This window comes from Schistocerca americana, chromosome 3, assembly GCF_021461395.2.
Source record: "Schistocerca americana isolate TAMUIC-IGC-003095 chromosome 3, iqSchAmer2.1, whole genome shotgun sequence".
Classification (NCBI taxonomy): Eukaryota; Metazoa; Arthropoda; class Insecta; order Orthoptera; family Acrididae; genus Schistocerca; species Schistocerca americana.
The window spans coordinates 96,661,735-96,805,913 of record NC_060121.1 but is presented as its reverse complement, the minus strand read 5'-3'; the positions used below and the strand labels follow the sequence as shown (position 1 = coordinate 96,805,913).

Here is a 144,179-nt window from a genome sequence, read left to right as displayed (position 1 = left end):
CGACACCACTGGAGGCGGGCTGCACGATGTTGGGGCGTGAGCGGAAGACGGCCTAACGGTGTGCGGGACCGTAGCCCAGCTTCATGGAGACGGTTGCGAATGGTCCTCGCCGATACCCCAGGAGCAACAGTGTCCCTAATTTGCTGGGAAGTGGCGGTGCGGTCCCCTACGGCACTGCGTAGGATCCTACGGTCTTGGCGTGCATCCGTGCGTCGCTGCGGTCCGGTCCCAGGTCGACGGGCACGTGCACCTTCCGCCGACCACTGGCGACAACATCGATGTACTGTGGAGACCTCACGCCCCACGTGTTGAGCAATTCGGCGGTACGTCCACCCGGCCTCCCGCTTGCCCACTATACGCCCTCGCTCAAAGTCCGTCAACTGCACATACGGTTCACGTCCACGCTGTCGCGGCATGCTACCAGTGTTAAAGACTGCGATGGAGCTCCGTATGCCACGGCAAACTGGCTGACACTGACGGCGGCGGTGCACAAATGCTGCGCAGCTAGTGCCATTCGACGGCCAACACCGCGGTTCCTGGTGTGTCCGCTGTGCCGTGCGTGTGATCATTGCTTGTACAGCCCTCTCGCAGTGTCCGGAGCAAGTATGGTGGGTCTGACACACCGGTGTCAATGTGTTCTTTTTTCCATTTCCAGGAGTGTAGAACTGGCCTGGAAAACATTTCATGCACCTTAAGATGGGCGAATGAACTTACATCCTGTGTACCCAGGGCAGTTGGTGTAAGTTTGGTTCTTTTCCATGTGCGTTACGATACTTATTCCACAAAGTTACTACCAAAATGTGAAATCTTATAGTGCAGGTATGTTAACTGCACTTTCTAATCGTATTGGTGATGTTGCTATTTTAATTTCTATTGCTTGAATATTGAATTTTGGTGGTTGAAATTATATTTATTATTGTGATTTTATTTCCAATTCTTTTGAAATATTGCTTATTAATATAGTTCTTGTTCCATACAGCGCTATTGACCGCTGACGGATCCACAACCACACCCACATCTTACACTTCCTCGTCCGACTGAAACCGACGTACACGCATATCTTTCTTCAGATCGCCATCGATGTGGAAATCACAAGGTGAAAGATCTGGGCTGTACGGAGGATGTTGCACTATTTCCTATAAAAATCGTTGAAGCATAATCTTCGTCCGATTGGCAGCGTGGCGGTGGACGTCATCCTGCAAGAGGATGATTCCGTCCGACAGCATTCCTAGGCGTTTTGACTTCATGGTGCATCGCACTTTCTGCAAAGTGTTTCACAGCGCTTGTAAGGTACCCCTTATTTGCAGATAAGAGTGCATTTTACTTTATCTCCAATTTTGGAATTTCACTTTTGTGAAGTGGTTGTATCAGAGCTCTAGTATGTACGAAGTACAGAGCGAGCGGTAGGTTCCCACGCTGGCTAGCAGAGGCGGTTGGACATCTGGCGCTCTCAGACCGAGTGGGATGAGGTGCCGATACAGAAATCGCTCGTTGCGTCACCAAGGAAATTTGTAGGGAAAGTACTCGTACATCCATTCCGGCGCGAGTCAAGTAATAGTTATTAATAAATACTTACTAACAAAAGTTGCCTTTTATCGCTCAGACATTAGAAGGAGTCTACGGATTACAAATACTATCTTTCAGCAACTTCACATTCCCAGGAAACGTTGATATTAATAAATAAATGAATAACTTTTGCATAACCGAGATGTAAGGTCTTATACGAACTATGCCGATTGTACACTCAAGTTACAGACTGTGCGCATAGTAGGCAGTCGTCGATAGGGTGCCTTTCGATCTAGTCATGGAGTAGAGCATGCTCTCACACTGTTAATATTTAGCTTATAATCAGTTTGAACAAGTTCATTTTACGCTGTTTCTTAAGTAAACGCACCATAATAGCACACTGTGTAAAAATTATTTGCACAAAAACTTCTTCCCGCTTCATTACGTAAACCATAGACAGTAGTACTACCCTTTGAGAATCCGACGGTGCTACTACGGCTCTGCAAGGGGACATAAAACTATGAGACCATCTCTACATAACAGGTAGGAACAATTCCTAGGCGGCGGCTCACTAAGTGAGTTGAAGGACGGACTGGCTCAATTATCGCAAAACTCGGGTGGGAAACGTGTGGTCAGTTATACTATACGCTCCTAATACCATTTCTGGAGGTTTTGTGTAAGTGGGGGGGGGGGGGGGGGGGTTTCTCGCATGCTGTACACTGACTGTGGCTCCACGTTCGAGGAACCCATACTGTTAATCGGACGCATTGGGATTGGGAAACACTGCAACTTCTTCTGTACAGCCCGCATCTTCACTGTGTGATTTTCATATCGTTGTCGACCTAAAGAAAGATACAGTAGAGAAATAGCTTGAAGGAGGTTCGATGAAACCTCTGCCAGGTACTTAATTGTGAACTGCGGAGCAATCGTGTAGATGTCGATGTAGACGTCGGTTTCAGTTGGGCGGGTGAGTGCAGGACTCTGTGTGGTTGTGGATCCGTCAGTGATCGATAGCGTTCTATGAAACTGAAATTGATCACCTCTTCTCCCAGTGGGAAAAAAGTCTTAACGTGTGCGGTAATTACTGTTGAATGGAATCGTTCCATGGTTCCTTTGTGGCAGGTGTTCTGTTTTCATTTGATTGCCCCTCATATTATAAGGAAGTTTTAAACTGGTAGAAGAAATACTCATCAATAATTTCTGACTGGTAAAGGGAGGGAAAGTTCCTATTCCACTAGACGTTAGGCCAATGTCCTAGGATAAATTCCAAACTGGCCGCAGTGTCTCACGGAGTATGGGCATGCGACACCATTGAATCAGTTCGGTCCATCGGACAGGGACATAAAGCTAGGTGGACCTATGGCACTGTTCAAGAGGAGTGAATTGTGCGACAGCACCGCATCCGGTTTAACTTCTCCCTTCTATCATCATAGAACACAAAAATGCGACAGCTGTATACAAATCCCCATTACAGTCACGTACATAAAAGAAATGCACCTTACTCACAACATTCGTAACAGCGCGAGGAAGGGGTTCATTCTGCATGGAGGAAGAAAACTCTTCCAGAGGAGGCAACCGAACCTATACCGTAGGGCTTCCCAGCTATTCCATTCTCTCTCCCTTCGTGTTCACAACACCTGACATTTGTGGAGTAGCAGTGCCATCTTCCAACCGTCCCTTAATCAGTATTTATACTTATCAAAATTAAACTGTTTGTAGTTGAAGTTAACGGTACCTCTAAAACGACCTGTCCCAGTCTTTGGTACTGATGCCTGGTGCTACTCTTTGGATCTGCCGTTGTGCGCTACAGTGTTTATGCACTGGCAGCTGTGGGTATACCAGTACCTGAAGTGGTCACCATCACTTTAGAGTGGCCACCAGGACCCCTTCTATCTCTTTCGCATCTTAACCGATGAGTTGTGGAACATTGTAAACACCGAGGAAGAATTCATCAAGACTTGCATCGGCTTACACAGAGTATATGAACACAAAGCCTAGTTTTGGGAGCGAAAAATTTTAGTGAAAGATAACGTTTGTCAATAAAAAAAATCAGCGAATATAGAATACATTGCCTGGGAAAAGAAAAAAAATACATCCATTTATAAAATGGTGAACCAAGACGAAAAGCGTTTGCTTTCCAACAGGATTCGTAAATTCGCTCATTGCTCCCGGTTCGCCCTTGCAATGAGGCTTCTAAACAACATCAGAGAAGCCGGAATATTAACCCGAAAACAAAAAGGCAAGTCAGTATTCGTACCACGAATTCCACTAATTTCAACTAACCACTCAGCTTTGGAAGTCTCGTTTCCAAAAGGTTCCAATTTCCGGGCCCATAAACCAGACACACACACACACACACACACACACACACACACACACACACACACACACACACAGTCGTACAGTATGACTATCAATAAACCACAACGGCAAACATTCCAACACTGCAGAAAGAATTTAAAAAATCATGTTTCTCGCATGAACAACTCTACGTACCGTGTTTGTGTGATAGACAACCAAAAAACTGATTCATCTTTGCAAAACTCCAAATGGTGTGCATAAGAATATTCTCTGAAAATGTTATGTTTGCAACTTAGTTGTGACTAGAGTAAAGCCTCTCGGTAATATTTGCAACGTAATGTCACAGAGAGGGGGTTAAAATCCTATTTTCTATGGTAGAGTCTTTAGCAGCTCGAACCAACATTCTCATACGCATTCTCATACGCTGTCATGACAAAGGCTCGATTTAGTGACACAGGAATTTTTCATCGCGTGTCAAGCTGACAAGCTTACGAAGAAGTTAAACGATTCGTACAGGACTCCAGTCACCCCTGTGCACCAATAGTTCACGCGGTGGATAAATGCCCAGAAAGAAGTCTGTTTTTGGTACCGGTATCCTAAAACTGTACAGCGCCAGGGCCGCCGTGCCTTGCCACCTGCGTGGAGGACAGCACATCCGGTGGTGTTTCGTATTTATCTCATACGCGACGGGGCTTTATTGCACTACAGACTAAGTTTTGTTTTGGTTATCTCTTTGATTAGGTTAAGGCGAGGTCATGACGATTTCTGCTTGGTCAGTGTTCTCTGCATCTATACCTCCGTGATTACTGTGCAATTCATGCTGCTTGGAAGAGAGTGCCATTCGAAAACAGCACGTGAGAAAATGAAGAACTAAATATCTCCCTGCGAGGTCTGATTACCCTTATTTTATCACGACGATCATTTCTCACTGTGTATTTGGGAGTGGATCAAAAATTTTAACGTTCAAAAGAGAAAGTTAATGACTGTAATTTCGTGAAAAGATAGGGCTGCAACGAAAAATACCTTTGCTTTCATGATTAACACCCCAAATCGCTTATCTTATCCGTGATATTCTCTCCCCTATTTCTTCATTACACAAATCGACCTGCCCTTATTTAAACTTGCTCGATATCCTCCATCAGCCCTAACAGGTAACGATCCGGTATTCCAGAAGAGGACAGACAAAATTTTTTATGTGATGGTTCCGAATTAAACTGTCTACAATTTTAGTCCCTTGATGTTTAGTTAAATCGAAATCCTTTAAGTCTGAATTATCGCGAACCCGAAATTTAGAGTGCCTTTTTTTAATAGTAACGTGGAGGACCTCTCACCCTTTATTGTTCAACGTGTTCTCACTTTTCGCACCAAGCAGAGATATTTGCTAAGTCACTACACAATTCGTTTTACCTTCTGATGACTCTACCAGACGATAGAAGACGGCACTGTATGCAAACTATCTAAGAGAGCTGCTCAGTTCGTCTCTTAGATCACTTGTATAATTTAAGAACAGCATACAGTCTAAACACGTCCTTGCGTTCGCGCGAAATGCGGTTGGCATCCCTGCACACGCCTGTGTTCAATATGTAACTGCCGGAAGTTTCATTGTTGTACGTCTGTTAGTTATCGTTCGATGCTGTAGTGAGTAGAACGTCGTGTCGCACAGTTTGTGAATTTCGAGATCGCAGAGTTAGGGGAACAACCCTTCTGCATTAAATTTTGCGTGAAACGCAAGGAAACCTTTACAGAGACAAACCAAATGATGCAGGAAGGCTACGGTGGTGAGTGCTTAAGCCGTACTCAGTGTTACGAATGGTTCACACGGTTTAAAAATGGCTGTACGCAAGTTAAAGATGACCCTCATTCAGGACGCCCTTCACCGTCTACCGACGACACTCATGTCAGGAACGTCAACGAAACTGTGCGTGCCAATAGAAGACTGACTGTCCGAGACACTGCAGAAGAACGTAACATTTCTGTCGGATCACGTCATGAAATCCTCACACGGCATCTTGGAATGCATCGTGCTGCCGCCAAGTTCGTCCCATGGCTCCTGAACCTTCGCCTCGCAGTCTGTGAAGAGCTTTCGCGCAAATGAGAACGAGGTGTTACTTAATCATAACTGGTGATGAGATGTGGATCTAGTGTTATGATCTTGAGACCAAGGTCCAGTCTTCACAATGGGTCGGGAGAGATTCTCCAAGACAAAGAAAAGCTCGCCAGGTCAGGCCAAAAGTGAAAGCCATGCTGATAGTTGTATCTGACTTTGAAAGACTAGTTCATCATGAATTCGTGCCACAGGAAGAAACTGTTATTCGATGGTACTATCGGGACGTGTTGTGACGCCTACGAGAAAATGTGAGGAGGAAACGGCCTGAACTGTGGCGAGGCAGTTCATGTCTCTTGCAACAGGATAACGCACCCCCATATTCATCCCTGTTAGTCCGCGCCTGTTTGACAAAAAAACAAAATCACTGCGTTGCCTCACCCACCATACTCTACCGACCTGGTCCCCTACAGATATTCCTAGTTTCCAATGCTGAAAATCCCGGTGAGAGGAAGATCTGCAACGATAGACGAGATAAAAGAAAACTTTCAGACGTTGCTTCGTGCGATCCAGCAAGACTACAGGAGTACCAAGACTACTTCCGGCATTGGGAGCGGTGTGTCAATTGTGATGGAGAGTATTTCGAAGGAGACCATGCAGAATAAGTAAAAGGTAAGCGTAGAGAAATTTTGTGGAAGAAGTTCCGGAATTTATCCATCAGACCTCATACACGGGATTTTATATGCCCATGGTCAACACTTTCCAGTGATGAATCAGAACCACAAATAGGAGTGTTAACACCCTCTTACGGCAAACACAAAATGAACTGCCGGCGAGGTGAAAAACACGAAACAAAATTTAGTGGAATTAGCGTTTTGGTGGCAACGATTCGTCATCAAGCGGTCTCTCGTGCAGCGGATAGGTATCGGCGCAAAGCTACGCCTCAGCAGCCGCGACGCAGATGCGATAACGCCAGCTGCCACCTGCCACCGGCCGCCTGCGCTCGTTAGCGCGGGACGAATGGCCCAGCACGCTGCGCAGCCTCTGTGGAGCTCTGTCTGCGGCATCAGTGCTACACACACTCCAAAAATAGTTCAAGTCTCTTGAATCCTCACCATCTTAGAACGACGATATCCGTGGCAGGCAACGTTTTCTGTTCTTCTTCACCTTCTTCTTCTACTTCGAAAGCTCGCAATCGATTCGACTTACCGACCGGAGATACTCGTTGTAGAATGACGACATAAAGACGTGTGGTACTGAGGCTTTTAAACTGACGAGTGTGTCCTGAACGTAACCTAACGAAGTGTCCTCGTTATTTATGCACAGTAATTTCCTTCGCCCCGCTCTTCGTTTCATCTTCTTTATATAGAGGGTGTCCCACTCAGACCCTGTTTTAAAAGACCCAGGAAAAAAATCACACAAGATACGACAGTGAAAAATGCACCACATTGTAGAGCATCTCAAAGAATTTATTTATTTATCATCAGTACACCTCTACAGGTGAACCATATGTAGCACGAAGAATATCGAGTCCATATTCAGTTTCTTGCCAAGTTCTTTGTAACATTTTCTCTGTTATTGTTGCAATTGCATTAGTGATAGGATGTCACAACGAAGGAGTATCGGCCACTTTGGTCGCATACACGCGGTCCTTCACGAATCTCCACATGAAGAAATAAAGCGGCGTAATGTCGGGTGAACGTAGCGGGTAGGCAATGGGTCCTCCGCGTCCGACCCAACGATTGGGAAATTTCCTATCCAGGAGCTCCATCTTGTTGAAAAATGATGTTGGGTTACAAGTCTTGTATCGGAGAGTACACAAACTGCTCCAACATGTCCAGATACGCTGACCCATTAACTGTGTCTTGCGCAAAGAAGAACAGTCCAACAATCCTGTCGTGCCAGCCGTTTAGTTTAGGGCTATCACCAACATGTTCAATGACAAAGTGCGGATTTTGCGAAGCCCAAATCCGAACATTATGCCTATTAACCCTTCCTGACAGATGAAAGGTTGCCTCATCTGAGAATAAACATCTATCCAAGAAGCTGGCATCCATATCAACACGCTGCAGCATATCCTCATCAAATTGTGGTCGGCGTGGTTTGTCGTTTGGCGTCAGATGTTTTAGAATTTGCACTTTGTAGGCACACATACGAGGACGCTGGTGAACTACACGATGCAATGTTGATCGAGGTACATCAAGTTGCCTCGATGCTTGACGAATTGACTTACGTGGGCTTCTGAGAAATGTTTGTGTGATGTCCTCCACTGTCTCTTCTGAAACTCCATAACGTGCACCGCCAGAATGTTTCAGAACACTTCCTGTTGCCAGAAACTTCCTATACCATTCCTTAATTCTTTTCACATCAGGTGGATCACATTCATACACACGGCTATAATTTCTTTGCACAGTAATCGGCGATTTTGCTTCTGCAAACCAGACTACTGCTTGGGCGTACTGCTGTGGAGTCGCCATTTTCACCTCATGCGATCATGCTGCACTCTGGCGATGATACTTGGCACTTCCGACGCGGGAATATAAATTCTTTGAGAAGCTCTACGATGTGGCGCATTTTTCATTGTCGTATCTACTATGATTTTTCTCTGCTTGGTCCTTGAAATCTGGGAGGTTTGAGTGGGACAGCCTGTATATTGTCCCTTACTTCTACTAGGTAAGGGTGCAGACTGATGAGCACCATTCTTTAACCGATCGAACAAGTGTTTTGTATGCAAGCCATTTCTTTCGCGAACGTATTACATTTCCATAAGAGCCTTCCAATAAACTTCAGACTCCAATCTCATTTCCTTAGTTTCAAAAGCAAACACCCGAATTGTAAGTATATACAGCGCAGCACTGTTCCGTACACATTTAGAATTTGGATGTTTGCTTTTAAAGGGCTGTCTCATATATATTTACTTTCATGGCATGAACTACACATATTAAGTAATGACTAATGCCATATGGTGGCGTAAATCATTTTAACCCTTCATGGGTGAAGATGGTCCAAGACCGAACCCGGTAGAATTTGGGTTTAAAATAAAAACAGCTAATTGTTCAAATATGCATTTTATACATTATTTAACGGCTGTTGGCTTCCAAAACTGCTACAGATTTCTGACTGTGGGAGGTATGTGAAATAAGTCGTGTATCCGGAGCGTATCCCGGACGTGCAGACCCTGCAACAACGAACGCATCCATGCTAACTGTGGCGCCATTCTGTTGCAGGATGGCACATTTAAAGGTGTGAGTAGATCAGTCAGTGAGTCTTGTGTTTGCGCTTACTTTGAACACCTTGTCTACTGGTGGTTTCATCACAGCATGTTGTGCACTGCATTGTACTGTACAGGCATGATGAATTAATAAACATACTGTAGTACAGAGACCATGCATTTCCGGACACAAGTCCATAGGACGTTTGTTTTCTTCTTATCCTCTTAGATACAGTTTCCTGTAGTCTTCCCTCATTTAGAAAAATAACCATGTAAATATTAACCATTTCTTGGTGTACGCCAGAAATTATTTTTACATCTGCCAGTATCGTCCTCTTACGAATAACGTGTTCTATCCGCCTGGAAGTGTTGAATCTAGCCATAAATCTGGCCTGATAATTGGTAAACTCTTATTATCTTCTCTGTATTTTGCACAAGGCTACCGACACACTTGGTTTCTAATCAATTGGCGTTCTTGCGGAGCATTGTCTAAACTGTGAGACTGTATTCTTTATTTTCTGTCAGAAAGAGGCGGGAGGTCATCTACTGAAACGAAAGTGATGTCAGGAGTGCCCGAAGGAAGTGGTGTAGGTGCCCTCCTGTTCTTTATCTGTTTAAACACATAAGAGACGATCTGAGCCGTCTTAGATTGTCTGAATATGATGCAGTCGTTTACCGTCTAGTAAAAAACAAAAAGTATTACAAAATGATTTAGGCAATATACCTGCATTGTGCGAAAAGTGCAACTGGCCCTAAAAATAAAATGCATGAGGGCCTCCACAGTAGTGCTGAAAATTACGTTAAACTCCGGTTACACGATAAATCATACAAATTTAAAGTTGTCCGTTAACCTAAATGTCTAGCGATTAGAAACGACTTAAAGAGGATGACCACACAGAAAGTATTGTGGAGCAGGAGAGCGAAAGATTATGTTTTATTGGCAGCACATATGGAAGATGCTACAAATATACTAAAGAGAATGTCTACATTATGCTTGTCAGTGTTCTTCTGGAGTACTGCTGCGCGATATGAGATCCATACCAGATTATCAAAATGGTTCAAAAGGCCCTGAGCACTATGGGACTTAACGTCTGAGGTCATCAGTACCCTAGAACACAGAAGTACTTAAACCTAAGTAACCTAAGGACATCACACATATCCATGCCAGAGGCGGGATTCGAACCTTGCGACCGTAGCGACCGCGCGGTTCCAGACTGAAGCTCCTAGAACCGCTCGGTCACACCGGCCGGCGCTCCAGATTCACACACTGGACTGACTGACGACATGGAAGAAGATCAAAGGCGGGTAGCTCGGTTGCAACGGAAGAGGATTTCGCAGATATGGTAAGAGAATTGGTGTTGAAGTCAGTAAAGCAAAGACGCCGGCCGAAGTGGCCGTGCGGTTAAAGGCGCTGCAGTCTGGAACCGCAAGACCGCTACGGTCGCAGGTTCGATTCCTGCCTCGGGCATGGATGTTTGTGATGTCCTTAGGTTAGTTAGATTTAACTAGTTCTAAGTTCTAGGGGACTAATGACCTGAGCAGTTGAGTCCCATCGTGCTCAGAACCATTTGAACCGAAGACGTTTTTCGTTGCGGCGAGAACTTTTCCTCCAAATTTCGGTCACCAAATTCCTCCTCCGAATGCCAAAAATCCTTTGTTGGATCTTGAGTGCGCAACAAGAAATGTCCGTCGTACTAGAATAAGAAAAATCAGACCTCGAGCAGGACATTTCCCACGTGCTATTCGAGAGTGAAACGGTTGAGAGATAGGCTGAAAGTGGTTCGCAGAATTTACGGCCAAGCATCTAAATGTGAATTTGAGATTAATCGTGTAGATGTTGCCGTATATGTTAAGGTCACTGCTGAACTGTATCAAATGCTTTCCGGAATTCGAGCAATAAAACATCAGATAACACTCCCGTTCTGAATACGTTCACACGCTCCTCCTTGACTTGCAATATTGGAAGGACGGTAATAGTCGGGACTAGTTTAGGACATTTTGTCACGTAAAACAAACACGGTGCCCAAAGGTACAATGTAAACAACGAAAATCGATCACATGTATCATTTTGCCGGCTGCAAGCCCCGTCTGCAACTGACTAAGACAGCTGACATATGAGTTACCAGGAACACGATAACGGTGGACAGAATACCATGCGAGACGAAGCCCAGTCTTAGACTGGTTGTTGCTGTGGTAGCTGAACTGTAAACAACTAGCTGTGCAGTGCGGTGCAGCGGCCGAGATATTCTGGGAGGCCCGACGGACGCAGCCGCGGCGCCAACGCAAACAGCAGAGCGGCGCTAATGGCGGGCAGCGGGACTTCTCTCCATGTTACAACACACTCCACGCCACTCCGGGCTTGACGAGCGCCAGTCCTTGTAATTACGGACACACATCGTCAGACAGCTCGTGTCCATACGTTCTCTACCTCTAGGACTAACCTGACCTGCCATCTCCTTGCACCCGTACACGTGCGAGGAGCAGAGGTGCAATCGGTTCATAAACCATTGATGGTAATATGCTGATGGACCAAAACATCAGCATCTATTCCTACAGGCAAATGACGCCATAAGGTAAATATACCGGGTGTCACGGAAATGTAGTGACGAACTTCGAGGGATGGTAGAGGGTGTCTTGAGGAACAAACCGAATACAGGAAGCGAGTCCGGAAACATGTTCCAACGACGCTACAGAGCATAGAATTTATAGCCTCCCCTTCGCAACAAACGTGACTTTGTACGCTGACGGACTGTAGGCGGGACGTCTCGCAATGTTGTTGTTATTCAGTGACCGCGACTTATTGCCACGAACACCACTGGTGGAGATGGAGTCAGCTGTTGCGTAGAAAGGCCTTGTCTCCTATGAATGGGATGCTCTGTTGCCTGCGTGGATGACCATTTAGAACACAGGTTTCCATCCACAGCTTATTTTTCTCCTGTAACCCTCTAAAATCTCTAACGTTTTTCGGTACGCAGGAATAAATAACTAGCAGATGGTATCCTTTGTCCGAAACCGTTAATAGCCCAGGCAACAGAGCATCATATTCAGGTCTTCCTATGCATCAGCTAGCTCCATCTTCTCCACCGGCAATCCTGGCAATCAGTCGTAATCACCGAATAACAAACAATGTTACAAGACTTTCCACCTACGGTCCGTCAGCGAACAAAGCCACGTTTGCCGTCGGAGGTGTAGCCTAGAGGCAGGCTCAGGCGCTTGTTACTTCGGCGCTCTGTAGCTTCATTGCACGACGTTTCAGGACACGTGTTCCTATCCTCGATTTTTTCCCCAAAACACCCTCCACAACCCCTCGAGGTCTGTTGCAACATTTCTGAACATCCCGTATGAGTGGAGCAGAGACGAATTGGGTATCACTCTATCGATTATTCTGGCCGCAAAATGGAAATTCACTAACGTGAGTTACTTACACGAAGGGCCCCGCGCCTCACAACTAGCATCCCGGAAGCGCTGATACTAATCAGCTCTTCGGACTCTACTGCGGTGAGGATTTACGGAAAGTTGTGAAGGGTGGTGCTACCACGAGTGGCTGACAAAACTGTTCAACAGTCCCGGATCTTCACTGACCGTGGAGGTCGGAGGTTAGCCCGCACTATAAAGCGGGATAGGCAGCGATTTGTAGCTGATCCGACGGCAGAGTACAGTGCTTGTCCAGACAGAAGTGTTACGGAACACACCATTCAGCGCACATCCTTGAAAATGGGGCTCCGTGGCTGTCGACCCTACCTACTCCCATGTCGAACCAGCGCTATAGTCAATGACGATTCCACAGTGGGCATGGGACCATTGATATATGTGCTTATTTATATGTCATTTTCTTTTCGTCTGTTATCTACATAGAAGAACAGACCAAATGCTGCACTTGAATTGCCAAGACTATAGCATGTAAAATTTTAACACTATCTCAAATGTTTCAGTACAACTAAGCATTATGATGTTTAAAGGAAATAAATCTACTTCAGATATCTACAGAAAAAGTAATAATTAATAAAAACCATCCGGACTGTATAGTGGATCAATTGAAACATGTTGCCTAGTTGGGTGAATCAGCGTTCTCGTTACACCAGATCGATGGTCGCGTCCAGGTAAGTTGTCATCCCAGTGAACAGCTACTCGAAACGTCTACTATGCCTCGGACTCAGGACGGTGTGGTCTTGGAGGACGTTCACCTGGTCTTCCACGGGACCTGTGGCAGTAATCGAAACCATCATGACAGCTATGGCCACCATCTGCAGCCCATCAGGTTTGATATCTTCCGTGGCAGCGATGGCCTCCTCTAGCGGGATAACTGCCCATGTCATATGGCCAAAGTCGTGCTGTAGTGGTTTTAGAAGTGTGGTATTGAACTCATGTTGACAACTTCGCCCGATCTGAACCCGATAGAACACACCTGGGACGCCTATATGGTGCCAGCTTTGACATTTGGTACAGATACCAACGGAAAATGCAATTTGTGAACTGTGGCGGCCGAAGGATAACTGTGCGTCGCTAAAGCGCAGTTTCATCGCAGGGAACATGTTGATGGCAGGGCATAAAATCTCTGTGAATTTCATTCGGTGTACTCAGTTGGACAGTAACCATGCCTCGTAGACAGGCCCGTGAACAATATATGCAGATGGCAGCATTTGGAAAAAGGCGTGTAGTTGGGCTCAAAGAAGCCGGTTGGAGTAACTGGCGAATCACTAGACATTTAATGGGAGCGATACCACTATTTGACGATGTTGGCAAGAATGAGGGAACCATAGCCGAAGACACAGCGTCAAGAGGGAAGCGGTTGACCTAGAGGGATGACAGAACGTGAGGACTGAGCATTCTTCAGAGAGACACTCCGAGTCCCAGGTTCATCACAGTCATCGATCCGACGTGCAACTGGTGCTTCAGAGGCCACAAAGGCCATTAATTGGCAGCTCACAGAAAGAAGGCTGAGCTCAGGCATTCCTTGCACCTACTGCCAATAACCTCTGTACACCAGCACATCCGTTTAATGTGGTATTGCTCACATTCGGCCTGCAATCTTATCGACAGGAGGATTGTCTTCGATGATGAGTCTCGCTTCGAGTTGATTCCCGATGACGAGGCGTGTGTGGAGGCGCTCCACACTGGGGTGGGGTACCAGCCTGGATATCGGCCGCCATTCGGCCCGACAACCAGAAGTAATAGTCTGGGGTGGGATTTCATTTCTTGGCAGGACCCCTTTGGTTGTCACCTGCGGCAACCTTACAGCACAGCGGTACGTCGATATTGTACGTACCATCCTCGGTTTACATCTCAGCAAGATAATAGCCGCTCTCACGCTGCTTGTGTTTCTACTGCTTGTTTTCATGTTTGTCAAACCCTGCCTTGGCCAGTAAGGTTGCCGGATCTCTCCCTCAATTGAGAACGCTTGGAGCATTATGAGCAGAACCGCCAAACCAGCTCGGGATTTTGACGATCTAACGGGACAATTGGACATCATTTGGCGCGATATTTCCCAGGAGGTCATCAAACAAGTCTACTAGTCAATACCAAGCCGAATAACTGCTGCACTCGGTCCAAAAGTGGACCAATGCTTTATTTACTTGTTCAATTTGCGGAGCTCTTTCCCTTCAAAAATCTCCGAACCTACCTGAAATTTCTAAGCGTCCATTTGTCTGTAGGTATAATCACATCTCCCGATTTCCGTCCCATTCGGGTAATTCCCTCGTGGCGTGTATTTTTTGTTTTTGTTTTAGAGCGTATAAGGAACCTAATGCTTCTTGTAACCAAACAAATAGCCCTTCATTTAATCGCAGAATCGGAATTTGTGTCTTAAGAACGTGACAGTTGTAACGTAAATGAAAGAAAGTGCTAGAGAATTCGACGTTCGAGCTCGCCGGCTTTCGATCTCCCCCAAGAGGATATGTTCTTCCAACAAAAGAGCGAGATACGGCTCCAGCATCTTGGGTGGCTCACATCTAGCAACGAAGTACACTATCAACAGCCAGACTCTGCTTTCAATCACCAGTCACTTGAGACGTCTTACGTCACCTCCAGAATCTCACAGACTCTTCACTGGTAGAGCGCTCTATTTCTATCCAGCGGGAACACAATACGCTGTGAATCGGGCGTTGTAGGATTATAAGCTGCGTTCGAAAGTTCGCTGAATGGTCTCGACTAAAGGAAACAGGAGTTACATATAAAATATCTTTACTGGCCTTCGAAGTAATCGCCATTAACTACAACACACTTCTGACACCGGTTGTAAAGGGGTTGGAGACTCAGCAAACGCTTCTTGTGAAATCGCTGGAAACACCGTGCTCAGCGTCGTTGGATATCTGCAACGTCTTCGTGCTCAACTTCCTTGCTCAACACAAAATGTTTTTCGAAATCTTTCTCGTTCTCTAGATCTGCCCCTGCAGACTTCTCACTCTGCTACTCAACAGCTCCATCCATCGTGCAGGTAGATTTTCATCCAAGTAGGCTCTGACATCCCTGTGACTGTGAGGTGGAGCGCCATCTCGTTGTAAGTAAAATCTCTCACTTCTCAACACCTCTCGGGTAGCACTTAAAAATCGATGTTCGCTGCGTACGAAGATACTTCTCACCAGTTTCAGTACCTTCAAAGAAGAGTGAGCTAATCAAACCGCGCGATGACTGGCCACACTACACGTTAACAGCCGGCAGATTAACGTTTTTCTCCACGTGAACGTGGAGCCCTTTACACACACTTGTGACTGCTTACAGTATTGTTCAGTTTATCTCTGTGAACCGTTCACCCGCGCGAAGCATGCCTCGTTCATAGCGTGCTGCGATTTTGGAATGTACATTTCCCACTTCGCAGCCTTCAGAATTCGCCGTACACTTCATCGGCTTACCCCGGTTTCACGTGCAACCTGCTTCACAGATTTTTGAGGCGACCTCGTAAAATGTTGCAAAACAGCAGCTGGACTTACTGTCTTTAGTCGGCGAAATCTTTCCTCATGCATATCCTGAATAGTACCGTCGGCTTCAAATTTATCCCAAATACGATGCACTGTTGTACTTGTCGGTGTCAGGGTTCTGTAAACATAAAGCTACTGCCGTTGCGCCTCCATCATATTTTCGTACTTCTGGTACCACTTCAATACGGCCTTGCGTTGCTTAAACGACAATTTTACCTCATTCATTACTGTACTATAATCTACTGGAAAACAATGGACTACGCTACCGCGCAAAACTGCAGCCATATGTCATTGTTTTCCAAAGATATTAACTATCAAAGAGTACATTTTTCTGGACTCCTCCGTATAAAGGCAGGTAAAAATATTTTGTTTGTAACTCTTGCTTCCTTTACTTTCTGAGACCACTCACCGAAAGTTCGTACGCACCTTGTATTTACGTTTAATCCAATCCTCAGCGGTGCCAAACGGTATCGCGTGCCGCACGGGAAGTTTATGCAGTCGCGGTAGTGGCAGAGCCTGCAGGCAACTCGCAGTGCGCAGACGAGTCCTCTAAATGCCGGAGGGCACTCGCTGAAAGCGATGGGTTACGGCGCCCGGCTCCCGGCTTTCAGGAAACTTCACTCGCCCCTCAAGATCGCTACGCCTGACTGTAGCCGGATTTCCTAGTCACGCCACGGTCGGCTATCGAATTTCTGAGCCACCGTTTCCCTGGGAGATGAGACGGAAATTTCAAAAAAGGTATCCGATTTCGTCTCTCTCTTTGTATCTACATTGTTAACATCAAGCAATGAATGACTTACATCAAGTGGAAAAAAGATTACCCAATATTACGTCACATTTCACCCCGAATGGAAAGGCAATACTTACGCAGAAGACACGCCGATGGAGGAATATATACACTGCCTACCGCGAGACTAAATGCCGCGTGGTAGCTCTGCGTGCACGAGACGAGATAAGGAAAGTACATGAGCGCAATAGCGTTTAGCAACGATAGGAGCCACAGACGGGGAAATAAACTAACAGTAGTGACTTCGATAAATGGCAGGTGGTTATTGTCGGGCGCCTGGGAACTAGTTTCTACAGTACGATGAAGCTGCTCGGTCCTTGGCGTGCTCTCCCGTCGTGAGTATCGACGGAAAGTGATTAAAGAACGGTGAAACCACGAGCAGGCAACAGTGTTCGACATCGACGCCACAGCAGGACGTGAAGTTCGGATGCTTATCCGTTCCGTTAAGCAGACTCGGTGGTGATGTGTTTCATACCTTATTAGAGAGTATAGGGTGGCTACTCGAATATGAAAAAAAAAATCAAATTACAAGTGTGAGGATGAAGAAGGTGAAAAGAAACTCTCGATAAAATTAATGGCGAGCGGTAAGGGGGGGGGGGGGTGACACGGACACGATGTCACACCACAATAACGCCTTTTCCCTCTCAACTGAGCTATACTAATCGCAGTTTTTAAACATCGCTAATTTATGTGGTATAATATTCATGTAAATGACTCACTTTGAAGTTTCAAGTATTTTAAAAATTGTGATTTATAAAAGTCAATAAAATTAAACTTAAATGCTGCCTTAAAAACCCACAGTGTGCCCTGAGATTTTATTAAATTCCCTGAAATTTCCCTGACTTTTCCAGGTAAAATGTAATTTCCTGAGAATTTCAGGTTTTCCAGAAGAATCGCCGACCGACGTGGCCGAGCGGTTCTAGGCGCTACAGTCTGGCACCGCGCGACCGCTGCGGTCACAGGTTCGAATCCTGCCTCGGGCATGGATGTGTGTGATGTCCATAGGTTAGTTAGGTTTAAGTAGTTCTAGGTTCTAGGGGACTGATGACCTCAGAAGTTAAGTCCCATAGTGCTCAGAGCCATTTGAACCAACCAGAAGAATCGCCAACCTGGAGTACATTGCAGGTGCGCAGCGCTCAGAGCTAACAGTCGAACATGTGCCTCCGCAGTACATATCGCTTATGTGCTCTCATGTTGACGCAAAGACTTCTCCAGTTACAGCTATAATGGGCACAGGATGATCGAGGCTGGACTGTGGTCGCAGCCGGATATGCCGTCACCCATGTGAACGGCTGCTCCAAACATGTCCCGCACAAAGGAAGCAGCATTATGCTACGGGGACATACATCTGGGCTTCCATTTAACCTGTCGTACTAATCAAAAGCATCACGACAGCTGAGAAATATGTGAACATTACACTGAACATTACTCATAAGATATACTTCCTCATACCGTGTCGGACCTCCTTTTGCCTGACTTAGGGCAGCAATTGGACGTGGTATGGACTCAACAAATCGTTGGAAATCCCTTGCAGAATCAATGAGATACGCTCCCTCTATACCCGTCCATAATTCCGAAGGTGTTGCCGGTGCAGGATTTTAGACACAAAATGGCCTCTCGATTATGACCCATAAATGTTCCATGGGACTCATGTCAGGCGATCTACGTGGCCAAATAATTCTCTCGAATCGTTCGGAATGTACTGGAAACAAGTAAGGGACAACTGTGGCTCGTTGCAATCCATGAAAATTCCATCGTTGTTTGGCGACATCAAGTTCATGAATGCCTGCTAATGATCTCGAAGTAACCGAACACAACTAGGACCCAATCCGTTCCATGTAACAACAGCCTACAACATTATGGAGCCACTACCAGCTTGCACATTATCTTGTTGACAACTTGGACCCCTTGCTTTGTGGTGGTCTGCATCACACTCGAGCCCTACCATCAGCTCTTACCAACTCAAATTGGGTCTCATCTCACCAGGCCAGCTTTCTAGTCGTCTAAAGTCCAGCCAATATGGCCACGAGCGCAACAGAGGTGCACTCGCATCGGTCGTGTACTGCCATAGCTCATTATCGCCAGATTTAACCACACTGTCCAAACGGATACGTTCGTCGTACGTCCCACATTGATTGGGTTATTTCAGGTAGTGCTGCTTATCTGTTACCACTGATAACAAGAACGCCGTTGCTCTCTGTCATTATGTGAAGGCTGTCGGCCACTGCGTTGTCCGTAGTGAGAGGTATTACCTGAAATTTCGTATTCTCGGGGCACTCTTGATACTGTGGATCTCGAAATAAGGAATTTTTTAATGATTTCCGAAATGCAATGTCCCAAGTGTCTAGATTGAACAACCATTCCGCGTTCAAAGTCTGTTAATTCCCGTAGTGCGGCCATAATCACTTCGGAAATCTTTTTACATGAATCTCCTGATTAGAAATGACAACTTGACCTGCATTCCTTCATATTGATGGCTTCCCTGATGTAGTCTTCCAGGATTATGCCACAAGGCCTGATTAGCGCTACAGTGGTTTAAGGGAGATGATAGTCAACTGACGATGATATATTGGCCAGCAAATTTTTCTTTATCTGTTCCTAATGCAACACATCAGGGACGTCACTGGACGAAGCTCCGCGCCCGCAAACCACCGCCATGTAATTTTCGGAAATTGTATGATCTGTGCTTGGACATCTGGTGCCACATATCTTCGAAACCTGTAAAGTACTTGTCGAATCCATGCCGCGTAGAATCGTTCCAGTAATGCTTTCCAAAGGTCGACCAATCCGCTGTAGTCGACAAAATGTTGTTGTTCAACTGTGTAAATATTTATGAACTAAAATGGTGACCTTTTTATGCTATTCGCTTTCTGCAGGTAAATTTCTGTAGGAGTGACGCAATATGTTTGAATTACGTATACTGTATTAATGATGGTTCAGCTCTGTGGTTGTGGATTATATTTCGTGAAAAAATACAGCAACCAGTCACATTATTGTTGAATTTTATTTTGCTCAGAGACCCATGTCGGGCTTTCGCCCAAATTCAACATGAGTTATGCGTTTAGATCTTCATCAGTATACTTTCTCGACTGCATTTTGAGAGCTAAGCTGCCTTGTTTTTTAATTTGTGGCCCCATTCTCCGCCTTTGCATCATCATCAAACACTGCTCAAACTGTATCCTTGTGTAAAATAAAAGTAAATAAGACAGTGTCTGGTACAGTATATGTTTAAGAAATACGATTCAGAACCACAGCTATACAAAAATAATGTCAGGTTGATGTGTTTTTCAGACTATGCAACTAGGCATACTGCCTTAGGGGAACACTGTGACCGTATTATGCTTACTATTAATAATAATAATATTTTGCCTCATGTGATAGTACCGTAAAATGAGGCGAAAACAAAGTTAAGGAGTGAATAGCAACGAAACTTCCAAAAATGTTCTATGCTGTCGTGTCAGAAGACAAATGGCAATATTTTTCAGGTAAATTACCGTACGAATTTCAGTGTTAGTGACACTGTAGTTGATGTTTTGTTCACTCTATGGCAAACTTCTGATTCGATGTCCAGTTTGCCTACTTCGAACTTTATTTGTAAGTGTCTGTCTAAACTGTGTTGTTTTGATTTAAGAATCTACTATGTACGGAAATTTGCAAACCCATTTCATTTACCAGAAGTTCATTTTAAAAGTTTTCGTAATCTGATTTGTGTTTCGGATAACTGAAAATTTGGCTTTGTGTTTTCGGAATTTGTGGGCTGAATAGGAACAGTAATCTTCGGAGTTTCATCAGAAGATCAAAAATCTGACGGAACTGAAGAACCACCTGACACTGTTCTTAACCAATATTAAGCTTTAATTAAAGTATATGGGAAAAGTAAGCATTAATTTAGATCACATGCATGTAACATTTATTATGTAGAAGGCAAGGATTCTGTTTAAAAAAAAAAATAGACCGATTAAACATTTTTATTGTAGCGCATGGGGAGACTCTTTTAGTCGAGGAGAGATTTGTTTGAAACCTCTCCATTGCTTCTGGGGGTATGAACTTCAGATGCAAATACATCATTTTTAAACATGATGTCAGTCATTTAATGTGTCACAAATAAACTACGCTCATCAATTTAATGTTAGATAAACTAACTACAGATAAAACAATTTTTATTTAGAAAACAATAAAAAACCAAAATTCATGCAATTTACTTGTTTTTGCATTCAATAAAAATGTTTGTGATCTAGATAATTTTTTCCTTATTCTCCTACATCGGAAACAGGTTTTAAAATTTCCCAACTTACCCAAAAGAAAACTTACCCCAACAGAAAAAAATAACTGGCACTGCTCTTTCTATTAACACACTTCTGTGGAATGAACAGAAACACCAGGTTTTTTTTTTTTATATTATAAAAGCATGACTCAGGTCCGAAATGTAATCAAAAGTTTCAGGTTAGGCACACGACCTATAACCCCATACAATTTTGATTTTCATGTTTCTTTTTAAAATTATCAGCTGTAGCTAAAAACAGTTTCTGTTCGGCCCATTTTAAGGTACCTTAACTAGTTTCGAGCCTTTAGCAAATCATCACCAGATTTTCCGTTTAAAAACAAAGAAGAAAGAGGATGTTAAAATATAACGGATCCAAATAACAAAACCTAGCTTACTGCATCTTCATAATTACACGCGCTTGCGTACATTACACAGTGACTCGTCAAAGTACAACTGAATGGCGCAGGAGAGGGCATGTGGATGTGGTAAAAACGAATAACTGAATGAATAAATAAATTACGTAATGAATAAGAAACGTTCTTTGCAGTTCATATGAACATAGTCGGACGAGAGGAAAACACTATGCTTCCGCCTCACACGCGACGAAATCGCTCCACTATCCACAAAGTGATTTGTGAAATTCGCTCTGGGTATCAGCCGGCAGGGAACACGCGGCTCGGAAAAGGGATCAAGAACAGCAGAGGCATCACGCCGGACTTTTACCGCGCAACTCCGCCAGGGAAACGCAATACGCCGCAGACAATTACTGTTAACGAACCTGACCCGCAGCCAGGTCTGCTTCGAATGCCGCGGTTGCAACAGCGAGCGAGACTAAATGGAGTCGTGTCAGTACACGAGTTCCACCGTGCAAAAAGATGGTGCGGCCCCGCTCTGCGTTGCAGAAGTGGAATAATGAGAACAACCGACGGTCGCGGAACAAATCTCTTAACTATGAAGCACGACACGGGTGCTGCAAATCATCCGCTGTCTAACTTGTACACCAACATGAACAGGATTTACGCGCCGTGAAGTCGCGCTGTAACTTTGTTAACGTCCGCTTGCTGGAACAGAGATGCTACCGCAGTGTCGTCTACGACAGAAGCCTTCTGTTTTTACATTCTTCTGAATGTCCGCTCATGTCCCTCCTCAAATTCGCCAGCACGCATAACAGTATACACACTTCCAAGCGACTCTTTGGAGCCCGACTCCGAAGACAGATCTATATCTAGCTCTACAAAAAGAAAAAAGAAAAAAAATGGTTCAAATGGCTCTGAGCACTATGGGACTTAACAGCTGTGGTCATCAGTCCCCTAGAAATTACAACTACTTAAACCTAACTAACCTAAGGACATCACACACATCCATGCCCGAGGCAGGATTCGAACCTGCGACCGTAGCAGTCGCGCGGTTCCGGACTGCGCGCCTAGAACCGCGAGACCACCGCGGCCGGCTACCTCTACAAAATACTCCGGCAAACCACCCATTGCGAAGTGCATAGCAGAGGATACATCCATTCGCGTATTGAGGGTGAGAATAAAAATTGCTTAACTATGTCCGTGTCTACCGTAATTAGTGTAGACATCTCAATCGCGATCTCTACAGGAGAGGTATGTAGGAGTTTGTAGAATACTCCTGAATTCCTCATTTAATACTGGTTCTTCAAATTTTATAAGTAGTCTTTCTCGGGGTAGCTGTCTTATATCTTTAAGCGTCTGCTAACTCAATTTATTCAGCAGTTCCGTGATGCTCTCCCATGTGCCAAACAAATCTATGACCATTCGTTCAGCCCATCTCCTTTGTATACGTTCATTTTCTCCCGTTAGTCCAATTTAGTTTAGGTCCCACACACCTGAGCAATATTCTGTTGCACGAGTCTTTTGTCAGTAATATCGTTTGTAGACCATCTGCATTTTCCTAATTTCGTACTAATAAACGAAAGTCTGCCGACTGTTTTACCTATGACTGAGCCTTTAAAGTTATTTCATTTCATATTCTGACAATATATTACACACAGGTTTTTGTGACAGCGTGACGTTCTCAGAAGCAGGCCTATCCGCCGTCCACTCACAGACGTCTCGTGTCGTTCCGAAGAATCGCCTGTGTGCCCATTCGCTGGCTGTAAAAGAGTCTGTTTAGGAGAAGGCATCGTCGCTGAATATCATCATCTAGAACAGACATATTCTGTAATTTACTGTCCCGGTTGTTGTCAGGTTATGTGTGATCTTCGCTGCTTTGTGAAAGACAACAGCTGTGTGCTCAGAGCAGTTGCCTCGTTCGTCGGGTTGCAGCCCGAGATGTCGCACGCACTGATACCTGCCCCTTCAAGCGTGATGACGGACTTCCTGTCCTGCTTTGGTTTAGCACTACGAAATGTGTTATGAAAGTAACAAGACTGGTAAATATGTTCCGAAAAGCCAACCGCGGAAATGAGATTTTTCAGGGCTCATATCTCGGATCTGTTGATCAAGAGGTAAAGGGCCGCGTCTTTTGGATAGGCTATTCCACAGTACTTCGTCAAAATTTTAATATCACACACTTCCTCCAGCCAGGCAAATTGAGCAAATCGGTCGGTTCTTTTGCATTAGGTGTGGTCTTGGGTGGACCTGAGGTAGCTTATAAAATAACCATTTATTCGTGGGCAATTCCTGGCAAAACCCTGAAAAACCATGATTTTAGGGTACTTAAAATACTAATTACGCGGATGGCCACTTCTATAATTCTTATTCATGGCAGATCGTGGAAATTTTTACCATATGTTCACAGGGTGATATTCTTGGGGAAATTAGAAGTTTTTCAATGTTCTTATCTATAACCGAGATCCTGAGGGTCAAAGTTACAATCCTTAAGCAGAAGAAATAAAAACAGTTTTTGCACCGTGCCCGCAATTATCTAAACAACTAACTATAGGATATTGCTCAAATTTTAACTGTACATTCTTTAGTCATTCATCTAGAAACACCACTTTTCCGTTTTCGAAAATTTGTATCCGTCATCAAGATATCCCCAAAAAGCCATGATCTTTAGGCAGCCGAAGTACCAAGTATGGGTATCACCACTTCTATAATTTCTATTCCCGACTGATCGTCGAAATTTTTACCGTATGTCCTTAAGATGATGTATCGAAAAAAAAAAATTCAAGGCTCCCCGAGAACATTAACCATTACCGAGATTCAGAGGTTCAAAATTACTGTTCTTACCTGCATAAAATATGCGCCTGATGTCTGTGTAATGGACGTTGCACGCCTCTATAAATATGACCAAAGTAGTACTACAGCGACAAAAATGGGCTAAAAAGGGCTTAATGCGCCTGAAAAGCACTTAAAATAACTGCCAAAAACTGACAGAAAAGTGGGGAACCAGCTGCTTTAAACTTAATTCCGTCTTCCTTGCCAAACAATTTTGGCTTGTGAACATATTAGGGCGTTTTTTGTGCTGAAAGACAGTAGCAGAGAGACAGCGACGGTGGAACAGAGAGACAGTGTCAGTGTGGGATAAAGAGAGAGGAGACAGTGATGGTGGGAGAGCAAAATGGCAATGAAACATTAAAGGATGAACACAACAGCAGTGGGAGACAAAGAGAGAGGCCATACTGATGGAAAGTGAGAAACAGGAATAGTAAAAGAGAATGAGAAATGGGTAGAAACACAAACAGTGGGAGCAAACGAGAGAAGAGATATGGGAAATAAAAAATACGGATGAGCGGAAAGCACACATTGATTTGGTGGGTCTTGACCTTCTAGATTGGTGAACTTTAACGAGTAGATATATGGGATGGCGCATTTTGGAGAGAAATTTCAAACACGTCTATATACGCGAAAAGATTTGTTGTATCAACCAGAATTTTTGGGCTGCTGAGGTGTGGTGGAGCCAATGGCAGTGGCAAAGTAAAACAAAAAGGAGCAGAGTAAGTGGGAGAGGAGACAGCGGCAAAGGGATTTACTGTAAATCAATGGGAGGAAGACGAGACAGTGGGAGACAGACATAGCCAATAGCAGTGAGAGGAGGATGCTGAATACGAATGCTCTTCCGGCGTAAATTTGACGCTGTTGCTATACGAGTGCGGGGATCTCACGTGAAGGCTTGTTTTCCAGTGTGCTATGAACAGGCCGCGAGGGATTATTCGAGCGGTCTAAGGCGCTGCAGTCATGGATTGTGCAGCTGGTCCCGGTGGAGGTTCGAGTCCTCCCTCGGGCATGGGTGTGTGTGTTTGTCCTTAGGATAATTTAGGTTAAGTAGTGTGTAAGCTTAGGGACTGATGACCTTAGCAGTTAAGTCCCATAAGATTTCACTCACATATGAACATTTTGCTATGAACATTGACAGGTAAAAGTATTGGCACCGCTGCGGTATCAAAACTCGCGTGGAGCCTGACGAAACTGCTAATGTGGCGTACGAAATTCTACGAAGGACGTCAGTAGAATATTCTCCATCTACGTCTACGTAAGTACTCCGCGAGCCACCGTATGGTGCGTGGCGGTGGGTACCTTGTACTATTACTACACATTTCCTTCCCTGTTCCACTTGCAACTATAGTGATGGAAAAGTGACTATGTGCTTCCGTCAGAGACGTAATTTTCCTGATCTTATCTTCGTGATCCTTACGCGAAATGTACGTTGGCGTCTGTAGAATCTTTCTGCTGTCAGCTTCTAATGCTTTTTCTCTAAATTTTCTCAGTAGTGTTCCTCCGAAAGAACGTCGACTTCCCTCAGGACTTCACACATGAGTTCCCGAAGCATTTTCTTAATACATGCGTGTTGATCGAACCGCCTGGTAACAAACCTAGCAGCCCGCCTATGAATTGTTTAGATGTGTTCCTTTAATCCGACCTGGTGGGGATCCCACACACTCACGCTGGAGGCTACTCGAGAATGGCTCGCACTAGTGTTCTATACGTGGGCTCCCTCACAACTCTCCCAATAAACCGAAGTCGACACAGCGTTTTTCATGGGGGGCAGTGTGGGTGTGGGGGGGAGTAGATGCGGGACGCACCTTACCCATTACGCTGGACTACCGACCCGTGAACACTACAACTACTTTCAAAGCTCTAGAGTGTGACATGACATTACGAATATTTTCTTTCGCGATTACTCACTAACGAAGCCCCACCGGGATGAACGGTTGCAGGGTGTGACATATGTGATCCTTATCTACACAACCGTATAGACTGTTTCAAAAAGTCAGTCCCACCCCAGGCGACATCCCCTCGTAGAATAGAAACCATCTCCGTTGATGTGGAACTGCCGTTGAAAACTATTTTGAAAAGGTCAAACTGGAGGTGTATTAAAATCATTGTAACCAAACCAAATTATTGACATTATTATTTCAGCTAGTCTTGCAGCTAGTCTTTTGAACGGCGACCCCTCAACCGCGAGGGACATCTCGGAGACCGATAACTCGGTGGGCAGGCCGGGATTCGAGCTCCACTTCTCTGCAATGCGAGTATAGTGTGTCGAGGACTACGCTAAGACTCTCGGCCGCACAGTTTTTGTGCAACTGTGTGTCGATATCTTAACCAGAGTGAGAGACGTGTTGTGGATCGTGAATTAGCGTGCTAGTAGCAGAGGGGAGCTAAGATAAACAGTGTAAAACCCCATGCCAGAAGCAGCGACGTCTTGGCACCCGGTGACCGTCGAATAAAAGCGCGGAGCTGAATGGCGGAGCGCGGCCATTCAGGCAGCAGTCGGGCAGCAGTCGGGGGCCGGACTGCTCTTGCACGCTCGCACCTGTGAGGCGCCGGCGGCTCAGCGGCGCGCGCGCCCCGTCTTCCAGATACCAGACGCCAGATACCAGATCCGCGCCTAAGATGGCCACGGGCCGCCGCGCCGCGCCGCCGCAACTTACTGCACGCCGCGCCACGCGCCACAGAAATAGACGCCGTCCCTCCCCCGCCCCCGCCCCCGCGCGACGCATTCCACTTACGAAACGCAGCGGCGAAAGGCGACCGGCGTCTGACGGGAGTCGAACGAAACAGCCGCCCGATCGCCGCTGACAGACATCGGCGACGTGCATCAGCAGTTGACAGACAACTAGTCCTCGGCTCGCGTCTCAGGAGGCGGGACAGCGCACCTACAACGTGCAGCTGCCGAGTGAAGACGCCTAGTACACTCCAGACAAAACAAACAGTGCACCACGAAGGAATTATTCGAATGGGACTGAAATCGGTAAATGTCATTTATGTGTAGAGACAATCAAATGATTTATTCGAGAGTATGATCTTCACAGATAACGCGCTGGTCCATCTCTGCCTCTTATGCAAGTTATTCAACTTGAGATTGATAAGATGTTCTCCTGAGGGATATCGTGACAAATTCTGCCCAACTGGCGCATTAGATCATCAAAATGCGCAGCAGACTGGAGAGCCCTGCCAATAATGCTCCTAACAGTGTCAATTGGGGAAGGATATAGCGACCTTGCTGGCGAAAGTAGGATTTGGCCAGCATGAAGACACACAGTAGAAATTCTCGCCGTCTGCGGGTGGGCATTACCTTGCTGAAACATAAGCCTAGTATGGCTTGCCATGAAGGGTAACAAAACGGGGCATAGAATATCGCCGACATACCGATGTGCTGTAAGGGTGCCGTGGATGCCAACCAAATGGTTGCTGATATGAAATGGCACCCCACACAAACACTCCTGGTTGTTGGTCCGACAGTCAGGCTGGTATCCTACTGCTCTCTGGGGTGTCTCCAGACACCTGGAATCTCATCCACTGGAGTAGAACTGGCTTAAGTGATGAATTCCACTTCGATCTGAGCGCTGATGACCAGCGAAGACATGTCTGAAGATGCTGTGAACAGTGGTGGGATGCCGATCTGACTGACACCCACCATACGGCCCGACAACCAGGAGCGATGGTTTGGGTTCAAATGGTTCAAATGGCTCTGAGCACTATGGGACTCAACTGCTGAGGTCATTAGTCCCCTAGAACTTAGAACTAGTTAAACCTAACTAACCTAAGGACATCACAAACATCCATGCCCGAGGCAGGATTCGAACCTGCGACCGTAGCGGTCTTGCGGTTCCAGACTGCAGCGCCTTTAACCGCACGGCCACTTCGGCCGGCGATGGTTTGGGACCGTTCTGGTTGTCATCCCCTGCACCGTTGTAGGACAGCGGTACGTGGACGATTTTCTGCGCCCCGGTTTGTTGCCTTTCATGACAACCCATCCTTCGACGACGATGCCATCATGCAGAAGGTCGAACTCGCTCTGTCACTTGGCCAGAATAATGCTACAACGGTTAGAAAGTATGATGGTGATCTCAGGTTGATATGTTGCCCACGAAATTCGCCTGATCTAAACCTACAGGTCGCCCTCCGCGCCCCCAAACTACCGGGTTGTAATTTACAGGCATTGTACAGCCTGTGCGCTGACAAACGGTGCCACGTACCTCCAGAAACCTTGCCAGGACTTGTCGAATCCACGACAACCAGAATCGCTACCACACTGCGTTCTAAACATGGACTAACACGCTACTAAGCAGGTGTCCATTATGTTATGGCTCACCAGTGTATGTTACAGAGAATTTTTTTAAGGCTTTTGTTTCATTCCTTCCCCCTCTTCCACACACGTTCGCAGTTTTTCTGGTGGCTCTGTGTTTTTTTTATCAATTTATGTACTCTGAAGTTTAGTAAAATGAATTAAGTTATTCGAGTGCTTCTATTGGAAGAGCGTGAACTGCAATCGAAGAGAGTGAGGCTTTGTTTTGGCAGAAAACTGTTATTTGTGACTCGTGGCTGTGGTGTTGGGCGGGTTGCTTGCGTGCCGTTACCTAGGCAACGGCTGGCAGCAGACTGAAGTGTGGCCTGGAGTGGGTGCTTAGCACGTAAGGCTACTCCAGTAACTGCTCCGGCGACAGGTGCGATGGCCACAGATCTACACCAGAACTGCGACATATCTGACACACTTTTTCGCTTCTATTAATACCACTTAATTCGTGTGGTGCGAGAGTGAGATACAGAAATCTCTGTACTTCTTTCTTTTTGATTTCACTTCAAGATATTTTCTCTATGCCTGCTGCTGACAAGTAAGTTACACAGTGTAAACGTGATAGCGTACCAACAATGTTGGTACTATCTCGATAAACAATAATCAACTTTACGGTTGTAATATATAAACGCCCATGCTTCGCAATGGAAGTTAAAATAGAGCCGCAGGATACAGTTGCTTTTTTAAAAGCGGAACCGTCTAATCAAGAAGTAAATATAAATGAAACCTATCGAAAGAAGCAAAGCAATTTCGTTAATTTTTCAATGCACAAAGTGAAATCAGTAAATACGTATATCGTAGCCGAGTGAATACAATGTTAGTTTGCATTTGTACAGATAAGATAGCAGCACTTAGCCCTCCTAATACGATCCCATAAGCATATTGGAAACAAATGTTGCCTTTGTTTTCAAAACTATTGTTTTCCGAATATATGACTTTCTCCGTTTGAATCAATTGTATCGAGTGATGTTTTGTTCACTTTTATATTTGCAATAAATTTATTTTTTAAAATAATATCATTGTGTATTACTCTATCTTCTATACTGTATAAATTTCGACTTTTATGCCATTATACAGTACAATGCTAAAAGTTCTTGAACCATTACACGCTGTTCTTGCTTTTTTGTCTTTTTACTGACAGCGTTAATGGACTAAGAACTTTAGCATTGTACACGATAATGTAATAAAAACCGAAATCGTGATAGTACATAAGATAATTATGGTAATAAACAGTTAAATCGCGGTTTATTCTCTCACAAAGTATTGCTTGCGAAAATACATCTGTCACTGAGGTAAGACAAATAAAAACTCGATATACTCGTATTCGTTCTTTGATGTATTACGAAACTAACAGCGCTATCTGTTGGTCCTTTGGTGTACTACGTCGTCACTAAGGTGAACATCCGGACTCCTAAGCTGAGAAATTCCCTGAAACTTTAAATTACGATATCTTTTTCTTCCATGATCAGATTTTGATGAAATAGAGGCCATATCATGCACCAAGCTACGCTCAAGTTACCTGCAAAAACCCCATGGCAATTTGTCTAGTGATTTTGGAGATTAGCGTGTTCAAACATACAAATAGACAGATGCGACGGATTTGCAGTCTTATTATTAGTACACTGATGGAAAAAAAGTGTACTGATAGAAAAAATTCAATAACAAGAAGAAGTTGTGCGACATAAAAGAAAGTTGGTAGGCGTGTTTCTGTGTCTGAAAGATGATGTCAATTAAAGTTTCACACCAATCGTCTAAGAGTGGCGCTGGTAACGCTATTATGAGGATGCAAATCAGGTTTGATTTAAATGCACGCTGTCATGGTCGTTTGCCCCCTCCCGGATGATGCCCATTCTCCCTCCATTTATCCCTCATATCAACTCTGATCCTCACTCCCCCTCCTTTCCTCTGTCCTTTTCCCGGGCTCCCTCCCCCCCTTCCATCCTCTTTCTTCCACACCTCCCCTCTCTTTGCCCCCTTCTCTACCCCGAGTCCTTTTACATTTCCCTCCTCTGCCTCCTCTCATTCCGTCTCGCGTCTGCCCTTCTTCCCCTGTATTAGTCCTCTCCCTCCTTGGTTCCCCCCCCCTTTTTCGTTTTTTCCTCTCCTCCCTCCTTGTTTTTCCCCCTACTCCAGGTCCTCCCCCCCCCCCCCCATCTGCCTTGGATCGGGAGTGCCATCTTTGTGCCGCCCTTTTCGTGCAGTGTTTTACAGTGTGTTTTTCCAGTGCGTTTTTAACTTCTTCCTTTTTTTAAAAAAAAAGTCTGTAGGCTGTAGAGCAGCGTAGTAAGCTGCTGCCAGCCCGCCCCCTTCGGGGGGAATTGAAAATCAATAAAGAAAAAAAAAAGTCGTTTGTGTTAGTTACCTCTGAGAGAGGACGTAGTGCGTTGATGTTAATCAACACTGTCTTTAAGGTGACAAAGACGCCGTTATCAACAGGTCGTGAACGAAGTCATATAATAGGGCTACGAGGTGCTGGATGTTCCTTCTCTGATATTGCAGCAAGATTTGGCTGTAATGTAGCCACTGTACATGATTGCTGGCAGCAATGGCAACGAGAAGGTACAATAGCAAGAAGATTGGATTTCGGACGGCCACGTGGTACTACAATACGTTCATCATAAGAATAAACCTGATGTAAACATTGCACTATGTATTCTTCCGCGTTTGCTGAAATCTCATTGGATTTCCGTTTCACTTGGGACTGCAGTCAAGCTCTCTCGAGTACTGTCAAGTACGATAATAAGGGGTAGTTTTGTAAGCGATAGTATGGGACAACGGCTTTACCTGCTCATTTAACTTGGACAGCATTGGCCGGTTAGCTGGTACAGTGACGTGACCAACTGCAGTTCGCACGTAAAAAGAGACGAGGAGGGGAGCAATGCGGCTACGAATGTCATTCAATTTTTAAGCAGAATGAAATAATACACTGAAAATCTCCTACGATACGCTCCTCAGGCGACTAGACGAAAACCGCAACACGTTATCGTTTTTAGCTAACGTACTACTGTAATTAATAACAAGAATGATGAAAATTTACGACTTAACCGTAGAATAATTTTTCTGCATAATATGTGTGTGAGGTAAGAGAGTTTCGAAAGATTTCACCGGATAGTTAAATATTGAAGCCACTGAAGGTATTATTTACAGTCGTCGTCTGGAAATGTCTTACTCCTTCCTTATCCGAACCCGAGAAATGCATTTCGTTTTTGGAAGTGTCACCTGCTACGTTGATAACGAGCCTATCAACAACAGAATCCACGAAGCCAACCAGGCGTAGCATTTCCTCTTCTTCTTTTAAGACGAGCCGTTCTACGAGGCCTGTTCAGAAAGTAAGCTCCGATTGATTGCCAAATTGAAACCACAGTGAACATCAGAAATGTTTTACTTGTAACAATTAGCTACACCTTTCAGCTACTTCTCTACGTAGTCGCCGTTCTGACTTAGACTTTTGTCATAGCGTTGTACCAACTTTTCAATAGCCTCATCATAGAAGGCAGCCGCCAGTGCTTTTCGCCAATTCTCCACGCTGGCCTACACCTCGTTGTCTGTGTCAAAATGTTGTCTTCAAAGACAGCGGTTCATGTGACCAGAGATGAAACTCAGGGGGAGACAATTGCGGACTGTATTGTGGGTAATCTAACATTTCCATTTGAAAACGATGCAGGAGCATCTTCATTGCCCCTGCAGAATGCGGCTGAGAATTGTCGTGAAGACGAAACAGCACGACAGTTATGTGATGTTAACTGCATAGCTTCAGGCGAAATTTCTCACCAGGCCCTCGTACTTGGCGGCAGACACTAATTTCCAGACATATTTACGCACTCACTGCGAGCTCAGAAATGAGAAGAGCGACGTGATGCTAACTGGGGTTATACTAGAGACACTACCCAACACATCTGTGCAAAGCTTTATCGGATTTTCATAGTCGTTTCCATTTCGCGACCGATCGGAGCTTACTTTCTGAACGCCCCCTCGTATATCCCGCCAGCGTTCGACAGTGACGTGTGAAAAAGCTGCGTCCGTTAGTTCCAGTACGTCTGGCAGCTTGACAGTCTGTTCACTTCTCGGGCCAAATCCCGCAGCTTGGCTCCAGATCAGTTCCGTTGGGTTCATAATGTAATGGTACAGTAGCAAATTGAAAAATGCAGCATTTGTATGATGTGCTCGATGATGTGAAAATGATAATTATTCATGTTTCTACGATACTTATCTACCTCAGTAGCGTAAGACGATGGACATAGTCCAGATAAAGAGGACTTTGTTTTTCATTTCTGCATTAAAAAATTAATTTAGGTTTTCTTTATTTAAACAACTTATATGAACCGGAACAGTCTTTCATAAAACATCAATATCAAGAATTTTTATTTGAAATGGAAATAAGAATTTCGCGTCCAATACGTAATTAGAAACAAAAAGAGTTCAGGGTCTGCAACCAACCTGTCTGCATGCTAGACAGACTGGACCTACAGCTGGAGTTATAGTCTGTGATGCGACGCCGTGTGACGATAGGAGCACTCTTGTGTTTATCCCATGCATCCTGACAGCAAACCTGCACGTTAGTCTGGTGACTCGACTGTTGGTGCTGTCATCCATGAACAGTATTCCAGGAGGTGTTTTCCAACAGGACAACGCTCGCCCACATGCCGCTGTTGTAACGAGCACATATCGGACATCATCGGACATTTCCAGCGTCATCCACAATCAGCATTAACCTTCCCTCTATTGACAGACCAAGTGCAACAGACATGGAACGCCATCCCAAAAACTGACATCCGGCACCTGTACAACACAATGCCTGCCGCTTGCACGTCTGCGTTCAACATTGTGGCGGTTACACCAGTTATTAGTGTATCAGTATTTCACATTTGGAATGGCATATCTCGCGCTTACTTTAGCTGTGAGTCCTGGTCATGAGTCGTGTTTGGACAGCTCAGTCGGTACAGTATTTTCTCGCAAAAAGGCAAGGGTCCCGAGTTCGAGTCTGGGTCCGGCACGCAGTTTTAGTCTGCCAGGAAGTTTCATTTCACATTCCGCTGCAGAGAGAAAATCCCATTCTGGGATGTAGTCGCTGTGGTAATGCGGAAACGGAGCGATTTATCTGACGTCCTTCGCTGTCGGGCCAAGGGTGGAAGCATTTCCGGAACGCCTACGTTAGTAAGTTGTTCGCGTGCCGCCGTGGTGGAAGTATATTGTGCACGGTTGGTCCTGGCGGAGGTGCGAGTCCTCCTTCGGGCATGAGTGTGTGTGTTTGTCCTTAGGATAATTTAGGGCCGGCCGCGGTGGCCGTGCGGTTCTGGCGCTGCAGTCCAGAACCGCGGGACTGCTACGGTCGCAGGTTCGCATCCTGCCTGGGGCATGGGTGTGTGTGATGTCCTTAGGTTAGTTAGGTTTAAGTAGTTCTAAGTTCTAGGGGACTGATGACCACAGATGTTAAGTCCCATAGTGCTCAGAGCCTTTTGAACCATTTGATAATTTAGGTTAAGTAGCGTGTAAGCTTAGGGACTGATGACCTTAGCAGTTAACTCCCATAAGATTTCACACACATTTGACATTTTTGACAACAGTTCCCTGCTTCACGCACTCTGTTGGGTGCTGTTAATCGGAGACGAGGGCTGGAACTTGCACATAAGTACCACAAATGGACAGTGGCGACTGGTGTCCTTTTCAGATGAATCACGTTTTAAGCTCCATCGGACAGATGCCCATTAGTGTGAAACGTCTGAAAGCAAATACCCTGCAACCAGGACGGAGCGTTATGGTCTGGGGAATGTTTCGTCATTCTGGAGGGCACAATGGATCAATACATGTCCACCCTCACAAGCTATTCGTTTTTCCTCGGCACGATGGGATCTGTCAGCAGGACACTGCAATGTGTCACACAGTTTGACGTTTCGAACAGCACAGGGATAATTTTACCGTACTGTCCTGTCCACCAAAATCACCAAATTAAACCCAATCGAGAATCTGTGGGACATCCTCGATCGGGCTATTAACGCCTTGTACTCTGGACCGAGAAACCTAGAGCAGCTGCCCACCGGCTGGAGTCGGTATGGCCCCACATCCTTGCCGGTACCTTCCAGAATCTCACTAATTCTCTTTCTGCACCTCTTGCTGCTTTCCGTGCTCCTGAAGGTGGTTATTCAGGCTTTTGACGGGTAGTCACATTAACGTCACTAGAGAGAGCATATCCAAGAGAGAACAAGATTCTAAACTTGCCATTTCAGATACCAGAAAACTTGACGTATTTCTGTTGATTATTAACAAAAATAAGCAGCAGAAATACTGCTGATTAATACTCCTGAAAGTGAAAAAACCAGAAAAAAACATTTCAAAAAAGCTTATTAAAATTACACTGACGTAACAGAAGTCACGGGACAGCGATATGCACATACGCAGATGGCAGTAGTATCGCATACACGAGATATGAAAGGGCAGTGCATTGGCGGAGCTGTCATTTGTACTCAGGTGGTTCATGTGATAAAATTTCCGACAAGGTTATGGCAGCACGACGGGAATTAAGGCACTCTGAACGCAGAATGGCACACCATGTGATCAAAAGTATTCGGACAGCCCCAAAATATACGTTTTTCATATTAGATGCAGTGTGCTGTCATCTATTGCCAGGTACTCCGTATCAGCGACCTCTGTAGCCATTAGACATCGTGAGAGAGAAGAATGGGGCGCTTCGCGGAACTCACGGACTTCGAACGTGGTCAGGTGATTGGGTGTCACTTGTGTCATAAGTCTGTGCGCGAGATTTCCACACTCCTAAACATCTCTAGGTCCACTGTCTCCAATGCGACAGTGAACGTCATCTGTCAGCGTGTGTAGTGCCAACAGTAAAATTCGGAGCCTGTGGTGTTGTCGTGTGGTCGTGTTTTTCATGGAGGGGGCTTGCACCCCTTGTTGCTTTGTGTGTCACTATTACAGCACAGGCCTACTATGATGTTTTAAGCACCTCTTGTTTCCCACTGTTGAAGAGCAATTCTATCACCACCATCGAGCAACTTTTCATAATGCACGGCCTGTGGCGGAGTACTTATACGACAATAACATCCCTGTAATGGACTGGCCTGCACAGAGTCCTGACCTGAATCCTATAGAACACCTTTGCAACGTTTTGGAACGCCGACTTCGTGCCAGGCCTCACCGACCAACATCGATACCCCTCCTCAGTGCAGCACTCCTGAAGAATGGGCTGCCATTCCCAAGAAACCTCCCAGCACCTGATTGAACGTGTGCCTGCGAGAGTGGAGGCTGTCATCAAGGATAAGGGTGGGCCAACACCAGATTGAATTCCAGCATTACCGATGGAGGGCGCTACGAACTTGTAAGTCATTTTCAGCCAGGTGTCGGGATACTTTTGATCACATAGTGTAGTTGGAACTAGACGCATGAGACATCCCGATTTCATTTGGTAAGAGATGATCGTAGGTTAGAGTGTGGGGCAGACCCCACGAAGCCATGGACCCAGATTACGAACAAGGCACTGCGCACGCTGTTCTTAGCTCCATAATGTTTTGGGATGTTTTTACATGGAATGGACTGTGTCCTATCTATGTTCGGCTACGTGGAGACCATTTGCACCCACTCACGGGCGTCATGTTCCTAAAATGATGCAATTTTTATGGATGACAATGGGACATGTCAACGGCACGTAATTGTACGCAACTGGTTTGAAGAACTGTCTAAACAATTCGAGCGAATGGTTTGGTTACTCAGAAGTTGGTGAAGTTTATTGACATTAAAAATTCGTTTTATGTAGATTTTGAGGTGGGCATGCGGCCGTATAGATGTTTTCAGCGACTACTTGATGGAATATGTTTCAGGTTGCAAAACCGGCTATAAACCGTCGAAAATGGCTGTCGAAAATAGTGGTCGGTTCCAAAAGCAGCTAACTGCATGTTGTCTCCGGGTGCAAAGCCCACTAAATGCCCAATAGGCGTGGCAGTCGCCCTGCCATGTTCGGATGCAAAGCTCGTGGACAGACATCAGACTTACCAACCTGGACATTCAAAGCTACCTCTCAGTTTGTTATGATTGGAATGGATATTTTTCTTATTGTGCTTTATATTGGTTGCGCTGTAACAAATTAGTACGCAACAGTAACATTCTCGCTGCCAATGTGTTGTCGTTTGGATGGGACGAGTGTTTCGTGATTATCTCAGTGTCACTTATCATGCAGGTAGCGGTCCTTGTGTCAAGGCTACTCAGCTTACAATATACCGTATGATAGAAAACGTCTGACATTACCTCCATCATTGTCCTCTTGTTCAAAATTATCACCAGGATCATCGGATAGATCGTCAATTTCAGATGAACTAAGGAAGTCTATAACTTCTTCTGTAAGTGGCCTTCGTCTATGTTGGACTCGGGGCAATGTGAAATCACTGTAAGATCACTAAAAAGAAAGCGAAATAATGTCTTAAATTACTACGCTATTACAACCTTTCAATCACAGTGTCCTCATTTGGAGACATATATAAAGTTATAAATATGTCATTTACCTTTCGTTCTGAAAGACACCTTTTGTTTTCACCTTGAAGAATGCACCTTTCTACGCACAAATAATTTTTTTATCTAAGCTCAGAAGATATCAACCGGCTGATAAGAAGTACAAACGTTACTAGAAAGCGTTCATGTGACTGTGCAGATCCAGTTTTGTTTTGTGTTACACAGATTGACAGGACATGTCGATACTGTTCTGAAATAGAAGCTCTATTTGTGACAATATGAAGGCAAAAATCACAAATGGTAAAATTTAACGAATCTTAATATACTGAGTGTTTATTTAGTATGTCCTTATATCAGGATGCCATGACCGGAGGGGTTAAAAGATTAACAAAATGTGTTTTCAAAATTAAATTTTTTAAGATGCTTGAGTAAAGTGTAACCCAGGGTAGCATTCGAGAATACGAATGTGGGAAACCCCCCAAAAAGTCGCAAATTCCTCGGTAAAATCAGCTCTAAACAGCGTTTGACTGAACGAAAACGTGTCTTATCTCTCACCCTCCTTCCAGTTTGACAAATTATTGTGCATCAATGCTAGCTGGACTGCTCAATTCGTAATTATATGACGGGATATTGTGCTCTGTTCCTCCCTGTTGAGTTTGGTATGATCTCATTTCTCAAAGTGCAGAGCTTTTCGACATGGATTTTTGATACCCTTTCCTCTCTTCTAGTGTAGGAAAGAGTACTTTTTACTTGATTTTCTTTCATTTGAGTACGTAGATGAGGTACAGATGAGCACACCTAGAGTACAAGAAGACCGTATTTTTCAGAGACTACAACAGTTACATACCATGCCTAACGGGCCTTCTTTTACCACATTCAAATGGTAAATCACTATGGCAGTTCCTTGTGGGAATTGGAGACGGATATTCAGGAGGTATACTGCAGCCATTTTTATTTCGTAAGGAGAACAGGAGCCGGAGTTCTCGCGCCAGCATGTTGGAATGGTCTCTCTGTGGAGCTCGACAAGGACTGTATGAGGAAGGTGCATAGAGTGTAAGGGCCAGTTAAATGAAAACCGAACACGAGGCACAACGGGACCGTGGACTGGTTCCTTTCAAAAGTAATCACCACATGAAGTAAGACTTGTGTCCTACTTGGGGGCGAGACGATCAACTCCTGTTTCACAGAGCGTGGTCGGCCGCTGAAGGCTCCACAACTGCATCCACTCGTGCACGTCTTCGTCCGACTGAAACCGACGTCCACGTACGTGTTTTTTAAGATCGACAAAAATGTAAAAATCTGACTGTGGAAGCTCGGGGCTGTACGGTGCATGTTGTCAACCAAACCACTGAACCATAGCCTTCGTCGGATTGGCAGTGTGGGGCGGCCGTTATCGTGAAAAGCAGACGATTACGTCAGACAGCATTCCTGGGCGCTTTGATTTTGTGGGGGATCTAGTTTCCGCGAAGTGTTTTCATAGCGCTGCGCATCAATTGTGATTCCACGCTCGAGGAACTCTACGAGCATAGGGTCCCTGCAGTCGAAGAATGTCATCATGACCCAACCGTAAGTAATGTGAAATGCTTTGCCTTTCGTTGGTGGGGGAGATGAGAGTGGTTTCCACTGTGGACTGCGCGCCGTTTGTCCTCCGCTTCCATTTTGCCAATCTGACGAGGGCCACGCACGGTTGGAAAACACTGCAACATGCTCTGTACAGCGAAGATCTTTATTAGAAAGATGCACCAGGATAGCTGCTTATAATAATTAGTATTTATCAACACCAGGCTGTTTCGGCATTTATCGGCGTTGTCAAGCACCTGTGAATGTAATTTTGGCGAGTCCGAGCATAAATTTGAATGTCAATTACTTTGCAGTGACTGTATTGTATTCACATCTTGAATGATATGACTTCCATATTTGGTTGTTACTGAACTGTCTTATTAATGTCAGTCCTTGGATTAGATGGTAAATGACGTAAATGTATTGAAAATAATACGTTAATTATGGTTTGACAATAGTTCGACAGTTTTACGACATTACATGTTTTACAAAGACTAAAGGCATGAACAGCGATATTATTTTATAACTAAATTTTATTATGATTATCTTTGGTTATTTCATATGCTATTTCTGACCTATCCTTTCTCGTGTTCTAAAAATTCAATACAATATTTGCGTACTGATACACAAGCGCTACCTCAAATACTTTATTAAAGTTTTGGAACACAGGAAAGGATACATAAGAAATAACATATGTAGGAACCAAAGATAATCGTGACAAGATTTAACTAGTGAAATAGTATCTCTGTCCATGTGTATAATCTCTGTAAACATATAACGTAGTAAGAGTAGAACCATCGAACTACTGTCAATTAACGTATTATTTTCAGTACATTTACATTTACTATCTAGTCCAAACATTAACAGTTAACCAGGCACTTCACTAACAATGTAATATGGACGTTACATCACTCAAGACGTGAGTACAAAGTAATCACTTTAATGTAATTGACATTCAAATTTACACACGGACTCACCAAAATTGTATTCGCAGGCACGTGACAATGGCGATAAATGTCGAAACAATCTGGTCTTATCAACGATTAATTATAAGCAGCTATTCTGGAGGATCTTATAATTCTGTTATTATCTGATATCTAGTATGTCGTTGGTTCCAAAAAACAAAAATTGTTGCCCAGATCTTTCACCGTGTGATTTTAACATCTTTGGCGACCCGAAGAAAGGTATGCGTTGACGTCAGTTTCGTACGAGGAAGTGAAAGAGACCGTGAGGTTGTTGATCCGTCAGCTGCCGACCACGTTCTACGAAACAAATTGATCGTCTCGTCTCCCAGTGCGCAAATGTTTTAACGCGTGTTGTGGTTACTTCTGAATGGAACCATTCCACGGTCCCGATGTGGCGGTTGTTGAGTTTTCATTTGATTGGCCCGCACAGTTTAGGGAATAAATTTTGGAAATGTTCCGCAAATCTTCACATCCTATTTGAATATACAGGGTGTTTACGTAAGATCGTGCAGAAATTTAACAGGATTCAGAGGATGTTCCACTGAACAATTTCAGGTAGGGAACTTGGGGTCGGAGAAGTCAGCTTAAGGAGATGACAGAAGTAAAATCACATAACTATGTACTTTTTTATTTACATTGGTTAACTGCAAATACCATCATTGACACAATGAATGTACCATTTGTACTGTATCTTACAAAATGTGCTGAAAATGACGGCCATCAGCCTCAATGCAAGCATGACATCAGCGAACAATTTTCTGACGCACCCTGACGAATATCCCTGGTGTGTTTCGAATCACATCACAGGCAGCGACCATTCTGGCAACTAATTCCAGCTCTGTATCCACTGGGGTCTGATACAAAAGTGAACTGAGATATCCCCATAGGAAATAACCAAGAGGATTCAGGTCAGTTGACTTCGCAGTCCATGGAATGGGACCATCTCTTCCAATCCAGCAACTCGGAAACACAGTGCCGCTACTGCTCCATCGTATTACACTGTACGTCTCTGAATAGCACTGATTCATGGCACGTTCTGTCATCGGATAATGTAAATACAATACACGTAATTTTAAAAAATCTGAATCATTAATTCTCGGTAATCAGGCTCGTCTTCTCCCTTGTTTCCTTGCAGGAAATGAAAGAACATACATGTAAATAAACAGCACAGTATATGTAAACCTGAACGCATGTCAGATGTAAATAAGGTGGAAAACAGTAATGCTAGACAAAGCGGTAGACGAGTTTACTTGTGGACGTCCTTGCGCTAGCTTCTCCTACCCCAGATTCCCTATTTCAAAATGTTCAGTGGAGCATTTTCTATGTCCCGTTACGTTTTTGCACGCTCTCACAGGAACACCCTGTAGTAAAACACCGAAGCCAGTGTTGTACCGAAAGGCATAGTTCCCCGCGAACAGCCTATGTTAGAATTCAGTACCCGAAATTCCAGGAAGGCCTAGGCGATTATCGGTTATAAATAGTTACGACAACAGCAGCCACGATAGTTAGCTGTTCCTGGCGAAGACGATGGAAGATTTGGACGAAAGCTAGAAATTGTACTGAGACTTGACGCGACAAGTACGCCGAGGCAGTTTTACAGAAGGGCTAGAAGGCGCTATAGATATTTGTGACTGCGCTGAGGTCGGATGGAGCCGGGTGGGAGGGTTCGGCAGTGAAGCGCTGGGAGGCGAGATGAGGTGGCGTCGGCGGCTCGGCGGTTTGCAGCAGCTTTCCGTGGAGCGCCGCGCGTAGCAAGCGGCTGCATGCGCTGCTCGGCTATATCCGGAGTCGCGCCCCCGCCAGCCGCAGTCCAGCACACTCCACGCCGCCGCCCGCACCGCAACCACCGGCCACACCATGGTGAGTACTCCAGCACCGTCGGAAACTCTGCTCCGATCCCCTCTACCGGAACTTATGCTTCTACACATATGCCACGTTCTTCACCACTGCCTACTGTCGGGTGGACCGCTATGATGTAAACGCGACCTGTAATCGCGATATTGAAAGACGTAGAAGGGCAGAAAGGAGGGAAAACTGGGATATATCGCCGACGGCGCGGTCGACAACACAGTGCAATTTCAAGGAATGGTCCACAAGTTGGTAGCGTTTTTGTTTTCCATGTTGATATTCCGGCTGCTATGGGTTTATTTGTCGATTGGCATTTTTTACTTGTAGTTTACTGTTGCTATCTGAGTTTTTGTATTGCCATTTTTTATCATATAGGAATAGTGAGGGGAGCTGTGGACGCTAGAAAATGGAGTGCCAAGTAGAGAAATCGGAACATTGCCGACATATTCTTCTGTCTGAGTTCAATAGATAGATAACAGCAGCGGAGGCATCCAGGAACATTTCCGCCGCGTATGGGGATCATGCCACTGGACAGAGTACGGCAAGAAAATATTTTTCTCGTTTCAAGGAGGATCGTTTTGGCATTAGCAGCTCTCCACGTTCAGGAAGAAAAAATGGTTCAAATGGCTCTGAGCACTATGGGACTTAACTTCTGAGGTCATCAGCAACCTAGAACTTAGAACTAATTAAACCTAACTAACCTAAGGACATCACACACATCCATGCCCGCAGGTTCGAATCCTGCCTGCGGGCAGGGATGTGTGTGATGTCCTTAGGTTAGTTAGGTTTAAGTAGTTCTAAGTTCTAGGGGACTGATGACCTAAGATGTTAAGTCCCATAGTACTCAGAGCCATTTGAACCGTAGCGGTCGCGCGGTTCCAGACTGAAGTGAATAGAACCGTTCGGCCACTCCGGCTTGCGTTCAGGGAGAGTTTCCGGGTTTGGTGAAGATCGTTTAAACGTATTAATCCACAATGTTTCACAGTAGCATCCTCGAGAAGTGGCAGATGTGATGATCTGTGGTCACTCCACCGTCTTGCGGCATTTGCATGCAATGGGGAAGGTTCAAAGTCAGATGTATGGGTACCGCATGCTCTAAGCCAAAATCACAAAAATCAGCGGGTGGCCGTCAGTGTATCTTTGTTTGCTAGTCATCAAGTGGCTAGTGAACAAACCGGCAGTTCCTATCCTGTATCGTTATTGGTAATGTGAAATAGTCTCTTTATGCTAACATAAGGAAAGGAAAAGAATGGTTGAGCACAAAAAAAGCAGCAACTCCCCGCACAAAGACATGCGCGCATCCATAAAATATAATTTCATGCATCTGGTGGAACAGCTACTGTGTGATATACTACAAATTGCTTCCACGAAGCGTAACCATCACTCTTGGCATTTATTGTGTTCTGAGACGTCTTGCAGGCGCAATCCGAGAACAACGACCAGGAAGACTCCCTTAAGTGATGCTACTCCACTATAACTCCCGCCCGTATTCTGCTAGGATGACAAAAAAAGCTGTACACGAGTTGGGTTGGGATTTCATTCCACACCCACATAATTCATCTGCTCTTGCGCCCTCAGACTTTCACCTTTTCTCCTCTCTATCGAATAACTTTCTAGGAACTTCCTTTCCGACGAAAAATGCGCTCCGAACAGGGCTCGACATGTCCTTCTACTCAAAACCACTCGATTTCTACAGTCGCAGAATCAAATAGTTACCCCAGCGTTGACAGAATGTTGTAAATGGTGAAGGAGAATGTATTATTGATGGCTAAAATCTCTAATATGTGTATTTGTTGTGTTTATTAAACTGATCAACAACCGAAACGAACTTATCTGCCAACCCAGCAGAACTTGTTTTAACCGGACAGATAGCTTTTGATGCTTTATATCCATGTCCACGTCGTCACGCACGTATTCCTCTTTCACTGATGGATACACACAGACTCTGCACATTTACATTTCAGTAACAGCACTCGCAACCTTAACCATGAAATACTGAGCTTTGAAGGGCCCACTGAGGAAGGCACAAACGCTGCATGTCTCGGCAATAAAAGTAAAACAAGAAGATCTAGTGGTTTGCACGACAGGCGGAACTCAACAATTTTTGTACTCTAGACCCTAAATGAGAGCTACTCGTAGAAGTGCTAATAGGACGGGAAATTTGAGTACGTCATCCCGTCAACATAGAGGTCAGTAGACATGACAGACAGTCACAGACTCGAGTAGCGTGGTGTAGCAACGTGGTGTCCTGGATTTGCGATACCGAAGGAAAAAAGAATTACGTGAAACGGACGATTAAAAGTTTCTGTTTGAGTGCGTTGCTGTAGCGTACCTGCAACGTAGCGCAACTTCTATGCGGGTGTATAAGCACCGACTGGGGATTAGTGTGGCATTCGCGTCTTTGCTAAGTGTGTGCCATGAATGCGGAAACGTTATCTATGGCGAAGTTATTACCGAACAGGACCAACGTGATGTTATCCTTCTCTCGGCTGCGAAGGACAGACATGGGTAGACATCCATCGCAGATTGAAGAATGTGTATGGTGCAGCATGTCTGTCGAAAACCACCAATGTGCAATAGTGCGACAAGGGCTGCTGTTTGACAACGCACGCTCTCATGTGCTAAATGTCGTAACGAAAAAGTTACGCCAAGGGTCGACGTTTCCTGCCGATGGGGGTGTGCAGCAGGCAGCTACGGACTTCTTCATGCAGCACGAAACAGTGTTTTACCAAACGGGTATCTTCAACCTGATGGTGGCCAGCGTTGCTGCCTCTGGATCACGGGGTCCCGGGTTCGATTCCCAGTCAGGTTGGGGATTTGTCTCTGCCAGGGGACTGGGTGTTTATGTTGTCCTCATCACTTCATCATCCTCCTCCTCATTCGTGACAGTGGGTAGATTGGACTTTGAGAAAATTAGGACATATTACGGGCTCTGATGACCGCGCAGTTGAGCGCCTCACAAACCAAACATCATCATCTTCAACCTGATGCGTCGGTGGGATGTTTGCCTCAGCGCGCATGATGATTTTCCCTGAATGGCATACCGATTACGAAATGTACGGTCTTCGAACGGAAAGTTTTTGATTGGCCTTATATTTACTGGCCCACAACGACAAGAAACCCACTCTTTCCTAACTTAAGTCCAGTATCTTCAGCGCTGCGTGACCTTCCTCAGCTTTGAAAGTCCACTGGAGCATTTTACTCGGATTACGTTGGGAAATTCTGCTCTAAAGCTCCCTTCTCGTGAAACGACAGATTAAATATGGCCCAGAGAACTCTAATTTCAGAACACACGAAAAATATGGCTATTAAATTTCAGAGAAATACTCAAAATGAAATGACAGAAAGGGTCACGCAAAGGCGCAGTACGTGCGGCAGCTTGTTTTCTCTGTGGATATTTCGAAATTAATCCGGATGGGAAGGAGAAACATTGTTGTAATGTTGCAGTACTACTAACATATGTTTCCGCGCCCGCCATGCACATTAAATGTCTGTTGGTAACGTTGGGAAATGAAATGGAATGAGTACATAAACGTAGTTTGTGGGTAGGGCGAAGCGGTGCTAACGTTTATTAAGAGGAGGTGCAGTGTGTCTGTAGAGGAGACTGCGTACGGGACACTCGTGCGAACCACTCTAGAGCTCTGTACCAATGTCCAGGTCTCCGCCAGGTCGGACTGAAGCAAGAGGTTTGGGCAAATCAGATGAGTACTGCTAGATTGGGTACCGAACGGTGCCGTCATTACGACGGTACCCTATCAGCTTAGATAACAATCCATGCGGGGAAACAAGACGATCTTCTCGCAAAACGCTGCACAGGATGTCTACAGAACCAGCATTTTTGAGAGACTGCAGAGCATTTATACTGGCTCTTCCCGCGCAAGAAGCCGAAGGAAAAATTGAGTGAGTTCACTGTTCGTATAGAGGATATAGGCAATCATTTTCCTTCGCTCTATTTGCGAGTGGAACAGTAAAGAGAACTGTGTAAAGTTTCCTCCGCCATGCACACTACAGTGGTTTGCGAACTATAGCTTACATATAGACTATTATTACTACAAAAATACTGCCTTTCACTCTGTTGTATGCGCGGGGAGAAAGCCTTTCAGCATACATCTCTGTAAATCAGCATTTTTCATACATTTTACCACTGTGGACTTCACATGAGGAGTGCATACGAGGACGTCATATCTTGAGAAATTCGTGTTGTCTAAACGAACACGTGACGAACTGGGAAGGTGCTCTCTAAACCTTATCTCTTTTTTATTTATCCAACTTGGTAACTGTCCCAAGCGCTCAAAAATTCCATTTCACAAAACCTTTACTACAGAACTGTATCTAGTACGCCAAGAGCCAAGAGCACCTATTCTAATACCAAATCAAACGTAGAAGTAAGTTTACTGAGCAAATACTTAACCCAGTTTTTTTATCCTACGCGATATAAAATTTAAATTTTTCACTGGTTGCACTCGGTTCCATCTTTCAGGAACGGAAGGGCCTAGCGTTGTTTTACATTTGTAACACCTATATAAGTAGGGTATGGAATATCGAGTACAGTCTGCAGTAATACAGAGTTTTCTAGTCGCACGAGATTTCTTCAAGACACTTAAACTTTCAGTCTCTGCAAGCGACTGGAACAAGTCGAGACACAAGTAATCCAAATGTGTGTATCGCCTCTTCAAATCATCTCCACACTTTGCACTCTCCGATGCCTGAAATAATATCGCAATATTACTGTGTTAAGAAAGTGTCCATGTGTTTCAGTTAATACAAATACCTGCCACAGATAGATTTTCACCGGACACATTGGAGATAAGTCGTGCAACGTCTTCCGGCACGAAGTGGTTTCCCAGAGAGTCATATCAGCACCAGTTAAAAAGTGGCAGCTAAATTTACATTAAACAATGTTGGCAGGATGTTTCGAGGAAAACAGCCTTTTGAGTGAATAAAAAAGAAACCAAAGTTAGTTGACAAAGAGTAACTGCTGAGATAAAGCAATACTGAGAATGATTCTCCAGGACTTTTTGTATTTCCTTTATGCCACAGCAAAGTAATAAAACTGTGGTTCGACACAATGTTCCTATTTTTAACGACAGTATCAAATCTTCTTGCCGCCTTGGCTGCAAACAGCAAACTATACATGGTTCATGATGATATCGTACGCTGTTCATCGCGATGTTCAGGGAAAACTTCGCCGCTTTCGGAAGTATCTCCTAGTTAAACAGTTGAATTACTTACTGTAATTTTATTTCTGTTTTTTGGAAACTCGTGACAGTTCGAGCGTGGAGTACACTAGCCAATTATAAACTAGATATCAGTAGGCCGCGGTGGCCGAACGGTTCTAGGCGCTTCAGTCCGGAAACGCGCGACTGCTACGGTCGCAGGTTCGAATCCTGTCTCGGGCATGGATGTGTGTGATGTCTTAGGTTAGTTAGGTTTAAGTAGTTCTAAGTTCTAGGGGACTGATGACCTGAGATATTGAGTCCAATAGTTAGGTTAGGTTAGTGTTGTTAAACGTCCCGTCGACAACGAGGTCATTAGAGACGGAGCGCAAGCTCGGGTTAGGGAAGGATGGGGAAGGAAATCGGCCGTGCCCTTTCAAAGGAACCATCCCGGCATTTGCCTGAAACGATTTAGGGAAATCACGGAAAACCTAAATCGGGATGGCTGGAGACGGGATTGAACCGTCGTCCTCCCGAATGCGAGTCCAGTGTGCTAACCACTGCGCCACCACGCTCGGTGAGTCCAATAGTGCTCAGAGCCATTTTGTAAACTAGATATCGCCACTACGTCATGAAATCAATCCGACTGTTTTCAGTTCCACCTGAAGTTAGAAATTTAGCGGTAGTCGTATTCTTTGACCACAGATCTGGACTATGTAGCATAAAAATATCAGATGACGATGACAGATCTGTGGGACAGCAGTACAAAACTGTATTAGCCATGCGCAAAGGCATATAGAACTTCACTGAAATATTACTTATCCAGGATTTGTAATCAAGGTGGATTGGTTGTAGTTTATGATACATTCGTTTCTCCGAAAGGTAAATTTATTGTTTTATATTGACAATGTTTTCAATGATCCGATCATTGTTATAAGTAGATATAATCGTCTCTCCACGTTCAAGTCTCCCTTTTTTAGTATTAATTGGTGCTGTTCATAGCCAAATAGAACGTAGCATGGAAACAGTAACGCAAGTAGAACTGTTAGAGCGCTCCCCAGTAATGGTACACTCACATTGATTTCAGACCAAGGGAAATCTAATCCACAAAACCCTCCACATCAAAACTGAAACGGCTAATACTGTTCGCTATAATGAAGCTGACCATTCAACATTAGAGTTCGTGATGAAATTTCAGTTCAACTTTGGAAGGTTGTTAGCTTCAACGAATCGCAGTGACGTCAGCAGATCAGGAGAACAAAGCAAGTCTGATCACGGCTGCATTGTTTGAAGTAAACCTGAGAAATATCGTGACACAAAACATAGTGAACAATCACCGTCAGAGAATGTAGAAAATCCGGGGTCAATTTTCGAGGGACACAATATGTCATCCTCAGATAAATGAACAGAGCCATTTTAATTGTGTCCAGTACGTTTACCCATCGTATCTCGCAGTAGGTGCAGCTTGAAGTACAGCACGTATCGGATCTGCGATGGCTGTGATGCGAGAAACTACACTTTAAATCGATGAATATAATGAATCAATGAATTTTACTGTTTAGTGACTTCTTCGTTTTCGCAGTTTTATAAATTTATTTCACTATCGTGGTAGAGAATTGCTCCGCTATGGGAGCTTCATCTTCCTCCTCGATGTCAGAGAATAAGAAGGATCATTAATGTTCGGGTTATTTCACGGAGTGCAACGGACAGACCTACATAATGAGACGCTGCTACAGGCTTCGTGCTTCGCGGTAAGCTGCCAAGAAATTTTAATTTAGAAACTACCAATCGTTGAAAAGACTAATGAGATTCACCAAAAACTCGAGAGTTCCATTAAAAAGAGATCACTCAATAGTTCACAGCCTCTGGTGCAGTCATCCAATACCAACGAGATTTGAAGGTCTAATTACAAGGGGATGACAGAAAGATTCCATTCGCATTAGACCGGCTTATGAAACTCGAATTGCAAATTGTAGGTTTAAGATTCCTATAAGTGGACTGAAGCTGTTGACGAATTGTATTTCATTATGGGCATGGTTCGTTGAGTGAACGCCTATGTCTCTTGTGCATTATTTTCTTATAAATAGAACTTACATACGTCTTTTGTAAAAGGACTCTCGTACATGTCTTACGTTTATAATTTTCTAGCGTCCATCCTTATAGTTGTGAGGTTAGCTCCAGTTGGTTTCCATTTATGACGAGTACCTCATTTTTTCAAACTGATTGAGCGGTCTAAACAAGAAACACAGGTTTCCGTACCGTTAAATGACATTTTATTTGGGGAAATGAATAAAAACAGAAATCGATGACGTAGTGTCAATTCGAACCTTGCTGCTGTTTGGAAGAAAACATTTCAGAGGCAACGCCCTACTGCAGTCAGACCAGAGGCGACGTTTCTCGTGTCGTCTAACAACTTGTGGGTCACATCCAAACCCATCTTAAATTCGTAAGTCAATGGTGCACTATAATGGCTTATGTAGGACAAAAGTACTCATGCTTTTTAAACACTGTGTGTTGAGAGCAAAGATTCTGTTGATAGCAAAAATTCTCTTGGAACTAAGTTGTAATTACGAAGATTAGGAAGACACCCGATTAAGTATTGTTTTAGTGAAGGCATAAGGGTCACCGTTTCTTATTCACAACCTGACTGAATTCTGCGCAAGCGAAATACTGTAATATGTGGGACACACACAGAACTTCTAGCTTGTAAGCATGCCCCACGTCCCTCCAAGCGGAATGTACAAAGATCATAATACTACCTTAAGAAACTTAAATGCAGAAAATTTGAGTAGAACAGCGTGGTAATTATGGTCGGGTACAATGGGTGTGGACTAAATTATTGGAAGAAATACAGCAACCAGCCGGTTTTTTTTCCTTACTTTATTTACGTTCAGATGTCTTCATTCCGGTCTTATTCCCATCTTAGTTATCTTAACACAGCTCAATACTTATCGTTATTATTTCGGCTGCGCTTTTGTGCTGCAGCTGCGCTGTGCTTATAAAATGTGCCTAACACTGAATGACGGAGATAAATAATGCGGAATGAAACTAGTTCTAGATTAGACGTGAATATGATACTCGGGTAACAGTAACCTGAATAACAATGTTGTGTTGTATGCTGAGGGTTTGTTACAGTTCTCAGTTTAACGACTACACGAAAATGAAGCTGCATGTGACTATTCTGATAGGAGAACTTCTTCTCGTATTCGATGTATGTAGTTTTAAATCGAACATCAGTTGTGGATTACTCTCTCTCTCTCTTTCCAAGCATTAATCCCGACTTGCGGGGTCTGCTGTTTCGCTACGTCTCCTCCATTTCTCCCAGTCGTTGACATCTTCTGGTCTTAAGTCAACAACGTGCATGTCTCCCCTGACATAGTCAGTCCATCTATTTACCGGTCTTCCTCGTGGTCTTGTTGCTCCTGTTTTTGCGACTGAGTTGCCTTGTTTTCTCATGACGTGGCGGTATCAGCGGAGACAGGCTTCCCTCACTTTGTCAGCGATCGGCGCGACACCAAACCTTTGCTGGACGTCTTATTTTTTACGTGGTCAGATCGTGTCAGCCCCATGGACCATCGAAGCATCTTCATCAGTTGTGGATTACTGGTTGCTATTAATTAGTACTTTTGTCGCCGGATTAGTGGGCGTCATATTATTCTGTCTGACAATCCTCTTCAGAGGTACGTTAGTTTTATCGAAACTTCTTAGGCGGATTCGGCCACAGTTCCTACAAAAAAACTCACGGCCCTTCCCTTTCTCATTTTTTCTATAACTAAAACATTATTCAGTTCCTATCAATCTCAGTGGTTTCTCCTGCTTCTTTTTCACTTAGCTATATGACACTCCTCACAGATTCATATCGAGTTGAAACACGGAAAACTGATTAATTTGTGGACGGCATTAGACGTGTCTGGGTATGGAACCTACGCGCTAGATTATGTATGCTGAATAAGAATTCGGCTAGAAGAGTCTGAAACACAACGACTTTGATGGTCGGTCGATTTCATACGATGGAGGCCATTTACGTTTTTACAAAAACCTTGAAGGAGAACTTTTTTTGCAACGAATCGTCTTACTGGTTCTTTAAACAATAAGCTTCAAAATTTTGCAGAATTTTGCATGCGTTTTGATCAATTTTTCCACTCTGATTGTGGTGGTTCAAAAGCACGGTCATGAAAGGATTCAACAGGTAATGAATATCACTGTCTATGCATTTTTTTTAGTAAGAGATATCGTTAGGGGGTATGGATCATGTGAATACAGGCGGTGAGGCAGCAGTTGCGTGTTTATCTCCCTTAAGTAACCAATTGTTCGACTTGTTGCGTGGCAGCTGGTTTTGTCAAAATGATAGCTGGTCGGATAGCTGGTCGGACATTTTCGTTTGTTTTTCATGATTACATCGATGATTTGTGGCAAACAAATTGTTGTACAATAACTAGCATTAACTGTTCTTCGATTCCACGGTTGTGTCACATCCAGCGTAACCAAAGAAACAAGCGATAATTTTTGTTGAAGTGCTTCCCGTACGGAATACTCTTGTTGTTTTGTTTCTATCTTGAAACACCCGAAAATCTGAGTGCCACTTAGTTTCCGTCTCGTACGGAGACGACCAAGTTTCATTTCTGTTGCGATATTGTATACATACTTTCCACTTCTTCGGCCGAATTTTTTGAGCATTTCCTTTAACCAGTAGACAAAAACGCTGTCTGAGCCTCGGTATATTGAGAAAAGCTCTCCTTCACAAAACCGCAGTCTCGAATATGTTTCCACTTCACGGTAAATTCCTCTTCACACAGCGGCGATGTTATCTCAAAGACTGATTTCGAAAGCGCATCATGCAAAACTATTGTAGATGCTTTTTCTGAAGATGCTATTATCATTAAAAGTTGAACGAAGTCAATCCAGGTGTTGCTGTTGATATAGGTTTTAGAAAAGAGTAACAATAATACGTGGTTTTCACTCCCGGTCGTCATGTAGATACCTCTTGTAAGAGTTACGCATTTTAACTGTAGCATCACGATACATATATTCGGCAATGAAATCCGTCACAAAAAATTAAACCACAATTTGAAAAAAATACTATTGTCCATACGTACAGTACAGGAGTGTAAAAAGGGCGTGTATTACCTATTCTTAAAGCTGTCATAACATAACATAAAATATCTGGTAGGTAGCAAAGCAAGTTTTAAACCCAACCTAAAATCACATCTTCCGAACAACTTCTTGCATTCCATGGACGAATTTTTATTTAAAAACTTGGATCCTCTAAAACGAAACCTAGTTTTCAATTGTAGTTGCACGAGTACGACTAAAAAATAATTGTTCATTAACGTGAACATTAATCACGTACACATATCCTGTAAAGTGACTAGTTCAACAGCCTTCCGATAAAAGAATCGTACAAATGATCTACGGAACGTGTAATTAACGAAGGTCGTAAAAAAAGTTATCGAAAAAAACCTTCATGCAGATTTCCAATATTGCACACTACTATGTTTTTTTAAAAGCTCACTATAAACTAACTAATCTACCAGCTTCTGAGATGCCAGTGTATTAACAACATCAAATGTGAAATTTTAAAATAATTGTGTTGTCATATCTCAAAGCGTCATCTACTGGCGGTTTGTAAAAACTCAAAAAGCAACCTGTGCCTGGACTTCGACCAAGGTCGCAACTTTCTCGCAGCAGGTAGTTGCGCCTATGTATGAATTACTGGTGACTCGATGTGTATGTTAGTTAGCATTTCCCACTTCACTTCTGTATCAATGGTTACTGTGTTTCGTAAGTATACGATGGATTTCAGATATGCAGCGCTTGCTCCGGTAGCGTGAGCAAACCGCTGGTCTGAACAAGTGGAACTAAAGTTTTAATTCTCCACAGGCACGGGCATAAGCGGCGCTTCGGTTCACAGAAAATAATTTTCTACATAATAACGCTCACCTCTCCCAAGATGCGCAATAAAATGTGTAAAGATATTTTAGAACTCAACATGGTTTATCATATTTACAAAGAAAATAGGACCACACTATTCGATTAGGCGATACGGCACACTACAATTCGATCTTTTGACAGTGACTTTTCATAAAAAAACGTGGACTTTCGGATGACGAAATTTTTATGCTTTGACTATACACGTATCCACTAACGTGAAACCACGCCACATAACTGGGGAATATGTGCTCCAGTTTCGCAGTTCCATGGACACCCGCAACTCACTAAAACCATGTGCAGTACGCTAGACGCTTTTCTCTGCGCGGCGCCTTCAATTACTGCACACTACGACCATAATTACGCACGAATTTTAACTTATTCAACACTTTCTGAGCTGTACGATACGATATGTGAAACAGAAAAGAACCTCTTAAAGACGAACGTAGCATCACATTCCTCGGCTCAGTCAGTTTACCGTCCAGCATTATGGCCACACTCCCGTTTCTCTTCTTGTCTGCAACTGATCCTCAAACCGAGAAAATGGCAATCAGTCTTGTTATTGTTAGACTGTTCGACACAGCTGGATGTTTGCCACAAAATGGGCCTACAATACGTGCATAGGAACGACTTTCAAAATACTGTTCGACGATGAAAACTCGTTGCTGTTGGGAAAACTACATGTTCACTTACCGACGAACTGGCAGTGCTACAAATTTCATGTGGCCTGTACCCGTTTCGGTTCCGCCTTGGATTGCTGTCCGTAATACATGTGCCACTATCTTGTGGTAGCTGACTGAACGAATGCAGTGGAACTCTTCATTATACACACATTTATTTACATGTCCGCAACTTTTCCATCACGTTGTATAATCTATCAAAGTAACACACTTCAGTTACAGTCCAAATTACTGTTTAGTCGTATGAGGTGTGGTTATAAAATAACGGGACTATATCAGTAAATAATTTTATTTCAAAAACATACATAGTTGGTTATTGCCATACTCAGTGTACTTCACTCCTCTATCCCTACAACGCTCCATCCGAATTTTCCATTGGTGGGAACAGTGCTAAAAGTCTTGTTCCGTGAGCTCCTTGAGGAAGCGTCATCTTTTCCTTTCTCTGCTACAAGGATCTGAAATCTTGTTCCTCTTAATGCAGATTGACCTTGGAGAATAGACAAAAGTCACATGGTGACAGGTCAGGCCGATAAGATTGGCAGTCCAGCACTGGGATGCTGTACGTCGCTAGAAAGCTCTTAACAGGCAATTCGGTATGAGCTCGTGCGTTCTCTGGATGCGGAACCCATGACTTGTTCTTCCACAACTGGGTTCTTTTTTTTTATTTTCTCACGGAATTGAGCAAGAACCTCAAGGTAGTAATGTTGATTAATAATAATCTGACCTTCTGGAACCCGGTGCAGATACACAATTGCATGAATATAGGGGGAAAAAACAATCATCGTTGCTTTTAATCTTGATTTGCTTAATTTATCGTTTTTCGCTCTCGATGAAGTTGGGCCCCTCAAATGCATGGACTGGCACTTACTTTCTGGATCATAAGAGAAAATAAAGATTCGTCACATGTTATCACTCTTTCCAGAACCTAGTATCATTTTCAGTGGTATTCAGAACCTCAGTACTAACATTTTCAAGAGGTTCATTTTGTTCGACTGTAAAAACTTTCGCCACCAGTTTCGCACACGGCTTTCTCACGTTCATTTGGCTATCTAAAATTTGCCTTATGCGTTCTTGGTCAATTCCTACAGTCTCAGCTATCGATCGAATACTCAACTGACAGTTATATCGATTCGGATTACCTACTTTTTCGATATTTTCATCTGTTTCTGATGTTGAAGGGCGTCCCGGGACCGAGTAATCATCAAAATATTCTTGGTCATCGCGGAAGCACGTGATAAACATTCCTTGCCATACACGTATTTTAGTAACAGATAGATTTCAGCAGCAGTATTTTACAAGTTTAATGTGAAAGTTGACGACGACTCGTTGTTGTGTTGTTACACTTATCATCTTTCGGGCAAAACAAAGTACCCGCTCTTATACAAACGAAAACCACAGACACCAGATACGTCGCATTCGACAGCGCTTCACAGCTATTGGTTGTTATCTTTGACACATCCGTAGTACTGTGATAACATCAGTCCCGTTAGTTTACAGCCACATCTCGTACATTGATGGAACACGACAACCCACAAAATTGTGGACCTCGCAATCCTCTAAATTAAAGCTTGTTAATGGGAGCAACTGCCTGACGCATACCATATTTTTAGACGTCTGTAATTAGACGGCGAAACAGGGTGAACATTCTCGTCTTATATTTATCGAGACAATTTGCTGTGGACGTGGCGTCACAAATGCGCTGGCGAGCTGACGGCGGGCGCCTTGCACAACGCCGTGCCGCAATCTGCGAGGCTCATCCGCCTTGCGGGAAGCGCCATCCCCAGCACGGCAGGAGTGGAGCCATTAAAAGGAGCGGGCCGACGCCGTGTGTTGAGCGCACGCTCGTAAAACAGGAAAGCTACGCCAGCCGCAGAATTACAGCTGTACACGTCAGCTCTAACGAGCAGGCGCAAGACGCGAGCTATTTTTATGTGCTGCACTTTCGTTCTGGTAGCAGTCCGCGTAGCTTGCTAAATACTACGAACTGAAAAAATTTGTTACTACTCGTTACAGTGTGTAATCTCGAGGCACGTTACAGCTGCTTTCGTAATACAATTTTTGTGAGGTCTCTCTTTTGATTCAGCGAGGCGTGTTAATAATGCTACCAACAGGTACTCCAACAGATGCAGTGCAATGTCGAACCTACTGGCGGACCTAAAAGTGCACTACCATATGAAAAGTCAATACTTCACGGAAAAATGTAGGCAGAGAGGTTAAATTAACACACTTGCCTGAAATGACATGGGGGTTTACTGAAACAAAAGAAAAATTGCACAAAATGACCAACAGATGCCGCTTCATACATGGTGATAATTATTGAACTTGTAACTACATGAAATAAAATCGTCATTACTTCTGAAAGGTTTGAGTTACGACATTCAAACTGCACGTTTGGCCGCGGGACACGATGGGAATTTGTGTGCGCATGCATAGTTTGGTTTAGCGACGAAGCCCACTTTCATTTGAATGAGTTCGCCAATAAGCAAAATTGGTACATTTGGGGGACTGTGAATCCGCATTTCGCGATCGGAAAGTCTCTTCACCCTCAACGGATGACTATGTGGTGTGCAAATGGCTCTGAGCACTATGGGACTTAACATCTGTGGTCATCAGTCCTCTAGAACTTAGAACTACTTAAACCTAACTAACCTAAGGACATCACACACATCCATGCCCGAGGCAGGATTCGAACCCGCGACCGTAGCAGTCGCGCGGTTCCGGACTGAGCGCCTAGAACCGCTAGACCACCGCGGCCGGCCTGTGGTGTGCAGAGTCCAGTCACGGAAATAGGTGCGATATTCCTCGATGGCACGACGACTACCGAACAATACGTGAAGGTTTCGAAAATGATTTCATCTCCAGTATCCAAAGTGATCCTGATTTCGACAAGATGTGGTTCATGCAAAACGGAGCTCGAACCCATGAAAGCAGAAGAGTGTTTCATGTCCTGGAGGAGCACATTGGGGACAGTATTCTGGCTCTGGGGTACCCAGAGGCCACTGGCATGGGTCTCGATTGGCAGCCATATTCTCCGTATATGAACACAAGCGACTCCTTATTGTGGGGCTATATTGAAGACAAGGTGTACAGCAATAACCACAAAACCATTGCTGAGCAGAAAACAACTATTCAGGAGCTCATCGAGAGCATCGGCGTTCCGACACTTCAACTGGTCGGGCACAATTTCGCCGTTCGTCTGCGCCCCATCATGCGTAGTGATGGCAGGCATATCGAACATGTCATAACCCAATACCGAACATCTGTAGCGGCGTTTACATGTCGAATAACGCCGTAGTTTGTATCTGATTTTCGTTTTTTCATATGGTTCAACAATTGTCATCCTGTGTGACACAAAAGCAATAATTAGCATAACAACTGATTTTCAGAAAAGGCGATGTTCTTTACAACAACTGCACGTGTCGGCCGTCATTCATAAAAAAAATACCTATAGTCGAGAAAAAACGTGAAGAGTAATGTACAGCACTTCAGCAGGTACGGTGAGAGATTTCCGTCGGATGTTGTCTTTTAGCATCGCTAATGAGATCACACGACCAATAATCACGCTGATCGAGGTCTGGGGACTGGCAGGCCAAGCGTGTTTAAAAGGGCGGCTCAGAACGCGATCCTCATCAAATGATGTGCGCAAGGGGTCTTTCATATGTGTAGCAATATGGATTGGAGCGCCAGGCTAGGGAAGATGGGATTCTGAAACATATCGGCATACCTCGCACCCGTCACGCTGACGGTTCGGAAACCAGAACCCCACATTTTCTTGAAGAAAAGGGCACCGATCACGACTGAAGTGGTAAATCCAGAACCCATCGTGACTTTCTCGTCATCGAGTGCGAGTTTCACGACAACTGTAGGATTTTCGGTAGCCCAAATTCTGCAGCTGCGGATGTTGACAGACCCTCAGAGTGTGAAATGCGCTTCGTCGGTCCACATTATGTTAGACAACAAATCGTCATCTTTTCCCATTTTCTTAAAGTGTTCACACCGCAAATGCTCTCCGCGTCAAAAACAGGCTGCTAACAGTTCGTGATGACGCTGAAGTTTGTAGAGATAGCATTCGAGGATAAACTTTTGAGCTCTCCAAACAACAGACGAGCGCCGACTTCACCGTGCGGAGAAGATCCCGTTAAAGTGTCGATTTCTTGTGAACTGCCCGAGCAGCAGCAGCAGCACTTGTGTCTGGTCACCCACTTTGGGGCCTATCGTCTAAACAACCAGTGGCTTCCAAATCCGTACTCATTTTTTTCGCACTGTCACTTGGCACCGGACTTTCCCTCGTTCGAACACTCTTCTTATGGTGAAAAGCTACAGCGGCGGATTCTCCATTCTGATAATAGAACTTCACAAACGGTGTCTTTTCTGGTAAAACCAACATGCTGCGATTGCTGGCGCATCTGACTCTCTCACTACGGCTTATTTCATATGCGATTGTCGTGCGGCGTCACTGACCTGTTGTTGTCCAGTGACATATGTTGGCCGAATTTTGCACTAATTTTTGGTGTCAATAAAAGCTCGTGTCATTTCAGGCATATGTGTCAAGATGTACACGATTCCGTGAATTAGTCCATTTTCAAATGTTAACAAACTTTTGGGTCACCCTTCTGACACTCCACTCCTTTTCACGTTCGTCAGACATCAGCAAAAACACCCTGTGAGTGCGTTAGCGTCACTAGAATAAAATTTTGGGGTTAGGAGTGGACCCTTATTTTATGAAAGAGCACATTGGGCTTTAGCTGTACACAGTTTATTTAATTTCTGGATGGTTGTCAAAGAAGCACACGGCTTTACATAGATTGTGGCATGACAATTTCAGAACGGTTGACAAAATAATGTATTACGTCCTGATTAGCGGAAATTACATTGAACACAACAATATCAAATTTAAATTTCTTACTTCTAGATAGTGAAGTTGGCCAATATTATGACATATCATCCGATTCCGGTTCTAAGTTTAGTAATATTTAGAATGACAATCAAGTCTACGAAGGATGGTTAGTTTTTGTGACAACATGAGCAAAAGATTGCTCAAGGTTGCCCGAGTTCACGGTGGACGCAAGCTGGTGAACCAACAAGTTTACGCCTCTGCCTGTGGTATTTACCTTCAGCTGCGATGTTCTGTCGGCTGCATGGCTGCTCTCGTCCTCTGAAAAGCTTATAAAAAGCTAATCAAAATCTTTACTGATTTTATCAGCTGAAACTGTCCTACGTTTCTCGTTAGGCGAGAAAACATGCACTCATCCCTAGTCTGGAAAATATGGCGATATACACGTGCATAGATTGTGCAGTGTGTATACTTCAATGCCCTTTCAGTTCTCGCAAGAACAATTAACTACATGGCTGTTTGTTTCTCCACTGTCGGAGCTCAACGACTCTTCAGCTAATATCTAGCTGAATGTCAGCCAAAGTGAGCACAAGGTGTTCACACAAAAATTCCCCTGGCGTTGTACAGGGCGTGATGCGCCCTGAGGTTCAATGGAGAGTCTGTGATGTTTTCGGTATTGTGTCATTCGTAACAAACTACCCGTTCTTTTGTGCTTCACGTCACGGCTTTCTCAGAGCAATGGGAGCGTTCCTTTCATCTTGTGGAAACAACCCCTGCCAATCAAAGGGCCTACCTCTAAAAGGCGTCAAAATATCGCCCCTTTTTCTCCTTCCAAGTTTATTTCAGCCAGTCGTAAATTTTGTACCCACTCCTGACGCCTAAAGTTACACTCGTACATCACGAGCCTTTCACTTGATCAGCTGCGTCGCTGGTCTGTTTCTATCCATCTGGAAATTCCCCGACGCAGTTTTCTATGGAATTTCTCCGTTGCCAGCAGCGCTGGGCCGCTACCTGCTCCCTTCGATATATCGCCCGGCATGTTCGTGTCCCTCTCGCCGCAGGTCACCAACCCCTGTTAGAAGCCTTTCGTTGTATGCGGGCCGTGACGACACAACTCGCGTCTGCCTCCAAACTAAAACGTTTCTTCCAGCAGCTACTTGCACTTTTCGCTCATTGACATGCGGGATTCGGGTTCGGTGTGTTAATACCGTCGAATAGAGTATCATTACATTTTGATATGCTAATCGGCTCACCATCGCCGAAGTATGTCAGGTGGCATACCCATCTACTTGTTACGACACATAAAATCCCCTGTAAGGTGCGAAACTTACATTCATTCAAGCTGCCACCTTACACCCTGTAGACACAGACGTAGTTATGGAAAGGGCATAACACAACGTTGTGTCGACCTCAGCAAATTATTATACGAAGGCTATTTTTTCCAGCCTCTGATCGATAGCGAAATGAAGACCACAGTAAAAATAAAAAAAATTATTCCGAATATTTACCTACACCTACCAGCTACTTCTCTACATAGTCTCCGCTCCGCTCCATTTGTCGCAGCGTGACACCAACTTTCCAATACCCTCGTCATGAATACAGTCGTCTGTGATTTCTGCTAATTCACTATGGTGGTATCCAACTCGTTGTCTGTGCAGAAATGTTGTCCACACAGCCAGCGGTTTATGTCAGGAAAGAGATGAAAATCAGAGACGCCAAGTCCGGGCTAGTCCGGGTTGTACGGTGAGTGACCAAACACTTCTCATCGACAATGCCTGAGGAGCGTCTTTGTTGCGTCTACAGCGTGCGACAGAAAACTGTCACGAAGAAGGAAACGCATGACAGTTACGTGACGCTACTGCATGAAATCATCCTAAATTCATCAGCAGAGCTTCACACTATTCTCTAGGCACCTCGACGTGCTCACTGTGCTCTCAGAACTAAGTTGCTACGTGTATACTAGAGACATTGCAGAAAACGTTTTCGCAAAGCTTCATCGGATTTTCACTGTGGTTTTCTTTTTACGGCCGACCGGAAGTTGAAAAAAAAAAAAAAAAAAAAAGAAACAGCCCTCGTAGTACGTTTATAGGTGGAGAAAATCCGATGTAGAGCGACACGCTTTGTGATGAGCTTCTTCAGTTAGCGTTACCGGGATGCTCAAAAGACACCAGTGGCAGACGCTAGGACGAAGGTCGCATTTCTGTCAACGGTAATTTGAACGTTTCGGCTGATCAGCTACATCCCATAATACAGTGATCGCTCTCCAATTGTGATGCTGTGTTTTGTATCATGAAAAAGTTTACGCCTAAAATTCCGACACCCTGCGTTTGATGAGCAGTCTGGCATTGTATTATTTCCTGATGCGTCGCATGAGAAATGGAGGAAAAATCGGATAAATTAGAATTCATATACATAGGCCTACCGACAGTGGACTCTCTCATACACCATTTGCGAACGGAACAGGGAAGGAGGAAATGAGAATGGAAACAGAAATACTCTCCGTGACACCGTAACGTTGCTTGCGGGATATAGAACAGAAAGAGTGCTACGCCACTGGTGGCGAGGAAACTCATAGCGGTAGGTTCAGCCTTTCAATCCGAAAGGGTTTCGACGCAGGTAAATGACTAATGTCGGCAAATCATGTGCATGCATTCTGTCTCTCTTTCTCCAAGTCCTTCTCTTCTTCGTTTTCTCCTACTATCTCTGTCGCCTCCCCCCCCCCCCCCTCTCCAACCATCGGCAACTGAGTATTCACTGCTGGGCCAGTGCTATGTTCACGTCTAATGTAGCTTCATCTCACCCTAGGACAAGTGCCTGTTTGGCAACAACGTCAGTTAACTTCATTTTGAACGAATGGCGGTGGAGCTGAGATGCTTTATTATAGTAGTTTTTCATCTTTCTGCGTTAGGGCCTTATAGGGACTACCTTTTAATTCTATTTCTTCGTTTGTCATTATTCTTCCATTTTATCCGTATTCCTTCACTGTTTCTCTATGTTTCTTTTTCCTTTCTTTACGGTACATATCCTTCCAGAACTTTCCATTGGGAAAGGTTCCTTCTAAAGATGTATCTTTCCATTACATGTTCTTATGTTGCTCGTTTCTAAATATTTGTTGACCTCTTGAATCCAGGTTGGTTGATTTGGGAGAAGGAACCAAACAGCTATGTGATCGGTCCCATCGGATTAGGGAAGGAAGTCGGTCGTGCCCTTTCAAAGGAACCATCCCGGCATTTCCCCGAAGCGATTTAGGGAATTCACGGATATCCTAAATGAGGATGGCCGGACGCGGATTTGAACCGTCGTCCTCTCGAATGCGAGTGCAGTGTGCTAACCATTGCGGCACCTCGCTCGGTCCTTGAATCCAGGTGGTTGTTCAATCCCCCGTCCGCCAAAAGATAGCGGAAGCTCATATTGGTTCGTATTTTTTTTTTCATTCATTCTGTAAATTCTCGCAAAGAACATCAGTATTTTGTTCCTCATTGTTTCTGAAATGTTTTCTGTGCTCTGACAGATATTAGGTCTACAACTTTGCTTCCACCGTTTTGCAATAGACGGAAGTAGCGGCGAGTGGGGTTCAGGTTGTTGGTAACAGGTGTAATACAATAAGCTTAGGAATCTGTAAACATAATGCCATAAAATATTAGTCGATTTGTGACTGCATCATAAGGTCATTCTCGATTAAGTACGTCAACTTATGTACCCATTTCTCGCCATTTGCCGGAAGTTTTAATTTTCTGATTTAACATGAAGCAATCTGCGACTGTGGCTCTTAAAGTGCTGGGTAAGACCAACGGTGAGGAAATTATTAGTGGAAGAACGTGAAGAGAATGTTTTCAATGCCTTAAGAACGGTGATTTTGATGTTGAAGACCGGCATGGCGGAGGAAGACAGAACGTTTTCGTAGCTACTGAAACAGACGAAGACAATCACAGGACATCATTATCGAAAGCAATTGATGCGTTCGATCCCAGAACTGAAACACAAATGGCCACAATACAGCGACAGACACGTATAGGTAATTTTTCAGTAGGTCTGTGCTGGGCCCCATGTCGCAAAACCCGTCAAAATATACATGGAAACATTAAAATGAGGAGTCCTATCCCTCCCGCAGTATTCTCCATACGTTGCTCTCTCTGACTACAACCTTTTTCGATCAGTGGCACACAGTCTGGCTGACCAGAACTTCCGATCATATGAACAAGTGTAAAACTGAATCGATTCATGGATCCCTACAAAAGACGTGATTCGTATGCTATCCGAAATATGGGAGAATGTAGTGGCCAGCGATGGGCAATACTACGAATTATAATTTTTTGTACGTTTACCACAATAAAGCCCCGAACTTCGAGAAAATACGGCAGAAGCAAACTTGTAGACTTAGTATAATAGTTAATTATTACTTTTCAAACCTCTGAAAGTTTCATTGGACTTGACACTGTTCCTATGTTTGTTCTTTCTCATAATTCTAACGTTTCAGGTGTATAAGGTGGCACTAAAAATACGCTCGCTTGTAGGCATTTGGTTATAACTACTGTGTTGTAGTGCGTCATTATAATGTTTTTAAATACTGTAAGTATTTTTTGTTCCGGGTATCTTAGTTATATCGTATACTCTTTCCATTGGCGTATCCTTTCATTTACAACAGACGTGTTCTTTGATTTTTCCCTCTCAAATACTTTTATTTCTTCAGCTTTGATATTGGATAAACGTCCAGTCTTAAATATTACAAAGGATTTTCATATTCGCTATGATATTGTTGAGGGTGACTGGTTCGTACTGCGGCATTTACCGGGCTTGCAAGAAAGTTAGAAAAACCATTAAAAATGCTGGGTAATTTATTTTTATCTTTGTTGCTATTGAAAGGTATCGGCGAATGTCACTACATGGTTTAGGAGGTGGAGGTCCTCGCGCGAGAAGTAGTCGTTGTCTGTACTGTCCTGCACTCCACACTTACACAGAGGGCCAATCACGTTACGCAGTCAACTTTACCATTGGCCGGTAGGACCGCGCTAGATTCTACACAGCAGTTTTCTGTACTTCAATTGTTTGAGAGGTCGTCAGAGTATACAATTTGTGTATCTGTGTGAACGACAGCTTAATCCAGTAATTGATGACGTACACGAATGTGAATGGACACATTCGATTTGAGGCTGTTGCTGGAACTCGAGGTGCCAATAGTCAAAGCGTCAGCAGTTCTGTATTTGGACGGCTCTCACCACCCACGGCATTAACGAGAGCAGCCGCTGTCTGGCAAGAGTGTGAGACGATTGCACTCGCCATCAGATAGCAGCAGCGTCGCGGCGCGGCCTGGGATTCCCCTGCTTGCAGGGACAGCCGGCCTTTGTGCTCGGCTAGCTGCCGGCTCGACCCGCTGCAGAGGTGGATTTGCCGTTAACAAAGGAACAAAACCAAGCAGCATCCAGCCTCTGATTCAAAGCACAACGGGATTGATTCGCATCTCTGCACTGAGAACTGGAGGGCTGAAGCGAGTGGCTTAAAAGCGGCGTAATCGTAAAAGACGCGCAGATGGAATACTGCAATTTAATCATTTTGACCTTTACAAATAGTTATTTTACTTCACGTAATTCCTTTGTCATGATTAATTAACCTAATATCGCGTAATTCACTTTGTATTAAAATAGCATGTTTAATACGAACAGAATTAATATTAACAAAAGATACGCGAGGATAATTTTCAGGACTTCTTTTGTTTTTAACACGTTGTTTTCGGGTTTATAGATTTTAAGGAACGTCTAGTGCTTCAGGCTGTGATAAATACTGTTACACTTAATTTTCAAAATTTCGTAGCTAATATATACATCCGTGCTACACCGGGTCTGCTTTTGGGTTATTGGAAGCTTTATGCGGCACGTTCACTCTAATTTTGTTCACGTTTCCCTTATGGCACATATAGTGCGAGAAGATCCCGGGCCGGCCGGAGTGGCCGTGCGGTTCTAGGCGTTACAGTCTGGAACCGAGTGACCGCTACGGTCGCAGGTTCGTATCCTGCCTCGGGCATGGATGTGTGGGATGTCCTTAGGTTAGTTAGGTTTAAGTAGTTATAAGTTCTAGGGGACTGATGACCACAGAAGTTAAGTCCCATAGTGCTCAGAGCCATTTGAACCATTTTTGAAGATCCCTGACAGCTGATAGTGTTGTTGCCAAGTTTTAGCTGCTAAGAGCAAAAGTTTGCCGTCAATACCGAAAATCATTGTCACCTAACTACCGCTAACTACTGCTGCATTTATCTGTTGACATAGAAAAGTTAACAAAATAACGTAACGCGATTTGTCTCGGTAAATGAGCGTAACAGCTACACAAACCTCATATTGACAGTGACAGATCTGATCGAACGGGCTGTGAATGTCATGACAGTGTCCTTTTTTCTGCTGTTTTGCAGCCTAGTGATGCTACCAACTGGCCCAATCGAAACGTATTTTGTCTTTTTGTGGGCCAAAGGGCCATTCGAACTCATTTGTTATGTATACCGGTTGGACAAAAAAAATTTACACTTGAACATAAATCCAGATGCTAGGCAACCCTGTAGGTTATGCTATTCCGTTTGACGACGAACGGCAGTTGTAAAATGTCCTCAATACGCTGAAAGTGCCAGTCGTGGTCACATCAGTTGTTCTGTGTATTTGTGAATGCATTATGAAGGTGGTACGTGGTTCAGAACATGGCCAGCGTTGGTGCTCATATGGTGGTTCCTTCCGTGTTTTATGTCTCAAGCAGCATCATATCCAAGGTTTTTACCACATACAGGAAAAGCGGAAAATCGTCATCCGCTAAATCACAACACAGGCGAAGTGTGTGTTCAGTGATCGTGACAGACGGTCATTGAAGAGCACAGTGATGAAAAATAATAGGCCGACAGCTGCTGTCATTGCAGAACTCAATGTTGCAATAGCAGCACCAAAAGAACACGAATGGAGCTCCATAATCTGCGAATTGCGGGGTATAATCTGGGAGTGGCAGGGCGAACTGCATTTGCAAAACCAGTCCACAGTGATGCAAATGACCATAACAGGAAAACGTGGTGGCGAGCTCATAAAACCCGGACCGTGGAGCAATGGAAGAAAGCCATAAGGTTGATTGGGTCTTGCTGCACACTGTTTCCAACGTCTGGCCGAATTTACGTCCCAAGAGTGAAACATAGCAGGGGTTATATGATGATTTCAGCAGGCATATCGTGATGTTTCATTTGCATCATGGTTACTCTAAAAGGTCGCATTTCTGTCAACGGTAATTTGAACGTTTCGGCTGATCAGCTACATCCCATAATACAGTGATCGCTCTCCAATTGTGATGCTGTGTTCCAAGAGGACAGGGCCCCTGCTCACAAAGCTCTTATAATGCAGGACTGGATTTGAGAGCACGAGGATGAATTGTCGCATCTCCCCTGGGCACAACAATCACCAGGTCTCAATATTATTGAGCCTTGGTGGTCTAGTTCGAAAAGAGAGCGCGTGATCGCTATCCATCTCCATTACCCTTACCTGAACTTACCACTGTTTTGCAGGAAGAATGGTAAAAGATTCCACTCAAAACTATACAGGATTTGTATTTATCCATTCCGAGGCGTCTGGAAAAGTTTTGAATGTCCACAGTTTTCCTACACCGAATTAGGCATGACAAGGTGTTGTGTTTTTTGTGTGTTTCCGTATTTGTGAGTGTGTGTGTGTGTGTGTGTGTGTGTGTGTGTGTGTGTGTGTGTGTGTGTATGTGTGTGTGTGTGTGTGTGTGTGTGTATATATGTGTGTGGGCGCGAACGTCGTGTTTTGGTGTTATGGAGCACGGTGTCGAAGGGAAGTTATAGTGGTATAAGAAATAAAAGCGTAGAGAAATAGAACTTGCTTTAAGATGTTAATTCTAGATGATGGCTAACTTACGTTTATTTGTCTCTTATCACTTCATTAGCTCTGAATGCGGCGATTTTCTTTTTTTAAAAGCAACTTCCTATTATAATTACTCATTCGCAAGGTCCATATACATCGGTAAGCCAAAACATTATGATCACTGGAGGCGCTGCGGACACACAAAGTATGTAAGCGGAGCAGACGCGGAAGGAAGGACGCCCTACTGAAGATATGGGCTGCAAGTGGGGAAATTCATAGAGATATGCGACTTTGACAAAGGGCATGTTACTATTACGCAGATGCTGTGAACGAAAACGGCGAAGCTGGTCGAATGTACACGTACTACTGTCGCGAATATCTAGGGAAATAGGTAGAAGGACAGTGAAACTACCTCAAGGCTCTAAATGGTTGGACGTCCACGACTCTTCACAGAACGTGGGATTCGGAGGCTTGTCTGCTCTGTAAAGTAGGACAGATGGTGATCTGCAGCATCTCCGTCGAAAGACCCTGACACTGGTGCACGCATAGGTGTTTCAGAGCACACCGTTCATCGTACGCTGTTGAACACGTAGCTCAGCAGCAGACCACCCTTATGTGTTCCCATTCTGACCCAACGACATCGTTAGTTACGATTCCAGTTGGCGCGGGACTATCGGAATTCGACCGTCGCTCAATGGAAACGTATCGGCTCTTCGAATCAATCATATTTTTGCTACACTAGGTCGACAGTCGTGTCCACAGACACCGTCACCGAGGGGAAAGGCGACTCGGAACGCGCAGCGCACCACAGACGCAGGCTGGTGGGAGCAGTATTATGCTATGGCAGACATTCTCCTGTGCTTACTTGGGACACACATCCCTTCATGCTCGATGTCTTCCCCAACGGCGATGTCATCTTTCAGCAGTATAATTGTCCGTGTCTCGAAGCCAGAACCGTGTCATAGTGGTTTGAGGAGCGTTATGGTGAACCCAAGTTGCTGTATCGGCGACCAAATTCGCCTGATGTAAATCCCATAGACATCATCTGAGTTGCTACAGGACGCCATCACTGCGTAAGCAAATCAGCGGCCCGTTATTTATGAGAATTACATGACCTGTGCGTAGACATCTAATGTCACATACTTGCACAAACATAAGAGCAAACTGTCGTATTCCTGATACGTAGAATCAGTGATGTATTTCGTTCCAAAGACGGACAAACAAGCTGTTAAGCAGGTGGTCATACTGTTCTTGGCTCATTAGTGAGTAGTTTAATGCTTTTTAGATGTTCCTCAGCGATGAACTAACTGCTCTCTACTGCTTCTAACATTTTCGCAACAAGGAAGTAACATAGAGAAAGATTACAACTAATTTTGGCACCTAAGGAACTATCAGTGGAGGTATAGAGTGATTGTTGTGTGTTTCATTACTGGGTCTGTGCTCATATTCACATAAACGGGTACTGAAATACTGCGGAAATAGCAAAAAGAAAAGTAGTTTTTTAACTGTTTTTCCATTACCTAATCGTTAGTTTTCTGTGAGTCCTATTTATTACCGGACGGTGTGCGTTTTTCACATATGGTGAGAAAGAAACCAGTTTGGTTGTATCCTATACTGTTTTCCCAGGTTTTTACGTTGGTAATCGGGCTTGTCCTAGGAGAACTACCCATATCATATTAAAGCAGTGAAAAATTGTGTGATAGATAAACGACTGTTTGGATTCAAAACAGGAACGAATCACATTTTCGAATAGGAAGAAAATCTTGAGTCATCTGAGGTAAATTTCCTGTTGAAGAGATGATTAGAAGTGCACCAAAATCTCGGTTAGGACAAAAATGAAGAACCATTCTGAGATTCACCTTAGTCGATTTTGGAAAAGCGTGGAAAATCAACCTGTGGACGGGCATGCAGGGGCCCAGCATTTTAACCAATGCGCCACAACGCTCGTTTTGCCGCCGGCGTATTACATAAAAACTACAGCTGTCTTAGCGGGTGATTTTACGGCTGAAACCTTATGGCCACTAAATTTCTCGTACAGCGTGAAATAGGTGTCAACTGCTTCCAGGTATTTTTTTACCTTCTAGAATGGAAGCAAGTACGCATTTTTGTCGTATATGGTCTACTGTAAATCAATAATAGGAATGACATGACAACTGCTTAAATGTAGTCTGTTTATATTCACGATGAGTAGTCTTGCTCAGTTATCATTCTGCAGTACTATATATTTATAATGCCAGTGTCAAAATGACCTCAGTTCCAGTGATTGTGAGTCCAGTTCCATACATGTTTTAGTATTAGCTCGGTAGGGAGTTACTGCGAAAGTTACAGAGTTAATCTTATCACTCTTGTCTTCTCTGTTTCAGACGGAAGCACTGGATTCTGAGCAGGTCCAAAGTAAGTAACAAGTTTCATGTACTTATTAAATTAATCATTTGATGACCCAGTCTAACATCCAACCAACCTTTCTTCAAACATTTTCCGAATTGTTAATTCTAATAAAAGAAAACATCTATTAACAATACTATAGGCAGATACAGTTAAATCTTTGCACTTTTGAAGATAGTAATTTTATGAACCATTGAGTCGTTACCAGTTTTCTTCCAACCGGAACTGTCAGTACGATAAAAGTGAAATTGAAGACATCATTATCCACAGCCATCAAGAGTAAAATGGACTGACACAGCTAAATAATTTTCGTATGTAGCCTACATTCAGTTTCCCTGCTTTTGTGAGGAATGCACTCTGACTGACTTCTTCATACATTTACGATCTGTGGGACACCACCTGAACAAAATACGTTGTGCATTTATTCTTTCTCATCTCGGTTCTCTGCTGCACAAAAGACGAGTGTCGAATCAATCTCAGCACGTCTTACATTTAAGTAGAAGAAATTTATTTGGTACATCAATGTTTGGGTCCAGAAGGGTTGCTCCAATGCGGATGCTATTTATACAGGTACGCTTAAATAATAAAATATCAACAGTGGTACTTTCTGTCATCTGATCAAGGCGTCTGGTTGTGTAGATCGTATTACTCTCTTATAAAAAGTTACGTTTTATGGAATTAATGGCCTAACAAACAACTGGTTTGAATCATACTTAAGAAACGGAATAAAACCGGTTGCACTAAGTAATTCAAAGAAAATTGGAAGAATTAAGTGGACTCTTTCTAAATTTTGAGAAAACAAACTATATTCAGTTATGTAAAACGAATATGTCGTGCCAATTACTGATGCAGCACACGAACAAGAGTCAGTGAACAGGGTAGAATGCTCCAAGCTAGGACTGAATGATGCATATTACTAAGCTGCTCGTACAGTTAACTTCAATTACTTCTGCTGATCGTATAACTGCTGGTATAGGAAATAAATGAATGATTTTCCTAAAATATTTCTTCTCAATAATGTCTTATGGAATAATTTTTTTGGCGTTTTAACAACTCTTCACACACACATATATATTCAGTAATGAAATTCATCATGAATAATTCATCACAATTTTATAAGAATACCAATCTCTTCACCTAAAACACTAGAGGAAAAAATGATCTTTATGACCCATTACGAGTGCTGTCAGTGGCTCAGAAAGGAGTTCAACATGCAGCAACAAAAATTTTTTGTCATTTGCCGAATAATAAAGTATCTGATTGGTAGTAAAGTAACTCTTAAATCTAACCTACAATTATTTCTTCTGTACAACTCCTTCACTCCATAGGCGAATATTTATTTAAGCACATGTAGCCTATAAAAAAACTAGATTTAAGAGTTGTTGCACGACTAGGGCAGGAATATTATATGTTTGTTTGAGTTACATATAGGCCGGAGCGCCATTTAGGAACTTGTGAATGGCCAGCACGTAGCTATCCATGGAAACTAATCGTGCGTACGCAAACTGTAAACTGACTCGATCAACATCATTTCGCCGGCCGGAGTGGCCGAGTGGCTCTAGGCGCTTCAGTCTGGAACCGCACAACCGCTACGGTCGAAGGTTCGAATCCTGCCTTGTGCAGGGATGTGTGTGATGTCCTTAGGTTAGTTAGGTTTAAGTAGTTCTAAGTTCTAGGGGACTGATGACTTCAAATGTTAATTCCCATAGTTCTCAGAGCCATTTGAACCATTTTTTAACATCATTTCGTTAAAACAAGTTGTTCGAAAGGTCTATGGAACATATAACTAACTAACCAGTACTGTTCAGTCTTGAGGTTTTGTTATCGTTCGTAACCAAACAATACTCTGCTAAACTGTTAACTCTGTTTTTGATTTTCATGCGTTATGTGCGAATAGTTGTATGATGAAACACTTGTTGCTATATTACTCCTACCACCTACACGTCCTCCTCCTTAGAATGAATAGCCTGTTGGTCGTAACGAGGGCAGAAAAATGTTGGCAACACTCCATGAGCGTAGACTTCACTTCTGTGAACTGTCCCACTCCGCTCTATATTTGTATTCGAATTACTAGAATTGGCATCCGATGGAAGCTCGAAAGGAACCATAACAATCACAGCGAAATCGCGGTGAAAATTATTGTGCAATTATTACTAATTGTGTTACGCCAACAGTGAAGACTTTACCTATTCATATAATCTTGTCGCACTGTTGGTGGACACGTACGGAAAGATTGCACTTGTCTGGAACGATGTCCCCGCCAACAATAGGCATAACGTTAAACAGAAAATAATGTGCAAAGCTACGTCTGTCTGTCGAAAATGATGCCATCAACGAGCTACGGAGCGGTCGCTAAAAATCTCTTTCATTTGTGAGAAAAACTTTTAAGAACCAGCAGATGCAACAAACAAAAACAGCCGGAAAGAATAGAGTTACGCTGTGTAATTAAAATATTGATATGCAATTTCTAGCACGTAAGTTAAATGAGCTACTATTGGAAATTTATATTATTCTCATGGACGTGATGTAGACTGTTCGGTTTTCAGTAACGTCAGCAGTAAAAGATACCTGCAGACAGGTGTTTACTTCGCATTCAATGGCTAGAAACTAGTTTGTAGAACGTATACGTGATGTTAGTACGAAAGGAAAAAGAGACTGTGAGGATCGAAATACACTGCCAGAGGTTGCCCACAAATAGCGCATAGCTTCTTAATGGTAATACACTGAGGTGACAGAAGTCATGGGATACCTCCTAACATCGTGTCAGACCTTCTTTTGTCCGGCGTAGGGCAACAACTCTTAGTCGTTGGAAGTCACCTGCAGAAATACGGAGCCATGCATACTCTACAGCCGTCCATAATTGCGGAAGTGCTGCCAGTGCAGGACTTTGTGCACGAGTCGACCTCTCGATTATGTCCCATAAATGCTCGGTGGGATTAACGTCGAGCGATTAGGGTGGGCAAATAATTCGCTCGAATTGTCCAGCATATCAAACTAATCACGAAAAATTGTGGCCCGGTGAAATGGCGCAATATCATCCATAAAAATTCCATCGTTATTTGGGAACATGGAAGTCCATCAATGGCTGAAAATGATTTCCAAGTAGCCGAACGTCACATTTCCAGCCAATGATCGGCTCAGTTGGACGAGAGGACGCAGTTCATTCATTTCATGTAAACGCAGCCCACACCATTATGGAGTCATCACCAGCTTGCGCAATGACTTGTTGATACCGTGGGACCATGCCTTTGTGTGATCTGCGCCACACTCGAACCCTACCGTCACCTCTTACCAACTGAAATCGGAACTGATCGGTCATCTGCTGCCATAGCCGATTAACGTCAAATTCCGCCGCACTGTCCTAACCGACACGTCTGTCGTACGCCGCCACATTCATTTGTGTGCTTATTCCATCCAGTGTTGCTTATTTGTTAGCACTGACAACTATACGCAAAGACCGCGGCTTTTGGTCATTAAGTGAAGACCTTCAGCCACTGCGTTGGCAGTGGATAGATATAATGCCCGAATATTTCGGAATATTGAATTCCCTAACGATATCCAAAAGGAAATGTTACATGCTTCTATCTCCAACAACCATTCTGCATTCAAAATCTGCTAATTCTCGTCGTTCGGCCATAATCATGTCGGACACCTTTTCACAATAAATCATCTGAGTACAAACAACAGCTCCGCCTATGCACTGGCCTTTTACAGCTCGTGTACACGAGGCTGCTGCAATCCTTGTATGTGAACATCGCTATCCCATGACTTTCATCACCTCAGTGTAAACCCTCGTGATCATAGAACCCTAATACTCCGAAATGCATAGAACAACGCTGTCAGCTGGTATGGCGTGTGTGTGTTGCAGTGCTCAAGCGGGCCTTCTCCATGTTCGACTCTGGAAAGACGGGTCGCATCGACAAGGAGAAGGTGCGCACCATCCTGCAGACTCTCGGGCTCATGATCGACGAGCTCGAGTTGGAGGCGCTTGTCGCGGACGAGGACAAGGACGGTAAGGCGAGCTCTGTTATTTTATGACACCCACTGCTCGGGCATTACGTGTTTCATTTATTTATTCTAGAACGCCTAGGGTCATCAGACTCACTCTTACACTTAACAGGCGCTCTACATATTTTAGATGAGATTCATTACGACACATATGGATTTGAACACTTAGAAATAATTTTTAGAGAGTTGAAAGAGTAGTAGATATCGAAGAAAGTAAAGCACATTTCATATTCGTGAATGGAAAGAAGAGGAACAAGGGTAAGTTACAGGCAGATGGATTTTAACTGACTTCTCGGGCAACAATGGACGGACGACAAGAGAGAAAAAAGGAGAGGAGAGAAAAGACGAGCGTTATGTAACACAAATAATGAAGAGACGGAAAGAAAAGTGGCATCACTGACTGACAAGTGAAAAGAGAAATAACTGTAAACTAGAGGAGTTACCGTCTGACTCGCTACTTTGCAGACAATACAGACCACAAACGTTAGTGTTTAAGGAAAAGTTTTGTAGTCGACAAAAAGAAGTGGTTGAGATTTTTTAAAAAAAAATCAAAAGAGCATCGAACTGCGCAGAGTGCAGGTTAGTATGTTCCAGAGTGGACAGCGGCAACAGAGAATAACAAAATATCGTCAGATTATCATTCAAAAGCGGTAATATACATACAGACGGCTAGTGAGCTTGCAGTGAACACTGCAGATCCAACTCAAGCTACCTTGTGTTAGGGATGGTGTGATCGATGCTTTAAACATTCCACGTGTTGCTACCTAGGCAATAAATGTGAGTGGATGCTCGCTATGCCTTGCTCGTACGGTAGTGGTCAACGAGCAGTGACATTCCGTCACTCCATACGAAGAAATCTGCGTATGAGGAGCAGATGGTGATTGTACTCCTCACATATACTAACCGACAACAGGCAGTGTAGTTCGGAAATAAAGAATGAATTTTTGGGATTACTTCAGAATGAAGCTACGAGCCCCAAACTAGCAGCAAGAACGGAAGACGAATAAGTAAAACAAACACAGTGTTGCTATGGAAATTTTATTAAAAAAGCAGCAGTAATGTGTAAAAAACAGAGGTGATATGTAAGTCATTAGTATAAATAAGCTAGCTGTATGACAAAAGTTAAAGGCCACCAAATGCAGGAATACAAAATTCTTCGCCTGAAAATGACGAGAAAGAAAGTCGGCCAAACGTTACTACAACACAACGGCAGGACTTGGCTGATAACCCGAGAAAATTTCATCAATGAATTCCTTGACAAACCTCGCATTCCCATAGAAGTGAGAAGGAGTCTGCGAATGTGTCTGTTTAAAGGTTGCGCACAGCTAAGTGAGGCCGCGTGCTGCGGCTATGATGACAAAATAGGTGTTTGATTCTTGGAGGGAGGTACAGCGCTGCATACAGAAGACCTTACGAAGAAGATGTATTTCACATAAGGAGAGCGCGAATAATTCAAGAACAACTAAAACCTGTCTTGCCGCAAATTTGCCAGCCATGTATCGTTTACTAAAAATATTCTTATTGCTACCATAGTCACAGCAAATTTGTTTTTCAAATTTAGCTGTATCCAAACTTGTAATAGAAAATATTTTCACTATTGTGGAACTGCTGAAGCTGATGTAAAGGTGTTTCTATACTAAAATACTCATTTTTGAGTGTCGACAAATAACACAGTGAACATTTGTTACGTGATACCATCTGATATCATTCCCACATACATGACCTATGCATTCTTGAATATATTTTTTTATTCTTATCAATGGTAACTGTACTCATCTAAATATATTAATGCTTTCCTATCAGTGAGGTGAACAGAAGGAGTGGATTTAATAATATAAACACTATGTTTCGTTAACTGTTTCTTCAATGTAGACAAAAATGGTAATAGCCAAATTCGGCGAATGGGTCTGCCTTGGGAGTTGTTTGGCTTCACTCTTATCAAGCTACATCCGGGCATTCTCAACCGTCGGCGTACAGCCACCATCCTCTTGAAAAATGCTATCCATAGTTTGGAATAAAGCATGCAGCGTACAATTCACATGGTGGCTTACAAGGCTCCAGCGTTACCACAGAACTAAGTGAAAGTGTCTACATCGGTGCCCAAATCAATACAGAACCGTCACTGTCCATCACGCTTCACAATTAGGAGATGAGCGACCGTTTGCATTCGCTATAGGTAAACACGTCATGCGATATGGAATGATGTATGTATAATTCGTTATATCACATCATACCTCTACCCTGGCCAAGTAGCTTTGCAGTAGCTTGTACTGCTGAAATCGCTTCTTTGCAATCATCTGGTTTACAATCTCCTTGCCAGCAACAGATATACCGAAAATATTGTGTCTGTATAGCTCCTACGTTCTCTGGGCGTACATGTGCTTAGAACTAACTTTGTCTGTGAGGCTGTTATTAGAAACAAAAATCTTCTGTAACTCCATTCTGCCACTATCTGAAACTGCAGTTACCGTACTGAACTTAGCGGATTAGATTTCCCAATATTTTTTTTTAATGTTTTCACGGTACTTAACAAACTGTGGTACCTGTGTAGTGTGAAACAAAATTGCACTGACAAAATTTTAGAGCTTATTCAGAGATATTTTCAGAGTATTTTAATGTAAGGGACCTCCGGTCTCGTTACAGACTAATCATATTTCGTTTAACCTCTTATCGCTATTTATAACTCTATGTGCACTGCAGTGAAAATATCTGGATAACAATGCATTCGTCGGTGTGCGACAGACTTTTTCCATTAAGTCACGGTATTTGCTGTAGACAACAGAAATGTCCACTTTACTATTCGCCCTCAAGTTTGCATTTAGTACTTCTCGATTCTGTCTCGTGTTTCTTTTTCTGGCAGCGTTAGTTGTGCGTTAACAGTGCCACACGGAAGTATCGGTGATTTCTGGTGAAAAGTTAGGTGTTATACGCTTCGTGTGTGCCACGGGTGGCCAACAGGCAACTCGCGGGCCGGATCTGGCTAGCGACTCTTTTCAATCCGGCCCGCGGAGGAAATTCCGGATACACGTAAATTAATCTTTCCTCAAATCCGCAATTTTGAGGCACAATTCGTTGGCCTGACATGCTGGAAAAGGGTACCATTCATATCGATGCTTTATTACCCCACCAACATTAAAGCCACCACCGCTACAGTTTTGACTTCATACGTTAGGTGCGCTGCTGTCGCCTCGTGAGGAGGCGGCCCGCGAACTCAGGTAAGTACGTGGGCTCAGGCCCGTGGGTCACCAAAGTTGCCTATGTCCGGTGTACGGGTTTACTGTATCCAGTGAAAGTACGGCGCCACTGTTCCCTCAGCAACGGCCACCACTCAATTGTATTCTTGCACTCCCAACTTTCGGAACTCTTCATCAGTAAAACTACCCGTACAGTTCTGTATTTTCAATGCAATTCGGATACAATTGCACCCGTAAATGGAGAAAAATAAAATAAAATACAAGTGCTATGTAACTGGTCACTAGAGACCACGGGTCATTTGTACCAAAAAATTTACAAAATACCTCTGAACGAAATTTAATCGGTCAGTTCAGGATGACCCTCTATACGCCACTATTTATTCTATATTCCTGCATTTGTTGGCCTTGAACATTAGCCGTACAGCTAACTCATTCATACTGACAACGTTCACTTTACGTTGATTTTCTAAATAAAATTTCCGAGGCTACAATTTTTTTGTTTTATTGATATATCTTTCGTTCTTCTTACTAGTTTGGGGTTCGTAGCCTCATTTTCAAGTAATCTCGAAAATTCTTCATCTCCGAACTGCACTGTTTGTTGTCCATCAGTATGTGTGAGAAGTACGAACGGCATCGACTCACAGGACACAAATTTCTTCACGTGGGGATGGCGGAATATCACTGCTCGTTGACCACTACCAAATTAGCAAGACACAGACAGCATCCACTGACATTCATTGCCATGGTGGCAACACATTGGAACATTAATGCAACGCTCGCACCATCGCCAACACAAGGTGATTCGAGATGGATCTGCGCTGTTAAAGTTTATAGGCCGTGTGTATGTCTGTGACTACACTGTGTTGATATTACATGTGGATGTGTCAGCGATGATATAGATGAACGATGTGGTGTGAGTTCTACGATTCTGTTTTGGCAAGGGAGTCGCCACACTGGTTGGCAGTTCTTGCCCAAATTGCATCAGTTCTTGTAAGAAGATTACATTACTTCGAAGAAAGCACAAATCACATACATCCGTAAGAAGGGTAACATACAATGTGTTTGATAACTCTAAGCTCAAATGTTACAACATCTTCAGACTGAATGACTTCCATGGAAACTAGCATGGCTTGCAAAAACATCGGTGATACAGGACGCAATTCGCGCTTTTTTCATATGACATCCTGAAATCCGCGGATCAAAGCAGTCTAGCAGACACAGCATTTCTTGATTTCCGAAAAGTATTTGACTGGGCATCACACCAACGTTAATTATCCGAAGTACAGTCATATGGCATGTACAACGAAATTTGTAACAACATTGTGGATTTATTGGTTGGGAAACGCAGCATTTTCTCTTGGCTGGAGAGTCGTGGACAGATGCGTACGTAACTTTAGATGTGACCCAGAGAAATTAGTTGAGACGCTTGCTGTCTGAGTTGTATATTAATGACCTCACAGACGATGTTAATAGTAACCTCAGACGTCTCGCTGATAATGCGGTATTTATGAGGAAGTACTGTCTGAAAAAGGCTATACAAATATTCAGTCATATTTTCAGGTGTAAAAATTGCGAAGTTGCTTTGGATGTTCAAAAATACAAAGTGGTGCACTTCACAGAACGAAATAACGTAGTATCTTATGATTATAATATCAATGAGTCACTAGTGGAATAAGTCAGCAATTGGTGCAACAATTTGCAGGGATATGATGGAACGATCACATAGGTTCGGTGGTAGGTAAAGCAGGTGGCAGACTTCGGTTCATTCGTAGTATACTAGGAAGAAGTCAGTCTACAAAGGAGACTACTTACAAAGCACATGTGTGACTCATCCTAGAATAATGTTCAAGTGTGTCGGACGCGTACTATTTAGAAGTACCAGAAGGGCAACGAAAATGGTCACATGGAGGTTTGACCCGTCGGAATGCGCCACGGAAATGCTGAAAAACCTGAACTGACAGACGGTTGAAGAGGGACACAAATAGTCCAGTGAGAGCCTACTACAAAGTTTGAGCTTTAAGTGAGGGATCTAGGAATATACAACAACTGTTTACGTTTCGCCTCCGTAGGAATCGTGTTGGTAAGTTTAGACTAATTGCAGCGTGCACAGTGGCGACTAAAAAATCTTTCTTCCCGCGCGCCTTTGGAACGGGATACTGATACAATAAAAAGTACCTTCCGGCACAAACTTCACAGTAGTTTGCAGGATATATACGAAGATCTCGATCCATGCCTGGCTTGCGCAGACGTTCAAGCAAAAGTTTGAGATTAAATCTGAATCTAGTTATTAAAGACAGCAGATGCCTAGAGTCTTAGTGTGGGTAGGATTTCGTAAGCTAAGGAATTGTCGGGTGAATTAATGATTAGTTTTTGCCTTTATGTCCAGTTATCAACTCATATTGTAGTTTCCACGATGCTATCTTACCTCTAAATAGTAGGCCTGCATGTTTCTAATCATTACTGAAAATTCACTCAAAGTTATCTTGCTCCTCCCGTAGTAAAATTTTGACTATGTGTTCGACAGTTTTTTGTGGTAATTCCACAATATAACTTTATCGAACCAAAATAACAAATGAAAATTCGCTATACTGTAAACTGTCACATTTCTTGATCTTTTGCTACGCATTTCGAAGTTTAATCCACCATCATTACGTAGATTATTTCAATTGACAAGGCGCAGACGATTAATGCAGGGCGGTCAGAAACACTCTGAAAAGCGTGTAAGGGTGTTGCAGGATAGGTTGTGGTAAGAACTAATTGTTAATGAAAACTTCGATACGTTGCGCAGTTTCTGGGTTAATTAGCATCGAAGTTAGCCAATCAGGCCGTTGCGCGCGTAAATTCAAGCGGTCCGTCAGACACGGTGTAGTGTTGGCAGAAGAGCCAACACCGTGTTGCTAGAGGAGGCCGAAAGGCACGCGTTTAAGCTCACGCAGACTGGCGTGAGGTCTGGAACAGGACAAGTATTTGAGAACTTAGAAAAACGGATGCATTTGGTGTAATACATAACTTAAATCCATAATTGGAGAGCATCGCTCTTGATGATACAGGACTTACAGTCTCAATATAAACCGGTAATGGCGCCTTGCTAGGTCGTAGCAAATGACGTAGCTGAAGGCTATGATAACTATCGTCTCGGCAAATGAGAGCGTATTTGTCATTGATCCATCTCTGGCAAAGTCTGCTGTACAACTGGGGCGAGTGCTAGGACGTCTCTCTAGACCTGCCGTGTGGCGGCGCTTGGTCTGCAATCACTGACAGTGGCGACACGCGGGTCTGGCGTATACTAATGGACCGCGGCCGATTTAAAGGCTACCACCTAGCAAGTGTGGTGTCTAGCGGTGACACCACACACGGTGTAGCCGAACTGTTCTTCGTTTGGATCCCTAAAACCGAACAAAAGAGCCATACAAAACTGGGACATGGAACGGTAGTAAGAATCGAACGCGAGCCAAGGGCTGAGCAGTCCCGTGAGCTTTATAAGCTTTTCACACTATTTATGACCACCCCGTTCCTGCAACAGCTTTGTAAGCTTTTCACGCCGTTTATGACCACCCCGTATAAGACGATCGATACAGTTGCGCACTGCTGCTTAATGAACAATATACGAGTGTAATAATATCCGAAACCTTGAAATGGAAATAACAATAAATTCCACTGGTTGCAGTAATTTGTATTTGAAACTGAAATGTATCAGTGCAGCTGTAAAATATTCGTATTTACAACGAAAGTGACACATCCGTCGTCTTCTAGCACTGGCAATAACATTTCGATGGTCCTGAATGAAATAAGTTTTACAGAATCACCAGAGAAGTTGTTGATACGGATGCACCAGCAAAGCAGACGCCAACAACAGGTCTTCGTTGGAATTCTTTGACGTCACACACTACTTACAGTCAACTGAATGACCTCAGACATACTGGTGTCTAAAAACATTTCCAGAGCTAGAAGTGTTTTACAGTCAGAAAGTAAGCTCTGTAAACGAGTTGTTTACGCTGCGAGACCGCGGTGCATTGCTCAACTATCGTGCATCTTTTCACCCCAGATAAATATTTACCTCATCATCGAATATTAATAGCACGACTTAGTATCCGCATAGGAATTCAACGACGTGATTGAGAAACAACAGTTTACGCGTATAATTCACTGTAAGCCATGGGGGATTTGCTCAGCTCCAGTAGGGCAGAACTGAGCAGCCTTGCCATTAGCTAAATCGCATTCCCGGCCTTCAAAGCAGCGGTAGTTGACGGCACGTCGCAGACAATACGCAGCAGCTCCGCCGACTGCCAAGTTAAACACGCTCTGACCCAAAAACGTTGTAGACTGGCACACGCCTTTCACTACAGAGATAATCCCATCCAAGCACGTGCACCTCTCCAGAAATCTTGGATTTCACATCACTATGGCAGAGCTTGTCACTGTTGGTTAACTGTCGAGGATGTAAAAAAAGAAGTGAAATATAATTCCAAAAGCGAACTAAAACTCCATGTGGGTTGGACATCAGTCATGAGTTCCATAGACCACGCAGTTCTTCTGTTCCAAAACGAGGAGGACTAAGACGACTTGTTGAACAGAATGGACGGAATACTTAACACGGGTAAAAGTAGCGAATGTGACTGTGATGAAGTATACCAGAAAAGCGAATAGCGACATCGTGAACATCACAACTGGGGAGAACACAGTGATAAAAGGACTGAAAGAATTAATTTTTCTAGTGAGCAAGATTGGACAAACTCCATAAACCAAGGAAGATATCAAACTTAAGACTGGCGCATGCAACAAGTATATTCGTGAACAAAAGAACTTAACTGACACCCAGTCTCGAATAACAATTGAAGATCTTACTGAATGTGTACCCCTTGACGATATTCGGAGACCCGAAATGTGAAATAATTTGGGTGAAGGTCACGGTTAAAGCAGGCTCAGACATGGTAATTGGATGTCTCTATAGGCTTCCTGGCTCAGCAGCTGTTGTGGCTGAGCACCTGAAGGATAATTTGGATAATATTTCGAGTAGATTTCCCCACCATGTTATAGTTCTGGGTGGAGATTTTAATTTGCCGGATATAGACTGGGAGACTCAAACGTTCATAACGGGTGGCAGGGACAAAGAATCCAGTGAAATTTTTTTAAGTACTTTATCTGAAAACTACCTTGAGCAGTTAAACAGAGAACCGACTCGTGGCGATAACATATTAGACCTTCTGGTGACAAACAGACCCGAACTATTTGAAACAGTTAACGCAGAACAGGGAATCAGCGATCATAAAGCGGTTACTGCATCGATGATTTCAGCCGTAAATAGAAATATTAAAAAAGGTAGGAAGATTGTTCTGTTTAGCAAAAGTGACAAAAAGCAGATTACAGAGTACCTGACGGGTCAACACAAAAGTTTTGTCTCAAGTTCAGATAGTTTTGAGGATCGGTGGACAAAGTTCAAAACCATCGTACAATATGCGTCAGATGAGTATGTGCCAAGCAAGATCGTAAGAGATGGAAAAGAGCCACCGTGGTACAACAACCGAGTTAGAAAACTGCTGCGGAAGCAAAGGGAACTTCACAGCAAACATAAACATAGCCAAAGCCGTGCAGACAAACAAAAATTCCGCGAAGCGAAATGTAGTGTGAAGAGGGCTATGCGAGAGGCGTTCAATGAATTCGAAAGTAACGTTCTATGTACTGACTTGGCAGAAAATCCTAAGAAATTTTGTTCTTATGTCAAAGCGGTATGTGGATCAAAACAAAATGTCCAGACACTCTGTGACCAAAATGGCACTGAAACAGAGGATGACAGAATAAAGGCCGAAATACTAAATGTCTGTTTCCAAAGCTGTTTCACAGAGGAAGACTGCGCTGTAGTTCCTTCTCTAGATTGTCGCACAGATGACAAAATAGTAGATATAGAAACAATTAAAATCGCTCAAAAGAGGAAAGGCCGCTGGACCTGATGGGATACCAGTTCGATTTTACACAGAGTACGTGATGGAACTTGCCCCTCTTCTTGCAGCCGTGTACCGTAGGTCTCTAGAAGAGCGTAGCGTTCCAAAGGATTGGAAAAGGGCACAGGTCATCCCCGTTTTCAAGAAGGGACGTCGAACAGATGTGCAGAACTATAGACCTATATCTCTAACGTTGTAGAATTTTGGAATACGTATTGTGTTCGAGTATAATGACTTTTCTGGAGACTAGAAGTCTACTCTGTAGGAATCAGCATGGGTTTCGAAAAAGACGGTCGTGTGAAACCCAGCTCGCACTATGTCCACGAGACTCAGAGGGCCATGGACACGGGTTCACAGGTAGATGCCGTGTTTCTTGACTTCCGCAAGGCGTTCGATACAGTTCCCCACAGTCGTTTAATGAATAAAGTAAGAGCATATGGACTATCAGACCAATTGTGTGATTGGATTGAAGAGTTCCTAGATAACAGAACGCAACATGTCATTCTCAATGGAGAGAAGTCTTCCGAAGTAAGAGTGATTTCAGGTGTGCCGCAGGGGAGTGTCATAGGACCGTTGCTATTCAGAATATACATAAATGACCTGGTGGATGACATCGGAAGTTCACTGAGGCTTTTTGCAGATGATGCTGTGGTGTATCGAGAGGTTGTAACAATGGAAAATTGTACTGAAATGCAGGAGGATCTGCAGCGAATCGACGCATGGTGGAGGGAATGGCAATTGAATCTCAATGTAGACAAGTGTAATGTGCTGCGAATACACAGAAAGATAGATCCTTTATCATTTAGCTACAAAATAGCCGGTCTGCAACTGGAAGCAGTTAATACCATAAAGTATCTGGGAGTGCGCATTAGGAGTGATTTAAAATGGAATGATCATATAAAGTTGATCGTCGGTAAAGCAAATGCAGACTGAGATTCATTGGAAGAATCCTAAGGAAATGCAATCCGAAAACAAAGGAAGTAGGTTACAGTACGCTTGTTCGCCCACTGCTTGATTACTGCTCAACAGTGTGGGATCCGTACCAGATAGGGTCGATATAAGAGATAGAGAAGATCCAACGGAGAGCAGCGCTCTTCGTTACAGGGTCATTTAGTAATCGCGAAAGCGTTACGGAGATGATAGATAAACACCAGTGGAAGACTCTGCAGGAGAGACGCTCAGTAGCTCGGTACGGGCTTTTGATAAAGTTTCGAGAACATACCTTCACCGAAGAGTCGAGCAGTATATTGCTCCCTCCTTCGTATATCTAGCGAAGAGACCATGAGGATAAAATCAGAGAGATTAGAGCTCACACAGAAGCATACCGACAATCCTCCTTTCCACGAACAATACGAGACTGGAATAGAAGGGAGAACCGATAGAGGTACTCAGGGTACCCTCCGCCACACACCGTCAGGTGGCTTGCGGAGTATGGATGTAGATGTAGATGTAGATATTCAAAACAGATTTACTCTGATGTTAAGTGTAGGAATTGTGTACAACTCATTGTGTATCGGTTAGAAACGTATACTTTCATTTTTGATCAGGAAACTCGGAACAATAAACGCCTCGAAGTGCTGAGGGCATTCATAATTTTTGTACGAGATTGACAATTTTTAGACAAATGTTTAACCGTAATACTTGTGAACTACAATCCTGTAGTGGTACGATAATTGGTACCTACGCAGATTAACTGTAACTGCTATTTGTGATCACCCACATGCTTGGTACTTGGTCAGTGATTTCAGGTAGACGCTGTCTGCTCAAGGAAGCCAAAAACACTTACCATGACTTTCTTCGAAGCCTGATAGCATTTTATTGTCATTTTCTGGCAGTGACGTGTCTATACAACAGGAGTCTTTACTTTCCTAATATCAGGAGGAACAAACATAATTCATGACTACCATATTTACGTACTGAAAATGTTGTGATAATCAAGTCTCCATCTTCATAGGTTACATCTACGCCGAGAAATAACGTTTGTATTGCTTAAAGGAACGTTAAACAGGATCTTCAGTGACAAAGGAAATATACAAACCAACTGGGCCTTGCCCTGTGACATTTTCCTTCTTTTTACGCGGAAATTAAAAGTTGTGTAAATATTTGGGGTCATTAAACTTTCGGCGATTATGCTTCAGTCAGTTTGTGAGCACTGTAAACATATTTCTGTGGCTGCTTGCACAACGAAAACTTGTAATAATGATAAAATATATCTTTCAGGACATTTTTATCGTGTACCACTTGGATTCGTTTTTCAGATCTGAACAATACAGATGGTACATTCGATATCCTCCATCGAAGATTCTGACCGTGAGCGATCTGTTGCAGAGAACGGTCGCCTGAATTTTGAAGCGTTCTGTCGCGTCGCCACGCACTTCCTGGACGAGGACGATGAGGTCATGCAGAAGGAGCTGAAGGAGGCGTTCCGTCTCTACGACAAGGAAGGTGAGCATCTGCCACTAACAGGAAGGTGAGGAAAAAAGGCGCAAAAGGTTATCAGCCCTTACTTAATCATTGGGAGATATTTAGCTAGTCATCCAAGTTCTCTGTCTGTTTGAAGAAAATACACTGTTGGATTCCACATTTACAAAATATAATAACGTTAATAAGAAAGTAGTAGTAATTATGTTTCAGATTTATCATCTTGAACCATATTTGGTTAGTGTTTGGTATGGGATACTGTTTCTCCCATTCCGTTTGGTAACCATGTTGTTAGAAGAGGCGGGAGGAAGGGGGGATCGCAGTTGCTGAGAACACAGTAAATCACATGTGAGGTCGCGAAGAGCATATCCAAACTTTGTCTTTTCTGCTCTGAAAATCTGGATAAATACGCGTTATCGCAGCATTTATGTACGTAATATCTACCTCTTTCTTCATATTCGCTGATGAATGTGCATAGTCTTCAATCCGCTCCAGTTCCGTAATAATCGAAACTCGGACACGTATTCGTAGGACTTTTTCGGTTTATTTTCGTATGCAGAGTTAATTCACATCACAAATTATGTGACATTCCTCCTGCATATAGTATAGAGTATTTCTTTTTTAAACAAAATTGTAGTATAGTACAAACAAGAGAAGCTTATTGTAGTGTGAAAAGTGGATGCGTCGAAGTCCTATTTATTAATTCTTTTCCATGGAGGGAGTCGAGTCATCATATCAGTTAACCTTCTATTACATAGTGTTGCCATTTGGCAAAAACAAGACCGTAAATATACGTATAATGCACTCGCATATGCAAGACGTTGCCGTCTGCAACACGCGTAGCCTGGTTGTGTCGATCTAGACTGTGTTTAGCGCCATTGTGTTGCCAGAATCAGTTCAAAATCGGTAATCATTGCTAAAAGTCGAGTGCAACTGAAAGAGTGTATTACTTCTGCCACTTACATCACATCGAGTTAGACTTTCAAGGTACGTAAAGTGATGCTTAATAACAGCACTTGCTGTATGGCAACTAAACTAAAATATTGAATAAATCAAAACTAATAAAAAAAATTTGTGTTCATCCTATTACATAATATTTCGTGTCAGATCCTATCCCCAGATATTTTTTTACTGAAATTGGTTCTCTAAAAAACAAGTCATGCGACAGAGAGTTAACCGTTGAATTGAGTTATGAAGCTTTTGAATTTTAGTTCTTCTACATGTATTAAATTGTTTGGTATTCAAATTGTTTGGTATGACGGTACTGTGGCTGTTAAGTCGACAAAGTACAATTGGGAAATCCCCAGTACTGGAGATGCTCGAAAAAAAACTTCAAATTACGACAATACTGTGAGTGCTTTTAGGGATAACTGTTCTCTGCCACTACCCATGTGAATGACAGACTCTATGAGAAGGCCGCGAAAATAAATTATTTACCGTCAAACGAACAAGAACACGGCGCGATACTTTATTTTCGAGAATAGTATATACAGACACAGTAAACAGAAAACTAGTAATACTCCTGCATTCTGTCTAAAGTGATGCGTAGTGGCTCTAAACAAAGAACAGTAGTTTTTTTTGTGATATTTTCTAATCTATAGAGATAAAGTGGAAGTCCTTTGTGATAATCTATTATCAACAGCTGCTTGTGTCTTATATTGTGCTTTATATTTTGTTCTATACATCCTTCAAATTCTACATTCAGTACTAATGATTTCCCTTTATGACAACTGAGAACAAAATCTAAATGATATATTGTGTTCGATCGCTCAAGGAACAGGTAATGTAAATTGAGATGATTTTCGGCATAGATGTTCGTGTATGAACTGAGAAATAATTCCCATAGGGACATGAAGTATCAGCCTAAGGATCAAAATAAACACGCAGATAACTTTAAAGACAGCAAAAGGTAGCTCCTCTCCACAGGTAACAACTGCAAAACATTTGCACGTAGCATAAAAAGGTACACTAAAGCACTTTCGGGGTTACAGTGCATTATGAACCTTCCGATATTTCATGGAAGTATGTTCCGTCTTTGCAACTAAATGAAAGGCAGTTTGTGGTTTACCGATTGCATTTCGCTTCTTTTGTAATGAAGCAACTTCAGTAGCCTCTCGTAAATATTTTTTTTTAATGTGTACAATGAATTTATTATGTAGTAGTTACAAAAATGTTGCTATGTTACGCTTTCTCTTGTTTTTCAGATTGAAAACAACTTTTGTAGCACCAGTTTCATGAGGTTAAATTATCGTTCGGTGGTACTTACGATATAGCCTCATGGAAATCTGCTTAGTGTAATCATCTCTTGGTCTCCCTCTACGATTTTTACCCTCCACGCTGCCTTCCAATACTAAATTGGTGATCCCTTGATGCCTCAGAGCATATCCTACCAACCGATCCATTCTTCTAGTCAAGTTGAGCCACAAATTTCTCTTCTCCCCAATTCTGTTCAATACTTCCTCATTAGTTATGTGATCTACCCATATAATCTTCAACATTCTTCTGTAGCACCACATTTCGAGAGTTTCTATTCTCTTCTTGTCTAAACTATTTATCGTCCACGTTTCACTTCCATTCATGGATACACTCCATACAAATACTTTCAGAAACGACTACCTGACACTTAAATCTATACTCGATGTTAACAAATTTCTCTTCTTCAGAAACGCTTTCCTTGCCATTGCCAGTTTACATTTTATATTCAATCTACTTCGACCATCATCAGTTATTTTGCTCCCCAAATAGCAAAACTTCTTTACTACTTTAAGTGTCTCATTTCCTAATCTAATTTCCTTAGCATCACCTGATTTAATTTGACTACATTCCATTATCCTCGTTTTGCTTTTGTTGGTGTTCATCTTATATCGTCCTTTGAATACTTTGTCCATTCTGTTCAACTCCTCTTCCAGGTCGTTTGCTGTCTCTGACAGAGTTACAATGTCATCGGCATGTTTTTATTTCTTCTCCTTGTATTATAATTCCTGCTCCATATTTTTCATTTGTTGCCTTCACTGCTTCCTTTTCATGCCCCTCGACTCTTATAACTGCCATCTGGTTTCTGTACATATTGTAAACAGCCTTTGACCCTGGCCACCTTCAGAATTTGAAAGAGAGTATTCAAGTCAAGATTGTCAAAAGCGCTCACTAGGTCTACAAATGCTAGAAACGTATGTTTGGCTTTCGCTAATCTATTTTCTAAGATAAGTCTAGGGTAAGTACTGCCTCACGTGTTCCAACATTTCTACGGATTCCGAACTGATCTTCCCCATGGTCGGCTTCTACCAGTTTTTCCACTCGTTTGTAAAGAATTCGCGTCAGTATTTTGCAGCCGTGACTTATTAAGCTGTCAGTCGGGTAATTTTCACACCTGTCAACACTTGCTTTCTTTGGGACTGGATTTATTATATTCTTCTTGAAGTTTGAGGATATTTCGCCTGTCTCATACATTTTGCTCACTAGATAGTAGAGTTTTGTTGGGGCTGGCTCTCCCAAGGCTGTCAGTAGTTCTAATGGAATGTTGTGTACTCACGGGGCCTTGTTTCGACTTAGGTCTTCCAGTGCTCTGTCAAATTCTTCACGCGGTGTCATATCTCCCATTTCATCTTCATCTACGTCCTCTTCCATTTCCATAATATTGCCCTCAAGTAAGTCGCCCTTGTATAGACCCTCTACATACTCCATCCACCTTTCTGTTTTCCCTTCTTTGCTGATAACTGGTTTCCCATCTGAGCTCTTGATATTCATACAAGTGGTTCTCTTTTCTCCAAAGGTCTCTTTAATTTTCCTGTAGGCAGTATCTATCTTACCCCTAGTGAGATAAGCCTCTACATCCTTACACTTGTCCTCTAACCATTCCTGCATAGCCATTTTGCACTTCCTGCCGATCTCATTTTTGAGACTTTTATTTTCCGTTTTGCCCTTTTCATTTACTGTATTTTTATATTTTCTCCTTTCATCAATTAAATTCAATATTTCTTCTGTTACCCAAGGATTGCTACTAGCCCTCGTCTTTTTACCTACTTGATCCTCGGCTGCCTTCACTATTTCATCTCTCAAAGTGTCCGCCCCGATAGGTCAGCGTGACGGACTGCCGTCCTAAGGGGCTCGGGTTCGATTCCCGGCTAGGTCGGGGATTTTCTCCACTCGGGGACTGGGTATTGTGTTGCCTTCATCAACATTTCATCCCCATCCGACGCGCAGGTCGCCGAATGTGGCGTCGAATGTAATAAGACCTGCGCCCCGGCGGCTGGACCTGCCCCGTAAGGGGCCTATCGGCCAATGACGCCAAACGCTCATTTCCATTTCCATACTTCTCCTACTGTATTTATTTCCCCTGTTCCTGTCAATCATTCCCTAACGCTCTCTCTGAAATTCTCTACAACCTCTGGTTCTTTCAGTTTATCCAGGTCCCATCTCCTTAAATTCCCACCTTTATGCCGTTTCTTCAGTTTTAGTCCACAGTTCATAACCAATAGATTATGGTCAGCGTCCACATCTGCCCCTGGAAATAACTTACACTTTAAAACCTGGTTCCTAAATCTCTGTCATGCCATTATATAATCTATCTGAAGCCTTCCAGTATCTCCAGGCCTCCTCCACATATACAACCTTCTTTCATGATTATTAAACCAAGTGTTAGCTATGATTAAGTTGTTATCTGTGCTGAATTTTACCAGGTGGCTTCCTCTTTCATTTTTTACCCCCAATCCATATTCACCTACTACGTTTCCTTCTCTTCCTTTTGCTACTATCGAATTCCCGTCACCCACGACTATTAAATTTTCGTCTCCTCACTACGTGAATAATTTCTTTTGTCGCATCGTACAGTTCTTCAATCTCTTCGTCATCTGCGGATCTACTTGGCATATAAACATGTACTAATGTAGTAGACATGGGCTTCGTGTCTGTCTTGGCTACAATAATGCGTTCACTATGCTGTTCGTAGTAGCTGATTGGCGCTCCTATTTTTTTATTCATTATTAAATCTACTCCTGCTTTACCGTTATTTGATTTTACATTTATAGCCCCGACCAGAAGTCTTGTTCCTCCTGTCACCGAACGTCGCTGATTCCCATTATATCTAACTTCAACCTATCCATTTCCCTTTTTAAATTTTCCAACCTATCTGCCGAATTAAGGGATCTGACACTCCACTCTCCGATCCGTAGAATACCAGTTTTCTTTCTCCTGATTACGACGTCCTCCTGAGTTGTCCACACCCCGAAATCCGAACGGGGGACTATTTTACCTCCGGAGTATTTTACCCAAGAGGACGCCATCATTATTTAACCATACAGTAAAGCTGCATGCCCTCGGGAAAAATTACGGCTGTAGTTTCCCCTTGCTTTCAGCCGTTCGCAGTACCAGCACAGCTAGGCCGCTTTGGTTAATGTTGCAAGGCCAAGTCTGTCATTCATCCAGACTGTGGCTCCTGCAACTACTGAAAAATCCCTCTTCAGGAACCGCACGTTTGTCTGGCCTCTCAACAGATACCCCTCCGTTATGGCTGCACCTACGGTACGGCTATCTGTATCGCTGAGGTATGCAAGGCCCCCACCAACAGCAAGGTCCATGGTTCATTGTGTGGGGGGGGGGGGGGGCGGCTACTGCATAATATATTTATTATATATATTAATAGAAACACGTATTACAGGCCAAGCTAGATGCTTTATAAATAAAAGAAGCGAAACGCGTATGGCAAAAAGGAAACTGCTTTTAATTTGGTTGCTAAGACCTCTATGAATTTTGAAGCAGCTAAGGAATGACGTAGAATGGAAAAAATGACTTCCAATGTTTACTTAATATAACGACGAATCATTACAGCTTTCCTTCTAACCGATATCTGTTGAACCATGCTGACTGGTAGGTACAAGAAATCATGTAGACAGAATGTTGTTTCATAATCTTTGCTAAACAAAGGCAACATTCGGTCCATTATTACTAAATAAAACGTGAATATGAGACCGCGAAAGCCTTTCAGCAGGCTTATTTTCCATTAGACAGGTAGAACAGAAATGTAATTTCCAATCTGTTTAGTCTCCAAGCTGACAGATAGATGATTCAGGCCTTGTTTGTGGCAGGCAACGGTTACATCCCAACATCGAGTCTGCGCGAGATCTTGGCGGCGCTAGACGACCAGTTGACGCCGGACCAGCTGGACGAGATGATCGCTGAGATCGACACTGACGGCTCCGGCACCGTGGACTTCGACGGTAAGCACTGAATTAAAAATAAAGAAGTGGTCGATGAGATACAACCAGTGGCATATAGGAATTGTTAATTTCCCAGTGGAGGGAAGTGAGTGAAGGGTAAAAACTTTAGATGGATAGTAAGTCTGACTACAGTAAGGCGGTTGTATTAATTATGCAGCGATAAAGAGATTTTCGTAGGGCACACTTGCATGGAGAGTTGCATTAAACGTGTCTTCGGACTGGAGACCACAACGACAAGATAGCAATAGAGCACTGAAACTGACTTGTACTGAGAAAGATGTCGGGATTATTGCAGATACAATCATAAATTCATGAGACGACACCTGCTTAATAGCGTGTTGGTCCATCTTTGGAACATAATAACAAAGTTTTCTCACGTCTCGCCTGTCATAGTACTTGCAGTGGATTCTGATGCAGTTTGGAATTCCTGTGTGATAGTCTGGATAGATGTCAGCCTACTGCACATTACGACCCTCTTCAACTGTCGGCGGTGTATGTCAGTCAACAGACGAGGTCGACCTGTTCGCTTTTGTGTTGTACGTGTCACTTCACGTTTCCACTTCAGTGTCACATCGGAAACAGTGGACCTAGGGATGTTTAGGAGTGTGGAAATCTCGCGTACAGACGTATGACACAAGTGATACACAGTCACCTCACCACGTTCGAAGTCCGTGAGTTCCGCGGAGCGCCCCATTCTACTCTTCCACAATGTCTAATGAATACTGAGTTCGCTGATATCGAGTACCTGGCAGTAGGTGGCAGCACAATGCACCTAACATGAGAAACGTATGTTTTTGGGAATTTTCGGATACTTTTGGTCACATAGTGTTAAGAAAACGTTGTAAAAGTTCAAAGAAGCTGTGATTTGGAATCCCGAACATTCGGAATTGCGGTCTGTCACTTGGGCACTTGTACAGAGCGAAGTAGTCAGGGCAGTGGCAAGATCCCGGATCTGCATCTACGAGGACGGCGCTTCAAGTTCCTGTCCGGCATACATACTTGGGTTTTTCGTTATTTCGCTAAATCGCTCAGGGCAAACTTGGGGACAGAATCTTTGAAATGGAGGGTACATTCCCTTCTCCAATATGAACATGTCCTCCGTCTCCAATAAGCTCCTACTCGCCGGAAGGTAAAACCTTCCTTCACTTTCGCACTGTGCCATTGAGTTACACGTATGTTACAGAGAAGTCAGATAATCAAACGTTTACGTCAGAACATTGATACTACCTTGTCCAAAGCGTCTGCTGACGAAACACTGTGAACACTGTGTTAGGTGAGCATTCGTGAGAAAACTAAGATTTTTTTTCTCTTTTCTTGTGGCAGATCTGAAAGTTCAAATTTTCGCTATAGTAATTAGATCAGTAAATTCATTTTTCAGGTAATTTGCAGGCTTTGCTCCAATAGCGAACAGAAACAAATCAGAACTTACACATACGTTTGGCAAATTCTTCATTCATTTATACTAATGCCGTCTACTCAGGAGACATGTATATATTTTGTAGTCGTCGATGGCCACGTGTAGTGGCCGCGCGGTTTGATGCGTCATGTCATGGACTGCGCGGCCCCTCCCGCCGGAAATTCCAGTCCTCCCTCGGGCATGGGTGTGTGTGTTGTTCTTAGCATAAGTTAGGTTAAGATAGTTTAAGTAGTGTGTAAGTCTAGGGACCGATGACCTTTGCAGATTGGTCCCTTAGGAATTCACACTCATTTGAACAGTCTTCCATGACGCAAAATACTGAATCCACATATGTAAGCCACAGAAAGAAATATTGTGTATCTATACAGGGTGTATCATAATTAATTATGTAAATGCGTACAGTTGAAAGTGCACGACAGTAGAAGCAAAACAGCCTCAGTAAACGTAGGTTCGCAAACGCGCGACTTTTTGGTTGCCAGCTACTTCTGACGAGGTTCTGTGTAAACATCGCATGCCGGTCCGTGGTGTGGCCTTTTTTTATATTTTCGGCCTGTGGAGTTGTAAACAGAATGGATTAGACAATACACTACACTGTCAGAGCGCCACTCACGTCAGTTGTAGGAGTGTTGGTGGTGACAGTGACGAGGAGTATGCGGATATGCGTTTCATGTATGGCAGTGCTAACGGCAATGCACGAGAGGCTGCACGCTTGTACCAAGAAGCCGGCAGGGGTAGCCGAGCGATTCTACGCGCTGTAGTCTGGAACCGCGCGACCGCTACGGTCGCAGGTTCGAATCCTGCCTCGGGTATGGATGTGTGTGATGTCCTTCGGTTAGTTAGGTTTAAGTAGTTCTAATTCTAGGGGACTGATGCCCTCAGAAGTTAAGTCCCATAGTGCCCAGCGCCATTCAATTTTTTTGTACCAGGAAGCATACCCTGCCCGAAGGCACCTCGAGAGTCGAACGTTTACAAATGTTCATCAGTGCCTCCGAGAAACTGGGAGATTTGCACATACTGCAGGAGCGGATAGGCCTGTACTTATTACACCTATGCTTGAATATGTGGTGCTGGAAACAGTCGAACACTGTCCAGGAATCTCGCACGGAGACTTGCCACATAAATTCCTGGAATGAACCACAGTAGTGTTTGGTGAACGATGCATCACAGTGCAATGCAGCCGTACCACCGACAACGAGTTCAGAGTCTTTTTGAGACGGACTTTGGTCCTAGACCAATGATCTGTCAGTGGATACAACAACAAACGGTAGGCAACCCTACGTTTGACAACAAGGTTCAATCGTAATTCTGTGTTTAATTATTACTCACGTTTGAAGTCATCTAGCCTCCAACCCACAGGCTGTGCATGAGCCTCATCAGCGACGTTTCTCATTGAATGTGTGGCTAGTCGTGCTACGTGGCTACCAAATTGGTTTCTGTTCATCTTGCATGATTGCTTGAGGATGTTCCCTTAAAGCTACACCGGAAGATGTTGTACGTGCATGATGGATCACTGCCACACTATGCTTCTGTGGTGAGACGATGTCTAACGTGCCGATATGGCCACAGATGGATTTGGCAAGGACGACTTATGCCGCAGCCTCCAAGATCACCTGATCTGAACCCCATGGATTTCTCTATTTGGGCCACCTTAGATGTGTACGCCATTCCAGTTCACATGGTTGAACAAATGAAACATAAACGTGTTGATATTTGTCGAGAATTTCGAAATGGTCCAGGCGTATCTGAAGCTTTAGTACACCCTAGTCGCCAGAATTGTAAAGGCCTCGTCGCTACTGCTGGGGAGACTGAGTTGCCACTGTTGTTATGGTAGGCCGATTTTGTGAGTTCGTGAAACGGCTTCTGGTGCAGTACGCCACTAACACAATTTCTCCCTGCCACTATTACACAGCTATGCCTCAGGGTCCGGTAACTGGATAGGAGAACGAAGTTTCTACGACACTCCAACAAATTAGTAACAAAATCACACAAATGAGTTAAAAATATTTACTTTTCTCTGTGACTTGCAGAATGATGAAGTCTGCAACACCACAATTAATATAACACAAAAAATCCCTCAATGGCTAAATGCAACTTCACAGTGAATACCAAATGCAATTTACAACAGTTTTAAGAGTTCACTAAACGAAGTTCGCTGTCTAAGTCAGCCCTGGACGATGATCTATAGCCAGGTGGGCGAGAGCTCCTCTTCCATCTTCCGAGTCTGTCTGTCTGTTGTCTGGTCACGGGCGGGTTGTGGATATCTTCATTCTCAGCGCCGCCCGTGGCGCTGGTGGAACTCCCCCAAGCTGTGAGTCTCTATGGCGCTGGCAGCAGCTCGCATCTTTGCGCCTGTGGTTCTTTTGGCCTGGCTATGCCTTGTTCGGACGACACAGCAGAAACGATTCAAAACTTATTGCGACGACGGTCACAGGCCTTTATCCGGGAAGAAGCACGGCACTTTGTACACCTTTAAGAACGAGAACGGTTATCTAACTGTTGTGTTCATTCAAAACACCTGCACTTCTAGCAAAGTATCTCTAATAACTTTTTTTAATGTTGTACATTATTGTTACCTTTTCCTAAATGGAATGATGTTTACACAGAATCGAGTGATTGGTGGCTGGTAACCAAAACACCGTAATATTGTCGCAAGAGGTTCGTTTGCGGACCTATGTTCCCTGAGGCTTTTTTGCCTCTGATATCTTGTACTTTCAACTATACGCGTTTACGCTATTAATTGTAACAAATCCTGAATATGTAATAGAGAATCACTGACTATATGAGGGTCGTTCAAAAAGTAAAGAACGTTTCGGCACGACTAAATAAACACTAAATATACCGTTCCCAAGTTCCGCTCCTTACCACAAAGATTTGAGACCGTATATCACTGCTTGTTTGAGGTCCTCATCGCTTGCGAACTGTCTTCCACTCAAACATTCCTTCAGGTTCGGGAATAAGTGAAAATCACTTCGTGCCAAGTCAGAGCTGTACGCAGAATGTTCAAAAATTTCCTACTTAAGATGATGAACTTCTTGCTGTGTTCGTACTGATGCATAATGCCGCGCATTCTCATGAAAAAAAAAAACACCTTTGCCGCGCGACCGCTCCGGTCGGAGGTTCGAATCCTGCCTCGGACATGGATGTGTGTGATGACCCTAGGTTAGTTAGGTTTAAGTAGTTCTAAGTTCTAGGGGACTGATGACCTCAGAAGTTAAGTCCCATAGTGCACAGAGCCATTTGAACCATTTGAACACCTTTTCCGACAACATTCCACACATCTTACTAGGGAGTGACGTACAATGTTGTCGTCAAGGCAGTTTTTGATTCAAGACAATACGCGGCCTCTTGCATCAGCACGAACACAGCGAGAACTTCAGCGTCTTAAGCGGGAAATTTCTTGACATCCGGCATAAATCCCTGACTTGCGACCATGTGATTCTGACTGATTCCCGAACCTAAAGAATTTTTTGGGTGAAAAACAGTTCGCAAACAATGAAAACCTCAACAAGTCTTTGGCGGTAGCGGAGTACAACATGGGAATGGAAAAAATTGATCTCACATTACGCTACAGATATTCGCTAAAAATTAGTAACGAATGCAAGGTTGTTGGCGTCACTAGGATCTTTGGTGAGAGTCACAATCACGTTGCATCACAAGAGGTTATGGTGCACAGATAATGGCGTACTAGCATATGTCTGTAAGCCCTAAAGCCGTTTCTAGAAAACTTGTCATACATATCACTTGCTATCAGGAAAAAAATTACTGTTACAATGCGACATTGTTAGTAGCCCTGTGGCTGAGGATAAGCATGATAAGGGGTGACACAGAATCAAAACTGAGGGACGCCTCGAGTAATTTTAACCAAATTTGGTGTAAGTATGGCTCATTACTTGTATGAAATTAAAGGAATAAGGTTAGAAACTTTTTGACATTTAAAAATGCCATATCTAGCTCGCATACTGAACTTTGTTTTCGAGTAGTTTATGTTGCCATAAACGCAAGAGAGGCTATGCGAGATATTAAAAAGCAGGTGAAGGATATCTGTAGAATGAAATTTCGATTTCGGTCCTGAGGTCTTGTCGGAAGTCTCAGATGCTATAACTCTACTAGCAGAAGGCAAATACATTCCAGAATGAGATTTTCACTCTGCAGCGGGGTGTGCGCTGATATGAAACTTCCTGGCAGATTAAAACTGTGTGCCCGACCGAGTTCAAGTCTCGGTCGGGCACACAGTTTTAATCTGCCAGGAAGGCAAATACATTGTTTAGAGTCTCGGGACATCATACACTTTCAATTAGTATCCCTGAAACGAATGTATCAAATGAATATACCTTCTGGAAAAACAGATCATGGATTAAAAGAGAAAAGCTTATAAAAACCGAAATGACACATAAAAAGATGTCACAGTTATCGACAATTAAGGATCTGTGTTCGTTTATGGCCCTGGATTTACAAGGTTCTGTCGGACGCTAATTCAAGTTAAAAACGAGAGCTGAGTGCCTAGGAGAAATAGTAAAGAGAACAGATGTCAAGTGGGAAGGTTGCTTTGACTTTGGGAAGAGAAAATTGGCTTTCGTATTTCAATAAAATAAAGATTTTACAGTCTGGATTTCATTTCAGTTAATTACTATTTCATTTATTAGCAAATTAAAAACGAAAAAGAGGAGAATCTAAATCTTTGAGATGTTGTGCTGTAAAAGAATATTAAATATTGGGGGACTGATAAGATAAGAAATGAAGAAGTTCTTTGCAATATCGGCGGGGACAGAAATGTCTGGAAAGCATTGACGAGGAGAAGGGACGTGATGATAGGACATGTGTTAGGAAGCAGGAATATCTTGATGTACTTGAGGGAGCTGAAGAGGAAAAAATATGGGGTAAGACCGAGACTGGAATATATCCAAAAAATTAATTCAGGATACTGAGCGCTAATGGTACTCTGAGATGAAAAGGCTGGCACAGGAGAATTCCTAAAGGGATGCAACAAACCAGTCGGGAACCTGATGGAGAAAAAAGGTGACCAAGATTGCGAATTAATTAAAAAGTAAACACCACTCACGGATTAGGCCTTACACCTGTTCGGACTGCTGCCTATAAGGCAGTGCGAGGAATTAATTTTGACTGTGGGACATGTGACCAGCGTGAATCCTAATGGTGCCGCTGTTTCTTTATTCAAGCAGCTTCTCATCTGACCTCAATAAGGCTGACTGGACCCTATACCAGACCTCCCAACTACAGAACAAATCGATATCTAATATTAGACAATCAGTAAAAACGAAACGTTTTTGCACAGCGTTTCAAGATTCCTAAAAAAAGATTAATTTCCTAAATGACGATAAAGATTAGGCATGACATGCTTGTGATACAATAAATCTTGATATTATACTCCTGTATAAATACAAATATTCCGGGAGATAAAAAAAATAAAGAAGAGAGTGTTTTGTGAATAGTCTTGTATCGCTTAAGGGAACACTTCGACATAGACATGAAATGAGTTAAGAGTCCGATGTACATCAAAATCTGAATGGCCGAACGGATAGATAAAACTCCCCCCCCCCCCCCCCCCCCCCCGTCTTCCTGGAACAACTCACAAACTCTCCCACTCGACCGGCCCCGTCCAAGACAAAAGGTTTAAGGAATGGTTACTACGGTTTTCCACGATATTTTACCACTCCACACAACGTTTCAATTTGTATAAGAGCTCATTTGGCATATTCTGCGGCACTATCTCAAACCTCGTCACCGACGCTGTACATGATGTGAAACAGGAAGGTGATGCTTACACCCAAACCTCCAGATGTCAGATCGGTACCAAACGTTGTATATGGACAGACTATGAACCGAAACACCGATTTATTTCGTACTATATGCTGTCGTCCAGCAGAACGAGCGTAAACTTTAATTAAAAGCAACACCAGAGCCACATCAAAAGGATAACTGGGGGTAAATGAAACATGTCGTGTCCGTGGGGAGGTTGGCACATATCGAGGGACCCGGGTTCAAATCTCAATGATTACAATTTTTTTTACGCTAAGAACAATTGCATCAAACGTGCGGAAATAATAGTAACAATAATAATCAATAATAAAATAATAAAATCAATAATAAGTACATAATGTTCAACTAACGAAGCGAGAGCAGACTGCCAAAAGGATATTACAAACTCCGAAAAGTCATTCTACATGTCAGGAAAATTATCACCCATACAACAGCTTCACGCGTAAACAATAATAATAAAAAAAAACTTGTCATCAGTGGGATATGAACGTAGCACCTTTGTTACGACGACCGAATGCGAGACCTGCGATACAATTACTCACAGATAAACTTTTCCTTCACAGATAAGCTTTTCCTGTGCCACAAAACTTCGGTGATACTTTTAATTACCGTTCACGCATGTTCAACTGGACAACAGCATATAAAACTAACTAAATCGGTGTTTTGGTTCATACTCTCTCGACATGTAACGTTTGGTACGGATCTGAGTGTCTGACATCTGGAGATTTGGGTGTTGGCTACGATGCTGAGCCAAGACCAATTTACCCATTTAGCTTGTCGAAACTGTACTAACATTCCGCTCCTCATTGTGAACGATAATTTTTAAAAATATTTCAAGCTGCGATGTAAATAATGACGTCTATTATCGTCCCCTAGTTTCTCTTACTCATAGTGGCTTCATAGTCACACCACCGCAGTCTCTGCTCGTATGGTATGTCGACAGCCTTTCACGCTTGGGCGGCGACAACACTTCGCGAGATGACGTTGCAGTAGCGTCCGCTCTTTCCGGAACCCTCTGCCAGGATGCGAGATAAAACGTCCGGGGATGTTCCTGTAGAGAATGCGTCCACCGTTTCTCACAAAAGAAAGGGGGCACTCCAAAGATGGATTCCATTTCGGTCCATCCCACCGTACACAAACACTGATGCGTCCGAGGAACTTTCTCGTCATCCCGCATACAACATTCCTGTCGCTCTGTGCTCCGGGATATTGCACTGTGTGGGAAAAAACTGATATTCAAGTGATCCAACCAATATAGATTTCGGCAAGCCAGGACTCATTTTGAAATAGCAACGAATTACAAGTTCTCACAGAATACTTTCGTATTTACTGTTTCTAAATACTCGTCGCAAATTAGACCCGTCATATCAGACAGAATCATCACCTGTACCTCCTGCATCCAAATCTACCACTTCTCAGCCAACAGCGAACTGCTCGATTAAGCTGCCATAAAATTAGTTTGGTCCTTCAATCGCGATGTTTATTTTTTTCGGTGTACTGCTGGTGTTTCACCTCCTCATGTTTCGATGCTACTACAAACCACTTCTTTCGTACGCGAAAAAAGACGAATGAGCGATGGGACATGAGAGACATCTAGAGCGTTTATACCCAGAAGGAAGAAAGGGCCCGTACCCTATACCCCCCCCCCCCCAAAAAAAAATCCCTCTCCCTGACCAGAAACAAATTATCTTAAAACCGAAGTCAGCCATCTGTCACGAAAACTCGAAACAACTTCGCCTTTCACCGCGAAAGTAGGTCATGTCATGGATACGCACCCTGTCAACAAGATCAGCATTTTCGAACGGAATGATAAATCGACTTTCGAAAATATCCGCATTCGGGCGAAACAGCTGCGGATACTATGTAGCGAGATGCGAGAACATACCAGCGGGGCCGACGCAAAGTTTGAGATAAGACAATGATGTTTTCTTCCAACAGAAACTGGAATGTAAAAATCAAGTCGCAAAACCCATAAAAATGGATAATCTACATAATCATTAGTCAGTTTTTTTCCTTCCCCCAACAACATCCACAATCGCTTTCACCTTGTGGAATGATATATTTCACCTACTTGCAGTCCCTGTGTGAGCGAATCCGAGACCAAAAACCGTTTCCTTTAAGATGTGGTATTGACCATGACAGACACTACCTCAGTTGCGTCAGATGATTCAAGTGTTATCACTACAATACGTCAGTTACCAAATCCAGACGTGCTCCTTCAGCAAATAGCAACTCAGCCTTTTCGAAGTTCTTGAGTGTTTGAAAAACGTTTAATTCGTCAGCGACAGTACTGTAGACACAGTTTTACGGGGCTAAGAAAATTGGTAACAACACTACTAAGTAACTCGCTAATGCATTTTGTCATACTCTTCGTTTCGGAGTAAAATCGACACTTAAGAAGAAAAAGTGTTCCTTTCTGTTTACCAGATCGGTAATTATGACAAGAAAGCTAAGGCTGCTCCTGAAGTGTGTCGTGGCTTATCCAACAGCTAGTCAAATGATGAGTACAAGCAAACTGTTTTATTCTTCAGTAGGCCTCCATTTACACAATATTACTTAACTGTACACTTTTCCGTCTCTATCCCTAATGTGTCGCGGGCCCTCTGAATTCTGATGAACTGTAAGCTAAGAGTAGGAAAGAGTCTTTAAATCTAAACACCAGACGAAATGGTAGTTGGGCCGAGTAAGTCCAATTTGGAGTATTTCGGGGAGAATTTCCGGTTCTGGTATATGCGTTATTACCAACGCAAACCTTTCCAAAATCTTGGTCAGAACCGGTAATGGGATCTTTACATAATTTCATCCGAAAGTAATACGCTCAAGACAAAAAAAATGATGGGCTGTGCACCTGTAAGTGTAATTTGTTTACGTGTGTAGGGCGTAAAGCTAACGACTTGCAGGTGACGTGAGCTATCCGATCGAGTGTGACCTGCAGTTAGTATGTTTCAAAGGTAGATAGAGTAACGTCAAAGTTGTCATGCTGGAAACAATGATCGTAAATTGTGTACACCCTCTGTACAGAGAGGTTGCAAAGTTAGCTTAACTGCAATGAACACATGTCGTGACCCAGATATTTTCTGTGTTTCAGAGTTCATGGAGATGATGACCGGAGACTGAACGCTGAACAGCCAAGCACCGCTGCCACAAGTGCGCCATTTCATGATCTGGGCGTAGCTCCATCCATCATCATCTGTTACATCAAATGAACTGAATACAATTTGCAGTCTGTGGATACCTTTCAGTTGCTGTATACATCATCTACAAATAAAGCGCTTCTTATTCTCTTGTTATCTGTTTAATCTGAATAAGATTCTTTTCCAGATACAAGAAGAATGTTCTTCTTATCCACTGTTTAAAACTGAGTACGTACATATTAGAATTATCGTGATCGGGGATTCTTTGGATCAAAGAAACGTACTAATACTTTTACTCAACACTATTGCTGCCCTTTTTTGACGCATGTCTTAATTCTTTATTCTCCGTTGAGGTATGTCTATAGACACGAATTATTATTTCACGGTAAGCTAACGTAATAGACTAATAGAACAATGACGGTGTCGATATAAAGTTCTCACTATTAAAAATGTGCAAGTCATGTTGAGAATGTTGACAGAAATCAAAGAAAAGGGAAATTTTTAAATCTGCTAATTTCACATTTTGCTGCCCCATATGTTTTTAATAATTTTATTTTTATAGATATGTTTTTCTCTTTGGCCATACCCTTAAGTATACACAAAAACGTCTTTGCAATTGCTAAGTGTCCTCACTTCCATTCTTTCAAACTTTATATCTTTATATAATCCCGCCTAAAGTGCATGAGCTATTTGTCAAACCATAAACAACAGCTATTTCCAAAACAAAACTATCCGACGTACAGAAAAGGAAAATTTTAGAATTTTTATAATTATGTCACCTTTTTCCTAGTTAAATATATCTCAGCCAATTAGCATTCAAACCGCTGCGTACCCGTTTCATAGTGGTAATACACTGGTTGTGCAACAATAACAAAATTACAGCAGAAGTGGAAAAACGCCGCTTTCATTCATTCATAAATATGGTTACTAAATGTTTTAGGCCTGGCAGAGTAAATTTTTCATTGACTTCTACAGAAGATTCTAAACCAAAATTTTACCAGTCGCAAAATAAACAAGGTATGTTGCGTAAACGACTAAAGTAATTCTACCAATTTACCCCGAATTAATACCGATGAAGTAATGAAACTTAGTGAAGGAAGATGCTTTGCCCGCTACGTTAAGGAGAAACGAAGAGAAGATTATGGTTCAACGCTTTGACGATGACGAAATAACTAGAGGCTGAATGTGAGGGTGGATATAGTACCATTTCGGATGGAGGAATAAATCGGACGTGTGTTTTTCAGAGGCATTACGTACAATGTTGCAGTGCAAGCATGTCCCAAGGAACAGGCACTGCGGCCACTACAGCTGTTACGAAATATATGAAATGTATTCGAGCTGAGAATGTAGACAACCTTCGGCTATATAATGAAATGACGACACTGAAAATCGGTGTCGATCAGGGACTCGAACCCGGTCAAGAGGGAAATTCAGGCTCGAATCCAGATCTGGCAAAGATTTTCAATGTCGTCATTCATTATGCAGCCGAAGGTTGCCCACATTCGCAATGGCCAATGCACTTCATGTACCTCCTCATTTGTTGTAATTGTTTTATGGAAACTAAAGGAAAACTAAAACAGTATTGTTAGTCTGGATTCGAACTCCACTGCTCCCAAATGTGAGTCCAGTGTCTTAACCGTTATGTCACCTCGCTCGGTTGCTGTATTACGATTAATAAGAAATACGAACTTAAGGTGCTTTAACAACTGCCACACTTGTTCTCATATATGACAGATAGTACGTTTTACTGACAGAGAGCACCAATGGAGTGAGAGAGGGAAAGTGTTGAAGAATGTTGGTCTCTAAATTAGGGTTTCACAATCTGTATTCTGCGGAACACCGGTGTTTCGCGGCAAGTGAATAAGTGATCCACAAAAACTTTTTTGCATTTTTACGATAGTCATTATTTTTATCTTTATAATGATTTCTGTGTTATTTGTTACGATATGAAATTGAAGTACTCGAGGAATAACACAAGTTTTACCCATTTTTAAAAGTTTTATTCACCTTCAAAATGAACAAGAAGTTCTATCGTAATACCAGGATTCTCAGAGTGTTCCGTCAGAGGAAAGGTTCGGGAGCCCCTGTTCTAAACGAATGATTACAGAGGAATGTTACTGCAAAATCTGACACACAGTGATAATCTTTTAATAATATTACTAATGATTCTGTGATATGCTTGCATGACCGATAATGGAGTCTTGGCGACTCCGCCTTACGGCGCAGAGGACCACGCGATGCCCACAGGGCGTGTCATTCTCTGCCATTCGGATGCGGTACGGACGGCATGGAGTCGGCACAACGACCTCCCAGTCATTGTCAATTCCTTGAGATTCGGCTCGCTGCTTCTCATGCAAGTATTTCCTCAAATGGCGTGACGACGCTGAGTGCACCCCGTTCCGGGCCTCCTACCGCCAATAAATCCCTGGCAGTAGCTGAAATCGAACTTTGGTCCTCCGCACAGCAGTTTGACGTGGTCATCGCTCAGCCACGGAAATGGACTGGTAATTTAATGCAATATGAAAAAAAAACAAGTTTTGAGAATAAAATGCATTCTCATCTGATGACGATCAACGTGGTTTGAACGAACAGTAAATGATATTCCTTCAATAAATTTTTGTTCACCAGTCACCATTGTGTCGTATCACGTAATTCATTTTGATTTTAACGCAAAACGGACTTTGGTTCCAAGAGGACATGGTAGTGATACTGGACCGGAAATCCCTTCGAATGCTGACTTTTTTATCGGTGCTGAAGTGAGTGTGTACTGAATAACAATGAGTTGTATCTCAGCCTTTTGAATCACAATATTTTGCTCAAGAATTACCGAGAAAAATTTGTTAAACGATGAATCGTAGACAAAGTAATGTATTCAACGCGCTTCCCACAAAAAGCGACAGTACGAATGTAGTGCGTGCCTAATTTTACATTTGCGGAGACAACAGCTCTATCGATATCGGAGACAAGATAATACATGTTTAAATCCGGAGGCACGCATAAGAAATCGTCAGAAATTGTGCTAAACGCATTCTCTGAAAATTATTTCGAGCAATTAGTTCATGAGCCCACTCGAATAGTAAATGGTTGTGGAAACACACTTGAACTTCTAGAAACAAACAATCCTGAGCTATTAACGAACATCAAAACGGATACAGGGATTGGTTATCACAGGTTGTCGTAGCGAGATTGATATTGTAACTCTCAAATCCTCCAAAAGTAAATGGAAAATCACCTGTACAAATGGCAGTTAAAGATTCACTTCACATCTTCATGAGACACAATCTCCACTCCTCCCGTATTAACAATTTACCGGGAAGTGTAGACCAAATGTGGCTTGAATTAAAAAAAAGTATCGACAGTAGGCGAGAGATTTATAGCAAATAAATTAATAAAACTACGGAGGTCATCTACCTTGGTATCCAGAATGGGTCAGAACACTGATGCAGAAAAAAACAAAAAAACTGTACCATATTTAAATGAACGTAAAATCTCCAATATTGGGTATCTTTTACAGAAGCTCGTAATTTAGCGCGTACGTCAATGTGCGATGCTTCTAATAGTTTCCACAACGGAACCTTGCCTCGGAACTTGGTAGAAAATCCAAAGAGAATCTGCTCATATGTCAAGTATTCCAGCGGCAAGAAACAATCTATGCCTTCTCTGCGTGATAACAATTGAGACACTATCGATGACACTGCTGCTAAAGCAGTTACTAAACACAGCTTTCCGAAATTCCTTCACCAAATAAAACGTAGTAAATATTTCAGAATTCGAATCAAGAACAGATGCTAACATGAGTAACTTAGAAGTAGATATGCTAGGACTAGTGAAGCAACTAGAATCTCTTAAGAAAAGCAAGTCTTCGGCTCCAGAGTCTATACCAATTAGGTCCCTTTCAGAGTATGCCGATGCAATTGTTCCATACTTAGCAATCATGAACAACTGCTCGCTCTTCGAAAGATACGTTCCCGAAGACTGGAAAGTTGCACAGGTGACACTAATACTGAAGAAAAGAAGTAGGAGTAATCCACTAAATTACAGGCCCATATCATTAACGTCGATATGCAGCAGGATTTTGGAATATATATTGTGTTCGAACATCATGGATTACCTCGAAGATAACACACAGTTAAAACGGATTTAGAAAACATCGTTCTTGTGAAACACAACTAGCTCTTTACTCGCACCCAGTGCTGAGTGCTATTGACAAGGAATTTCAAATTAATTCCCTATTTCTAGATTTCCAGATTTCTTTACAAGCGGCTTGTAGTCATATTGCGTGCTTATGGAATATCGTCTCAGTTACTTGATTCTACTGTCAGAAAGATCTCAGTTCGTAGTAACTGACGGGAAGGTATCGAGTAAAACAGACGTGATTTCTGGCGTTCCCCAGGCTAGTGTCATAGGCACTCTGCTGTTCCTTATCTGTATAAACGATTTAAGAGCCGTCTTCGGTTGTCTACAGATGATGCTGTTGTTTATCGTCTGGTAAAGTCATCAAACATCAAAACAAATTGTAAAACGATTTAGAACAGATATCTGTATGGCGCAGATATTGGCAATTGATCAAATAATGAAAAGTGTGAGGTCATCCATATGAGTGCCCAAAGGAATCAGTTAACGTCGATTTCGCTATAAATCAGTCAAATCTAAAGCCTGTAAATTCATGTACGTACTTAAGAATTGCAATTACGAAAAATTTAAACTGCAAACAACGCATAGAAAATGTTGTAGGGAAGGCGGAACTTCTCACGAAATTTCGATCAACAACTTTCTCTTCCGAAAGAGAAAGTATTTTATTGACCCCGATCTGCATAAGGAGAAACAACAACAACAACAACAACAATGATAATAAGAATAATAAAGTAAGGGAAATCAGAACTCGCACAGAAAAATGTAGGTGTTCGTTTTTTTCCACGCGCTGTTCGAGACTGGAATTTGCTGTGATTTGCTGAGTATGAATGTAGATATAGATGTAGATGTACAGACCAAACACCTCGCAGCTCCGAAGTGGATATCCGTGGGACTTGAGATCAAAGACAGGCTAGATTCGACCATTGTACTGTGTAGACGACTTGTATGTGTCCTCTTGTAATGAAGTGTCATCTATCCACAATCGTGTCGGCCAACTTACTGCTACATCCTCCCGTATCCGTAGCGGAAATCTACCACACATTTATCGTCAGATATCTTGGATGTTTCTGTAACAAGATGTGGTACGTTGATTTACTCGTGAGTTGTCCAGAAGAAGAAAGTGACTGACAGTTGAACACAAACTGTTTGACAGTTGAACATTGAAAGGGGAAGGTATGCTGGTTCGCCGTTACGCGCAAACGCAACACGGTCCCGGGAGTTGCGGCAGTGAAGTTTCGTATGTTTCCCGTTAACGTACGCTCGCTCTACAGTATCTTAATAACCTAAGCAATTCCGCAGTTAGTTTCACATAATTCCTAAAAGAAACGAACCTCACGGAGAAAGAATGCAAAATCTCTTTAAGACGCACTACATGTTTTGAGTAAGTTGTGTTAAAAGCAGTCGTATATTACAGCCAAAAATCGCAGTATCTAGTATCGTTAACACTCTTATACCTTGTATCTACTTTGGATTTGTTTCCATTTAATACAACGTGAAGTCCAAGAAAGTAATATGCGGAGTAAAAATGATTGATTGCTTTAAATTCAAAAAATGGCTCTGAGCACTATGGGACTCAACTGCTGAGGTCATAAGTCCCCTAGAACTTAGAAATACTTAAAACTAACTAACCTAAGGACTACACACACACATCCATGCCCGAGGCAGGATTCGAACCTGCGACCGTAGCGGTCGCGCGGTTCCAGACTGTAGCGCCAGAACCGTTCGGCCACCAGCGGCCGGCTTTAAATTCTTCTTCTATGTAATTTCGGGAATAGTTCTGATCAGTTAAATCGTTTGACGTGTCTCGATAAACTGTGTGTGGCCACTGAACAAGAATGAAAGTGAAGACCACTGAGTGACTTCGCACACATAAAGATCAACGTGAATGTTGTTATTTGCTGGAGAAAGACTGTGAAAATAATATATGTCCCAGGCGATCATTTCACGTAATTTGCATTCTAGCATGTTTATAGCGAAACATCATTGGAAACTCTTATTTCTGTTTATCCGGGGGCTGCTCACCTGTAAATCAATGTGTCATACTTTTTTGTAGAACAATGAAAGCCGTCTGGCGATGAATGTATGGATTTCAAATCGTTAACGGTGCTTTATCAGTACTTCGATCCAAAACCAAATTGTGGCTGGTACTGTTTTACGTTACATTCTGTATCACATAATAGTCAATGTTCTCCAATAAAGTCATTATTTGCGAAAATAACATGCAGATACTTACTTATGCTGGAACCTAGCATTGCATCAACAGGTACAAAATTTAAACCCTAAAGGAGATGAGCGAAAGGGCAAAATACATCGTTGAAATGTGCAAAATGAAAAAAATTCTAAGGAAGATTGATTGTTGTGGGTAATTACACATTTTTCATCTCGGTAAAGACGGCTTACAGGTACGCTGGTAACATTTTCCGAATACTAATTGATGTTTGGCTAGGACGATGACCATTTATGTGAATTCTGTGAAAGATTTTCTTGAAAAAGAAGATGGAAATGCGATGCAGTTTTCTCTCTTCGTATAGCTGCGAGCCTCCAGGATATCGTTCGCACACAACGTTCCGCCCTACAGACGCCAAAATACAAAAACCTTTTACTGTAAGCTGTTAGTTTCTCCCCCAATAGCTTGCGGAAAAGAAGTTTCTACAATACGTACGAATGTGTCAGAAACCTAACTTTACTTATTTTGAATATACCTGGATCACAGTTGTTATTGTCACTGTCCTGTAAACACATAAGCTGCAGCCACTACGTTATTCTAATTCAAGATAACGACTCATGCCCGGAACTTTCGCTGGCGTCGTATGTTTCCGCGAGGACAACATTATCGATGTATACCCAATGAAACTGAGTACTACGACAATCATCGCAATCTAAATATCAGAATAACAATTAAAAAGCATCCACAAAACAACGTGTGTGAAGCAATTGTCATACCAATGTCATACAAACTGCAAGGCATCATTTTTCATTTCGTACCGTCTATCTGAATGAATTAAAGACGTTCGATACTTATGAAAAGTCTGTTATTCGGTACAGGGAAATCAAATAAACGTAAGAGAGCTATCTTTAAAAAACGTAGCCGGTATCTTCCATAATTTAATTTTATCACTTTTTAAAAACGAAACGAAAGGAAGCCCAATTTATGCTGATACACTATCACGGACGATTCATCATCTCTTTTATGTTCTTAGTGCACTAGGGCGTTTAACTAAGAAAAAAAACATACTAATTTACCTTAGTTTGTAATCATCACGATATGAATAAAATACACGTAATAAAATTCTTCACAAAATACATTTGTAACTTCAGAATTTGATTAACGTTTTAACGATTTAACCTCTGTTAAAATTGGCCGTCCTTATATCATGCTTAAAACGCTAATATGGACTTCATGAAATAACAAAGAACATGTTTTAGAAACATTCTGCAGACGATATCACTGTTTTGGTGAGATCAGTCTGCAAACCCTCGTTCTTCCTCAATATTTTCCTCGAATAAATCAATAAGAAGTAGTTGGTATAACTAATCTCACAGCATACAATCTGGGCAGCAGAATGGTACAAACTCAGTTAAGTCAATGTCTGCTCTCTGAAATTATCAATTTGCACTTCGAATAAATTAAAAAAGATCACATGATGAAAATCAAAAAGTGTGAAGCTACTCACGTGACTGTGAACCCATCTGGAATATAGACGCGTAGCACTTCGTTCATCGTGTATGTTACTTCTGCGTGGATAACGGAGCCGCACGCATCCATTGGAAAACTACACGCTCTTTGCAATAAACAAATGACTGTTCCACGAGTTGAAGAATGCCTTTGACTTAAATTCTTGAATCTCTTTAACGCTACTGAATAACATATATGCCCTGCACCATTAGAAACTGATGCATTTTGAAGAGAACATGTACTTAAAGCAGCAACGAATAAGCAATAAAAAATATTTGTCATCCTCTTACCGCTCTATAATTCTAAAAGAGAGAATATCAGAGAGAATATCTTTCATATTTATTCTTACCTCTTCCAACTTCATAGCAGCTAACAAAATTACAACAGTTGTTCTGCACTGTGGATAGAAATTTCGATTTTTGAAGTCAGCCATAAAAAAACACTTCGCTTGACTATCCACTTCTCATCACGCGCTGATTGTTACGCGATGAAATGAAAGGTTCTATTGTTGCGGTGTATATGCATGCATGCTTCTAAATTATACGAAAGCATTCATACTTTCAAATAAGACAAATATTTCACTTACCTGTAGTGTCCGTGAACGAAGTGAAGTTCCACTGTAAACAAAATCGTTTCAGCACGTGAAGAGAAGTGGATATTGTCGTCGAAAGGATGCTCAAAGCTCTTTGATATTTTATTAAATAATTCGCGAATTATTATTGTCTTCTTTCTCTTAAAAATTCGCGATAGTTCTTGAATATGTGGTATAATTCCAGAAATAACAATTTTGAAGAAAGTTCATCAAACCTGTTTCTTTCGAAACTGGACTTCGCTGAAATTCAAAATAGCACATTAATTAAACTTTAATTCGTCCTTCATACAACAGACTGTAGTAACAGTTGCTCCAAATGATGTGTCTGCTTGGTTGCACGGTGACATCTGTGAATAAAAAACTGAAAAAAAATCAGTTGAGAACTGTCTCACTGTACGTTAAAAATGAGTCACCGGTTTGATGTTCAGCAAGTATTAACAGAACGAATCGAATTAGGGTGGGCTTACATTCTGACTGCAGACTTAGAACTGCAAAGATTCTTAAAGTCTGTCTGACAACATCTGGCTACCAGTTAAAGAGGGTTACAACAAGGAAAAAAATCGAGTTTCATGTCCAGTGAGACAATCCTGATAACTTTTCGACCAGACAAGAGTTATTGCTACTGGCCAAGATGCAAACAACATAAACACGGTTCAACTAGTTCAGTAAATGGATGCACTACTTTGTCATTCTTAATACTAATGTCTCTCTGTATTTATGGTTATCATAAACAGCCAGATCTCAAAAATATGGCAATGCTTCCCGATTGGCCATATTTCCGCATAAATACATTAGATCAACGAGTACAGTATGAAACAGAAATAAATTCATGAGCAAGTGTTAATTCTGCAACGAGCATATGTACGAATCTCTATGAAACTAGCCAAGAGCCGCAAAATCAAAATAATATAAATATACGTAATTATCATGTCACCATATGCAGTCAACATTCCATAAACTCTATGTTACTAAGTCAGCTATGATCTAAATCTAAACTAATGATTTTCTGCCGAACTGCTGGTATAGAAAGAAAATCGCTCTGTTCCAGCAAACTAATGTGAGAAGAAAATGTGATATTCAAAAGAAGAGTAAGATTAAAAAAACAAACAAGAGATACGTGCCGAAGCACAAAAGTGTCGGGTGTGGCGCAGTTGCAGTGGCGCTTAGCTGACTACGAGGCGCTCCGGCGAGCTACGCCGCTACCCGAGCCACTGCATGCAGTGATTGGCTGATCATGTCCGACAAAAGAGTAGGCCTGCATCACCTGCTCTGCATCTGGAGGGGCAATTCGTCTTACCGTGCACCGGGCAACTCACAAGGCAGAGACGCCGTCAAACAGTGTGCTTATTTGCATTTGCAGTTTTAGGAGTTTTCTGCAATTTCAAATTCTCGGGAGGCAGTACTTGCACTAGTTAACCTCGCGGTACCACACAATCGGTGACCTCTACTGGCCAGCTGGAGGAATAGTAAAATAAGGGACTATTAGAAATCAGCGTCAGTAAATTAAGGAGTTTGTTAAATGCAACGTTTACAGGGTAGTATGCAGCACCTGACCAAATGAAACAAGATTTTAAGGAATTCGTTGAAACTCAAAGCACAGTTTACACTCACTGAAAGTAGGGCAAAGATTAGGGCTGCTGATAAAATATGGATATATCGATATTTTGGTCAAAAACATCGATGTATATTGGTGATAACATATTCACCGATATCTCAATATCGAAAAGGCAAAATCGAGTGCCTGTATTTTTATTTTATATTTTTTTCGAAATTTTCGGTAAGTATTTGAAATCGTTGTTTTGAAATTATGGAAGAACGTAATTTTACTTTCACTATGTGATAAAGTCTTAATAGTTTTTGAGCTTTCATCAAGTCCAATCTCTCTTTTTGGCTGTGTGAAGCAAGTATAGGTACACAAAGAAGCACTCCGATTGCACTGGGGGGGGGGGGGGGTGAGGGGGTTGCTGTGTGAATGGAATAATAATATTTCCGATGTGAAGAATTAGCACACCAGTTGCGTTAAAAAACAATTTTTAACACAGCTAATGTGCTGCTTCTTCATATCGGAATTCTGCAGAAACAGTTGCTGAAACTGGTGAACAAAAATCTGAATGACACGACTGATCTTTGCAGTGAGCGAAGACGTGTGAGGAGAAATGCTGACGTAATCGGCGCTCGGCACTTCCAACAGAAACTGCAACGTTTAACTTCATCACGCAATTTTGGCCTTACAACTGCTATTTCACTGGCCTTTCCAGAAATGAAGAAAAGGGACGTCGACATGAGGTGTTCCAGACAAATCCGATACGTGACGAAAGCCAACGACGAACTCATTGGACACCTTTCATTGTGCCACTGACATGCAGTTACCAATGTTCGCAGGGTGGTTATTGCCAAGCCTCAACGTGCGTCGTTTTCCTTTCATTTCTTGCTCTAAGGGGGATAAGCTGGCTGCTAACTTCTTGTTGTACAGAATACCTAATAATAAATCAGTACTTGAACATACAACTCTAAAACTGCAAGTATATTTTACAATCTGCAGGCGACAATTCTTTTTTTTTCTTGCCGTTGCGTCGACCTTTCCTGCGATACATCGATATATCAGTTTCTTTTCGATATTTCAAGTGCGATTGCGATATTTTTAAAAATATCGATGTATCGGGTACACGATATTTTTAAAAATATCAACAGTCCTATCAAAGATAGCATTCCTCGTAAGAACTGCGTTTAACTGACTGAAACAGATGTGTAAAACAGATCCGGTCGCACTCAATTAATAATAATAACTCAAATACAGTGTTATTCTCAACTATCTCCTGGGTTTCAGAGAACGAATGCACGAAAATTACAACGCATACAGAGAAAATGACACGTATCATTGGTTACAGCCGTAGCTTAGTTACGCCAGGGGACACTGGTGTCTGCAAGGTCACCAAATAAGGTTGGGCGGTAAGCGTTCCGTGCTGTTATTGGCTAGCGCTGTGACGTCACTAACGAGCAACCTATGCCTCAAGAACAGTACCGTACTATAAGATATTGGCCTAGCATTTATGATATGTGTTAATGGTAAGTTTTACATTATTCTAAAATAATGACATGTAAATTGCTGTTCTGCTACTGCTAGAATGTTACTGGTACATTCTATAACTTGTCCTGCTTTTAAACAGACACTGCTGAATTTAACAAATCAACCATGTTTGGAATCGAAACAAGCAAAAAAAGAGCGAAGTAAAGTCTGTTTTTGCTGTTTTCTGTCCAAGTACACTTTCAAAATGAGCATGCTAATTCCTAAGGTAGCTCTAATAATAGTCTTAAAGAGTAAACAAGATCCATATAACGCTACTTTTCATTTTGTATTCATCATAAGTTCAGTGCACGTTCTTCCTGTTTTCATGTGTGCTCTGTCTCCAGATTTTGACGTGCTGTCCACTGGTCACCCTACCACTAAATCTGAGGGAGGATGTCATGGGGAATTTCATTTGTCAGTAATGTCACTAAGGAATTCTGTAAAAATGTTTCATCTTACTTCGTGAGTAAATGTACGTTTATCGCCACTCTTCTTCTGTAATGAAAACTTTTCCGAAGTCTCTGTACTACTTCTATGGATCTAACGTGTGTTGAAACGTTGCTCCTCTGTTACACGTAGTATGCTATTACTGGTGCTAAGAACTTGCAAGATTGAAATGCATTGTTCTTCGGCACTCGATTTCGCGGTAAAGTTCAGCAATTCCGAACACAAGTCTCTAACATACAGTTTCTTGGAAATGACGGGAGCATAGTCTAGCATTTTCAACATTCACAGCGTTGTTTTCACAGTATTTCGACAATCGTTTGCAGGTTGTATCATACGAGAAAGCATGAAGCATTACTTCACGTCCTATAGTGCTGTGATTGTGAAAACTGGAGCAAGGCCAGCACAATCTGATATTACTTGCACATACTAAAATCGCTTTCATTTGCAAATCACTCACTATACGAAAGAAACTAAGCGAAAATAACAACCCTCACGAAATCGCACACTCTCCAACATAAAAATAGACGTGCGAAGTGTTCCTCTCTGGCGCCATGCGCACAATGGCAGAAACGCGTTTGCTTCTGCGCAGTGTTTTCTGCGCCCTCCCGGGTGGGGTGTCAGAACACGTTGCACAAATCGTCCGCTCGGTCTTGCTGCGGTGAAATAATTAATGTCATCAGATACACAACGCTATCAGCAGAGTTCTAAAGCGCCATCCCGGACAATTCGTATCAGTAGCTTTAGTGAATTGCACGTCACAAGCGGCGCCTTCATGGAGCACCTGGAATGCAATGTGAGTTGAAAGGAGAAATGTTCTATCCACTGTTATGCAACTATTTTCTGTATGTGTTACAGTTTTCTCACATTAGTCTTCTAAAACCTTTGAAGTGATCATCAAAAACCCTGCTTACATAAAATTTTCTTTGTTTCATAGACACACATTGTTGCCTATCAGTGCACTTTCATACGCAGTGGAGCTATAGTCGTGTAAGCAGCTGACATTAGTTGAAAAACATTTTTAAAATGCTGATTGTTGAGCTACAACTCAGTGTGAATTGCAGATGCAAAATTTCAGAGAAACAAATTCGCCTTAAAACAATAATCATAACCTCGCCCTTGGCCAGTCAAAACATTAGAAGACATTAAGCGAGTTAGATACGACGTGGGGACTAGTACTACATGTCGGCCAGCTCGTGAAAACCCTGCCTTCACGTATATTTCTTAAAAACAGATGCTTAAATAATGAATGCTGACTTGTTTCTCATCATGAGCGGCAAAGTTCATTTTTCAGTTATCTGGTCATTTTAGCAATCAGAGCTTCTGCTACTGTTAAGGTAAAAACCCTAAATGCATTCAGGAATATCCCATTCACAGTGACAAAATGACCATGTGGTGTGAAGTTGTGAACAAGTATATAAGTAGACCGTCATTCTGTGTGAGGTGTGGTGGGAAATTTACTGGGATCCACACTAAAATGAAGCATCTAAATTCCAACTGAATGTGCTTGTCGTGTACACTTGTACCATAGACCAGTCGGTGGTATTTTTATAAATGACAAGAAGTAAGATCCAGGCGGCTGAAATGAAATTCGTTAGGACTGTAAAAGGCGGTACCAGAGTAGACAGATTAAGAAACTGCAAAGTTAGGAAGGAATTAAACATACCGGTATTTAACGTAAGAAACAGTATTGAAACAACAGAAGTAAATGGAGTGAACATCGAGACAGAATGAGAAGTGGCAAGCTAACTTACAATGCCAGATACAAATTATTATCTGGTAGGCAGAAGAAGACCACTAAAGAGGCAAAAGCCTACTACATGAAGTACAAAAGAAGAGCAAGAAGGAGAGGAAGACCGACACGATTTCCATTGGGCTATTAGTATTAAAAAGTTTTTTCGTTTAACACTAGCAGCTAGTTTCAAGTGTGGGCTCACTTCTAACCCCACAGATGTATGTATCCACATTGTCCTAGTAAGCACATACCAAGAAATCACATGCTATGCACAGTAACGCATTGGAAGGTCTTCAGAGGACACAATCTCTGGCTAAGTACCCACAAACCACGCATACACAAGTTTTTGTACGTTTAACAGCCATGTGTGTTTATAAGTATAGTCTTTTGCATACAGGGTGTAAATGGTATATTGGCGACTGAGGATGATGTATCGAATAACATAACATCAGTATTTACGTAATATAAAGGCTAATAATTATAACGGTTACAACTCGTATGTTTTTAGTTTGGTTAGTACCTCCAAGTAGATGTGGCAAGAGCAAGCCATTATTGCTTATTTCCTCTGGGCAGCAGATCGGGTGTTGAAGTATGGACGCGTGTTCATACTGAAAGGGTAGTCAACTTAGTACTACAGCTACAGTCATGTAAAAAACGTATGGTCGTAAAATTTTTCGACGTGTTTGTGAGAAGAGTGTTCGACACAGAGAAAGAACAAGCAACACATTGATGTCTGTACATATTACGGTACCACATAGAAAAGTATCTGCATCTATACCCGTTGCAAGCCGCATAGTTGTAAGCACACAAGGCTAGTCTGAATACAGTTGTGTTTGCTTGGTTTGTAGATGCTAATTTCGAGGTTCTGTCCACTGACTACGTTGTCATGTGTTACTGTTCCTCGAACGTGATTATTTTCCTACGTGGTTCCAGAATAACGTTATCTGCATCCATCTGCCCACTTGAAAATGAGCACAAGCTCGAAACTAGATGCCAGTGCTTAATAAAGTACTACTTACTTGATCCAACACTCTGCTCGAAATGATGTCGCTCTTTAAATACATGAACTAAATTTTTCTATTACAGGACATGGTTGTGCGAAGAAGATCTATCGTCCTTGAATCGCGCTGGACATCCGATCTCAATTTTTAACACTTTTACGTGAAACAAAGGTGAAAGAGGAGTACTGAGCATTTCTGGGCTGTTACAAAGTACATTGACTGGTGGTTACTGGTGCAGGTCTACTGTGCATTTGCTTTATATTCAACTTGTGAAGCGCACCAGAGTATCGTGAATTGGTTAAATGAGAGTTTTGGAGCAACCATCTTCATCTTTCAGTCTTGCACTTGGCTGCCCCATAAATACTAACATTTTCACCTAAAATCATTCTCTATGGATACCTTGATTTATTTTATTTGGAGGTTGTGAATGTATCTAGTTACTGATCAGTAGCGGTGAGGACAACATATCGTATTGTTTCGTCTATTTGCTCACAGCATATTACATTTCATAATACTCAAGGACAGTTAGGAAAAAGTAGAGAAATTAATATGCCTGATCTGTTCTACTATAGTGTTACTCATCACCATTTTTCTTGTTGTGGGACCCTACCCATATAAGCTGCTGTTCTGGTTTTCTTTGTGGATATAGTCATATCGCTGCCTTTGGCTATTTGACTAATTTATTTTTGCAAATCATTTTCTTTCTCTGTTAAAATTGTGGCATCGTCTGGATATGGAGGATTTCGCCCACAGTTTTTAATGTATAATATACAGGATGTACGAGTAAACTACAACTGTTTGCGATGTACTCAGGTGGTGTAGTGGAAGTCAAGACAGACAGTTTGATATAAGACTACCGAGGTCTATTGTGTCAAGAAACTACCTGAAATTGGCCTACAGAAACCATCTAAGCTACAGCGTACATGAGATGAATGAGATTTTAAATATTATTTTACTCTCATGTGAACTATTGGTCCTACAGAAAAAACAAATCTAATCTTTTTTGTCGGAAATTGAATGTAGTTTAATTTTGTAGTGAGATATGTTTTCACTAGAAACCGTGGTTTTGGAGTCAAAAAAAATTAATAATAAACGTGTCTGCCAACACCCCCACCCCCACCCCACCTCCCCTATCCCCCGGATCAGGATTTGTAGTATGTCATTGATGGTACCCCCTCCCGACACTCAATAAAAATTTGCGAATACACAAATTATTTCACAAATTCGATATTTTTTTTGTCCCCATTGACTATTACTGCGCTACCAGCTTAGTCGTGCCACTTACAAATTGTAAAACTGACATGTGTGTAAATTTTACCTGAGAGTTTTGTGAATTTTAACAGCATTAGATCAACGATTAAATCGGTTTGTTTTTTCTGCCTTTCTTAGTATGAAAATACTCTGGATGTAAAAGGTTCGGTTTCGATCGATTTGTAAACTTAATAGTTTCTGCGCAACGTTTACAAAAGTCTTTTCCTGTGATCACCCTCATGGGAAAATTTAAATTAATGATGTTTACGAAATAGCCGACCAAGCCGGTGTCGTAGTAGTCCAGTCAATGGAGAACAAAAATGTCGACTATGGGAAATAAAATACACTGTGTTACAAAGCGGTACCAACAAACTTCGATGGCTTATAGAGTGTGCTTTGAGGAAGAAATTGTGGATGGGAATCCGTGTCCGATAACGTCATCCAATGACACTGCAGAACGTCAAAGTTATAAGCGTCAGCACCTGTACTAGGGCACCCTTCGGCAGCAAATGTGACTTTGTACGCTGACGGGCAGTGTTGTTTCCCATTCGGTGATTGTGACTTATTGCTACGATCACCAGCAAAGGAGATGGGGCTAGCTGGGCGTAGACAGGCCTGGTCTTTTATGAACACGATGCTCTGTTGTCTCAACTGATGACTGTTTCAGGCACTGATTTCCATTCGCAGTTTATTTTTCTCCTGTGTGCCAAAAATTATAGGAGATTTTAGAGGATTCCCGTGTCCGAAAACGCCATCCACCGAGACAAGAGAACATTGCATTCATAGGAGACAAGGCCTGTCTAGGCAGCAGTTAGCTCCTTCTTCTCCACTGGTGATCGTGGAAATCAGTCGCGATCTCTGAATAACAAACAGCATTGTGAGACGTTGTGCCTGTGGTCTATCAACGTGCGAAGTCACATTTCCCGCCGAAGGGGAGGAGGCGCCTACGTCTATAACTTCGATGCTCTATAGCGTCATTGGATGACGTTTCCAGACACAGGTTCTATCCGCACTTTGTTCCTCGGCACCCTCTACAATCTCTCCAAGTTTGCCGGTATTGTTTTGTAACATACTGTATGTTAAAATGACTGTGTGGACTCCTATACCTTTACCTGACCCCCCGTTCGTGTTATTCCTTAACTTCACGCTTAGAGGGGAGTGGATTGACAGTCGTCCTTCCAACTCGCCATCAGTGAACAGAGAGGAAAGAGGGAATGTGGTACACGTGCAGTTTGCACCACGCCTTAGGGTGGCACATGTAGTAGACACGGACATCTTCCTGAGTAGCAGGTGATTGTTCGTCCCTAAAATATGTTAGGAGGGACAGGTCGTGTGTGGTTCGGATGCAGAGCGGGCGCCGGTCGTGTGCGTGTAGTCGTGCGGAAAGCAGATGCGCACAAGAGCAACAGAGCGCGGACAGCGGGGAGCGGGGAGTAGGGAGTAGGGTACCGTACCTGAGTGATGCTCCTAAAGCTACTCGTGCTCGCGCTACTCCGCGCCTGCAAGAGAGACACACAAGAGAAGAGGAGAGGGGAGAATGCAGACAGAAGACAGACAGCAGGCGGAAGGCGCGACCCCGCGGCGGCGGCCTGAGCCGGGTGGGATGGGGGGCGACGGAGGACACATCTCGTCTTTACTCGGACCATTCCTACGGAGCGGAACCCGATGTTTCAGCAGAGCCATGTTCTGACGGTCAGATAACCCTGGTTGTGGTCTTCAGGCCGAGGACTGATTTGATTTAGCTCACCGTGCTAGTCTATCACCTCTGCATAGCTACTGCGACGTACATCCGTGCTGTTTAGAGGTTGGCACTAGGGCAGTGGCAATCCTTCTTACGATGGGAGGCCACAACAGTGGGATCACTGATTTACGCCAAACTTTGTACACCTTTAGTAGGCCATTAAAGCAACATAATGTGCAAATAGTAAGATGCACTACTCTGGCAATTCCGAGAAAATCGCGAGAGAGCTTTCACGCGTCTACTATGTAACTGATGTATATGTGCGAAGGCACCAGTCGTAAGAAATCGTTGTAATAAAGAGATTAGCGTCCGCGCGTTGCAAGAGGATCATAGACTAGGCGACGGTTGAAGTCCCGCTCAAACTTAATTATAAATTTATATATTTTGATCGGTGGTCACAGTATTTAACTTATATCACATTTGAGAGGCAATATAATGAAAAAAAATCAAGTGCATTTTCATGAAGTTGTAGTGAATTTCATACGTTATTTGACTATTTACTATTTGTTCAAATTGCTCTGAGCACTATGGGACTTAACAGCTGTGGTCATCAGTCACCTAGAACTTAGAACTACTTAAACCTAACTAACCTAAGGACATCACACACATCCATGCCGGAGGCAGGATTCGAACCTGCGACCGTAGCAGTCGCGCGGTTCCGGACTGAGCGCCTAGAACCGCTAGACCACCGCGGCCGGCTTACTATTTGTGATTAAATTTTCAAGGACGAGGGACAGGCTTGGGAAGCCCAAGTCAAATCTCGATAAATAATGATGCGAATGGCGTTATTCACAATCAGTAAGATTGTAGGTCACAATGTTCCAGACCACAAAAGTAATGTACAATTACCCGTCGGGCGTGCTCTTGACATCAACGTTGCAGGATGGTATTTGTCATATGGACACGGGAAACAAACTTAAACTTCATGCAAATATACGTGGTTTTTTCTCGTTATATTACCTCTCAAATGTCATACAAATTAAATGATATGACCAGTGATGAAAAAATAGATTAATCATGAGTTCAACAGATATTAGGCAGCAATTCCCCCTCCACCCTCACCGCCATCAAGATTAGTGCTAACAAAATTTTAGAATGAAACATAATTTTCTCTGAATTATTTTTAAAATGATGAAACATAAATTGTATTTTGTTTTTGTAGGTGTTTTATTAAGCCTCCATCTGATGAGACATTTGGCACCACTTGTATCTAACGATCTTTATCGGATGATGAAACAAGCTAATTGCAGCCTAGAACTTATTCTCAGAGAAGACTTCGACAACAGACATTTGTTACGAAACGTGCTTCCTCTGCACCAGTCCTCTCCCTAATGACGTTTGCTTCACCCTCACGATGCATGCTATCCAAAATCAACCAAGCTAAAATGTCTGCACTATTCTTATTATTTGTAATTCACTTGATTGCAGAATATTTTACACGTATGTGATACATATGTCTCAATTTTACTGTCATAGATGCGTGGTGAGGAGTGAAAAGTGTGTGTGTGTTGGGTGGACTAAGTGAGGAAGATGTCCACACATTCATTTCACACGCTGTAACGCCCACCACACCGTTGAAACATGTAATTATTACTATCTTGTGTAATCTGTATCACACTCTTTCGAAATAGCAAAAAATTGTAATGATCTTTTAAAAATAACGTAGTTTCGTGATCAAAACAGAACTGAGGCTTTGTTTTTATCCTTCAGAAAATTGCATTTTATCTGTCAGGAGGGTGATAAAACTCAGGTTGGGCCCCACTGCACTAGAGGTTCTGATGTTGTCCGACAGCGGTGGCTCAGCCTCTGGCTGCACGAGTGACACGCCCCCCAGGCTGAGGCGCCGTCTGTGGCACGGATCATGTGGATAAGAGACCGCGCGGCTGCAGCTCTACCCAGTTCTTGCCTCCTTGTCGAGTAGCTCCAGTCAGCAGCAGTCTAGGCAATGGCGGCTTTCTGTAAGACAGCAGTACTTTGTGCATCAGAACAGGCCCCAAGACTTACGTTTATCCGTGTATTGTGAACGGTTAAAGTGTTCAACTTATCCCGGCAATGCCACGGATATATACCAAGGTCCTCAGGCCTTCCCTCCATCACCATATCGACTATTTGTAGGTATTCAGTACATCTTTTTCACCGCTTTACTTGCTTGCTAATAAGAAGTGTTCCCTTTTTGCTAAAAATTTTATTTGTTTACGCGTTTCGGGCTTAGCCGATAGTCAGAACATCTGCTAAAAATATCATAAGCGCAATGAAAAAACAAGCACAACTTACAGATGATATTGACTGCAAACGTACTGAAATACATTGAAGAGTGAGTTTACATACCACATAGAGGGACTTTACAGTATTGTGTCACATCATTTTAATCTCAATATTGGTGCTACCACCGTTACAGAAACTACATATCACTGCTTCCCGCCATAAAGCATGGTTGTAATGGGGCTGCAAACTCGCATGAAAAGTCGATGGACAAATTATTAACAAAAACAGTATCATAACAAGTGTATAAACAATAGGAACAAATCTTTAAAAAGTGTTAATTTTTAAAGTCATCAATAAGTTGAGCTAGTACTTTGATGACATTTATAATCTTACTGACAGTTGTTCTGTTTATGTGCTACGCCCGAAATTCGTAAGAAAGTAAAATATTTGCAATAACTGAATTGTTATTTGCGACAAGATAAAGTGAGTAAAAAGGGCGTGTTCATTATTATCATTATAATCGCAGGTCTCTTGCTTGACTATTATGAAATTTCAGCTAACCCTACAGGCCTCAAATTTTATCGTGTTCACTGATTCTTACTGTTAAGTTGTGCCATAAATTTCTTTTCTCCCTTTCAATTCAATACCTTCTCATTAATTATTCACTCTACCCGTCTAATTGCATTCATTTATTTCTACACCCGCACGAAGCTTCTGTTTTGATTGATTTGAGGACGGGGAGTAAATAGCAAGCCCATCGGTCCCATCGGAGTAAGGAAGGATGGGGAAGGATGTCGGCCGTGCCCTTTCAAAGGAACCGTCAGGGCATTTGCCTAAAGAGATTTACGGAAATCACAGAAACCTAAATCAGGATGACCACGCGGATGTGAATCTTCGTCCTCCCGAATAACATTCCAGTGTGCTAACCACTGCAACACCTCGCTCGGTTTTCTTCTTGTCTACACTGTATACTGTCCAGGTTTTACTTCCTACAAGGCTACACTCCACGCAAACACCTTTAGAAAAGACTTCCTTACACTTAATTTTATGTGATATGTTGAGATATGTCTTTCTTAAAAGACAAAAAACTGTCTCCAGTCAGTAATCGTGACTTTTATTGTAATACGGGAAATATTTCGAGTCCTGGTGCTCACCTTCAGGTGCTTGAACAGATTACATCGTTTTTTTTTTTGAAACTGTGTTACCAGTGGTCCTGCTAAGAGTACTTGTATATAATACACGGTGATGTACAACGCTGTAATACAGGTACAAATTTTAAAAGTTAAGAGCATCGTTTAACCTACCAGTAATGGAAAATGACATGGCACTCAGAGGAACATAGCCGTGCTCCCTGCCTAGAAATAGATTGAAAATGGTGAACTGGTTTTCTGCTGCTGTAAAAGTCTATGAGAATAACTGTAGAGGCCAAAGATAACACCAGAAATAACACGTCTGTAATTGTAATGCTGTATTGCTGCATATACTCGTAAGCGGTACTGGAGGTAAAACAATAATAACTGTGCTACAAGACAAGCAATATTTTGGAACATATGTCGGAAAGAGGACGCAACTGCTTCAGGTTACAGAATATTCGGTAGCTGTCTGCAAATGTGAGGTCACCGAGGAAGACGAATAGGTTGCTATGAGCATACCACAGAAAATTGCAGGTGGAGAGGGGCCAGTGGTAAGTTGATGCAGTGCGCTCGAGTAATTCGACTCGAAGAGCCCCACCCGCCACTTTTAGGCACCAACGTGTCATATCAAGTGCAGCACTCAATTATAACTTGTCACATGTGAACAAGACAACGTATACTTCAGCAGGAGGGATATACTTAATTTTTGCGCACAAATTCACATCCACTTTACAGAAGAATTTTTATTTCACTGGCAACAGGAACAAAGAATATGACATGATGATGGTGGCGATGAATACAAAACCAAATAATTTCCTTAATTCATCTGCCGGAGAAAGGAAACATGTGGATCCGAGCGAGGTAGCACAGTGGCTAAGGCACTGGACTCGCATTCGGGAGATTTTCTTTGGTTTACCTAAATTCCCTAAGGCAAATGACAGGATGATTTCTCTGAGAAGGTCACGTCAGATTTCCTTCCCCATGTTCGCCCTATCCTGGCAAGCGCTCCGTCTTTAATGACGAGTCAGCGAAGGGCGTTAAACCCTTAGCTCCATTCCACAGGGGATGAGCATTCTTTCAGGTCCCTCTCAAGTATCGAATTACGAGAAAGAACAGGGTGAATGAAAAAGGAAGAACAGATTTCAATTGTTTATCGCAGACAAACTATGAAAAATAGAAACATTGCACATGTCACTGGCGAGAGAAAGGTTCAGAGTTTTATGTCCGCTAGGACACTATACCTCACACTCAAAATGAGCTCGAGAAACATCGAATTCATAGTCCAATTTAATTCACACATTAATCACCAGCACATTGTTTATTGAATCAAGAGCTTCAACAACTCAATTTCTCAGCTGTTGATGAGTAGCTGCTATAGGTGGGACAAAGACCTTGTCTTTTAAGTACCCCCACAGGAAAAAATCGGAAGGTGTGAGGTCTGTTGACCTGCAAGGACAAAAGCGATGAAAAAGATCTTGTTGTCCACCGTTCCAGTCCAGCGTTGTGGGATGGTGTTGTTGACATAATACTTCAGCAAAAAAGAAAAGTCATAATCACCGTGAAGAGAAACGGCACAAAACACTTTCAGTTTCGGTGAGTCTCTTTCATGTTCGATGACGACACGAGAATTTTGGCACACAAATTCTTACATTATGGCGGTTTCGTTACTCGATGCATGAAATGTCAATTCGCCCGAAAAGTGTCCTCTGCCATATCCTGGAGAATTTAAATGCAAAATTCGTATCTTCTGTTACGGTCGTCGGGGTGCACTTGCTGCGTAACTGCTAGTTTCAACGCTTCATATGAAAGCGTCGTTTCAGGACACTCCACAACGTTGTTTGAGAAAGCTGAAGTTCCTGGTATGCCCGTCTTGTGGCCTTCCAAGGGCTTCTTGTCAATGCGTCTCGGATACACTCGACATTTTCATCCGACGTGCGTGATCGAGCAGTGCTCTTCGCTTTACAAAGGCAACCAGCTTCCAAGAATTATGTATGCCAATCATAAATGTGCTTACGCAAAGGCAGATTTTTGCTGACTCGACGATGCGTTACACGTTGCACTCAAATAATATACAATCTTCGTGTAAATTCCAACACATAAAATGATTTCTCTTGTGGTGTAGTTGTCATGTTGCTACAAACAAAGCGCAGCTGTGTCTAAACTTTGAACCTTCTTCTATCCAGTGACATGCGCAATGTGTTTCTGAATTCTATACGCACAACAACAAAAGTATTGCATCACCGCGGTTCCCAGAACTCTTGAAGATAGACGTTGACTGTGAAAATTGTATCAGACACACAGTCTCTTTGACTGTTCAGAGACGTCACTGAACCCAACCAAAGATGTGAAAAACCATGCATGAGCAGCGCCTATTAGACAGAGGGGTCCGACACACCGATCAGTTCCAGTCATTCCACCAGGAAGGAGGTACACGGCTCGTGTTGTCTGTAGTTTAACCATGCCTAGACAGTCAATACCGCGGTTCGATCACGTCCGCATTGTTACTTTGTGCCAGGAAGGGCTCTCAACAAGGGAAGTGTCCAGGCGTCTCGGAGTGAACCAAAGCGATGTTGTTCGGACATGGACGAGATACAGAGAGACAGGAATTGTGGGAGACATGCCTTGCTCAGGCCGCCCAAGGGCTACTACTTCAGTGGATGACCGCTACCTATGAATTATAGCTGACAGCAACGACACAATGTTGAATAATGCTTTTCCTGCAGGCACAGGACGTTGTGTTACGATTCAAATTGTGCGCAGTAGGCTGCATGGTGCGCAACTTCACTCCTAATGTCCATGGCGAAGTCCATCTTTGAAACCAGAACACCATGCAACGCCGTACAGATGGCCCCAACAACAAGCTGAATGGACCACTTAGGATTGGCATCACGTTCTTTTCACCGGTGAGTGTTGCGTATGACTTCAACCAGACAATCGTCGGAGACCTGTTTGGAGGCAATCTGGTCAGGCTGGCAACCATATCGGCAGTATATTGGTTAGGCATTCGTCTCCATGGACGACAATTCGCATCCCCCATCGTGCACATCTTGTGAATGAATTCCTTCAGGATAACGACATCCCCCGACTAGAGTGGCCAACTTGTTCTCCAGACATGAACCCAATCGAACATGCCTGTGGTAGATTGAAAAGGGCTGTTTATGGACGACGCGACCCACCAACCACTCTGAGGGATCTACGCCGAGTCGCCGTTGACGAGTGGGACAATCTGGACCAATAGTGTCTTGATGAACTTGTGGATAATATTCCACGACGTTCATGCAAGAGGACGTCATACTGGGTGTTAGAGGTATCGGTGGGTACAGCAGTATGGACCACCACCTCTGAAGTTCTCGCTGTATGTGTGGTTTTCATGAGCAACAAAAACGGCGAAAATCATGTTTATGTTGAGCTCTTTTCCAATTTTCTGTACAGGTTCCGGAACTCTCGGAACTGAGGTGATGCAAAACTTTTTTTGATGTGTGTAATTTGTCTTTAGTAAACAACCGAAATCTGTTCTTCCTGTGTGAATCACCCTGTACAATTAAAGGGACAAGCTTTGTTAGTGGAATCTCCACGTCTTCTGTTGCAAGGGAAGTACGGTTCGTTAGAAAATTATTGTCACTACCGCTGTTATCACCTGAAAGTGCGACAGTACTTCGCAGAGGGATCTGTAGAAACCAGTTTTTATGAAATGTAATACGTATGGTTCCTCTTAATTCGGCAACAATGTTGTTACTGTCCCTGCATTTTGCTTTCTACTGCGTATCGTCTGTTTATCATTTATCGCTACACACAGCTGAGGAGATTTTAGAGAAACTAGTAGGAAACGTTTTTCTCAATAACATATGTCTGTAAAGGAAAACTACAACGACACCAAAATATAAGCCAGTGGCAGAAACAGTATCCTCCGCAAAACTGTAAGTTCAAATTTAAATATTTACTCCGCTATTGACGTAAACAACCGAAGTTGTTCACTCAGCGAATATGGCTCTTCTTTGTGATAGAATCCCCCCCCCCCCCTTCCTTGGCTAGTCCCTCCTCCTCATGCCAAGCGCGTGGATGCTACACTCGACGAAACTGCAGGCTGGTAATGGGCTGTGTGAAAAGTGCTGCTTCACTACAAGTAAGCTCTGTTACCTGTCTGGAATCGTTCCACTGAGAAGTAGGCGGGAGGCAGTTGCCCACAACTACAAAAAGAGAACGACGTCTTCTACAGCCGCACCACACCCACTACACAGCATGCTACAGGTTATTCCAGGCTTCCACAGAGCGACGGACGTCCAAATACAACACACTCAGCGTATAGAAATGGAGATACGGTAAAAGACCATCTCCGGGTGGAACACCATCAAAAGAAGTCTCCATCTCGCTTCCCCTGTGTTTCGTACCGGCGCAAAAGAGCGAAAGAGCGTCCGTTGTAAATGATTTGCCACGTCTGACCTTTACCTTTCTCCACCCCGGCCGCCTTTCACTTCTGCACTGCTGTGGTCCCAGTCCTAGGAGTGGGAGTCATACGGGCCCCGGTCTCCCCCGCTTACGAACAGACGAGATATTAGGGATGGGACAAGGACTGTTTTGCGGCTCAGACGTCACCGCGGGGTCGCAGACAGTTAGAGGCTATGTTACACAGAAACACCCAACAAACATACAGCATAGCGAAAACTTAATAACATAGAGTTTTTCTGGACGCGCTGCTCACCATTTGCGTTAAAACTTACTTTTAAAACAGAATTATTTGTTCTCCTCCCTGATTATGATGTGAATGATTAATTTAAAGTAAAATTGCTCCCGCACTTACTATTGGCCTAATATTAAAAACGAAGTAGTTTCGCGACACAATTAAATTAACTATAAGCTATTAACTGTGTTTTTACGAAGCTGGCAAAGACTCTAAATAATAAAGATTTCTAAAAAACATGAGCAGAAAAATACTCTTGTACAAAACGATTCCTTACAGAGAATCAGAAATGAAACACATTTACACAAGACACAATGTTTCTCTAACAGTATTAAATGTCACGAAGAATTTAAATTTGACAGATTTCTCCAATTTCAAACTCCTACTCTTGAATTTCTTAATTAAATAAGAAAAAATAGTAACTTAATGGTATGTTCGCAATATTCACACAAGATTTTTAGGAATTACTTTAACGTAATCTGAAATATGAAAAAAAAACAATTAGTAAGCAACAGAAACTGCATAATAGTAATGCTGTTTGACATGGCTAAATGGTGACCGGTTCATAATACTTTATCTATAAAAATAGAAAAAGTCCATAGAATGAAAGAATATAATCAAGTACTGATTCCGCTATGATTTTCATCAACGAGCCAGCAGAAAGAATATGACTGCGAAGCGCGCGTATGCGTAGTCTGTTAAGTACAGGACGTCTTCTGTTCCTTTTATTACTGCAGAATAATATATTTATGAAAAAAAAATTGAGATTTCGCTGACGACTAATTGGAAAGTACTTACTTTTTGACACTGTCGACACAAGACACTGTAGTATATTTTACTCTCATACTTGCAAAGATAGTTTTCTAACAATAATTTTAAGAATTTGAAATTCTGCAACTGAGTTGCTTGACATCAGTACCGCAAACATAAGCTACACGTTTATAAGGGGATTCAAAGAAAGAAAAGGAGAGAGAAAATAGTTTAAGGCCTGCGGTCTAGCTTGACAAAAACTGTGATGAAAAACTTTGCGCCTTCAAAGACCGTATGTTCCTAAAGAATAAATGACTCAGCATAGTGTAGAAAGTGATGAAACGTGTATAGATAAGTCGAAAATAATTCACAGGCTAGCGAAATAAAAGAAAATTTGATTGCAAATGCCTTAATTATAATATGATAACTAATAAATTATAATATGATAACTAAACCGTATCATCCCTAATTTTTATATAATTAGCCCTCAACATTTATAAATGGATTTTACGATCTGAAGTTGAAATAGTGGTGGTAGTAGTTACACTGGTTAATACATATAGTCGCCATTATGACAAACTTTTTTGCTCTTGTCATTCTTACATAAACACCTCTGTATATTAAATTGTGTTCATTAGAACAGTTTGTGAAAGACAATGTTTTAAAGTACCTCTGCGGAAAGTTTCCTAATTTATACGAAATGAAATTGAAAGAAGTCGTGTTTTTTGGAGAAAAATAGAGTTCGATTCTAACTCTTAAATCAAAACTGCCAGTGAGGGTTGCTTGGGTACCTTTCTAGGAGGCTGTTGCTAATTTTAACCAGAGAAGGAACCGCATTATATTTGTTGTACTTCTTTGATGAGCCTCAGGAATCAGGTTTTGGAGAGTCACTTCGATTTTTTGTCCCTGAAACTTTGGCTGACGTCAGTGAGGGCCTTCATTAAGACATCAAAGGGATGGAGAGAAGGGAACCAAGGCCGCCGGACCACCCGTCTGTGGCGGGAGACTACTGCTGGTCGCCTCATCGTTTCATACAGCAGACAATTCATACGAGGAGAAGCTAAATTAGATGCTTCAAGAAGAAGGAAGAAAGAAGTACAAGGACTATGCATAAATCAACCTCGACTTGGCCATTAGAAATAAACAAATGCTTTTAGTTTCACAGCGCTTGCTTGGATAGAAAAGGATGCTTTAAAGAACACGTTGTGTTAGATCTCTGTTGCGTTTGTCAATGTGTAAGCAGACAGCTAGCGAAATGGTCGGTGTTATAGCTTCCGCCGCCAGTTGCGAAGTACATTTTGTCATTCTGTCAATGTTGATGACTTATGAGTGATGGAGTTGGAGAGAGTTTTACAAAAAAGTTCGAGGGCTGTTGCAGTCCTGTGCATGTTGAAAACATTCATATGTAAATCATACTCTTGTGCAACATACTGACAAAATTTTTTGCATGAGACGCCATTTCATAATTTGCAAGCTTTCTGAAGATTTGACTCAGATTTGCGGGATAAGCATTTTCAACAGTGGTATGTTGCTACCATAGGTTTTGAGCACCGTAGGTAGCAAAATGTCTAACCAGTATTCATGAAACTGAACAAATAGGTTCCTTCAGCGCTACCTGTCAGTATGGGGAGAAATTTCTGAACGGAAACGTGACTGGGTACGAGAGAGAGGTGCAGTACGTGAAGTCTCAAACTCAGAAACATCTGAAACAAAGGATGCACACTCATTCTCCCAAGAAGTACAAAACATTCGACGGTGTCAAACCGCAAAATAGTTGTTAGACTTTTTCGGGACCGCAAAGGAAGTTTGACAAGACATTTAATGAGAGCAACGCGGTAGAATACAGTGACATCAGAGGTTTGCTGTGTGATTCCTACGACACTCCGAATGTCAGTCCAAAACGAACAGCGCGGGATGACTACCGAAAGAACGATTGTTCAGTGTGTGGACCAATATTGTGAATCGATCGAAGGAAAAACTCAGATTTCTCAACATCCTCCTTAAACTCCAGACTTGTCACCGAGACACTTTCATCACTTCCCCAAGACGGGGCTTGGGTGGCTATTCTGCACTTCACTACGACTATTAGGTCAATCGTGCTGCCAACATCTGACAAACACTGGTCGGCACTATTCGTTGATGAAAGGATAAATAAGCTCGTGTCTGGGCGCGACAGATGTTTGAATCTGGGCGGCGACTACGTACAGAAGTAATGTCAGTATGTTAGCCCACATTGTATATAATTTTTTTTCTATTTTTCCTTCACGTAATACTGAATAGGAGGTTACTTTATAAATAGACAGTGGTCCACAATTCCTGTGTCAGAAAGGAGTCTTTTTCATGTTTTTACTCCGTTGATGGCTTGCTTCATACTGACAAACTAAATTAATTTTCAATAAAGTTATATCTGCTTTACACAACTAGGAATACTGATATAATGGGCCACTGTGGCTCTCTTGCAATTAAAAAATCTTTTGTTGTATTTTTCTGCGTCGGGTTACACACAAGCGGTTTCGCCATCTCAGAAAGTCGTCATCAGATGTATGTGTTTAAAAAGAAAATTGGGAATGGTAGAAAAGTAAGAAAATAGATTATAAAATCGAACCAACTTCTGTACACAACTACATCAAACAGAAGACGTTACATAGTAATTCGTCAAAATACAAATGAAGACACCAGGAGACGCGCCTACGGTTTAAATATATCTGTGCTAATTTGCACTTTGACGAGTTACTATGTTACGTATTCAAGTATCTGTAATTGCGAACAGAAGGTAGTGAGATACCGTAATTTAATTTTCTAGCGTTTTACGATCCCATTTTTTATTTTGAAACGTATGGCCTGATGACGACCTGCCACGAAGTCGATAGCGGCTATGATAGCATTTGCTGGATCTGAGGATGAAAAATACAATAAAATGGTTTCGTTTTATGCGTATTTTACTATTTTCTAATTTATGTAAATAAGTCAGATTGTGACCTCATATAGATATACGGAGTGTTTAAAAATTGCACCGACAAACTTCGATGGAATGTAGAAGTTGCCTAGAGGAACAAAATGAGGATAGGAACCCGAGTCCGGAAACGTCATCCAAGTATGTAACACTGCGTCGAAGTTATAGAAACCGGCCACTGTAAATGTATGTGTATTCCGATGATTCCGTGATGATGTTACGACCTTTCAGGGATGATGGAGGAGGATAAATGTATCAATTTGAGGTGAGGCACCCTTGTCCGAGAAACGAAAACCGTTGCGATACCTTTGACAGTGGATTATAAGCACCAGTATTGTTATTGCTAAGATTGTAGGGTAGGAAATTTTTCAGAGGTGTTAGTGGAGATCAAAACAAGGAAAAATTTCCAACAAACATAGGTTCTAAAATCATACCTGAGGAGCTATGAGCACTTACTCATCTTCGCTACTGTCGAACACATGTTCTCTATTGAGCAAGAGCTCCAAGTTCTTAAGGAATGCATTTTAGAGGCTGTGTTTCCTTACTTTTTTTCTTGTTTACACCTATAGTACCACCTCTGATATCTGCCCACCCTAAAATCTTACCAATAGTATCGGTAGAGGTATTCCTCTGTCGTAGACATCAGAACGATTTTCGCTTATAACTTTCGACTCGTTTCTTTACGGAGCAGTATGCATTCCTCACATTGATAAATTTACCTCTCTCCATCATCCCTGAGAATTTCTAACATCATCACATATTGAGCCTGCGCAAATGATTTCGACGCTCTGTAGCTTCGATGGATGACGTTTCTGGACACGAGTTCCTTTCTTTATTTTGTTCCTCACGACGTGTTCTACCACCCCTCGATGTTTGTCGCACAATTTCTGGGGTACATTGTATATTTACCTTATCACGTCAAGTGCCTGTAACGCCAAGAGGCGGCATTCAGTCTCGCTGCGGGTGGAGGTGCTAATGATGTGGTCCATCAGCGAATTACCATGAGTGGTTTATGAATTGATTGCCCTTCTACATCCTCTCAAAGTTTATCGGTGTAATTTTGAAACAACCTGTATGTATGCAGTGGCCGTTGTTTCCGGTCAGGTCCATCTTACGTGATCCAGCGGTCGTAAAGATACATATTAAAGGATTTTCAGTGACAATACCGCATTTTGGCATTGAAATGAATGAACAGTAACAGGCAAAAGTTTGTTCCAGACTGGGACTCGAACTCCGATCTTTCATTTAACGCAAGCGGTCACCTTAACCACATCGCGCATCCGAGCAAGCTACCCATTCGATCAAATCACCGACCTGTTACACACTATTATAATTGGAGGCACTGACAGGTTTGTTCTGCACACCTACATCACGCTTTCTGCGACAGTCGATAAGCGTTCAGCCTGTTATGAGCGCTATGCTGTGAATGTCGTAGCCAAGGGAAGCTTGAAACGTCGTCATAGCGAGTAATTTAGTGAATTTATATTTCATTTGTTCTAAGTTGCTATTGCTGATCGTGGTGATAAGTGACAAATTGTACACAAGCAAGCGAGAGACGTAATTTTGAGGATAACCACTTTGTTCAAGAGCAAAGCACGTGTACATGTGGGCCGAAAATGTCATTTGAAACAGGCCAAATGCAATCTTCGTGCGTGCATTGACCTGTGCGAAACGCCATCGTTCGTGTATCGTAATATAGCGTGGTGTCACCTACCCCGTGAACACGTTACGCGTCATTTCAGATTACAGCAAAAGGTCGGGCTTGGTGTGCATCTGCACTGAAAGAATGTATCTTTAGCTACCGCCATCTTATCTATCTATATATATACACAAGGTGAACATTAATGAAAGCGGCAAACTGCAGGGACGGATCCCTTACTGGAAACAGAGGAAAACAAGGTGCAATGAACATGTGTCCGGAAATGAACGGTATGCGTGCAACGGCAGCAAATCGTCCCGGAACACAGTACAGAACCGCATCGCATTCACACCGCAAAAAAGTTCAAAGTGATCTCGGTGGGGGGCAATGCACTCGTGCACACCTCGCATCTTGGATTGCCTCACTCCTTCGCTTACTCCATGTTGGCGGTCTACGTCTCATCTAAATATCTTGTAGAAGCCAGACCTCCAAATGTGGTGTACGCACAGTCCGCCGCCTCCGTGCACGTTCGTCTGACTGAACTTGAAATACTGTGTGTCTGGTACCGCGCGCCGCGGAATTTGAATCCCCGCCAGACGTCATGGACGTCGAAGACCCCTAGAGGTCTCTGCAACATCGCGTCTGAACTGTGGCGGCGAGCACGTCATGGCCCGCATTTAGTGTGAGGGCGCCATAGTGGAACACGTGGTTCCAGCGGCCTATAGCAGCGCCCCTGATAGTGCATTTAAGCGCCTGCCTCTCACTCAGCCAACAGGCGACCATTTTAGGCTAAACCACCCCTTCCTTCCGTCTCCTCGACTTCTATATCACCATTTATAGCAGTCCTATCGCCCTCACCCCCAACCTCAAGTACCTTGGCGTCACCCTTGACCGTCGCCTCTCCTGGACCCCCCATCTCCAGACAATCCAAGCCAAGGCACGCTCCCGACTCCGTCTCCTCAAGCTCCTTTCTGGCCGGACATGGGGTCTGGACCCCCCTACCATCCTCCACACCTATAAATCCCTCATCCGCCTTATCCTCTGCTACTCCCATCCTGACTGGATCTCCGCCCCTCCTACCTTTTACAAATCCCTTCAAATCCTAGAACGCCGTGCACTTGCCTCACCTATCGCATCTGTCTCCCCTCCCCCACACGGATCATGTATGACCTCATTCCGTTCCAGCACCTCCTCCTTTTCCTCGAACGGATACGGATTCTCTACACCTCCCATAAACTTGATCCCCCTACCCGCTTGTCTCTTCCATCCTTTCCCACTCCCATTCGCTGCCGAGCCTGTATTCCAACGTCCCACCTGCTCTCCATCTCTCCACTCTCCATATCCTCGCCCAAGGTGGCTTCCACAAACTCCCCTCCGTGATGATGCCTTCATCCCCTCCATCTGCCCCTCCTACCAACTTTGATCCTCCCCTTCCACCCGCTGTGTTTTTTCCAAAGGGCAGCCTCTCTCCCTCCTCCCCCTGGGCTTCCCCTACCCCCTACCTTCTTTCCTCCCCCTCCCATCTTCTCTGCCACTGGAATCTCCCTCCTCCCCCACGTCCCCGGACTCGTTCACGTACAGTGAACATTCACGCGCAGGAGATCGTCGCCACTGTTTGTGTGTGCCATCGTGTTAGTGATTCAGTGTTTCGTCGTTTGTGCTCCTTCGTTCACGTGTGTTATTTCTGTCGTCTCTCTTAGTGTCCGAGTGCTGAACGTTTTTATTTGGAAGGTGAACCTGTGAACGTCTTCATGTATATTAAATTTCTATGTCTACTGTTGTCTATCCACCGTGTCGTTTCGTTTTTCGATGTCTCAATTTGTACTGAATGTATTATCTGTGGACGAAGAGCGGCGTAGTTTTGTCGCTGCCGGCCTACCTTGTATAAGGTGTTAAAATTACAATAACGAAAAATCATTGCGTGAGTCTCGACACATCGCCTCGACAATATACAGCGTGTTTATCGTTCTTTGTATCCATTAGTGGTGGACGTCTTGGATTCGTTTGGTTGTCTCTGTCACTCCGTTGCTTCTTGCGTGTTGTCATCGTGATGTCTCTCTCCATTGTCCGTCGTTGTTACGTGTCCGTCCTTTCCGTTCGTTTGTTTGTTCGCCGGCCGCTCTCCGTTTGGTCCCGCCGCGCTTTCTCGTTACAACAGGTTGCAACAGTGTGATGTGGTTGGTATCTGTGAGGGTATACCAGTGCTGTCTCTCGACCGTTTCCATATATTCGGCCGTAGGCTAACACGATCTCGGCTTGTTCCCGACACGAACACCGGACCATTCTGCTGCTTACAGTACGCTGTGTCAGTGCACAGCCTGCAACAAACAAGGTACAAACGGCACGTGGTCAGAGGAACTGTCATTCGTCAGCGCCATCTGCTGCGGCAACGATGCATGTCCATACGACCTTTTTCCCTCCATGTCCAGTGAGGAATCCGTGCCTGCAGTTTGTCGGGTCAATGTTCACCACACATACACACACACACACACACACACACACACACACACACACACACACACACATAGACCAATGATACTTTTTTTTCAGTGCGGGTGATATACCACGCCCGATCTCTTATCCGAATCAGGAACTGCGAGTAAAAAGGTTCATGGATGGGTGGCGCTACGTCAGTAGGGTGTATGGCAACTCGAGTCGGTGATCGCACGCATTAAGCGGGAAACACTTGTTCGAGTCTCGGTCCAGCACAAGGTTTCACCTGTTACCACTGATTCATTCGCTGCCCAAATGCACCTAATGTCAATGAAAATCTTAAAATAACAATAATCAAAAGGAAACTGTTCATGTTGGGAAAAAGAAGGAACTGAAGTCAGATATGTATTCAGTTCCCAGAAATAATATTTCGATGGCCTGGGCTTGAGGCGGAAGTACCATTCCTCTCAATCAGATAACTAATTAATGCTTGGGTGCCTATCAACTGCTTCAGTTTCTATCTGCGAATAATGGGAAGAAAAGCAATAAACGCCAGTGGGAGAGTAACGGCCCCGCCTCCGTGACGTGGCAGCTGCAGCCGCTAGTAATGAGGCAATCTGCGAGCTAATAACGGCAGCGGGGCCCGGCCAGCGCTGCAGCCGGCAGCTCGCAGTGGGGGCCGCCGATGCATTCGCCGCCGCCGCCGCGGTAGCGTTAGGCTCTCCTGAGGCCGCAATAACTTGCGAGTGGTGAAAGCCGAGAGGGCTTACTTTATTAGGAGGGCGGCGGCGGCGGCGGCGCTGGCAGCCTGCCCGGGGCGGCGCGCTTTATGCGCTGCCCTCCAGGCGCGCCCAATCTGCCAGAGTGCGGCCGCGACCCGCCAGGGGCCATCCCCAACCCCAGCCCCAAACCACTGCCACTCACACGTATCGACACCCCTGCCAGCAATTTCGAGGGGTATGCTATTCGTGCAACGTACATCGCTGAGCGCTGCCCATCGGGAGGCTGAATGCCGCCTGTGGCGTTGCGGGAACGTGCTGTGGTAAGGAAAGTGCAGCTAACGCACGTCCAGCGTGCGCTATAACTACTGTGTCCCAGCGAAACTTGGTAGTTATTCTAATGCGCTAGTGCGAAAGCGATTTACACTGGAAAAACAAGTACGCTGGTGTCCAACAAGCCGCTATGTCCCCGTCCTGAGTCTAATTCACGATATAATCATACAAACTGTCAACCAGTTGTCCGTGCGATCTTGTTCTGCACGAAAGATGGCATTCTGGTCAACGGAAAACCACACCAACGATGACGTCAGGGCACCTATCAATCGGAGTACTGTTTGTCGGCTAGTCCCACATCCACAATCGCTGTGTGCACAGTCACAGACGGTGCAGTATGGCACAGAGAAGATGCCTACCAGACTCTCTGCGGTTGAGAGCCATAGAAAGACTGGAAGCAGGACAGCCGCAAACTGATTTGGTCCGATAGGTTAATGTAAATCGTTCTGTTTTGTCTCAGACGTGGCGACAATTTATAGAGACTGAAACAGTATCCGAAGACCGGGGCGCGACCGAACACGTGTGACTTCAGAAGAGACGACCGTTATTTGTAAGGGCACTACAGTACCACCTTAGCGCTGCACGGCAACTGGCATCTGACCATCCACAGGGCGTGTTTAACGAGGGAGACGGTTTGCAGAGTGAGATTTACTGTTTCTGACCTGCTGTATGCCTACCTCTGACGCATCTTCACAGAACGGGATGTCTGGAGTGGATCATCAACATGCTACCTGGACGGTCGAACAGTGGGCCAATGTTCTCTTCACAGATGAGTCCCAGTTTAGTCTGGAGAGTGATTCTCGATGGATTCAGATCTGGAGGGCACGTGGAACAACATTTCGGGACCCAAACAATGTGGAAAGAGACCGATATGGAGGAGTATCGCTTATGATGTGGGCAGGGATTATGTTTGCCACTCGAAACCCTCTTCATGAAATTGTACACGTGAATCGGCAAGATTTAATTGCTGTCAGGTTTCGTGACGAGATCTTGGGACCTCATTTGCGGCTATTTTGTGGCGCTGTGGGCCCGGACCTCTTAGTGATGGGTGATTATGCTCGATCTCATAGAGCGCGGGTAGCTGAGGTTTTCTTTGAAGCGGAAGATATTGCACACATGGCGTGGCCTGCTCACTCTCCCGATTTTAATCCCATGGAGCAAGTCTGGTATGCAATATCAAGACGACTTGCATCACGGCAGCATCCAGCAATCACTTTCCAAGACTGCCAGCATCTCTGCCGGAGGAATGGGCATCATTGGCTCAACATGAGACTGATGGCGACAGTCACTGAACTAAGAAAATTTTTGTCTACCGTTATGCATGTTGCAGTTGTTTACCCTCTGTATTCTCTACATTGTTTCTACTTTACTATCAACTGTTTATAACGTTTTGTGGCAAAATAAACGCATCCTTGGAAAATTTTTGTTTGCTGCTTTAATTTTGGACACAGTTGTAGTCCCACTGTGGCCACAAGGTGCAAAGTGGCGCTGTACGAGTACCATGTTCGTATGGCAGTATCATACCTACGCTATTTGACAAGCCATACGGTGTGTGAACGGTATGGCTCTCGAGAACAGAGACCCTGCACTGTCTGTAAAACTGTTTATGTGAACGGCAGCAATGACAGTGATGCATTGAGACAGTATGGGCGACTTAAATATCTGTGGAGAGCCCCGATGTCAATAAACGGTTTAAAGAAGACGATAATGAAATTCTGGTGGTAGTTATTGACGAGTTTGCTGTTACTGTTGCTGTAACTGACCTTACAGCAGATGTCATGGATACTGCTAGTTCTCGTGCAGTGTCACGAGATTTGTTCATTCCATTCTCTGTGGCAGGGAAAATTTTGCTGTCTATTTTATAATGGTGCCCGTAAAAGATGGAGGCGGTGCCGCAACAGAAACCTCATGATCCGTAGCAACGTTCTGAATTTGCTGTTCTGTTTCTAGCACGGATCGAAGTTGATAACGTGTGATCGGGCATTACTCTGTGGATTGAAGCGGCACATTTTACACTTCAAGATGCAGTGTAAACACAGGAATGCATAATTTGCGGTACTGTTAAACCGCGTGTCCTGAACGAAGAGCCATTGCATTCTCGGTCCGTTCTTCTTTGAAGCGAATACACCCAGAGGTCCGTTAAGATGTACCGTGATTTCTGCACGTTATCGAGACCTTGTTTGCAACTGTTTGCAAACCACTGGTTTCATGCACGATGGTGCAACACCTCATGTCGCGCGCGCAATAAAGATCTGTTTAATGCTAGCTTTCCAGGTACATGGCCTGCAAAGTCACCTGCTCTGTATTCGCGTGACTTTTTGCTCGTTCTATATCTAAAAGAATACGTTTACCAGAGACACGTTCGGTCTCTACCAATCTGATCTGAAGTGCGGATGCAGCATTTCGTCGAGGTCTCCGGTGCTCATATTGAACAAACTGTGTAAGCAGCAGTTAATAATAAAAGTAACATTATGGCTTTCTCACATTATGGCGTTTTCTGCTTATGTCCTGTTTCCAATCCACTACACATGCAAACTTTTCTGTACGTCGTTCTTGCATTCACTGCGCCAGAATCGCATCTGGTGGCCAAAATTGGAACAAATTTTTTTCCAGCGTAAATCGGTTCCTCACTGACGCCTTAGAATCTCTACCAGTTTTTGTTACTACACGATAATTTGAGCCCGCACTGTGAGTAGCTCCACTGTAATTACAGCCACCCGATAGATAAGAGGAGTAGAGAGGAATGGAGAATAATTTTAGCAACGACACGGGACGAAAATGAGAAAATCCGCTACAACTTCGAGAAAGAGCAGATGGTTATGGGTCCGCATGTGCTAACGAGAATTTCGGACATGGCAGAGCTAGTCGGTTGTTCGCAAGCTACTGGGGTTTGCATCCAAGGGGGGATTACAGTGCTGGTGCTGTTTCGGAGTAGGCCTTTTCGTGCACATTGTTGAACATGAGGCGTCGGATAAGACGAATGTTATCTGATCCCATGTTGATCCAACGACATCAATTATGATAACAGTGGACACGTAGTCATCGAGATTGAACCATGCACTAATGGAAACTAGTGACCTGCTCATATGAACCACGTTTCTCGTTACATCAGATCGAAGGTCGTGCCCTAACACGCCTTCATGCAGGGGAAGAACTGATCAAACACACACCGCGTGACAGATGCAAATCGGTGGCGACAGTATAATGCTATGGACAAAATTCTCTTGGGATTCCATGGGACTTGTGCTAGTGGCACCACGTAAGTGAACACTGCGCACCTTCCTGCTTGATGCCCTGCTCGACGGTGAGGACATCTTCCACCAGGATAACAATTGATGTCAGAAGCCAGAATCCCGCTGCTGTGGTTAGAGAGGCATGATAGTAAACTGACGGTCATGTCACAGCCACCAAATTCGCCTGATCTGAACCTGATGGAACACATTTGGAAGATATCGGGTGCCAGCTCCGCACCCACAAACGACACTGGCTGCTAATTTAAGGGAATTGCATTGAGAAATCTGTGAAATGTAGAAGTACTTCTATATTGTGTTGCAGAGGTGGACCAACAACCTATTAAAGAAGTGTTCATAATGTTTGGCTCATTAGTGTGTATACAAAGCTTGTCAGAAAAATAACTTCTGTTTGCAAGTAGCACAGGAAGTAGTAGTCGGGACAGAACAGTCTCCTCATTGACTCACGCAAGGCAGTAACCTAGCTAGAACCGCTAAAACCAAATAAGAGAGTAACAGTAAACTTCCATGGCTGGTAGTGTTGTGGAGCCTTGTACGTGGGTATTACAGAAAAAACTATGCAAAACGAACTAGAACAACGTAAAGGCAGTTCTAGATGGAGGGGTACAGACAGCTACATTATTTTATCCATAACTGTAATTTCATTTGGCTAAATGGACGAGTGTGAATATTTGTATTGGCACCTCTTCATATAATTCAGAGGTAAAGGCTAAAGTAGTATCTTGTTTCCGATGTGCTGTAAGTGAAATTCTGATAATGGTGAATGGAGACTTCGATTTTATACTGTGCAGAATATCACATTGTGGCAGTTTGATCGTAATACAGCGATTAAGTCAATTGCATGGCAAACACTTTTCAAATTTTCAGTAGAATTATCTTGAAATGTTTCACTTCTGCAAATTCCAGTCTCTTGGAGATTATGTCAAAGCATCTTGCCTTGAGCCGAGTTCATGTATAGCATGTCAAGTATCAGTGATGAAGTCACTGATTTTTGAGATTTAATTCTAATTGCTTAGAATTTTCTGTACAAGTTACAATAAGGGCTGAAAATCTAATTGACATAGAATTGTATTGTTTAATAGTTATTAATATTACTGGAATTGCTATTACACTTGTTATATAATTTTCTGTAAGTGATTGTATAACAATTTATTTTGGTGAAAATTCAAGAGAAGATAGTAATTCACCTAATGACAATAGTGATGAGAATGTTATAAATTTGTTTTCCATTATTTTTGTTTTCTGTTTTCTGAGTAAATTTGACTTCTAAAAATAATTTATTTGTTTCATTAATAAAACTGTAATTAGTCTTATTAAGAAATAAGTAATGAAAAACAGTTCTCAACCATATTCTCTAACAATTACTGATCTAATTATTCACCCTAAATAGTTCATAAATATTTTAAAAGTTGTTGTAGTGCTGTTTAACCTCCTAATGGTCGAATAATCATCCTTAAAATAGTACTAATAAAAGTATATATTTTAAACTGAATGTAGTATGATAAAACTACTGTAGGTGCAATTTTTGTAACGTTACTAACATTAAATAATTAATTCATCTTGATGCTCCTATAATTTTCTAAAATCAAAACTAAAATCGAGAAGCTCCAATTTTTTATAATAATATAAGTCTGGTTATTATGGATGGGACGAGTTCTCTTTCTCATCCTGTCAGATCGTTTACTTAAATCAATAACATATAAAATAATAATACTGTCGATGCTAGTCCTTGAACAATGAAATATTTGACTGATGATTGATTTGTTACTACATTTTCACTATTTTTGATAAATGAGAGAAAGTTGATCTCTAGTCCTATTCAAATGCCAAAAGAAGAATTTTATGAAATGGACGGGATTGTTCCTGTAAGTAATGTGGATAGGAAGAGTGTTTTGTGGAGGTGGTCGATAAAAAAGGAGTGGTGTATGAACCCTCTAGCTTAGTTGGCTCTCCTTTTTATAAGATTACATTAAGATCTGTCATGTACGTCAGTTTTTGTAACAGAGCACCAAGGTAAAAAATTATTATTATTATATTAATGCATTTGATAGGTTTTATTGTAACTAAAGAATTTATTATTATTGTCATTATTAAAATCGTATTTCATTGTGGCTCTTTAAAATTGGTGGGGCAGGGGATGTAGTGACAAACTGTGAAGTCCCCCCAGAACCGAACCCTGGATCCACTGCGTCAACGTTATGACGGAAGAATTTGTTCAGATTGGGTTTTAAGCAGCAAGCAGGGAGGCTGACTGAACGGCGCCGGATACCTTGCTCCTGTTCCGCGGTGCGAAGTCCTCCTTGGACGTCTTCCGCCGCTTGTCCTTGAGTATCATGCGGGCCGCTGCGAACGCCATCTTGCTGCTGGTGGCGCTGATGGTGGCGGCTGCGAGAACTCCTCGGCTCCTCCTCGGCTGTTCGCTCAGTCGGCGGCGGCCGGTCCGCGACTCTCCAAAAAAATAGTCACTCTCTGCGGATCTGCTCCGCTTTATTGCTAAAGTCGCTTCCTTACAACAATTCCAATAAAAAATACACCGGTATCTGGCGGCTCGGACAGGAGTAGCTCGTTATTGCTGTCGACGGCTGTGGTATATTATTGCTGGCGTATCACAGAGCGGAGCGGCTGGGGCGGTTAGTGCGGTCCCAGCCGGGTTATTGTCGTGCGCGTGCGGTGGACGATGGTGGTGATGCTGGCGGCGGCTGCCCGCGCCATGCCGACTGGCGAGCCTGCGGAAAGGGAAGCGAGGCTGCGGTGAGGGGGCGGCTGCTGCTGCCGCTGCCGCTGCTGCGTGGGAGGGTCGGGCGAGGCAGAGCGAGCTGCCGGGGCTGGCGCTGCTGCTGGCTGCTGGCACGGGGGAAACAGCGACCCGGTCAGAGGCTGGCGCACGCGAGGGAATGTTAACCAGCTCTCACTCACTTTACCACAGGAAAATTTCATATCGAAGAGTGAAAAGTAAACGAATAGCGATTTATTTAGCTACACACACACACACACACACACACACACACACGCACACTGTCGCAATGAAACTTGCTCTTCATACAACGGAACCCGCTCAATATTCATCCACCCTACTCTTCCCTCCCTATCCTACGCCACAACATTGGTCCACCACTCTGTCCATTATTTCATACTATCGCCTCACCGACACTTCGGTCCTATACTCTTACTACCTCACATCCATCTCCTAAAGCTACCATCATCTGTTATAACCCTTTACAGTCATGTCATACATATTATTACACACGTTACAGGCCTTTATCAGACCACGCGAAGCATTTATGACTACTTGTTCTTCTTGTTCTTCCAGTACTCTTTCATTCGATCGCTAAAGGCCGTTTTCCTTTCTTCGGTCCACTTTGGTCTCTGGGTTTTTGGTGCTCTCTTCTCTGACATTACTTCCCACTTGTGTATTTTGAGTCTATAGACGCTTTTGTCTGTGATATCCGCTGAATCTACCTGTACTTTGTCCAGATCAATTTTGACTTGTGCCATCCAAGGTGTAGTGGCTTTGAGCCTCTGTATGTTGTGTGAGTATCCTGTTGGTGAGTCTGCTGATGTGGCTGTAAAATTTTAGTCGCCTTTTTCTGATGTCCGCTGCGATGTTGGACAACTTTTCTGTGGTGTCTCTGGAGTGAAGTCTGTATTGTTCATCTGTGAGTCTTGGCCCAATAATTTTCCTGATAATATTTCTTTCGTCTGTGAGGTTCTTCTCTAGGTCGCACTTTGTGTGTAGCGTCATTGTCTCGCAAGCGTGTAGCACCTCTGGTTTAATTACGGTACTGTAGTGACGAATTTTGATGGAGGTGGACAGACATGTTTTGTTGTAGATATCCTGTGTTTTGTATAAGGCTCTCTTCATCTTCAGTAACCTGGTGTTCTGTCATGGACCATATATGTGTACAATGCCATATGCACACAAGTATATTCTGTAAATATCAGTCTGCATGAAAATGTATGTAACATTTCAGTTCCTTCAAAAAGTCAATATAAATTTGAAAACTTAATAAACCACGGAATAATATAGATAGAGACGTAAAATTTGACACACATGCTTGGAATGACATGGGGTTCTATTAGAACAAAAAAAAAAAAAAAAAAAAAAAAAGTTCACAAAATGTCCGACAGATGGCGCTAAACAGCAAAACTGCTACCGTGACTGGTGAGAAGTACGCCGATATGTTACAGAATCGCATCATCCCCAGCCTGGCTGATAAACACCTGCTGGAACGTACGATGTTTATGCAGGATGGCGCTCCACCCCATATTGCTAGACGCGTGAAAGATCTCTTGCGCGTGTCGTTTGGTGATGATCGTGTACTCAGCCGCCTCTTTCGTCATGCTTGCCCTCCCAGGTCCCCAGACCTCAGTCCGTGCGATTGTTGGCTTTGGGGTTACCTGAAGACGCTAGTGTATCGTGATCGACCGACATTTCTACGGATGCTGAAAGACAACATCCGACGCCAATGCCTCACCATAACTCCGGACATGCTTTACAGTGCTGTTCACAACATTATTCCTCGACTACAGCTATTGTTGAGGAATGATGGTGGACTATTGTTGAGGAATGATGGTGGACTATTGTTGAGGAATGATGGTGGACATATTGAGCATTTTCTGTAAAGAACATCATCTTTGCTTTGTCTTACTTTGTTATGCTAATTATTGCTATTCTGATCGGATGAAGCGCCATCTGTCGGATATTTTTTGAACTTTTGTATTTTTTTGGTTCTAATAAAACCGCATGTCATTCCAAGTATGTGTGTCAATTTGTACCTCTCTATCTACATTATTCCGTGATTTACTCAGTTTTCCAATTTATACTGACTTTTGGTCACACTGTATATGCTCGCATTCAGAAAAAAATAGAACACCTGGAATGACTAGATATAGGACGTTCATTTCCACAGGACATGTACATTAGAATGTTCTGCAGAAATGTTTAGCATTTCAGTCACCTGCGTTCAGCATGTGTCCCATTGGCTTGCAGGCACAAAGTCTGGCATAGGTCCTGATAACTTGTTCCATGTGCGATGGCATCGATGCGTATAAGGTGCGAATGGCGTCCTGTGGTATAGCCATACATGCTGTATTCACCTGGTTCCAAGGAAAACCTGCAGTGGCTGGCATTGCGTCACAGTGCTGCAAACGTTGTTTCACCATATCCCACGTATTTTCGATTGGCGACACATCTGGTGATTTGGCGGGCCAGGGAAAAGTCTGACATACAGGTGGTTGTGCATTGTCTTGCTGAAAAAGGCATCTGGCGTGTTGTGCAGAAAGGGTATGGCTACGAGTCACAGGACGTCATTCACTTACGTCACACTGGTCACAGTGCCCTGGACATGTACCAACTGTGATTTGTGGTTCTACCCAATATCACCACACACAATAAGGCCTCGAGCTGGTGCTCTATGTCTTATGCGAATGCAGTCACTGTGATGCCGCTCCCTCTGCCTGCAGTGAACCGAAATTCGGCCATCATTCTCAAACAGAATCTTGATTCTTCTGGAAACACTATTTGATGTCATTCATATCCCCAGTGACAGTGTTCCATACACCATTGGCGTCTAGCATACTTCTGCACATTCAGAGAAATGAACAACTCGCACATAGCCCATGCCGCAATAAACGGCCATGATAGAGCACAGTTTGGTACATTGTACAACTGTTACGCCAGGGCCGAGGAGGATGCAGATCTGTCCTGAAATGCAATTCGGATGGAGGCGTCGATCTTCTCAGGGGATGGTCTGGTATTTCTGGGACACAGAACAAGCGAGTACAGAGAGCATCATGAAGACCATCTGATAGCCACTAAACCACAAACCACCACCGTCACCAACAAATGAAACAATGGTTACTTCAACAAATGAATCTGGATTTTCATTCAAGCATGTCACATTTTATTTTACTTTTTGAAAGACGCGTATTCTTCGTCATTTTGATATTTTAAAGCCGCTCCTACATGTTTTCAAATACTCACATTGAACAGTGAATGTAATTTTATTGCTGACGTGTTTGGGGTGAGGAAACGAAATAACAGTAAAGAAAAAATAAATTTTTCGCTAATATTCGGCTTATTAGGCCATTACTGGATAAAAAGGTCCCTGGTATGAAGTTACTATGTGTACACTACTTATTGAGTCCCCAGGAGAATTAAGAGGAAAGAGAAAAAAAA

General features: G+C 43.1%; 1 protein-coding gene across 1 annotated transcript; it reads left to right on the top strand.

Annotated features, from left to right (window-relative positions):
- The first annotated feature begins 41,200 nt into the window (after window positions 1–41,200).
- LOC124605693 (troponin C-like) lies at window positions 41,201–100,418 on the top strand. Its single transcript, XM_047137552.1, has 6 exons — window positions 41,201–41,354; window positions 68,142–68,172; window positions 72,032–72,175; window positions 83,633–83,749; window positions 89,806–89,937; window positions 100,221–100,418. The coding sequence occupies exons 1-6, from the start codon at window positions 41,352–41,354 to the stop codon at window positions 100,247–100,249; spliced, it is 456 nt and encodes a 151-aa protein (XP_046993508.1). The 5' UTR covers window positions 41,201–41,351; the 3' UTR covers window positions 100,250–100,418.
- Window positions 100,419–144,179: the final 43,761 nt, after the last annotated feature.

Bases quoted from the DNA above. Each gene is read 5' to 3' on its own strand.
- LOC124605693 (XM_047137552.1), top strand. The intron at 68,173-72,031 runs GTAAGTAACAAG...TGTGTGTTGCAG, and splicing joins GGATTCTGAGCAGGTCCAAA to TGCTCAAGCGGGCCTTCTCC. The intron at 89,938-100,220 runs GTAAGCACTGAA...TCTGTGTTTCAG, and splicing joins CGGCACCGTGGACTTCGACG to AGTTCATGGAGATGATGACC.